Source organism: Marmota flaviventris, chromosome 1 (assembly GCF_047511675.1).
Source record: "Marmota flaviventris isolate mMarFla1 chromosome 1, mMarFla1.hap1, whole genome shotgun sequence".
In the NCBI taxonomy this organism is placed as follows: Eukaryota; Metazoa; Chordata; class Mammalia; order Rodentia; family Sciuridae; genus Marmota; species Marmota flaviventris.
Window position 1 is genome coordinate 208,060,253 of NC_092498.1, and position 113,478 is coordinate 208,173,730.

A 113,478-nucleotide genomic window follows, 5' to 3' on the forward strand; every position below is an offset into this window, starting at 1 on the left:
CTGAGCTACATTCCCAGCCCTGTGGTTAATTTTTTGAGTTTCTTATGTATTCTGGTGTCAGATGACTAGCTGGCCAAGTTTTCCCCCTATTCTGTAGATGGTCTCTTTACTCTGTTGATTGTTTCCTTTGCTGTGCTGAAGCTTTTTGGTTTGATGTCATCCCATTCGTCAATTTTGTTCTTTGTCTACTGTGAGAAATACCACGCTTCATGAACCCTGTTAATACATACAATTAACACAGGTTAACAAAACATTTTTAAAAAGACAGCTTTGCTTTGGCATGTATTTGATGAAGCAATAGAGTTATTAATTTTATTAAGTCTCAACTCTGAGTGTGTGTCTTTTTAATAGCCTGGTGGTGAAATATGAAGCCCACTCTGAGGCACCGCTGCAGTGGTATTCAGAAGAACCTCGTGTGACTGTCCAAACTGCAAGCGGAAGGGGTGTGGTTCAGTGACAGGGCACTTGCCTAGCATGTGCAAGGCCCTGGATTTGAGCCCCAGCACCAGCTATGACAAAAAAAAAAAGGGGGGGGTTGGGGTTGTGGCTCAGTGGTAGAGCACTTGCCTAGCACATGTGAGGCATTAGGTTTGATTCTAAAATAAAGGTATTGTGTCCATTTACAACTAACAATATTTAAAATAAATAAATAAAAACAACAGAAAAAAACTGTGAGCTGAACTAACCATGTTGTTATGGGATACAATTTTTAGACAGACAAACCTTGGTTTTTCATGGATATTTGGTAGACATTTTTACAAAACTGAAAAGCATGTTTCTGTCCCTTCAAGAAAAACAACTGGCAATTTTTGTTGTCAATAATATAATATGAGCCTTTAAGTGATTGATATTGAATAATGAGATGTGCATGGGTAAAGATGTGTTTAGTAGACTTTAATGTTAATATAGCACAAAAAGTTTAGATTCCGCATTGTAACTGTCCTTTAAGAAACTAAAATGTGAAGGGTTTTAGTGTAGTTTTGAATAATAGCCACAATCACTTGAAAAGCTGATTAAAATACTCTGCCTGGGCTTGCGGGTGCAGCTCAGTGGTAGGGTGCTTGTCTGTCCAGCATGTGCGAGGCACTGGGTTTGATCCCTAGTACAGAAAAAGCAACAAAATACATTCTTCCCTTTCTCAACTACTATCTGTGTGAGGCTGAACTTTCTCCTTGTACTTCAAACAAAATAACATGTCACCACAGATTCAGTGCAGAAGTGGATTCAGTCAAGTTCTCATTATTCACAGTGGTTATGTTTTATAAAGTTGCTGTGAATATTGAATTAGCAAACACTGAGTTAACGAATACTGAATCATTACTCCTAGGGGGAATCTCAGGGTTAGATTTCTATGAGCCCCTGGTCACAACATTTTTGTCAACTGATGAATAAAACACTTATTTTATGTATGTTTCTAATTAAAGAAAGTTTATTGAACATATATTGTTCATTCTTTAAAACTGGCTGGTGGCCAAGAACACTACAATTTATATCTAAGTGAAGCTCATCAAGCACATGTATTTTCTCTGTAAGAAAAAATGTAACAAGAAAAAATGCCTAACACTGAGAAATATTAGCCAGCACTTCAATACTATGCTTGGGGCCATTTTAGTTTATTTTTTTTGGTACTAGGGATTGAACTCAGGGACACTCAACCACTGAGCCAAATCCCTAGCCCTGTTGTATTTTATTTAGAGACAGGGTCTTGCTGAGTTGCTGAGCACCTTGCCGTTGCTGAGGTTGCCTTGAACTCTGGATTCTCCTGCCTCAGCCTCCAGAGCAGCTGGGATTACAGGCCTGTTCCACTGTGCTTGCTTGGGGCCATTTTAAACAGCAAAGTCAATGAAATGCACAAAAACTTGAAAGAATGTGGTGCTAAGTAGACCACAAGACACTTGTTCACAGCATTAGCTTAAGCAAAACAATAATACTGCCCTGTTCAACCTTAGCTAGAAACATTTGCATGGAGCAGCTCATCCATATCATCATATCTACTACTACCCGCCCCCCCTCTACACATTTCAGGATAACAGTGAAGGCTTCACGGATATTGATCTTGGGGTTACAAATAATTTTTAGCAAATAGATAAATTTGCACATTCACCATCTGTGAGTAATTAAGATCAACCTTATGGCAAGTTCTCTTTCTATATAGCTAGACATTAAAGCACTTTGAAAAAGTGTAAATGTCTCTCTTCTCATTATTATTATTTTAGTTTTGGAATATTTTTTCACAAAAATGTGATTTTTTTTTGAGAGAGAGAGAGAGAGAGGGAGAGAATTTTTTTTAATATTTATTTTTTTAGTTTTCGGCGGACACAACATCTTTGTTTATATGTGGTGCTGAGGATCAAACCTGGGCCGCATGTATGCCAGGCGAGCAGGCTACCACTTGAGCCACATCCCCAGCCCCCCAAAATGTGATTTTTAACATTAACGTATACTGGACTTTTTCTTGTTATATTAAAATGCATAAATAAAGATTTGCAACAGTTTTCAGGTTTAATTTAAAAAACAGTTAGGATCAGTAGGGATACACAAACAAAAGGTCCTTGGGGCTCTCCATGATCTTTTATATTAAGATACAGTTTCTTAGAACAGTTTTGGATTAACAGACAAACTGAAAAAACAGTACAGAAACCTCCCATATACCCCCTGGACCTAGTTTCACCTATAACTAATATTTTTCATTTGTATGGTATATGTGTACAATATTATATTACATTATTATATTGATATATTATTCATTACACATTGTGAATGTTGATACATTTTGAACTATTATTACACAGATATGTCACTTTTAACTACAGCCCATACTGTATTCAGATTTCCTCATTTCCTCCCTTACACAGGTTGAAAGAAGCACTTGGGAGTAGAAGTGATTCAGATTCCATTTTTGTTTCTCCCAGATTATAGAATATTTGCATACATGTAACATCTTGGGGATGAGATCCAGATTAAATGTGAAATTCAGGGATGTTTCCTATATATTTTATACATATAGCCTGAGTGTAATTTTATGTACCATTTTAAGGTATCTGCATTTTGACTGTGACCTATTCCCTGAGATCGGGTGAGGAATTTTCCAACTGTGGTGTCATGTCTACATTCAAAAAGCTCTGGATTCTGAACATTTTGGATTAGGAAAGATCAACCCGCAGCCTTTTTCTATCTCAGGACACCAGTGACGTTGAGCTATCACCTGGCCATGGTTCTCCTTGACTGTGACAGTTTCAGAGACTTTGGTTGACAGTTTTGAGAGAGACTCATCAGGGAGATTGTAGGATGCCCCTCTGTTGGAATTTGTCTGATGTTTTCCCCGTAATTAGACCTCAGTGATGGTCTTTTCGGATTCTCTATGGTTTTTAAGAAGAATGTAAAGGGGTTCCAAGTCCCAATAGTTAGAGAACCATTGCTATTCTATTTAATTTTTATTTCGTGTAACAGAACAAGTGTTTGGTCATCTTTCTTGCTGTATCTCCAGTCTTTAGCACACCCAGGTGCACCGTGGGTGTAAAATAAATATTTGTGGAGTAAATGACTGTGTGAACTAGGCTCTCAGAGACAGCTCCAGGCTCAGAGAGGTTAAGTGAAATATCCAAGCACAGCCAGTGACTGAAAGAGGGAGTGGGGAGGTGGCAGGGGTGGGTTGCAGATGTGGCCCAGGGGATCCTTAGTTACACTTTGGAATCACTTGGGGAGTATTGAAATGTATCAGCACCCAGGCCTTACTCCCAGGGACACTGACTTGATTGGTCTGGAGATCAGGATTTTGAAAAACTCTCCTGGTGCTTGTCAGATACACCTGTTTGAGAACCACCTACTTAGAAAGTGTTCAAGCATCAGAGCCAGGGTTGTGTGGATAGAGTTAGAATTGGGACAGCTGCTCTTTGGCTGTGTGACCTTGGGCAAATTATTAAACTGCTCTGACTGCCTATCCTTTGTCTACTTCATAGGGGTGTGTAGATAAAATATAACAACAACAAAACAACAACAACAAACAAACAAACAAACAAAAAAAACACAAAAAACAAAAACAAAAAAAAAAACAACAAACAAAAACAAAAACAAAACAAAACAAAACAAAAAAACCCCTGTCAACAATGGCTCAATAATCACCACTACCACCACAACAACTGCAAAGACGTATGGAGCTCCTGTCTGGGCTCTGTGCTCAGCTCTTTAAATGGCATTAGTTCTCAGGAGAGATTGAAGATGTTGGAAACAACCAAATCAGCGCCATTTGAGAGGAAAAGCAGATGCACATTACCCTATGCACCATGCAGATAGCGAAGAAATATACTAACTGCAATCTTAATAGCAATGATTACATTTCCTAACAGCATTTCCACCCTAGAGCGCTTTAATTTTCTCCCTTGTTTAGAAGAAGAGGCCAGTCTCACAGACCGAAGGGAACTGGCCCGAAGGCACACAGCGGCCAAGCGGCCAAGCCCAGAAGGAGCACCAGAAGGGAGAAGAGGGACCTCTGAGCCCCCATGGTGGCTGTTATCACGAGACGCTCGCGCCCTGGCCTTCTCAAGACCTCCGCAGAGGATGTGGGCGCGGCCCAGCGGTGCCAGGGCCTGGTCCCCTCGCTCCCGCCGGGATGCTCGGCCTCGGAGCGCTCTGGAGGCGCGGCTCCGAGCAGGGGGCGGAGGCTGAGTGCCGGAGAGGCCACTCACCCCCGCCCACCCTCCGTCCCCCTCCCTCTCAAACACGCGGTTCCCCTTCTCCCGCGCGGCAGCAGAGCCGGAGCTGGGCGCGGGGGAGGCGGGGGGCGTCCCAGAGGGGATCCCGCCCCCTCCCCCGGTCACTCGGAGCCCCCGCACCCACGTGAGAGCAGGGCCAGCTCGGATCCCGCCAGCTGCACAGCGCGTCCCGGCTCCGCGCCGGTGCCTCCGCGGTCGGTCCCTGAGCCAGCGCTTCACGGTTCCTGGCGGGTCCCCGCGGCCCCGGCCGGGCGCTTCGCCGGGCTCCGGCTCCTGATCTGGGCGCAGCGCGCAGGCCGAGGCGCGGGTGGGCCGTCCAGCGGCTCCGGACGCCGGTGAGTGGGGAGACCCAGGTGGGCGCGGGGACTCCGCGCGCGTTGGGCCCCTGAGGTTCCTGGCAGGCGGCGATCGGAGACGGAGGGCTGCCCCCGGCGCCCCCAGTCTCCACCTCTCCGCTGCCCTTTGTCTCAGGTCCTCACTGCCCCTTAGGATCGTCGCTGCGTTCCACCCTGGTCACCCTGATGATCCATGGCTTTAATTCTCCCCAGGTCTCGCTGCTGCCCATCTGCCACCTTCCCAAAGGTGGCCTCAACTCGTGGGCGTGTTTTTCCATTGAACCTGGTGCCTTATCCATTTGCACGGCCGGGTCCCTCTCCTATCCGGGTTAATGGCTGCAATTCTAGACGTACCAGGTGTGGCTAAGACTGGCCACCGCTGCAGGGGATCCAGGTGTGTGTGTGTGTGTGTGTGTGTGTGTGTGTGTGAGAGAGAGAGAGAGAGAGAGAGAGAGAGAGAGAGAGAGAGAATGAATTGTGTTAATATCATTGCCTGTGTGCAGTTTGATTTATGAAGGTTGGTTGTGCAGGGCAGTGAAAATGTGTCTGATGGTGTACATGGATGTGGCGCTCGCGGGTGTGAGAATTGTATGACTGGTGCTGCATGCATAGAGTTGCATGTGTGTGAGATGTGTGTGGTTGTATGTTTGAAGAGTTTGTGTATGATGGTGTCCGCAAGGGGTTGTGTATATGTAGTTGCACATTAGAGGCATGTGAGGTTGTGTGTGTGTGTGTGTGTGTGTGAGAGAGAGAGAGAGAGAGAGAGAGAGATGTGATTTTTCTCCTCATCTTTCCCTGCCCTTTCTTCACTCCTCTGGCTAGCACAGTGTTGAGATAAAATGTATAGCAAACCTCCTTGCTTTGGCCACGGTGCTTTGTGATAAGAACTCTGAGATGTCCTAAAATAAGTTATAAGCCAGAGAATGGCGGGAGGAAAGAGAGGTCATTGTAAGTCAAGGCTTTAAACTAAATCAACAAAGAAAAAGAAGAAGGAAAATCCAAAACAACCCAACAAAAAAAACACCTGCTTTACATTGCTTTCCTGTTTCTGACCATCACTCTCCAAGGCCACATTAGATTCTGCTCTTGGAACTAACCAAGAAATAGCAAGAACTCTTCATAGACTAACCTTCTGTCCCAGGGCTCTGCCTGCGTCCCCTGCCCTGCCCTCTTATTTACAGCCAACATAAGGTCAATGTAAGTAACTTGTTTCTTATCTCCAAAATTTTTTTTTTATGAAACACCCTGGCCCCTTGTTTCAACTGCCATCTGGCCATGCGGCTGGTCACTTTGGGAGATTGTCCTAAGACTGGTCCTGTCACCTTTTGGCTAGCATCTGTACAGCTCAATCAACCCTTTATTTTCAGGGATCTCAGTCTTGAAGGTTTGATTTAGTTCTTGCTTTGGCCTTAGGGGTTAGGAGGTTCTTTCTTTCTCCCCTTTGTGTCTAGGGACAGCCCCTCATCTCTTCACATCAGAGTCCTGAGGCTGGGGGGATGCGGAAGGAGACCCAGCCTCAAGGCCCTCACCCTGAAGGGACTTGGGACTCTATAAGGACCATTTCTGGGAAGCTTAAGCGACAGGGCTAAGTGAGGGTTTAGAATCAGGACAGACCAGAAAAGAGAGCCCAGGGTGAGGGGAGAATAATCCTCCCGCAGTCTCAGAGAGATCCAGAGGGGCCCAAGTTGAGGTCAAGTTCTTGGGAGAACCAGCTCGAATCAAGCATTTTAAAATCAATTTTATTTTATTTTTATTTTTTAAGTCAGGCACAGAAAGACAAATGCTGTGTGTTCTCAGCCATATGTGGAAGCTTAAAATAGTTGATCTCACAGATGTTAGACTAGTTAGTGGTCACTAGAGGGTGGAAAGCTGGTGAGTAAAGGGAGACAGAGAACAAGACCTGAAAATAGTTAGGAAGAATATGTTCCTGAGTGGTAGAGCACAGTAGGGTGATTGTAGTTTACAACAATTTATTATATATATTTTCCAAGGAGCTAGAAGAGCAGAGTTCGGAGGCTTCCAACCCAAAGAAATGATAAGTGATTTTAAAGAGACGGAAATGCTGATGCCCTGATCATATTCATGTTTTGAATTATCATATTGCACTCCATAAATATGAGCAATTATGGTGTGTCAGTTATAAATAAAAAATAAAAATTTATGTATTTTTTTAATTGATAAGCCACAGCTATACCTTTCTACAATGCAGACAGGACTGCGAAAGTTGATAGGAAGATAGTCTCCTTTCAGCTTGAGCCTTTTTCTCTGTCCTCAATTGTGTGTCTGTTTTTGTTTTTTAATATATATTCTTTTTTAGTTGTATTTGGACACAATACCTTTATTTTGTGTATTTATTTTTATGTGGTGCTGAGGATCAAACCTAGTGCCTAGTGCAAGGCAAATGCTCTACTGCTGAGCCTCAGCCCCAGCCCCTGAGTGTCTGTTTTTATCAACCACATTTGACCTCTGTTTTGTGGTCATCACGTGTGGTCATCATGTACCAAGTGCATTGAGCCATCTGAGCTACACAGCAGTCCTGGGCCTATTCCTGCAAGGTGGTATTGGGGTTTGAAAGACAGAGCTCATGTATGCTTTTCTCTAGGTTGGAGGTTGGCAATTTTTAAAATTTTATTTTATTTTCTAATTTTTAGTAAAGAGCCAGAGAGTAAAATTTTTTTCAGTTTTTCTGCTCATGTGACCTCTGTTACAACCACTTAGCTCAGCCATTGAGCCTGAAAGCATTAGTAGAGAATACATAATGGATGAACCCGGCTGTGTGCCAGTAAAACTTTATTTAAAAAAAAAAAAAGGCAGTGGGCTGAATTTGGCTCATAGACTATGATTTGTCAACTCCTGCTCTAGCAAGCTGTCCTTAGGTCTCTGCAGGGGTTTGGTTCCAGGAACCTGCAGGGATACCAAACCCCTTGGATGCTCAAGTCCCTTATATAAAATGGCCTAATATTTGCATTGAATTAATGCACATCCTCTTATATACTACAAATCCTGTCTAGATAATTTATAATACCTAATACAATATAAATATTATGTACACAGTAGTTATATGATATTATTTAGAGAACCAGTACATACATGCTTAGTACAGGTGCAATTATTATTATTATTATTATTTTTGGTTTTGGAGCTGGGAATTGAACCCAGGGCCTGGCACATGCTAAGCACACCTTCTACTATTGAATATTTTTGATTTTAGGTTGGTTGAGTCTGTGGATGTAGAATTGCAGATATGGAGGCCACCTGTGCTGTCCTACATCTTATAAGGAAGAAGAAAGGAAAGAGTCAAAACTCCAGGCTCTGGAGTTTTCCTGTCTAGTTTGGATTTCAGCTGAACACTCTCTTGGTGTCCAGGGGCAAATCTGTGCCACCATTTAATGACTGGGAACTTAATAAATGAGGAGAGGGAGGAATTGTCCTTTTCCTGCATAGTTTCTGGTTTGTGACTATGAGTTTTTTACAGCAAGGTGAGAAGCAGCCTCATGTCTCAGGTGACCTGTCCATCTGGAGCAGAATCCCTCCTGGGCTGCAGGTTGGAAACCAGGTTCAGACCTGGAGGATGCAGGGGCCTTGACTGAGGCAGACATCCCATCCCTTGGAAGAAGATGAGGAGCAGAGGAGGACAAGAAGATAGTGATTCCAGAGAAACAGCTGCTTAGCCAGTGGCAGGAAAAAGAAACCTAGGGACCTACCTAATGGTGGAACTGAAGCCACCAAGAGATGCTCTGCCATGACCTGGATGTTTCAGGCATTGGGAGTGAGGAGGGGTGGCAGGGGCATGATCCCTCAGAGAGTAGCCTTTATAAGTGTCACAATCACGGGTAAACCAGGTAAACAAATCAGGGACACAGTCCAGCACAGGGTACAATACTGAATGTCTTCTGTTGGTTTGGAGAGCTTTTCCGCTGAGTTGGATGAATCTGGCGTATTGCTCAGGAATCAGACATCCACTCAAGGGGAAACTGAAAGGAATTTAAGATAAGACTCTTGAGCAAAGTTGGTGTGGCACTTGGGGATCACATGGAGGGGTGGTGGGCAGAGACATTATCTTCGGGATTGAACAGGCAGGGCAGGGACTCAAAGGAGAGCTTTGGCTGTAGCAGAGGACTGTCCCATGGGACATGGTCACAGATAGAGGAATGGAAGGCTTCATCTTCATTTCCTCCCACCCTTTATTCTCCTGCCATATTTCTTTGCTGCCTTGATAGAGAGACCAATGGTTGGGGGAGCCTGGGAGTCTATCTAAAGAATTCTTTCTGCACCTGGCACAGGGTTGCAGCCATTCTTGCTGGGAGTAGGTCAGTGTAGGTCAGTGGCTTCTTCCCCAGGCAAGGAGGCTCAGTGCCCAGAGCCCAGGATATTTTCAGGGACCCATAGAAACAAACATTTTCATTTCTTTAAAAATAAGAAGAAAGCATTGAACTTTTAGGTCAAAGAAAATGATCCAATATATAATATTAATAGATCTATTTTTTCTTGTAGGAGTTGAATTGCAGAAAGTACTTGTTTCATTAATCATTTTAAAATTGAAATGTCAACATTTTTCTCATGACATATTTTCCTCATGAGCTTAAGCAAAATGTTATCACTGCCATACATGTAATGTGATGGATGCATAACCTGTGTCAATTTAGCCACATTGATCTATTTTGGACAGTGCCCATTCTCATCTAGAATGAGCTTTGATAGAAAATTTTTAAAATTGATGTGAAATTCAGATAAGATCAAACATTGAAAGTGGCACTCAGTGGCATTTAGTACTTTCTCAATGTTGTACAGTCATCATCTCCATCTAGCTCCAAAATAACGTATCAGCAGGTGTGGTGGTGTGTGCTTGTAATTCCAGCTACTTGGGAAACTGAAGCAGGAGGGTTGTAAGTTCAAGGCCATCCTGGGCAATAGTGAGATCCCATCTCAAAAGCCAACCAATTGCTGGGAGCAGTGGTGCATTCCTGTAATCTCAGAGGCTTGGGAGACTGAGGCAGGAGGATCGCAAGTTCAAAGCCAGCCTCAGCAAAGGCAAGGTGCTAAGCAACTCAGTGAGACCCTGTCTCTAAATAAAATGCAAAATAGGGCTGGGTATGTGGCTCAGCGTCCAAGTGCCCCTGAGCTTAATCCCCGATTCCCTCTGCCCTCCCAAAAAAACCCCCACCCAAAACCCACCAATCAACAAACAGAATAATAGTCATAAGTTTGTTGTCTTGCAGTGGGGGCAATGTCCTGATAAATCCCTTGTAAGCTGAAAATATTGTAAGTCAAAAATGCATGTTAGAGCTGGGCATGTAAGTCAATGATAGAGCACTTGACCATCTCATGTGAGGCCCTGGGTTTCATCCCCAGCACTGGGGTGAAAAAAAAAAAGCCTCGAATCTACCACTGAATACCAGAGCTTAGCAACACAGCACACTGTGGAACGTGGGTTGTTTCTGCTCATGATGGCCAGATTGGCTGGTACCTGGGGCTTACTGCTGCCTCCCAGTGTCACCCAGCAGTGTCATGGTACTTATCATAGCCTGGGAAAAGATCAAAATTAAACATTCAAAGTACGATTTCTAGGCAGAATAGAATAGACAATATGATTGATGTATGTACATTCCATGTATGTATTATATATCAAAATGCATTCTACTGTCATGTATGACTAAAAAAAATAAAAATTAAAAACAAAACAAAACAAAAAAAACCCCAAAGTACGATTTCTACCAAATATGTTTCACTTTGAAACATCGGAAAGCTGAAACATTGTAAGTCAAGATTATCTGTATTTTCCTTTACATTAATGTAGTTCCAATTGAACTGCATTAATTTAAATTCAACATATATATTTTTTTTTTTGAGAAAGGAGTCCATGAAGGGAAAATTTCTCAGGTCAATGAAAGTAACCATTTCTAAGCTGCTCCATACGTTTGAGGTATTTAGTTGGGAAATGGATGGGCAGGTTTTATTTTTATATGTGTTTTATTTATATTTATGAAAAACAACATTCCAGGTAGCATTCTGAAGTTTCTATTTTGGATACTTTTTAAAAGATAATACTTTTTACAAGGATATCTGGATATGGCCAAATGTAAGAAACACTAGTGTCTGAAGTGAGAAGCATCCGAGTTTAGTGCCTGAGACCCTGGAGAGGCTCATGAATATCACAGTGGAGACAAGAATTGTCACTGTTGCTCTCCCTGTGGCTTCCCCTTCCCTCTGTTGCTCACCTGAGCATTCACGCAGGCAGCTACATTTATTGGGTGTCCTCTGTTTGCCAGGTAGCTGCAGATTTGTCATCGTGGAAAGCTGACTCTGGTTATCTCCAGGTCAGACACCTAACTATATTAACTTTGGGACTGGCCTGAAGGTGCTTTGTCCAGGTCTCTGCATGCAATTGGCATTCAGCAATTTGGATCGAGAGGTGGGGCAGCCCCCCAAATTCTTCTAATGGTGAAATATGGAGGGGACTGAAGCCATAAATGGCGAAAGTGTTAATAATTTTATGGCTTTCTTTCCCGGCTCTTCCCAGCTATGCCCAGGAATGATTCTGGAGACCTTGACCCTTTGCTGTCAGGACATGACTTTTGAACTCCAGGCAGGGTCCCAGGTGTCCTAGCAAGGGCACAGCCCAACAGATGGACACATCTTTCCCTTGCCTTGTGAGCTTCCTCCAGTGCCCACCATCCTCCCATCCTTCCCCTTCCACCACTCCTGCCTTCAGACCTGGGCTCCTCTGTTCCCGCAGGTAGACCATGAGCAGCCACGGCAACAGCCTGTTCCTGCGGGAGAGCGGCCAGCGCCTTGGCGGGGTGGGCTGGCTGCAGGGGCTGCAGGACAGCATGCAGCAGAGAGCGCTGCGCACGCGCCTGCGCCTGCAGACCATGACTCGAGAGCACGTGCTGCGCTTCCTGCGCCGGAATGCCTTCATCCTGCTCACTGTCAGCGCCGTGGTCATAGGTGAGCCCGGCTTCCGGGAGGGCGGGGACTTCCGGGAAACGTCCTGCTTGCATGTGTCTTTGCTCCAGCCGGCCACTCTCACCTGCACACACGTCCCACCTGCCACTGTTCCAACCTCCTATGTGTGCACACATTGTCACATATGTACATGTGTACTGTACACAGTTTACACGTGCACAAACATGAACATATTTTATGGGTGCTCAGAATTTACAGGTGCAAATTCCTGTGCACACTTACACAAATATACAGTTGTCTTGTGGTACCAGAAGCAGAGCCAGAGGATATGGAGGGCTGAATGTATTAGAACTTACAAGCACATCCATTCCCACATGGGCATTCTCCTGAACATATATCTACAGACTTAAGTGTTTAAATATATGTACACCCCCCGTGTTTGAAAATAGTAACATATGCACAAGTCTCGTGTATGGACACATCCAAGAAAATGCAGGTGCATATTCACGTGTATGGGCTTACATTCACAGGCAGATGTATAAGCTCACAAATGAGCGTGCACTCACATGTGCATGCATGTGTGTGCTTGAATGGGTGAAAACATCTGCACACGTATCAATATGTAACAAATCTTACATTTCTGCAATGTACACCTGTGCCAATGTGCACACAAGTGCATGTACTTGTAGAACGTTTTTCTCTTTCTCTCACTGATCCCCCTACCACAAGCCTTCTTGGAATGGGTGGGTCCTGTCTGGGCTGAGTGACCCACACTCCACTACATGGACCCCTCTTTTTGGCTCTAGGGGTCAGCCTAGCCTTTGCTTTGCGCCCGTACCAGCTCACCTACCGTCAGATCAAGTATTTCTCCTTCCCTGGTGAGCTTCTCATGAGAATGCTGCAGATGCTGGTGCTGCCCCTCATTGTCTCCAGCCTGGTCACAGGTGAGAGAGCCCAGGCTCGTGTTGACCTTCAAGACCCACTCAGAACCCAGTCTTGAACCTAGAGCCAAGACAGTTCCCAGCATGGGAGCTTGGGATCACCTTTCCAACTCAGCAACTCAAACATGGAGCCTGGCGTGGCCCACGGTCCTGACCAAAACCCAGGTCCTTGACTAGAACCCAGAGTGAGGTTCCTGCTCCTAGGTACCCACAGCACTTATCCCAGGAGCTTTCCTGTATGTCTCTTTGGAGGTAAAATGCCAGCCTTCAGGGCTCAAGTTATCCAGAGGGGAAGGAAAGGTGGTGGAGGGAGGGATGGGCAGCTAAGGGAGGTAGCTGGGCTAGAGGGTGGATGGGCAAGAGGTGGATGTGAATAGGGTATACAAGGTTAGTAAGGTGGAGGTGCCAGGATGCGGGGTAGGGAAGGGAGTGGGATGGGAGCACCAACAGTATCTACTCAGCCTACAGTGAGGTGGGTGGAGAGCTGTGATTGGGTGGACTGTGGGATAAGGAGGAGGATGAAGATGAGGTTATGTGCAAATAGGAGTCAGTAGAGTTGGGGTTGAAAAGATTGGCTTGAGTTAGAGGGAAGGTAGTGTGGATGGTGGAGTTGTGTTTGGGGTAAAGAATGGGGTGGGATGTGAAGGTGTTTATGGAAAATAGAATGGGAATGGGATGGTGGTGTGGATGAATTGATTGTGGGGGACCCTGGGTGAGGTGTAGGGGGACAGGATGTTTGGGGCAGTGGTTGCTGAGTTGGTGGTTTGGGAGGTGGAACAGATGGATGGGGAGTAGGTGATGGGGTATGAATGAGGATACGGGGGCTGCACTGTCTGTCCTCAGGTATGGCATCCTTGGACAACAAGGCAACAGGGCGGATGGGCATGAGGGCAGCTGTGTACTACATGGTGACCACGGTCATTGCGGTCTTCATTGGCATCCTCATGGTCACCATCATCCATCCTGGGAAGGGCTCTAAGGAGGGGCTGCATCGCGAGGGCCGCATTGAGACCATCCCCACAGCTGACGCCTTCATGGACCTGGTCAGGTGATGTTCTAATTTTGATGGGATTTCCGGATGAACATGCAGCAAGGCAGGCAAACCCATCCTGGAAATGGTGACACCCCTTGGTTCCTATTTTTTGGTACCTATTTGTTGCCCTTTGCCCTTGCACATATCCTCCAAGAGAGCTAGGATATGATCTTTGTACCCTTAGGCTGGGGGAGGCTATAGCTGCAGTGTCTTGGAGCCCAAGCTCCATTTGAGGGTGAATGATCCTTTTATGCAGCAAGATTTTTTAGACAGAAAATCAAGGTTGGCAGTATTTCTGCCCTAGTCACCAGCTAGGGCATTACATGGACTTGGATGATTTTTAGGAACTGTCTCTGGTGTTTTGGGGTCTCATTGGATTGAAGTCTTGAGGTGATATAGGGGTCAGATAGACCTGGATCTGAGGTTTGTCTTAGTCTATTTTCTGTTACTACAACAGGATACCCGAGGCTGGATGAGTTGTAAGGAGCAAAGTTTTATTTAGCTAACATTCTGGAGGCTGGGAAGTCAAACAACATGGTGTTGGTATCTGGTGAGGGCCTTCTTGCTGCATTAGAACATGGCGGAGGGCATCCCATGGTGAGACAGAGCAAGTGTGCTAGAGAGAGCCTACTTTTATAACAAAGCCACTCCTCATTAATCCCTAAAGCCCTTGATCCATGAATGGATTAACCCATCTACGAGAGCCAAGCCAGCATGACCTAATCATCTCTTTGAGGGCCCCACTTCCCAATACTCTGCAATCAATTTTCACCATGAGTTTTGGAGGGAACAAACCCTAGGCAAACCACAGCTAGGCCCATCTGCACCTTTTAGCAGCTGTGGGGCTTTGGACAACTACATAAGGCCCTCCAGTAAAGACCTGTTAAATCAGATGGTGTAGGTCAGGTACCTCACTCAGCATTTGGCCTAGACTAAGCATTCCTATGTTGGTTGACATTATTATTATCGTTGTTATTATTACAAGTATCGCCCCAGGCTCTCTTCCAAGGTCTAACCACTTTTCCTTCCTTTGATGTTTTTCTGCAGAAATATGTTTCCACCCAACCTTGTGGAGGCCTGCTTCAAACAGGTCAGTGGGAAGCACCCAGTTGGATCAAGGTGGCTGGGAGGGCCATGGTGGGGCCTGTTGCTGGGTGGGTGACCCAAGCCTGAGGGGTGGGAAAAAGCAGCTGAGAGAGGGACGGGCAGGAGGGGCCTATGGAGGAATCCAGGAGAATGGATCGAGTTCCCTCAGGTGTGATGATCAGGACAAGAGGACTTAGGCCCAGGGCAGCCTGGGCTGGGGTAGGGATTCCAGGACTTCTGACCACACACAGTGAAGAGAGAGGCCTTAAAGTCTGGCTGAGCACGGCCCAGGGAGCTTATGAAAATGCGGAATCTACACTTACTCTTTCATGCTTGGTTATTCACGCCCTCATTTGTCTATTCATTCACTCATTTTTCAACGCTTTTTTTAATTTTAAAAAATTTGTTTTTTGATTAGCAAAAAGTATATAGTTGTCCTTTGATATCAGGAGGGAATTGGTTCCCTGAAGATTATAAAATCTGGGAATGCTCGAGTCTCGATATAAAATGGCAGAGTGTTTGCATAGAACCTGTGCAGTCCTCCCAGAGACTTTAAATCGACTCTAGATAACATGTCATGCCTAAAGCAATGCAAACACAATGAGAATAGTTGTTGTACTGCATTGTTTAGGGAATAGTGACAAGAAGAAGTCTGTACATGTTAAGTTCACAGCCAGTTTCCCTCCTCCAAATATTTTTGATCCATGGTTAATTGAACCCATGAAAGGGAATCCACAGATGTGGAGGGCCAACTGTCTATTTATGGGGCATAAATATGTATACATTGTGGAACTGCTAAATTGAACTAATTAACATATACATTACCTCACATGCTCATTTTTGTGTTGAGAACACTTGACGTCTACTCTCAGTGATTTTCACAGTACAGTGTTATTAACTAGCACCACCCTGTTGTACAATGTATTTCTTGAACTTTTTCCTACCTGAGATTTTGTGCCCTTTGATCAACATCTCCCTAACTTTTCCCCACCAACCAACCTAGACTTGGGTGACCATTCTCTTATTTCAATGATATTACCTTTTGTGGATTTCATGTACGTCTGAGATCATATAGTGTTTGTCTTTCTATGTCTGGCTTATTTCACTAAGCACAGTGTCTTCTATTGGCATCCAAGTTGTTGCAAATTTCAAGGTTTTCTTTTTATTTTTGAAGGCACAATAGTATTCTATCATGAATATATTCTACATTTTCTTTATCCATTTGTCCATTGGTAGAGACAGGTTGATTGCGTAGCTTGGCTGTTGTGAATAGTGCTGCAGGGAGTGTGGGAATGCAGGAACAGGTTGTGTATCCCTTATTTGAAGTGCGTGGGATCAGAAGTGTTTTGGATTTTTGACTTTATCAGATTTTGGAATATTTGCATATACATAATGTGCTATCTTGGCGATAGGACCCAAATAGAAGCATGAAATTCATTTATGTTTCATGCATACCTCCTATGTAGTCCGAAGGTGATGTTTATGCAACACTTTCAATGCATCTATGTTTTGATGGTGACTTGTCACATGAAGTCAGGCATGTGGAATTTTCCACATGCATCATGTCAGTGCTTAAAAAATTTCAGATTTTGGAACATTTTGGATTTTGGATTTTAGGACTAGGGATGCTCCATCTGCATCTCCTCGTGATTCTGATTTGCTGGATCATATGGTGTTCTAATTTTAATTTTTTGGGGACCCTCCATTCCATATTCTGTCACGGCTGTAGTAATTAATTCACTCCTCCTTCTATGCCTTGGCCACGTTCTCCCCAGCAATAAGACTTTCTGGGGTGGGGAACCAGGAATTGGTGTTTTTAGGACTTTCTCCAGGTGACTCTGCTTCTGAGTCTGGGCCCCATCTCTCTGCATTTCAGTTCAAGACACAGTACAGCACGAGGGTGGTGACCAGGACCGTGGTGCGGACAGAGAATGGGTCTGAGCTGGGTGCCTCCATGCTGCCTCCGACCTCAATGGAAAATGAAACCAGCATCCTGGAAAATGTCACTCGGGCCTTGGGCACCCTGCAGGAGGTGCTCAGCTTTGAGGAGACCGTGCCTGTGCCGGGTTCAGCCAACGGTATCAATGCCTTGGGCCTCGTGGTCTTCTCTGTGGCCTTTGGGCTGGTCATTGGTGGCATGAAACACAAGGGCCGGGTCCTGAGGGACTTCTTTGACAGCCTCAATGAGGCTATTATGAGGCTGGTGGGCATCATCATCTGGTGAGTGCTGGGCTGTCCCCCGGGGCGGTGGTGTTGGTACACGGGAAGGGCGGAGCCAGGGCTGGGACCAGTCAGGCTGTGTGGAAGTTGAAGTGATTGGGGACATTTGACCAAAGTCGCTCATCTACTCTGTGTATTGGTTAATTCACTCGCAAACTCACTAACTCATCATGTATTTCCGCACTGAATTATTCACTTGTTGACTATCTTCTTTGTGCATTCACTCATTCTTCTGTGTGTTGACCAATTGTTCATTCATTCATTCATTGAAACTCATTCATCTATATTCGTTCTTCCACGCACACCAAACATACTGTGGATTTTATTCCTGTATTAGTCTGTTTTTCATTACTATAACTAAATGCCTGAGGTTGGATAACTTCATAAAAAAGAGGTTTATTTAGCATATAGTTCTGTTGGTTCAAGGACATGGTGCCTGCATTAGCTTGACTGTTTAGGATCTCCCAGTAGATGGCACACCCAAGAGCCAAAGATTATATCACAAGACAGGAAGCCAGAGAGGGATTGAGAGGTTAGGCTGGTTCTTACAACAACTCTCACTGGAACTAACTCAGAATCCCGTAAGCACAGCCTTGATCCCTTCTAAGTGCAATGCCCCCATTAACCTAAGGATCTCCCACTGGGCCCCACCTCTTAAAGGTCCCACTACCCTTAACATCGCCACCCGGGGGACCAGACTCCCAGTACATGAACTCTTGGGGAGTGTAAATCATATCCAAGCATCATCCCAAATAATTTGAAAGTTGTGTAGGAGACTTTAGGCCAATTTGACAGCTTGGAAAGTTTTCTGATGGGAATAGAAGGGAAAGCCTATCAAGAATAAGCAGAGAATTAACGGGGAGTGTTGGAGGCCCAACAGAACTGGGAACCATGAATTTACAGTGGTGTCATTGGCCTGGTTTGGCAAAATGTGCAGGAGTGCCAGGTGACTGAGTATCAGAGGTAAAAAGTCACGTGCAATTGATCCAGGATTGAGGCGTTTTGCAGGGGGTGAAGCAGAAGGATGGAGGCCACGGAGAAGCGTAAGACAGGTCTTGGGGTTTGACTTGGAGGGGATTCTGCAACCACGTATGAGAGCTCACTCCAGCCAGCTTAGGAAACACAGATAGGGCCGGAGAAGTCCCCTGCATCCTCCTTTTTTGACCCAAGCTATTGCGCTGACTTTCCAAGTGGTTCCCACCTCCTCCGTTACGTTCACCGTGAGAGTGATCAAGAAGGACTTCCATTCCTGAAGACAGAGGAGTTAGCAGTGGCAGCCTGGGGGACAGACCACAGGCAGAAGCTCACAGGATTGAGTGACCGGCTGGTTTGTGTGCGCTGTGATCTCCATGTGTCCCCCAAAAGTCCATGTGTTGGAAACTTAATCCTCAAAAATATGTTGATGGTATTCAGAGGAAGAGCCTTTGGGAGGTAATTAGGGTTAAATGAAGTCATAAGAGTGGGGTTTTGTGATGGGGCTAGTGGCTTTATAAGAAGAGGAGTGGAGACCTGAGCTGACGGGCTCCGTGCTTGTGTCACGTGATGCCCTCTGCCATGTGTTGCAAGAAGGCCCCCCCAGAGGCTGGAACCTTGGTACTGGATTCCCAGCCTCCCAAATGTGAGAAATTAATTTTCTGTACAAATTCCCCAGCCTCAGCGCGGTGTTTTGTTATAGCATCAGCAATGGACTAAGGCCGTGGGAAAGGCAGTTGGGCCCCGAGGATCCTGCTTCCTTCGCCTCCTCTTTTCCTTCTCCCTCAGGGACTTTGCCCTGGGCTGCAGAGCTTCCCTCCAGATGCCCACGGTTCCTTCTCACCATTCAGCGCTCCACTTTAGTCACTTCTCCTGAGAAGTCCTGCTTGACCACCCACTTGTCACAACCTGGCGTTTGTTATTGCGGTGGTCCCCTCTGATCCACTGTTTCACTTTCTGTGATTTCAGTTACCCACGGTAAACCGGGGTCCAACAATATCAGGTGGAAAATTCCAGAAATAAGCAGTTCATGAGTTTTAAATAACCGTCATTACAGCAAGTTGCTGTAATATGATTCATTGTTTCATTGGCTATTGTCTCTCCCTGTGCCTAATTTAATTTTAAAGTTTAACTTATTAAACTTTACCATTGGTATGTATTTATTGGGGGGAAAACATGGAATATATATATAGGCTCCAGCACTGTCCTCAGTTTCAGGTCGGAGGACCGTCTCAGAACGTGTCCCCCAAGGATTTTGCGTTTCTATGAGTACCTCCTGTTTTCCCCATTAGAATGTGTCTTAGTGCATTTGGACTATAGCAAAAATAGTCACAGACTGGGTGACTTACACAAGGAACATTCATTTCTCACAGTCCTAGAGGGTGGGAAATTCCATCCAGATCATGGCACCCACAGATTCAGTGTGTGGGGAGGGCTGTTCTGGTTCAGGGACCGTGTCTTCTCCCCGAGTCTTCCCATGGTGGAAAGAGCAAAGCACCTCTCTTTTATATAAATGCTCATCCATCATTGAGCCCTGCCCTTATGACTTCTTAAAGTCCCTGCATCCTAATGCCACACCTTAGGGATTCGGATCTCAACACGTGTTTTTTTTTTTTTTGGGGGGGGGCGGGATAGGGCACCAACATTCAGTCGCTGGCCACGTGTAAGTGCCGTGAGGACAGGGAGCATGCCCCTGGAAAACAGTGCTCATTAGGTAGTTGCTGAATGAGTGGAGAATACAGAGGTGATTTCGAGGTGTCCGTAGGAGAAGCGGTGACAGGACCCAGGCTGGGGAGGCAGGAGACCATGCACTGATGGGAGAGGGGTAAGAAGTACAGATATGGAATGGAGAGTTGGGGGCAGCAGACAATGATGTTCAGAAGAGGTCAGAAGTGTCCCTGCACTGCTTAGGGTAGGGGTCCTGGAGTTGGGTGGGGAGGCCTGGAGTGGGGAGTGGGATGAAGCCCTCATAAGGTGGCTGGCATGCCCTGGCCCCGTGGGAACTCTGGTGTGGGGCGAGTGTGAGTGAGCGGCAGGAGGAGGTGGGGTGTGTTGTGGGCCTGGAGGGGAGGTGGGGAGGGATCCCTGACAGGTGTGTGGCTTGCCCAGGTATGCACCTGTGGGCATCCTGTTCCTGATTGCTGGGAAGATTCTGGAAATGGAAGACATGGCCGTCCTTGGGGGTCAGCTGGGCATGTACACACTGACTGTCATCGTGGGCCTGTTCCTCCACGCTGGCGGCGTCCTGCCCCTCATCTACTTCCTCGTCACCCACCGGAACCCCTTCCCCTTTATTGGGGGGGTGCTGCAGGCCCTCATCACTGCCATGGGCACATCTTCCAGGTATGGCCGTGCTCCCCACTCTCCCTCCTCCTCTCTTCCATGGGCTCTCCAGGGTCCCGCTCTCCCCCTACCATTAACATCTTCTGGTTGCACAGTCATGTCACAGGCTCTTGGAGACCCAGGTGGCCATTACTTATTTCCTATGGAGGAGAACTCATTTTATATGGAGGGGCCAATTTTGAGTTTACAGATGAAGGTTCCAGAATGCCCTGGGAGCTCAGTCATTTACTAGCCCAAAGAAAGAAAGAGTCTCATCTTCCCTTGAGATAGTGTCTGGAAGCTCTTTTGACTTCCTTGTGCACTTTTTGGTGCTTTTAGGGGGCTCTTTATTAGCCCCCCTCATTAATCCCCATCATTAAAATTCAAAACAATTTGAGAAGATATGCAAGAGCCAAATAGATGGGAAAAAATGTCATTTTTATTGCTCATAATGCTCATTGAAGAACGTGCCTCTTTGATTGGTAGCTAAATAAGATTGGTGCCACTACACCCCCTGGTCACCATGGAGCTGGACACCCAGGCATGCTCCACGAGTCCTGGTATTTCATGGCATGATATAAAGCTGACCAGACAGAGCACACATCCTGTGGCAAGCTGACCCCCAAAGAGATGCCCACTCCTTCCGCTAAACTCACCCATTAATGGAGTCACTCTGGCTTTTCTGGGTATTGGTGGAGGGTTAGTGTAGTTGGGGTTTATCCCAGAGCACCATGAGGCAGAGGGCAATTGGGGTCTTCTGTGATACCCTTGTCGTAGTCCCCAGGTGTGGGAGGTCAGCAATCTGGGACTGGACTGTTGGCTTTTATGCCATTGGCTTTAAGTGAGTCAAGAGGCCTCAACCCTGGGTTGTCTGCAAGGCCGAGTTCTCCCTTCATGAGGAGGCGCACCCCTCTCCATCTGGATGGTTGTGCCCATGCCCTCCTCCTCTTGCTTGTGTTCTTACCTGGCCCCTCCGTGTTCCTGAGGGGAGTCCTCCTTGGGTCCAGTGCTACACCACTCTCCCCTGCCACTCCCTGTGTCTTTCTCCCAGCTCTGCCACCCTGCCCATCACCTTCCGCTGCCTGGAGGAGGGCCTGGGTATAGACCGCCGCATCACCCGATTTGTGCTGCCGGTGGGGGCCACCGTCAACATGGATGGCACGGCCCTCTATGAGGCCTTGGCTGCCATTTTTATTGCTCAAGTCAACAACTATGAGCTCAACCTGGGCCAGATCACCACAATCAGGTGAGGTGCCTCAGTTGGGACCTGGGAGGTCATCAGTGTGACGGTGGGAGGAGGGACCCAGAACTGGCCATCAGGGGAGACCTCAGATATTGCAAAGGGGAAATGGGGAGAGCCCAATGCTGGATGAGGTTAAAGGTGAGACTTTGCCACCTGAGGCTGTCAACAGCCCACAAGAGGGTGCTGGACATTTCTCCCCTTGCATGCTGTTGAGAGACATCCCTTTTCCCAGAATTTTCCAAAGTGTGGCTGGAATATCCTAATAGCCCAAAGTTTGTGTTATAATTATAGATTCCTTGGTTCCATCACATCTAGAGAAAAACCACAGATGTAGGGAAGCATGCCACAAAGATAGTTTCAAATTTAAAAATTCTTTTGATCAAGGTCCCAAATAGCAGAATGAGTACTTCTCACGGGAAACCATTAGTTTTAGTGAAGTTATCAGAAAAGGTGAGGATGGGAGACTTTTGAGAGGGTGTTCTTTGGTGGATCTGGGGACTTGAGCTTCTTCCTACAGAGAGACCTTGGTGATGATGGCTTGCATGAGACCTACTAGGTAATGCCTCATACGTTAGCAGCAGGCAGTGATCGACTGCATGGAGAGTCCTAGGTTGGACCTACTCTAACTCAACCCAAAGGCTTTTGAGGTGGTCCTGATAGAATCAGCTCAACCTATCCAGAGGGGGCTGCCTGCCTCCCAAGGGCTCCCACAGGTCACTGTTTATTCCAGGGCCAGGGGTTGCAAGGGTAGGACTCCCTCACCATTCTGTCCTCTTTGAGACCCATTTCATAAGGCTCTGCTCCCGCCAAAGGAAACCAAATCCAAACAGGATAAACTCAGGAGAAATTATGTGGCTTTTAGAAAATAGAATTTTACTTTTTATTAAAAAAATATTTTATCTATGTGGTTGCTGGTGCTGGGGCTTGAACCCAGGGCCTTCACGTGGAATTTTACTTCCTGGATATATTTTTGATAGCAGTAACTGACACCTTGAAGCACATATCATGTCCAAGCACTGTGCTCCTCTGTTGCTCACAGTAAGAAGGTCGGCACATGTCCTGCACTCTACAGAGGAGGAAAGGGAGACTCTGGGTTTAGGTCCAGTGTTGGACAGCTCATGCCTTGAGTCTGCTGGACTCCACAGTCCATGCTCTGTCACCAGTCCCAGCATTTGCTCAACCATTGATCACATTGGTTCTGACAGAGCCATCCTCTGGGCTAAGCATCTCCTGGAACTCCATGTTGACAATTTAATTTTTTCCACCCTTTTTTATTGGTGCATTATAGCTGTACATATTGATGGAATTTGTTGTTACATATTCATAAATGCACACAATGTAACAATATAATTCAACCAATATCACTGTCCAGCACTTCTTCCCTTTGCTGATGTTGAAAATTTTAGAATCTACTAAGAGGTTTCAGAGGCCACCAGGCAGAGGGTGGTGCCCACAGGGTACTAGTACCTTTCCTGGTAGCGCATGGGCTTGTAGAATCCTTTTAGGCAAAGTTGGGCAATCAGAGTTGATACAGGATTTAAGATCTAGCCCATCCCTAGATCTGCTCTCTTTTCTTTGTTTATTTTTAAAAACCAATAAGTTTGAGGAAGAGTTTAGGCTCTAGCACTGGACATTTCTAGACTCAGGATGGTCCAGAATGTTCCCATCTCTAAAGTAGTGAGCTATATTTAACTACTTTTCTTTTTCTTTTTGGTAGTGGGGATGGAACCCAGAGGCATTTTACCACTCAGCCATGTCTCCAGTCCTTTTATTTTTTATTTTGAGAAGGGTCTCACTGAGTTGCTTAGGGCCTCACTAAGTTGCTGAGGCTGGCCTTGAACCTGCCATCCTCCTGCCTCAGCCTCCCAGATTGCTGGGATGACAGGTGTGTGCCACCTCACCCAGCATACTACATTTCTTTTAAAAACTTCTGTCCTTTCCCCCCCCCCCCCCCCCCGTGGCATTATTGAAGTATAACTGCAAATAAAACTCATACATATTTTAGGTGCACAATGTGATTTGATATATGTATACACATTGTAAAATGATGATCTCCATCAGGCCAATGAACATCCATTGCTTCACATGGTCACCCCCACTTCTTCCATTTCTTTGGGTAGCGAAAACACTAAACAGCCACTCTTTTTGCAAACTTCAAGTATACAGTAGCATATCAGTAATTATCGTCACCATGCATCAGATCCCAGAACTTAGTTCATCTTATAACTGAAACTCTGACCAACCTCTCTGCATTTTTATCCCTAAACCTCCTTATCCTGGGGAGTCACCATTCTACTTTCTGCTTCCGAGATTTCTGACTTTCTTTAGAGACCATGCATGAGGGAGATCATGCATGAGCAGGATTTTCCTTTCTGCACTGGCTCAGGAATTTTTAAGATGCCTCGGGAAACTGACCCCTCCCCTTCTCTCTCTCTCTCTCTCTCTCTCTCTCCACCCTCTCTTCCTTCCTCCTGGTTTCCTGTATTCTCTCTCCACTTGCAGCATCACGGCCACAGCGGCCAGCGTTGGGGCTGCTGGCATCCCCCAGGCCGGCCTGGTCACCATGGTCATTGTGCTCACGTCTGTTGGGCTGCCCACGGAAGATATCACACTGATCATAGCTGTGGACTGGTTCCTGTGAGTGTTTTTGGGTCGGACCCTGGCGCCAGCTCTCCCCGCCCCACTGTTTTGTGATCCAGCAGAGTTCTAGAATTTTAAAGAAAGGGGTCCTTGGAGAGTCCTCGGCCTGTGGACCCCAAAGTCCATAGAGTTAATAGTGGGAAACAGCAGGGAGGAGACAAACCATGAGGGTTTTACCGTCGACCAGAACAGCTCCTTTTTGACCTGTTTCATGTATAAATCATAAGAAGGTGCTCCATGGCGTGGTCTGGCTTTGTATCATACAAAAAATAGGTGTTTTTTTTTTTCTTCTCTGGTAAAAATTTTTAATTTCAAAACCCAAAAGAATTTTGTAAGTGAGAAGAAAACATAGGTTACCTACAACACTAAGTCGGAAGGAATTTTGATTGATGAATTTCACCTTTCAGTGATGGATAAAATAATTTTGAGGGCTAAATCTTGGTGGGTTTATGAGTTAAAATGTTGTACCTAGTAAAATGCCACTTTTATGTGAAGACAATAGGAAAGTATTTTTAGATAGATAAGGACTGTTCTGTCCTCCCTCCCAGCTGTCCTTCCTTCCTTCCTTCCTTCCTTCCTTTTATCCACCCATCCACCCATCCATAATCTGAACTTTCACCCCAGTGGGAGCTGTGGGTGGGGACTTGAGTCCCACTGGAAGTCTGTAGCCTGCCCTGGTCAGTACCTCTATTGGCCCATCATGGCTGACTCACTCATGGTGGTTACCCTCCTGATTCTATATGCATTTCAGCTTATGGCCCCTAATCGTCTCTATCAATATTTACATCTTAAAAGAAATCACGTTGCTAAGAACAAATCAGAGTGTCTCAGAGCTGGCCCAGCCTCTGTTTGTTAGGAGAGGAAACTGAGGACAGAGACGGGGAGGTCCCCCTTGAGGTCAGATGGTCAGAGACTGGACTGGAATGTGAACCCAGGGAGCCTCCCCTTATGCAGCCTTTCTTCTGTGGAGCTTTTTAAGTCCCCACTAATGGCAGCTTCTCTCTCTTCTCTACCAGGGACCGGCTTCGCACGATGACCAATGTGCTGGGGGACTCCATTGGAGCGGCAGTCATTGAGCACTTGTCCCAGAGGGAGCTGGAGTTGCAGGAGGCTGAGCTCACCCTCCCTAGCCTGGGGAAGCCCTACAAGTCACTCATGACACAAGAAAAGGGGGTGTCCAGGGGCCGGGGAGGCAACGAGAGTGCCATGTGAGGGGCCTTCAGCTCTTCTCCAAGGCAGGAAGGAAGGGGACTGGGGAGGGGACCCCTGAGGACAGTCGGCTGCTCAGCCGACCCTGGGCTGCACACACGAGTTCTGCTTGGCTTCTTTGTGAGAGGAACTAAGATAAAGGAGCAGGAGTGAAAGCTATTCAGGGTCTGTGTTTGTCTTAGAGCACAGGCTGAGAGAGGGAGTGAGCCAGAAAGGGGAGGAAAATTTTCTCCTGGGTTTTGGGGGAGAGGAGGCTTCAGGTTCAACAAGAAGAAAGGTCACCTGGTGTTCTTTATTGTCTCAAGGACTGGTGGAACTGAAGAGGGTAAAGAAAAACTGTACTGTTTCTCATAATAAAAAAAAATATCCGTGGCCTTTGTGTTGGAATTCCAAAGTCCACCTTCAGATTTCAGTGATTCACCAGAAAAACCCCGAGCTTGGAAGAGCCATCTACTCATGGTCATGGTTTATCACAGTGAAAGTAAGAGATTAAACTCAGCAAAGGCAAGGAGTGGTTGGGGTAGGGTCCGTAGACCACACGTGAGTTCCTAGCTCCTTCCTGCAGTTGCATGTGCCACGTCCTTCTCCAAGAAATGATGTGTCACAACGTGGATAGTGTACTGTCAACCAGGGATGCTCACCTGAATCCTGGTGAGCAGAGTGGGGTATTAAGGCATGGTCACATAGGTGTGATTCTATTGGTTCTTCAGTGTCTCTCAGAGGTCAGTCTGATACAGCATGGTCTAGGGCTCCAGGTGAGTAAAAATGGGCATTTGCCATAGATCACATTGTTAGCATAGACTCCCTGGGATGGCCCAGGGCTCTGGATTACAGACACACTTATCAGGAAGGTTCCAAAGATCAGAGGCCATCTTCCAGGAGGCAGTCAAAATCCAGTCCTTTCTTTGGGATGAGTGGGCTTGGGGAACCCCAACTTCTCAGAATTAACCATTTATTGCACAAACTCCAAGGCTGTAGATGGGGAAAGCAACTTCCTGTGGGGAGGGTAGGTGGGTATAGTAGCCCCAGCTTTTGACTTCTGAGATTGAGTGACATTGTATCCCCATGCCTGGCCTCAAGAGTATCTTTGCTACACAGGGGTGGAAATAGTGTTATTTTCCTGTGACCTAAGGGACCAGGCGGGACATTAATTCATGGAGAAAACATGAGTAACATAACCGTACACTTATTTCTAAGTTAAATTAGTTCACTTGAGCACCTCCCCCGAAGACAGAGGAAGATCCAAGTGCAGGTCCATTCTTTAGGATCCTAAAACAGCCCTGGAGCAGAACAATTCAGAAAAGGTGGGGAAGGCTCCAGAGCTTCTGTAATCATGGTCACTGCAGATGTGGGACGTTTATGGTCAGAGTTTGGAAATGGTCTATGCAAAAGCATTTGCCATAGATCACATTGTGAGCACAGACTCTCCTTCTAAACCCTCCTACGACACATATGACCCCAGGGGCCCTAGCCAGGGACTCCCAATCTCCAACCAGAATCTCAGAACCACGTTATCCTACCCCACAAGGATCTGCAGCCCCAGAGGGTCTTTGTGGGAAGGAGTCATGAAAACTCAAGGGATCATGTCATGGAGGAGGAAAGGATCCGTGTTCTTCCACGTGAGGACCTTCCTCCAGCCCTGTTTTCTTTATTAAGTCCGTGTCAGCCATCTTCCCCTTACCATGACTCATACCCAAGACGATCACTTTATAAAGAGAAAAGGTTTGCTTCAGCTCACAGTTTGGGAAGCTACGGTCCAGATTTTGGGTCTCACGGCAGGTGCACCTAGGAGAGAAAGCTGCTTACCTCATGGCCAGGAAGCAAAAAAAGAGGAGAAGGAGGTCCAGCAAGCTCTTGAGAGCATGCCCCCAGTGATCTCTTGCTAGGCCTCAACTCTCAAATTTCCCCCCAAGGACACCAAGCTTGGGACAGAGCCTTTAGCACATGGTCCTTCTTGGGCCATGCAATCTGGTTTTCAAAAATAATTGGATCAGTGGTTGTAGCTCCATGGTGGAGTGTTTGCCCCCCATGTGTCGGGCACTGGGCTCAATCGTCAGCACCACATAGAAACAAATAAATTAATTAAAGGCATTGTGTCCATCTTCAAGTAAAAAAATAATTAAAAAAAATAAATGGATCATTTGGGGGAGATTGTGGATTGGATTAGATTTTCTTTCCATCCTTTCAATTGCCCTGTGATGGCCAGAACAAGACAAACCTGCCCCTGAGCACAGAGGGAATCTGTAAGGTACAGGATTTGCTTTCTGGATTCATGACAAGGAGGGAAGATGGACATAAAGTGGGGGAGGTCAGGATCCAGCTGGAAGCCACAAGCAAAAGATGGACACTCACAAGCCCGGAACAGAGCTTGTGTCCACTCTGCTCCTCTGCCCACGATGATGGGCATATCCTGAAGAACCCAGAGCCATTTTTCCTGGTGGTAAACACACACACCCTGGCCCAGGAGGCAGCAGCTGAAGGAAACAGAGAGAAATGGCAAGCCAGGTGCCACTTCACACCACGGAGCTGGTGAGCCACAACACAGCAGCTGCTGTTCCTTTAACCCTGTAAATGATCCGAGAATCTTCTCTGTGGCCTGTATCAGTTTCCTCTGGCTGCTGTAACAAACACACAATCTGGCTGGCCTACAACACCAGACACTTGTTTTCTAAAGTAATACTTTTGGAGGCCAGAATGAAGTTCAAAATTACAGTATTAATCGTGCTCTTTCCAAAGCCTCCAGGGGAAGATCCTTCCTGACTTCCTCTAGCTGCGGGTGGCTCCAGTCATTCTTTGTTTTGTGGCCACATCATTTTAACCTCTGCTTCTATCTCTACACAACCTTCTTTTTTCCTTTGTCCTTTTCTTTTGCATTTTATAAGGATATTAATTGCAGAACTTAGGGCCCCTCCAGGTAATCCATAGTGATCTCTCATCAAAATTCTTTTTTAAAATGAAATCTTCTAGAACCCCCTTTCCAAATAATGACACATTCACAGGGTCCAGGAGGACATATCTTTGGTAGGGCCACCACCAATAAACCCACTAACTGTCCCAAGAAATGTATCTCATCCTAGAAAAGAGCAGGGAGACAGAGAATGGAAGACAGTCATAAAGGTATATTTATTTTATTTATCCAGTGGCCAGTATGGACACTGGGGCTCCCACTGGGGAACCCTGGAGCCAGTGCAATGCATCCTTCAGAGTTATCTTACTCATTGAGCAAGGAAGTTATATACCAACTCCTGTCAGTCCTTGGTTAAGGAGTGACTTATGGGGCATTGATTGTCTGTGTCCATGGGCAGAGTAGACGCCAGTCAACAGAGGAATCTCTCAGACAAAGAGATGCATATGTATCAGTTTGAACCAGCAAGTATGTGCTAAGATGATAAGGCCTGCTGGGATAGATTCAACATTGTGCTCCCCTGTGGACTCCACCTTCTTGGGATGTAGTTACAAGGGCTGCAATGATAGAAGCCATCTTGTGACCACGAGGGTGGTGACCATGAGGGTGAGAACCACATATTAAACATGGTAGAGCAGAAAAGTTGAAGGATCTTGAATTCTGGAAGAACAAACTTGAACCACTTCCTGTTTCAAGCCGTTAAGCCCCTCTCTTCTTGTTATTCATAAAGTGCACAGTAGGTTTTTGTGAAGTATGACTGCCCCACTGTGCTGCAGAACTCTGGAATTTATTTCTTCTTTTTAACAGGCACAAGCAAAAAAACGTTCCTTAAATGAAGCTACTTTAGCTTAGGCAGTGAGCAAACTTATTTTTAAATCATATCCCAAGACAAAACAGTCAGCAACTTAGGTATATTCTTCAAAAAGAATAACTGGGCAAGATAATTTTTGAAAAGAGGAGCAAAGAGGGAACATTTGTCCTTCTTTTTTAAATTTTGAGATATGGTCTCACTAAGTTGCTCAGGGCCTTGCTAAGTTGCTGAGGCTGGCCTTGAACTTGTGATCCTCCTGCCTCAGCCTCCTGACTCACTAGTATTACAGGTGTGCACCACTGTACCCAGCTTCATTCTTCTCTTTAATAACATGTTTAAAACCTGTATTCCTCAAGGCATTGCAAACTTGGCTTATTTAAATAGACATGTCAAGACTATACTTTCAGGGATCATTTCTATAGTATGTTAAATAGACATGTCAATGCAGCACAATAATAAAAAGAAACCCAGGGAAGTTAGAAGTGGATATAAAAGTGCTCAATACTTGGTGCAGAAAGAAAGGATTTTGAAATAAACAGTGCTTGAATCCTTCATTGTTAATTGGAAGGAAATCAAGGTAAATTCCTGTCTAATGCCAATCATTATAATACAGTGAAGTTGGCCAAAGGATCTCAAGGTGGCTCACAGGAGAAAGTACAGATGAACACTTGGAGCATAAACCCAGGAGGAAAATAAAGAAAGGAATAGAACTGAGAACATCATGGACGAATTCACACATGTTAACCATGAGTAGGGAAAAAAAAATTAAAACAAAAAAAGGAAACCCAGGGAACATGTTTAGAACATATACGGCATTATAAACAAATCAATGTAGATAAATTTGTTTAAAATAATTAAAATGAAAATATTTAATATGATATCTGATCCAAGGAGGGGAGCCAAAATAGAGAAAAATAAAGGCCAGTAAATCATGACACCATATTCGAGTCCGTCAAGGGATCACACTGTCACCGAATGTGTGCCACGTGGTCAGTTAAACCTCAATAAAGCAGGAAAGAAGAAGGGACACAGCTACATGAGAGTACTCACCATCGAAGGAAGTGGAAGTACTCCCATTTTTTCGATGTTTAATTATTATTATTATTGTAAAGTTAGTCCAAGTTTCCACACCATCGTGCCTAAGAGAAGGAGCTGCTTATCCATCCCTGGGTTTGAACTTTGTCCTCACATCCAAGACCTTGACTTAGAGACCCATAACCTCTTACTTCTTTATCTACAAACAGGAGGAAAGGACACTGACCGCAGCTGCTGTTGGGACATGGTTCACCTGTGTTGTCTATGGGCTCACGTGTGGAAAGCGTTCTTTCCTGTTGTGATGTGGGAAGGGGGTGGAACCATTAAGGGGTGGAACCTATGCAAATGTGGTCGTCTGAGTCAGTGTGCAACCTGGTCAGTGTGGTTCTGCTCTTGGAAGGAGTTCATGCGGGTTCGGTTCTCGTGTGACCTTGGTGGCTATAAAAGAGCACAACTGGCCCCTCCGTGCTCTGGCTTCCTGTCTCACCATGTGACCTTTCCTTCATGTGAGGGATACTGGCATTCCATACCCACCCGTCTAATAACACAGAGGTACCCTTACCAGAGCCAGAGTCATTCTATTGGGACTTTCAGTCTGCAAACGTGAAATAATTAACTTCTTTTCTTTCTAAAGTACCTGGATTCATGTATTTTGTTATAGCAGTTGAAAGTGACTAATACATCACATCAAGGTGTTATTGGAGGCAGAGCTGGTGGGGTAGTGGGATTCCAGATGCCCAGTGCCACTCCTGGGTGGATTGAGAATCATTGGAAAAGTGGACTACAATAAGAAATATGGTATCTGAAGCAGAAGCTCAAGTGCATCATCTGTGAACACGAGTGCTTCCAGGAGGAGCTGAGGAAGGCCCAGAGGAAATTCCTCTTCCACCGACTTCTGCAGATGGAGACCTTCTGACTCAGATGACACCGACTCTTCAGAGAACAGTGAGGCAGAGGGGACCCGAGTTGTCTGATACACAGATCCTAAAGGAAAAGCAGCCCTCTTCAGAACGCCCTGCCCCCTGTCTCTCCCTGCCTCCTTCAACAGGGTTTCCCTTCAGGCCCCTGGGCCTTCCCCCACACTTGACCTGTCTTGTCCCTCTTCTCCCCCATTCCTTCTGACTACCTGGCTCTGCAGCCACCCGAGCCCAGTCCACTGAAGCTCACGATGGAGAAGCACCCAAGAAACTCCAGGAGGTAGTGGGTGCCCCTGACTGCCCTGTGCGTGGGAGCTGACCTTTCCTTCCTGGGCCTGGGGTCCAGGGCTGGAACAGCCCTGTCCCCCTGTTCCCTCCCAGGGTGCTCCCCCACATGATCCTGAGCACCCTGCAGCTATGCAGGCAGAGGAGATGATGCTCTGGATGGGGATGATGACCTGGTGACCAACATCTGGAGTGACCTCCCATGCCATCTGCCAAGCCCCCATCCAGCACACGCCACGAGCCCCAGCTTTCTCAGCGATGTTCACTGATGCCCATTTGTCATGCTTCAGGCCACTGACACAATCAGAAAAGGTGTAAACAGCACAAATGTCCCCCAGGAAGGTGGCAGGGGCCCTGCCCTCATGACCCAGCCCCATGCAGGGGACAGCTTTTAAATGTATGGCCAGAAGCATCGGCTATCTCTTGGGAAGGCAGAGACCTTGTGGTGGTCACCCCTTTAGAGGGTCATCTGTTCAAGGCTAGGACTTTTATTTTTTTAAATGAATATTCTGTACTAAAGGAGTGGTCTTAAAAAAGTCATTGGAAAAATTAAAAAAAAAAATTTTTAGTTATAGATGGACACCATACCTTTATTTTATTTATTTATTTTTATGTTGTGCTGAGGATCGATCCCTTTGTTTCACACATATGAGGCAAGTGCTCTAACACTGAGCTACAACCCCAGCCCAGTTACTGGAAAATTTGATGTGATGGTTTATGTGACACTGAAATATTACCAGCACCTACAGAGTGTTGTTATTATGATGATCCATGTAAATAACTTTGCATTTTTTCCAGTTCAACACCTGGAATTAAATCAATAACTTTGTATTTTCTGATCCAGATTTTATTTTTATATATAACAATTCAGTTGTCTGATTTTCACTTCATTGGACAAATATTTACTGAGTATAAATTTCTTACCAAGAACAGTACCAGGCATTGTAGTTGAAAATGTGGAAAAGATACAGCTCTGAAATCCCATGAGTCCATATTTTGGATGAGTCTATAAATTCAGTAAGGTTGATTTGACTGAAAGGAAAGAGATTCAGATACAAGGGGAAAATCTTTGAGTTAGGTTTATTTGCATCACCTCAGAAATGTAGCTGAGTTTCCAGAAAACATTACTACCACACTGTAGGTGTACATCCATCAGTGCTGAGCATATATAGCTGACACGGAAGATTTGATTCATTAATAAGCCCATGACAGGCCCAGGCATGGAGGCTTATGTCTGCAATCCCACCTCCTCAGGAGGCTGAGGCAGTTCAAGGCCAGTCTGGGCAGCTTAGTGAGAGCTGGTCTCCAAAAATGGGGTTGGGGATGTAGCTCCATGGAGCATCATTGGCCTAGCATGTGTCAGCCCCTGGGTTCCATCATCAGGACCGAAAAAAAAAAAAAAAGAAATCCAGAATGTTCTTGTTCACGTGTTCAGCTAACAAAGGGATTTCACAGAAGCAGTAGAACAGAGGTCGCCAGAGGTTACAAAGGGTAGGGGGGACACCAGGATAGAGGGAGGCCCAATAAAGAGGATAAAATCCAGTTATACAAGAGAAATACGTTCTAATGTTCCACAGCACAGTAGGGCGACAGTAGGTCACAATAATTTAGTGTATATTTTATAAAAAGGTAAAGGAAATGAGTCCAAAACTTGACAATAAAACGATAAAGTTAAGAAGATGGAAATGTTAATGACCCCGATTTGATCCTTACACATTGTTTGCATGTACTGATCATCACTCTGTACCTCATCAATATGTGCCCTTATTCCATATCAATAACAAATATATAAATTAAAAAACCCAACCAATATTGCAGATAATAGAAAAGGCCCAGTTGAGTTCATGCAAAGTTAAAATGAGTGGTTAGTTAGTAAAAAGAGTGGTACAATATTTGACACTATGAACAATATTTAGGACAGGAAAACCCCAAGGAAGATGTGAAAATGAGTGGCCTTAAAATACACCAAGAAGGCCGGGCAAGATGGCACATGCCTGTAATCCCAGCAGCTCATGAGGCGGAGGCAGGAGGACCCGCGAATTCAAAGCCAGCCTCAGAAATTTAGCAAGGCGCTAAGAAATTCAGAGAGACTTTGTCTTTACTAAAATACAAAATAGGGCTGGGAATGTGGCTCAGTGGTCAAGTGTCCCTGAGTTCAATCCCTGGTAACCCCCACCCCCAAAACAAATACACCAAGCAGAGGTAGGTTGCCTGGAGGAGCGAGGCTCTCTGGTCTTCACTATGGTGCACACTGTGACTCAGAGGAGATGTGCATTGATCCTTTCACTGAGAGGCACCATCTTGCTGAGGACTCTCCCCAGGGCCACCTTGATGTCCCTGTTCCTTAGACTGTAGATGAAAGGGTTCAGCATGGGGGTGACCATAGTGTACATCACTGAGGCCATCAGAGTCATCCTAGAAGACTGTGTGGCTACAGAACTGAGGTAGACCCCAAGGCCAGTGCCATAGAACAAGGAGACCACCAGGAGGTGAGACCCACAGGTGGAGAAGGCTTTGTACTTGCCTCTGTCTAATGAGATCCTCAGGATGGAGGAGAAAATCTGAGAATAGGAGAGGAGGATGCCACTGAAAGGGAAGACACCCAGGACGATGGTCTCGGAGTACAGCACTATGTGACTGATGAGTGTGTCAGAGCAGGCGAGCTTGAGGACTGCAGGAAGATCACAGAAGAAGTGAGGGATTTCTATGTTGGTGCAAAACGAGAGCCTCAAGATGGTCAAGGTCCCAGGCAGGCACCCAGGACACTGACCAACAAAGACCCCAGAGCCATGAGCAGACAGAGCCGTGGGTTCATGATGTCCACATAGTGCAGGGGGTGACAGATGGCCACAAAGCGGTCATAGGCCATCATGGTCAGGAGCAAGTTGTCCTGGCAGGCAAACAAAAGAAAAAAATAAACCTGTGAGACGCAGCCTGCAAAGGAGATCACTTTGCTGTGAGTCTGGATGTTCCTGAGAGCCTTGGGGATGGTGATGGATGTGAAGCCAATGTCGGCCAGGGACAGGTTGGAGAGGAAGAAGTACATGGGTGTGTGCAGGTGGGAGTCTGAGATGGTAGCCAGGATGATGAGCAGGTTCCCCAGCACAGTGACCATGTACATGGACAGAAAAAGGCCAAAGAGGAGGGACTGAAGGTCAGGGTCATCTGTAAATCCCAGGAGGATGAAGTTGCCTGTTTGGTTTCCTCTTTCCATGGTGCTGGTGTGTTTTCCCAGGAGGAAGAGAAGGAACTCCAAATTCACTCCAAATAGGGATTCCCCAGGATGACCCCAATGTCTATTATTGACACCTTGGGAACTCAAGAAATCATTTGTTTTGTCTTATGATCGGGTCTCTTTGCTAACAAGTTGCAGTTATCATTGTTACTCGAAGATATTGGCTCTAGGTCAATGGTTCTCCATTGGCTGTCACCTGGGAACTTGCTAGAAATGTGCATCTTCTGGCTCTCAGGACCCCGAGCCTCCCATTCTGGGTGCAGGCCCAGCACTCTGTGTTTCAACAAGCCCCTGGGGATTCGGAGGCTCACAGCCATAGGAGGACCGAGGCTGCAGTGCCTGAGCCTCCCTAAGCATCCTCCCTCCCCAGCATCCCTGCTGGCTGCTCTGGGGTGTTCTGCCACAGGCACATGGGAATGAGAGCACCCTAGCTCCAGGCAGGTCTGTGAGGCATTGGAGGCTTGTTGTTTTACTGTGCTGCTTTTCTGGAATTTCTACGTGTGTATCCCGACCTTTGGTGGCCCTTCTGCTTACACACATAAAAAACATTGCTATCATTAAGCCTTGTTTCCATTTCCTCTGAATTACCACTTTTCTTTTATAAATCCAACCAACACGGGTTTTTCTAAATAAAGAAATCCTAGCATTTCTAAATGTAAAAGTGAATCTTTTGGGTATTTTCCACCATCTGATTCTCATCACATCCACTTATTCCACCACGTGGAAATGGCTCTTCAAATCCTGCCCATTCTGGACACCGACATTCTTTCTGCATTTTCTTTATGGCAAATACAGTTTGGATTAATTTTAATTTCATATGTTCTTCTCTTCAGATGTAAATGGCCTCTGTCAGTTTTTAAAAATTCAGGTATATCCTTTGTCACATTCTTATAAGTAAATGACTAAAAATGGCCATTTACCAGGTTGTGAGATCTTTGATCCCATTTTAAAAAAATTGACTCTCTTCATATTTGAAAGTTGAGTATGACAAGTCATTTAGTATTATTTCTACTGTAAAATTATTTCTCTTACCTGACTATAGTCATACATGAATTTAAGAATGACTAAGCTCTTTTGTAAGAACAATATGTCTGGAATTTTATTAGAAATCCCCTCAAATTTATAAAACAATCTGGAAACAACTGACATCTTGCAATGTTCAGATGATTGTTCCAAGAACAGGAATTGACCTCTCGACATTGCATTTCTTTTGTGGGCAAACTTTTCTGCAGTTTTTTTAAAAATGAAAATTAGATTATGTCCATTACTTGTAAATAATATTCAGTGTATTTCAGGTTTAATGCTCTTAAGAATAATTGTCCCCACATTATATCTCCACCATTGCTATGATATGCAGAAATCTTTTTATTTTCTTCATTGATGAGGTGTCATGCAATTTTTCTTGGTTTTATCATTAATTTTATGATGTTTTCTAAAAGTCTACTTTGACTAACTAATATTAATTTGTAACATGTCATCTCTCATTTTGTTTTCATTGATTGGTTTCCAAAAATCCAGATCCTTGTGAAGGTTTTGTGTAAGATAGGGAATTCTTCTCCTTTTTCCTTTCTTTTAAGGGCATAACCCTAGAGTTTTGTCATCTAATGTGATGCTCAATCTCATATTAAAGTGTTCATATTCAATATATAATTTTAATTTCATTGACATGCATTTTTTTTCCTGGATTATTTTGAGAGGCTATATATAGATATCAATAAATGTGTCATGGTTAATTAACTATTTTAAAAACATAATGTTAAATTCAGTCTATATATTTTCAAATAAATTTAAAACATTTGATGTGTTCAGGAGACAACTAAAGAAATCATAAGTATATAAATAATATAAATGTTTACAGGGACATGAATTACCCTTGAAAGTGGAAGCATTTCTGAATTAAATTTTTTTTTTGTACAAGTAAGAAAAGAAAACACGAGTGATTGGAACTCTGCACTGAAAACATCTGAAGGAGAAAAAATGACTTGCAGATAGTTAGGACGCAAAAATAACCTTGTTGGTTACAGTTAGTACATTCATAAAGTCTTATGATAAATTATAGAAAGACTAATGCATTTCTGGGAAAAGGGCAGAGAATATTAAAGATTTGTGAAAGGAAATGTATAAAGAGTATGAAATGCTTGAGATTTTCATTCTTACCGTTTATGTATGAGGGGGAAATGAATAACAAGATCCCATTTTCTCTAAGAAGTCCTTGTTAAAAATAGTAGCAACAAAATTCCATCATGAGAAAGACAAGTAACAGTTCAGACACGGCTATGAGTGGACACTTGGTCAGGCATCAGTGCTCTTCAAGGTCCAGGTGAAGCCACTCACTCCTGGCAGAGCTCAGCTGTGGATGAGAGGATCACGGGGCATATTTACCATTTCCAGGCCTGGGAGGTTGAATTCTCATGAATGCTCATTAAATTAATTGTTGCAGTGTTGTCTATTCTCTGAGCAATTGGGTTTCCATGAATGAGGATCCAACACTAGAAAGGTAATTGTGCATGATGCTAGTTTTGCACCTCTGGGACCATCTTTTTTGCCAGCTATGTCTGTCCTTCCCCTGGGGCTGTTGCCTCATGATGTCATTTTGTCCCTGGACTTGATCTCTACTGATGATTGTCCTTCCCCATGAGTATTTCCTCAAATGTGAGATGGAGCTCCTTGGTCTCTCCCAGGCATGAGCAGGCAGTATCCAAGCCCATATGAGTCCTGTACCTCAAGTGGGAGCTGTGCACAGGACGCATCCAACTCCACACACAGCTCTTACAGTGACCTTGCCCTTCCAATGACCTTGCCAAATCTTCTATGTTCACCATCACAAGTTCAGTGCAGACGAAGTTCTGGGCATCTGGTTAGGGAAGTGCTTTGAGAGGTGGGTTGGCCGTACAGGACAATGTTTCCAAACAAGCTGGATACATGGTCCTCAGTTATCCAGGGCAGAGAGTATGGACCATCTTTAATAATTCATAAGGCACTGATCTTTATACCCCAAATCAAGCATTTTAAAAAACAATTCCAGAAAATGATAATAGTAGGACTCTGTTTAGAGTGAAGCAGTATTGAATGGGTGAGTCCTCACCAGAAGGGAGGACCTACTATGGGGTTCCCAATGCCCATGTGTTCCAGTTGCCACACACCTGGTCCACACTGTGTTCCTGGGTCTACTTCCCATCCTTCTCCTCTCAGGACGAGGCCATCCTTTGCTCTCACTTGGTACAGAGACACCAGTCTCTACAAAAGCATCCAATAGGAAATAGCCTGTTGAAACCTAATGTTGGATTCAAAGAAAGGAAATCATGGAAGAGCTCACAGAGTGCAAGGTGCATGACCCCTGTTTGGGAACAATGTGGCCAAGTGTTTTTATTGTCCATGAATCAGGAATGCTTGCTCTAGGGAATATTCATATGTGCTTATTGTAGCAATGTCTTGAGTGTTGTGACACACAGTTCCCCTTCTGCCTTCTGATGTTGTAGATCATAGGGTCACATCTATGGTTCTAACTGAAGAGCTATGAAATTACTGTGTGCACATGATCCAGGTTAAAGAATTAGGTTGTGAATCAGATTGGGAGGCAAGACCTTCTCAGGTAGACTCTTAGGTGACTGGGGAGGGTGAGAATTTTATTGGCAGTGATCCTGGGTTTTGGAATGGAGGAATCACTGGACAACCAACCTTCTATTTTATGAAGGTCTTTCAGTCATGACATCATCAAGAGGGTGTAGCAGGAGACCCCAGCCTTTACCAGCTCACCTAAGCCAGGCAAAGGTACTCTCCATAAAGCAGGAAAGCCCAAGGTGGACCCAAGTGCCCATCAAGAAATGTGATCCACATGCTGGATAAAAAAGGACAATGTTAACTTGTAAATGATTGTGGAACTGCCAGGAGATGGATAGGAACAAGGAAGATAAACAGAGGCTATTGGTTTCAGCCATGTAGCAGAGCCATGGGGATTGCTAGCAGTGCCCCCTACAGAGGACACCAGCACCTCCTGCCCTTGACATCATCAATGACTCTTTCCCCTGGGGAACTGAGAGAGGGAGAAGTGGCTCCTAGGTTCTCTTCCCCTCAGAACTGACTGCTGTGGAGTCACTTTGGAAAAGATGCTGTTTCCTCCCACCTCTTGCCAGAGCCCTGACTCCCAGGGTATTGCTGCTGCCCATTAGGAGTCCACTGTCCAGATCCTGCCCTGTGGCTGAACTGGGCATGACTGCATTTCAGATACTGGACACTTGTCATGGTGAGGTAGTTTGTACTCCCATACACAGAGCTGAGACCTGAGTGCATGTGACCATATGCTGGAAAGTGGGTCAGCTGCTGCAGAGGGCTATTCCCTTGAGGAACACCAAGGCTTCTGTAAGTCTTGGAGGCCTGGACCCTCCAGTCCTAGAACATTGTCTGCTTTACAACATCCACAGGTGACACGTGGTTGTCAATGTGTCAGAGGAGGTGGCTGCAACCTGCATCAGTGCCATTACTGTCCTGGACTCCAGAGCTGTCCACCCTCCACATATGCCTGTGTTTCAGGTCTCAGCCCCATAGGCACTACCCAGGTTCCCCTCATCTGACATCTGTGCCAGTGTCACCATGTGTCAGTCTCTAAGCCAGATCACTGCAAAGAGGAATGTGCTCCACCCATCTCCATGGTCAGAGGATTCTGTTCATCGTTAGCTCCTCCAGGGAGAGACATGGTGGAAGGTGTGGCAGAGGAAGGCTACTCAGCACATGGTAATTGGACAGCAGAGAGAGAAAGAGAAGATGAAAGGGGACAGGGATGAATCCTTCCAGGGATGAATCCCCCAGTGACCTACTTCTTCCACAGGTCCCACCTAGAGCAAAAGTCTTGAGAAGAACAATTTTAGAGGAGGAAAACTTCATGCTGGGACCCATGATTCCAGAGGTGTCACCCCATAGACAGTGGCTCCATTGCCTTGGGCCCAGCCTGTGGTGGAACATCATGGCAGAAGAGTGTGGTGGAGAAAAATGGCTCAGGACATGGTACTAGGAAGGAGAGAGGGAGAGGGAGAGGGAGAGAGAGAGAGAGAGAGAGAGAGAGAGAGAGAGAGAGAGAGAGAGCTTTGCTCTCCAAGAGCAAAATATATGGCCCCAAGCACCGCCCCAACCAATGACTCCTCTCTTCCAACCTCACTCTATCTGCCTACAGGGATTTATGCACTGATTAGGTTCCAACTCTCACAACACAATCATTTCCCCTCTGAACTTTCTTGTAAAATTGTCTCACATGTGAGCCTTTGGGGGACACCTCACAACATCCTGTGATGAGGTCAGAGCCCTGTGATTTAGTTCCTGGATAAAAGCTGCACCCCTGAACCTTGCCACGCTAGGGATCCTGCTTCCAACACATGTATTTTGGGAGATACTCAAGATCCAAACCATAACAACACCTCAGACTCTCCTTAAGGAACACAGCCATGTATACACCTTGAACTTATCCCAGTGATACCCATTTTGGATTTCCAGTCTCCTGATCTGTAAAATAATTCTTTGATGCCCTTTAATCTCCCAGTCTTGGGTCGTAGTTGGCTCTAGCAGCAAGAGGAAGTGACCATACCTCACAATCATCATGTTCTTGTTTTAATTTTGTCAATCATGACCCCTCGCCAACTCATGGTGTCTACGAAGCCGAGTTGAGAATTCATGTTGGAATCCACCTCAGGTGTGCTTTTCACACAGAAAATTGGGAAATGTAGTTTTCAAGCAAAGGAACAAAATGAAACATTTTCCATCTTTTTATGAAATTATGTAAAATCTGCGAGACATTGCGAATTTGTCTTTTGTCTTAATACATCAATTTGGTAGAATATGAAAATACAAATTCAATAAAATTAAAAGTCATATAAGTGGTATAATGTCAGTGTTGAAGAAAAAGATTTTGAAATAAATGTTGTTAAGATTTTTAAAATTAATTGGATTGAAATAAACTGAATTACTGTCTTAATGCCGAAAATCATAATAAAAGCAAGTTGTAGAAAAGATCTTTAATGTAATGGGCTTTGGAGACAGTGTCGATGAATCCTCTGAACATATACTCAGAGGGAAGAAAAGAAAGGAATAGAACTGAGAACACAGCTGATGAATTTAGGCACATTAAACAAATGCAGATCAGGAAATAAGGAAAGAAAAACAAATGGGATCCCAGAGGATGTATTCAGACCACGTTCGTCATTATAAAATATGACAAAGTAGATATATATCAACTGTTTAGTGTCAATTAGAATAAAAACACATATTATGCTATATGATCCAAGGAGGTAAGCCAAAAATACAGAAAGAATAAATGCAAGGAGCTTATGACACACTGTGCTTGTCTGTCAAGGCACCACCTTGTCCCCTGAGTACGTGCCACCATGCTGGCTGTACTTTAGTGAAGCAGGAATGAAGAAAGACACAAAACCATGAGAAGGTGCTCATCTTCACTAACGATCCAAGGCAGTGCTGTGGTTTGGATTTGTGGTGACCCCCCCAAGGTCAGGTGGGGGACAAGGCAAGAATGTTCAGAGGTGAAGTGATTAGATCATGATGCTGTAGCCTAACTGGTGGATTAATCCACTTAAAATGGATCAACTTGGTGAAACTGTGGGCAGGTAGGGTGTGCCTGGAGGAGCCAGATCAAAGCTGCCTTTAGGTTTACATCATGTTTCTGGGGAGCGGAGCTCTCTCTGCTTCCTGGTTGGCTGCCTGAGCTGCTTTCCTCCTGCTCCCCCTTCCACCATGGTGTCTGGCCTCACCTCAGGCCCAGAGCTCTGTGGTCAGCAGCCATGGACGGAACCTCTGAAACTGGGAGCCAAAATAAACTCTTCATGTTCTAAATAGTCTCGTCAGTCCTTTTGTTCAGAGCAAGGAAAAGCTCACTAAATCAGGAAGTGAACTTAGGATACAGTTGTGCCCTGTATAACCTGTTTTGGTCCCTCACCAACCACACATAAATGTGATCTCAGAAGTGTGCATCACCTGGTGGCGTCATACCAATCTTAGCTTGTGTACGTGGTTGTGATAAAAGAGCAGGGCTTGTCTCTCCCCCATATCTCGCTGGGATCCTGTCTCTTCATATGATCTCTCCGTCTTGGGAGGGCTCCTGGCACAGCTCCATCCACCTGGATGGGATGAAGTCAGAGGCCCCCTCACCAGAGCCAGAGTCATGCTAACTGGACTTTATAGACTCCCAAACTATGAGATAAATAGACTTCTTTATAATGTACCTAGTCTCTGGCACTTTGTTATAGTAATGCAAACGGACAAATATGTCACATAAAAGAGATATTGGGAAACCTAGTGATGTGATGTGTATAAACATGGAAATAGTTATGGTACATACTGAGTATTGTTGTTATTATATCTGCATTAGTAACTCTGAATTTCTTTTCCAGCTCGAAATCTTTAATTTAAAACTTGGTATTTTCTGTTCCAGATTCTATTTTACACTTGATCATCTGAACAGCTAATTTCCACTCCATATGACAAATATTCACTGAGCAAAAAAGTATTCACTTTCCAACAACAGGATGAGGCATTGTGGCTGTGAAGATGTGAAAGACCCAGTTCTCAAGTTTGAGGAATCTGTACAGAGGATGAGTAGAAAAATTCCACATAGTTGGTGTGATGGGAAGCAGTGTACATTTCATATAAAGGGCAAGATTTTGAGTTAATGTATTTGTATCACCTCAGAAAACATTCCTGTGTACATGAGTTTTCAAGACAGCATTCACTCAGTACTGTAAGTACACATCCCATCACTTCTGAGGACATATGTCAATCCAAAAGACCAGAAAGCAATGGCTGCAAGTTCTTGCTCATGTGAAGAAGGGGATGAATTTGATGTCACAGCAGCTGAGAGTACAGCAGTGGTCCCTGGACACTGATGTCCAGGCAGGGTGAGGAGAAGGTTGGGTAGAGGGTGTGTGTCCAGTTTCATAAGAGAAATGATTTCTAAAATTCTCCAGCACTGTAGAGGACAATAGTTCATAACAATTTATTACAAAATTTTGGAAAACTAGAAGGGAGGAGTGTGAAGTGCCCAGTAAAAAGAAATGATAAATGTTTTAGGAGATGGAAATGCCAATGACGTTGATTTCATCACTACACATTGTACACATACATTGAAATATCACACTGTGCCTCATCAACATATGCCAGTATTACATATCAACAAAAGTACAAATGCCCATACCTCAGTGATTGAAATGAAATTGCAATAAAAAGCCCAGCTGTATTCACACAAAACTACAATGATCAGCTAGATAGTGCACAGGTGATCCATTATGGTACATTCTAAACAATCTATGGGAATGAGCCCAAAGGAAGATGCAAAAAATAAGTTGCCATGAAATACACAGAGCAGAGGTAGTCACCCTTGGATGGAAGGGGTGAGGTCTCTTGTCTCCACTATGTTGCATACTGTGACTCAGGAGAGGTGTGCTTCAACACTTTCACTGAGAGGCACCATCTTGCTGAGGACTCTCCCCAAGGCCACCTTGATGTCCCTGTTCCTCAGACTGTAGATGAAAGGGTTCAGCATGGGGGTGACCATGGTGTATGTCACTGAGGCCATCATACTTATCCTAGAAGACAGTGTGGCTACAGAACTGAGGTAGACCCCAAGGCTAGTGCCATAGAACAAGGAGACCACCAGGAGGTGAGACCCACAGGTGGAGAAGGCTTTGTACTTGCCTCTGTCTGATGAGATCCTCAGGATGGAGGAGAAAATCTGAGAATAGGAGAAGAGGATGCCAGTGAGAGGGAAGACACCCAGGACGATGGCCACAGAGTACACCACTATGTTGTTGATGAGTGTGTCAGAGCAGGTGTGCTTTAGGATTTCAGGAAGATCACAGAAATAGTGAGGGATTTCTATGTTTGTGCAAAAGGACAGCCTCAAGATGGTCAATGCCCCAGGCAGGGCACCTAGAACACTAGTGAACCAGGACCCCAGAGCCATGAGCTTGCAGAGCTGTGGGCTCATGATGACAACATAGTGCAGGGGGTGACAGATGGCCACGAAGCGGTCATAAGCCATCACTGTCAGGAGCAAATTGTCCTGGCATGCCAACAAAGCAAAAAAATAAATCTGTGAGACGCAGCCTGCAAAGGAGATCACTTTACTCTGAGTCTGGATGTTCCTGAGAGCCTTGGGGATGGTGGTGGAGGTGAAGCCAATGTCAGCCAGGGACAGGTTGGAGAGAAAGAAGTACATGGGCGTGTGCAGGTGGGAGTCTGAGATGACAGCCAGGATGATGAGCAGGTTCCCCAGCACAGTGACCAGGTACATGGCCAGAAAAAGGCCAAAGAGGAGGGACTGAAGGTCAGGGTCATCTGTAAATCCCAGGAGGATGAAGTTGCCTGTTTGGTTTCCTCTTTCCATGGTGCTGGTGTGTTTTCCCAGGAGGAAGAGAAGGAACTCCAAATTCACTCCAAATAGGGATTCCCCAGGATGAACCCAGTGTCTATTATTGACACTTTGGGAACTCAAGAAATCATTTGTTTTGTCTTATCATCAGGTCTCTTTGCTGACAAGTTGCAATTATCATTGTTACTCGAAGATATTGGCTCTAGGTCAATGGTTCTCCATTGGCTGTCACCTGGGAACTTGCTAGAAATGTGCATCTTCTGGCTCTCAGGACCCCGAGTCTCCCATTCTGGGTGCAGGCCCAGCACTCTGTGTTTTAACAAGCCCCTGGGGATTCGGAGGCTCACAGCCACAGGAGGACCGAGGCTGCAGTGCCTGAGCCTCCCTAAGCATCCTCCCTCCCCAGCATCCCTGCTGGCTGCTCTGGGGTGTTCTGCCACAGGCCCATGGGAATGAGGGTGTCCTAGCTCCAGGCAGGTCTGTGAGGCATTGGAAGGCTTGTTGTTTTACTGTGCTGCTTTTCTGGAATTTCTACGTGTGTATCCCGACCTTTGGTGGCCCTTCTGCTAACACACATAAAAAACATTGCTATCATTAAGCCTTGTTTCCATTTCCTCTGAATTACCACTTTTCTTTTATGAATCCAACCAAACATGGGTTTTTCTAAATAAAGAAATCCTAGCATTTCTAAATGTAAAAGTGAATATTTGGGTATTTTCCATCATCTGATTCTCATCACATCCACTTATTCCACCACGTGGAAATGGCTCTTCAAATCCTGCCCATTCTGGACACCGACATTCTTTCTGCGTTTTCTTTGTGGCAAATGTAGTTTGGATCAATTTTAATTTCATATGTTCTTCTCTTCAGATGTAAATGGCCTCTGTCAGTTTTAAAAAATTCAGGTATATCCTTTGTCACATTCTTATAAATAAATGACTAAAAATGACCGTTTATCAGGTTGTGAGATCTTTGGTCCCATTTAAAAAAAAATGACTCTCTTCATATTTGAAAGTTGAGTATGACAAGTCATTTAGTATTATTTCCACTGTCATTTTATTCCTCTTACCTGACTATACTCATACATGAATTTAAGAATGACTAGGCTCTTTTGTAAGAACAGTATGTCTGGCATTTTTTAGAAATCCCCTCGAATTTATAAACCAATCTGGTAAAAACTGACATGTTACAATGTTCAGATTGTCATTCCAAGTACAGGAATTGACCTCTAGATATTTCTATTCTTTTATGGGCAAACTTTTCTTTTAATGAAAAGTAGATTGTGTCCATTTCTTTTAAGTAATATTGAGTATATTTTAGGTTTAATGCTCATAAGAATGATTATTCCCCATATTATAGCTCCACTGTTGCTATTATAGGCAGAAATCTTTTAAATTTTTTTTTCATTGATGAAGTTTCATGTAATTTTCTGGGTTTACTCATAAATTTTATGTTTTCTAAAAGTCTACTTTGACTAAAAAATATTAATTTGGAACACATTATCTCTCATTTTGGTTTCATTGTTTTGTTTCCAAAATCCAAATCCTTGTGAAGGTTTTGTGTAAGATAGGGAATTCTTCTACTTTTTCCTTTGTTTAAGCTAATAACCTTAGAGTTTTGTCATCAAATGTGATGCTCACTCTCATATTCAGGTGTTTATATTCAATATGTAATTTTAATGTCATTAACATGCATTTTTTTATTCCTGGATCATTTAGAGAGGCTATTTAAAGTTATCAATAAACCTGTCATGGTTAATTAACTATTTTGAAAATATAATGTTAAATCCAATCTGTATATTCTCAAATAAATTTCAAACATTTGATGTGGAACAAGAAACAATAGCAGCTAACTTAATGCCTATATTTCACATATAAGTATATGAATAATATAAATTTATACAGGGACATGTATTATCATTGAAAGTAGAAGTATTTCTGAATTAACAGTTTTTTTGGGGTATAAGTAAGAAAAGTTCAGTGATTGGATTGAAAACATCTGAAGGAGAAAAAGTGACATGCAGATAGTTAAGACACAAAAATAAATAACCTCCTTGTTTAAAGTTAATATCTTAGATTTATAAAGTCCTAATGATAAATTATAGAGAGACTAATGCATTTCTGGGAAAAGGGCATAGAATATTAGACATTTGTGAAAGGAAATATACAAAGGATATTAAATGCTTGAGATTTTCATTCTTACCATTAATGATGAAAGGGAAATGTCGAATAAGATCCCATCTTCTCTGAAGTCATTTAGAAGTCCTTGTTAAAAACAGTAGCTGCAAAATTCCATCATTAGAAATAGAAGACACTGCTGTGAGTACATACTTGTCAGCTTTTCTGGGTTGGAGAAATTTAAATCAGCAAATAGATGTTTGTAATGACACACATGCTTACATAAGAAAAGTTATCCTCAAGATTCACCAAGCAAGGCTGGGGATATAGCTCAGTTGGTAGAGTGCTTCTTCATATGCACAAAGCCCTGGGTTCAATCCCTAGCACCAGAAAAGAAAAAAAAAAAAAAAAAGAAAAAGCAAATAAAGACTCACTAAAGTCGTAGCAGAGACCATTACTGAGTGGTAACATGAATCCTTCTTTTTGGGGGGGCCGGTACCAGGGACTGAACTCAGGGCACTCGACCACTGAGCCACATTCTCAGCCCTATATTGTATTTTATTCAATGATTGGGTCTCACTGAGTTGCTTAGTGCTTTGCTTTTGCTGATGCTGGGTATGAATTTGCAGTCCTCCTGTCTCAGCCTCCTGAGCTGCTGGGATTACTGGCATGTGCCACCATGCCGGGCTTAAGAGTCACTGTCTAGTTTATTATTCTATCCTTAGGAAATACCAACTTTAAAATTTAAAGATATTGGTAATAAAACATCATAGGGCAAAACTAATTAAAGCAGAAAGGAGGAGAAAATAAAGATCCAAGCAGAATAGATAAATTAAAAAGAAGAAAGACTCTGGAACTGATAAAATAAACTCCGTAACTAATTCATTAGTGTCCACATATAAATTTCACAAATGAGACAGAATTCTGATGAAATGGACAAAAGGAGGAAGAATAGAAATGCCTAAAGTTGGAACGAGAAAAATGAACACAAAGTGAATAAAATGCTCAACCTTACAAGATAACACTCCTTATAACTCCAGGAGAAGAGAATGCAACTCTCTCATAACAGAATTTATTTCTGGGAAAATAACTGTCCAAAGTTGATGAAAGATACTAGTTCAATAACCAAAGAAAGAATGAAATAAATTACAAAATTTTCACCACAAATGCCCTGGCAGGGCCCTGAGGCAGGAGTAACACCAGAATTCTGCTTTAGGTAAAGAAGAAAACTACGTCTATCATCATTAATGTTTACCAGTACATTGGAAGTTTGAGTCAGTGCCATACAAGGAGCAAAAGAAACCAGGCATTGAAGGCAAAACACTCATTGTTTTCAGAGGAGGGACTGACTGCAGACGATCTAGGGTAGCTGCAAGGCTATTTTAAATGAGTGCGATTTTGCTAAGGCAACTGATACAAAACTAAGATGCAAAGAGTAGAAGCCACTCCAGGTGGCACCAGGAGCACAGAGAACATTCAGAATGTCTTGCAAATAGGGCTCCTATTTTTTAGCTCTAAACATGTCTATCACTGAATGAGAACTCAGTATTCTCTTTGTAACCTCTCTGCAAAGCCAAATTATTAAAAATAAAAATTAACAAAAAAGGAACTCACAAGAGATAAAAAGTGGGCATCCCCAAGCGCAGTCAAATCTGTTAGAAAATAGATCTCAAACATTTCAAATATTAACACCATTGAAAACTACCCGACAGGGACAGGAATATTGTAAATACCCAACAAATAAGAGTAATAATAGCTAGAACTTTCTCGAGGACCTATATTTATCCAGCCCTCACACTATGTTTAATATACCTTAGCTCATTTTTATCTTTGTTTACTTTTTATACAACATAAACAGAATTGTGTTAATGAAATCCAATGAGACAAATGAAGAGGTATAGATGCTCACTACGTGTTAAGAGACGACTAAAATTGTTCTCACGCACATCCCCCATTAATTAAATCCTCATATTACCTCTACAAAGTGGATCTTACTATTACCCCAGTTTTTCAGATGTGGAAAGGGAGACACAAACATTAGGCTGAGCATGTAGTAATGGAGAATGGATGAATGTCCAAGTGCTGTTGCACAGAAAAGAGGTCTCTTCTTGAGAGAGTGCATGAAATGGTAAGTAGAAGAGGTCAAGATGGAGAGCATTACAGATACGCGTCAAATAATGTGCAAATTACAAAGAACTATATATAAATAGAGGGAGACAGGAGGAGGAGGAAAGGGAACTGGGAAGGAGGTGAGAGGAAAACAGGAAGTACTGGGGATTGAATTGGGGCAATTATATTCCATGCTTGTCATGTCAAAACGAACACTGATACCGCATGTCACGATGACGTACTCATAAAAAGGGAAATTAAAAAAATGTTAACTTTCAACTAAATTAAATGGTATGGGCCCCCAAATTTCATTCTTCTTATTACTAGATCTATGTTACAAAAATCACCTGTGATCAATAATGTATTATACTTTAATTTCTGTCAATGAAACAATGAAGACATTAAAAGAAAAAAAATGGAGCGTCTTTGGTGGAGAAGGATGAAGGTACCTGCAGTGGCTGCCGCTGCTGGGTAGGAAACTTGAGACAAGCTGAGAGCTTGTTCAACCAGGAAGGTGAGAGAGCCTCAGAATCGGGTTTCACCAGAGAGACAGGAAGTAGAGATGTCGAGAGAGACGACAGGAGCTGACTGCACAGACGGCTCTAAGTGAGGGGCCCTCCTCACTGCAGTGTCCTTACTTAGGGCACCAATGCTCATCCTGTGAGGCTGTGCTGCTTCCTACCTGCTCCCACATCAGCAGCCCTGGGGTGAGCTCCTGCTCCTCCTTCTCTGGGTGATGAGGGTCAGCTCAGCCCTGATAAAGGATAGGAGGAGGCGTCAGGTGTGGTGCTCTTCAAGGTCCAGGTGAAGCCTCTCATTCCTGGCAGTGCTGAGCTGTGGGTGAGAGGATCACGGGGCATATTTACTATTTCCAGGGCCTGGGAGGTTGAATTCTCAGGAATGCTCATTAAATTAATTGTTGCACTGTTATCTATTCTCAGAACAATTGAGTTTCCATGAGTGAAAACAAAAAACAAAAAAACTAGAAAGGTAATTGTGCATGTAGCCAGTTTTGCATCACGTTTTTTTTTTTTTTTTCTCCCAAATATGTACATTCCTTCCCCTGGGGCACTGGCTCATGGTGTGCTTTCTCCCTGGACTTGATCTCAACTGATCCTTGGCTTTCCCCATGAGCTTTTCCTCAGTAAGTGATACAGAGTTTCCTTGTCTACACAGACAAGTGCAGACACCCTTTCCAAGCCCATGTGAGTCCTGAGCACCTTCACTGAGGGCTGTGGACAGGACCACCCTCCAACCACATGTGTTCCAAGATGTTGTCCTGGCATTTGTCCTCACTATTGAAGGTGCAGTGTAGACAGAGCATCAGGTGTGTAGTTACAGAGGTGAGCGGTGAGAGATGGGCTGACCGTACAGGCAGGAGTCTGCACAGGTGTCTAGGCTTTCCAGGTTCAGAGCAAGCTGAATACATGGCCTGAATATTCCAGTCCAGAGAGGAAGGACCAGCCTCACAATTCACAAAGCACTGATTTTTATGCTCCTAAATCAAGAATAATGAAAATGATTCCAGAAAATAACAGTGGGACCCAGACCATTTCTTTTGGGCTTGATGGAGTAGCCAACAGGGTTAGAAGGGAAGATCTCCCAGGTGGCAGGACTCACCTGATCCGTACCATATTCCTGGATTCATTCCCCATCCTTCCCCCTCAGGAATGACACCCTTCTGTGCTCACAATTGGCACAAAGTCATCAGGCCTATGGAACTGTATTATAGGAAGGGCTGTGTGAAATCAAATTTTGGGTCCCTTGGAAATAAAAAGGGAGGATACGCAGAATGCAACGTGTCCTTGGATCCTTGGATGTAGAAGAGAGGCAGAAAAGTCAGTGCCTGAGTGATGCGGTGTGTGGGGTTTCACTCAGCCATTGCTGCATTTGAATGGGGATGCAGAGCCCAGGCACCCAGGCATGTGGGCAGCCTCTAGACGTTGGAAAATATAAGGAAAGGGAGTCCTCCTCAGATCCTCTGAAGGCTCACAGACCTGCAGAAACCTTCATTTTATCCCATAAGTCCAGTTTGCACTCTGACCTCCTGGACTGTAGGACCATCCATTGGTGTTCAGTTTAATCTCTGAAGTTTGCTGGAATTGGTTCCATCCGCAATAGGAGGGGAGGACACATCGTAACCCTGACCTTTATGTTTCAGGCTGGGTCTGTCCCCACTACAAACTAACTCTGCTCTTAAGAAGCTGAGCATACATATTGAAAAGGCAACTTGGCCATGTTTTTCCCTCACAAAGAATAACTGGGAAAGATAATTTTAAAAAAGAGGAGTACATAGAGAACACTTGTCCTTCTCTTTATGAAAATCTGAATGAAAGCTCTACTCGCCCAGGCGGTGTGGACTTGGTTTAAATCTGAATAGAAACATCAATGAAGCAGAACAATAAAATACAAACTTAATAAAATGAGAAGTTACATAAGTGGCATCAAATATCAATGTAGAATCAGGTAGACCAGGGCCTAGTGGCTGATCCAGAGATCTCTGTGGACCAGTCAGTGAATGGCTTGTTAGTTGGCACTACAGGAGTCATGTTACAGAGACCCAGAGTATCATGAGAGTTCCCTTCACTGTCACCATTGCTATTCTAAAGCACACTAGTTAAATCCAAAGGACTTCAGTGGGCTCATTGGCACAGATGCCCATGTGGCTGAATGTATGTGCTGTTCTTTGAGTTTTGATCCTAACTCTGCCCCTGGGGTTGCAAGAGTTTGACTGTGCAAAGCAGTGGTCCCCTGGTTGTGACACGTCTTACAGAGGAGATGAAGAAACTTGCAAAATAAGCCTGGTACTGGGGCCACACACTGAGAAGCAGAGGGGAAGTTAGCCAATGTTCCAGATGGTTCCTTTCTTGTTCGGGATAGTTCCATTGACTGTTATCTTCTAAGCATGAGCTTTCCTTCCCATGGAAAAACACTACCAACTAGAATGGAGAACTCCAATGGTAGGTTTATGAACAATCAGATGTGGAAGGACATGTGTCCATAATTGATCTAATGCAGCATCCAGTCAGGGACTCTGAAAATGGAGCTTTTTGTTATTGAACGTCTCAGTGCCTGGATCTGCAATCTGTGCCATCAGACTGACCAATCAATCCAGTGTCGAGGTTCAGGCAGGTCCTTCTCTGCAGTACCTGTGTCTTTCATTATACCTCTGTCTACAAGGATAGACCTAATTCAGAAACGACTTTGACAAACAAAATGAAGAACTATTTCTAGGAGAAGCACTACTGAAAGATTGAGATCCTGATTTTGCACTTTGTGAATAAGAAAAAGAGACTGAAACACAATTTATTATCCGTTTGTTTAGGATTCGGGAAGTGTCTCAAGGTATCTTGTGTTTATTTTGGTTCTTAAAAGGTATGTCTTGAGGTTCTAGAAGTGGAAATTATCTTTCATTAGTGTGCAGAAAAATCACAGTGTGAATTATCAGATTCTCCCTGATGCCCTCCCCCAGTTCTTTACTGTCATTTTTATTCATGAAAGGCACACTTCATGTATCTTCAACCCTGAGTGAATGAATGAAGCTCACAGATGGAAAATTGCTTTGTCTTTTAAAATGATCCAATTTCAGAAGTCAGTGTTGAATGAACATGTGAAAAAACAATTTACAGATACACCGAAAAGACTTTTAAATATCATAGTTTAAAAAGATTCATTGAGAATTAGGAATGAACTTCATAATAGTTAATGGGATGCAAATCTGACACACATCTTTTATAACAATCTTTTATAAATTATTTTTGGTTGTGTTATTATAACAATGCAACAGACTAATACATCAAATAAAAGAGACACTGGGAAATCTAGTGATGGGATGTTTATAAAACATGGAAATAGTGCTGGCACCTGCTGAGGGTTGTTGTTATTAATATCAGCATTAGTAACTCTGAATTTCTTTTTCAGCTCAAAATCTTTTATTCAATTTATAACTTTGCATTTTCTCTTCCAGATTCTATTTTACATTGAACCATCTGCTGAGCTAGTTTTCACTCCATTTGACAAATATTCACTGAGTAAAAATGCTTTTCCACAACAGGATGAGGCATTGTGGCTGTGAAAGAGCCAGTTCTCAAATTCAAGGAATCTGTACAGAGGGTGAGTAGAAAAATTCCACAGTCAGTGTGATGGGAAGCACAGTAGGAATGATTTAAAGGGGAAAACATTGAGTTAATTCATTCACACCACCTCAGGAAATGTTCCTGTAAATGAGTTTTCAGGACAGCATATGCACAATTTACACACCCTATTCTGAGGATATATGTCAATCCAAAGGACCAGAGCAAAGGCTGCAAGTTCTTGTTCATATGCAGAAAGGGATGAAGTTGATGTCCCAGAAGGCGAGAGTACAAAAGTGGTCCCTGGAAATCAGGCAGGGTGAGGAGGAGGTTAGTTTCAGGGTGTGAAGCCCAGTTTTATAAGAGAAATGATTTCTAAAGTTGTACAGCAAGTAGAGTGCATGGGCTCTCTCTTGTTCAGCAGGGAGGTCCACAGAACAGGGTAGAGGAGAGTGTGGCTGTGGAGTTGCTATTCAAGACATCCGGAGATCAAGCAGGAAGCAGGTCAATTTTATGGCCCAGTTACCATGTATATATTCTCAGGAAGTAGCCAGGCAGGTTACAGGCAGCCACCAATGCAATTTCTTGCTAACTGTCCTTACAGCGACCAACCGAGGGACAGGCTGTGGAGCAAGTGCAGGGACTGCAATACATGGCCTCACACCCAGGGCTGTGCCTACAGGGTAAGCAGTCTGCCACTCACATGCCTAGTGTTAGGGGTGTGGCCTGCCACTCTGGCACCCTTAACATATGCCATGTATGCAGTACTCCATGACCTTGTCCCCAGAGTAGAGGACAATAGTTCATAACAATTGATTATGTAATTTTGGAAAACTAGAAGAGCATGAAGTATCCCAGTGAAAAGAAATAATAAACATTCCAGGAGATGGAAATACTGATTACTTTGATTTTATCACTACATGTAGCATGCATGCATTGAGATATAACATGGTGCTCCATCAACAAATGCCAGTATTTTGTATCAATAAAAATACAAATACCCACACCTCAGTGTTGGGTAATCACAAATTAAAAATCCCATTTGTATTCAAACAAAATTACAATGACTGGTTAGATAGTGCATAGGTGATCCAAAATGTTGCAATAGGAACAGTCCCTAAGTAGGAACAAACCCTAAGGATGATGACAAAGCCATGAAAATATGCTCATCTTCACTAACAATCCAAGGCAGTGCTGTGGATTAGGTATGTGGTATTCCCATAGTTCAGATGTAGACAAGGCAAGAACATTCAGAGGTGAATTGATTAGATCATGGAGCTTTAGATTAATTGCTGGATTAATCCACTAAAATGTATTAATGAGGTACCCTAAAATACACCAAGCATAGGTAGGCAGAGTCTTACATGGAGGTTTGGGGCTCCAGGGTCTTCAGTATGATGGACATTATGATTCAGGAGAGACGTGCATCCACCCTTTCACTGAGAGGCACCATCTTGGTGAGGACTCTTCCCAGGGCCACTTTGATGTCCCTGTTCCTCAGACTGTAGATGAATGGATTCATCATGGGGGTGACCATAGTGTACATCACTGAGGCCATCAGATTAATCGTAGAAGACTGTGTGGCTACAGAACTGAGGTAGACCCCAAGGCTACTGCCATAGAACAAGGAGACCACCAGGAGGTGAGACCCACAGGTGGAGAAGGCTTTGTACTTGCCTCTGTCTGATGAGATCCTCAGGATGGAGGAGAAAATCTGAGAGTAGGAGAAGAGGATGCCAGTGAGAGGGAAGACACCCAGGACGATGATCATAGAGAACACCACAATGTTATTAATGAGTATGTCAGAGCAGGTGAGCTTCAGGATTTCAGGAAGATCACAGAAGAAGTGAGGGATTTCTATTTTTGTGCGAAAGGACAGCCTCAATATTGTCAAGGTATCTGGGAGGGAGCCTAGGACACTGACCATCCAGGACCCCAGAGCCATGAGCAGACAGAGCCGTGGGCTCATAATGGCCACATAGTGCAGGGGGTGACAGATGGCCACAAAGCGGTCATAGGCCATCACTGTCAGGAGCAAATTGTCCTGGCATCCAAACAAAACGAAAAAATATACCTGTGAGACGCAGCCTGCAAAGGTGATCCCTTTGCTGTGAGTGTGGATGTTCCTGAGAGCCTTGGGGATGGTGGTGGAGGTGAAGCCAATGTCAGCCAGGGACAGGTTGGAGAGGAAGAAGTACATGGGCGTGTGCAGGTGGGAGTCTGAGATGACAGCCAGGATGATGAGCAGGTTTCCTGTGACTGTGACCAGGTACCCAGACAGAAGCAGGCCAAGGAGGAGGGACTGCAGGTCGGGGTCATCTGTGAATCCCAGGAGGATGAAGTTTCCAGCTCCTGTTTGGTTTCCTCTTTCCATGGTGCTGGTGTGTTTGCTCTGAGGAGGGAGAGAAGGAACTCCAAATTCCCTCCAGCTAGGGAGGCTGAGGCAGGAAGACTGCAGGTTGAAAGCCAGGCTCAGTATCTTAGTGAGATCCTATGTTAAAATAAAAAATAAAAAGAGGGTCTGGGCATGTAGCTCAGTGCTTAAGTGCCCCTGGATTCCATCCCTGGTACCCTCTCTCCACCCCACCCCGTTCTCTCTCCCCCAAATAAGAATTTCAAATAGAGATTCCCCAGGATACCCCAATGTCTTTTATTGAAATTTTGTGAACTCAATAAATTATTTATTTTATCTTATCATTTGTCCTCCTGGCTGACAAGTTTCAGATACCATTTGTATACCCCCCAAAAAACAAATCAAGTCATGGTTCTATGTCAGTGCTTCTCAAATGGTGTTCCCAGGAGTACCACCTGGGCATCACCTGGAATCTTGCTGAAATGTGCATTCTCATGCACACCTCACCTGACCACCTGAACCTCCTGCTGTAGGTATGAAGCTGCCCTCTGTGTCTTGAGAAGCCCTGTCAGGATTCGGAGGCTCACTCCTGCTTAGGAACCAGGGCTCTGGACCTTGTCTGCATCCCCACCCAATCCTCGTTCCCCAGGTGCTCTGCTGCGTTCTGCTTCATGCTCATGGGAATGAGCATCTCCTAGTTCCAGGCAGATTGCTCTGCCATGTAAAAGCTCTCTATGTTACTGTGGTTCTTCTCTCTGATTTCCTCAAGTCCTATCCCGTGGACCTGTGTGGTCTTTTTGCTAGAAATATCAGCATCTTCTGGTATTATTATTATTCTTAATTCTATTTCGTTTTAATTTCCATTTTAACCAAACATATTGAAGAAACATGGAATTTCTAAGTTTAGAAATCTTAAGAGTTTCTAAATGTAGGCATGAATCTTACACACATTTAAAAAAAAATCACATGAAAATATTCCATCATGGTGAAATGGCTCTTCAAATCTTGCCCATTCTGGACATATGGTTTTCTTTATGAGTGAGATTGTTAAAGTTAATTTTAAGTTTATACTTTCTTCTCTTACGATAATCTGCAAATGACTTCTGTCATTTTAAAAAAATTCAGGTATTTCCTCTGTCACATGCATATAAATGATTGACTTAAACTGACCATTCATCAGGCTGCCAGATTCATAATGTAAAAAATTGTACATCTGCATGATGTACTTAAAAGTCCAATAGAGAAAGTCGCCTAGCATTATTTCTATCAGAATTCTATTTCTAGTTTCAGTTTATTCTTGTAGGTTTTTAGAATCAGGACTATTGCAAGTAAAATACTATTGGAATTTTATCAGAGATTCCCTTAAAATTTTAAGATAATTTGGAAAAAAGATGACATCATAACAACATTCAGAGTCTCATATCAGTAGCACGAACTTGCCTCCATGTATTTCAATAATTTTTAGGCATATATTTCTGATTTTTAAAAGAAAATATAGGCCAAGTGTTGGGGATATAGCTCAGTTGGTAGAGTGCTTGCCTCACATGCACAAGGCTCTGTCTTCAACTGCCAGCACCACGATAAAAAAAAAAATGTAATCATGTTCATTTCTTGTTGATAATATTGAGTGTATTTAAACTTTAATGCTGTTAAGAATGATGATCCCCAATATCATATCCACTATTGTGATTATTATCAGAAAGTGTTTTTTTGAGTTGATGAGGTGTCCTATAATTTTTCTGTACTTTCTTTTTATTTTGTGAAAATTATTGTAAAAATGTACTTTGATTAAATAATATCAATTTATAACACCTATCTTTTTAATATTTATTTTTTAGTTGTAGGTGAACACAATATCTTTATTTTATTTTTATGTGGTGCTGAGGTTCAAACCCACTGCCTCATGTGTGTTAGGCGAGCACTCTATCACTGAGCCACAACCCCACCCTGATAACACCTATTTTTTTTATTTGGTTTTATTTTATTGCTTTGAAATCCAAATCCTTATTAAGGTTCTGTGTAAGATATGGAATTCTTTCTTTTGTCACATAATATGGTGCTCAACTCATATTAAGTGGTATGATATTTACTATGTAATTTTAATCCTGTTAGTGTGCATTGCTTATCCCTGCATACTTTTGAGGAACTGTTTAAAATTTTCATAAGAGTGTAATTACTTATTAGCTATCTGAAAAATATAATGTTGACTGCATTCTTCATGTTCCCATATAAATTTCAAGCCTTCAATGTGGAGCAAGAGACCAAAGCAGCTGCGTAATGAAAACACAATGTAATGATAAAGTAAACATCTACATGGGCATGAGTAATATCTAACATTAGAGGAACATTCTTAATTAACTAAAAATTATTTGTACAAGCAAAAAAACCCTTCACTAATCAGAACTTTATATTAAAAACATCTGAAGGAAAAAATGCTCAAGTTTAGAAAACTGCAAAAATATTCTATTTGGTTAGTCAAAGTGAATGTATTTCAATACTAGAGTCTCAGTTATAAATTAAGATTCATGTCTTGCTTGTAAAACGGTAGAAAGAGTCATAGGTTCATCAAAGGAAATGTAAAAAGGGTATTAAATGTTTGAAAAGATTTTCATTCTTACCATTAATTTATAAAAGTGTAATAAAAATAAGATTCCATTTTCATGGAATTAATTGAGAAGGCCTTTTTCAAAAATAGTAACCATGCCAAATTCTGTGATGGGGAAAGGAAATAACATTTCAGGTACTGATATGAGAGCATATTTAGTCCTCTTTTCTGGGCTGGAAAAATTAAATCAGCAAAGAGCCCTTTTATAAATTCTACAAGAGTCACCAGCATATGACCAGGGATCTCCTGGAGTAGTGATGTCATTGTTACTTCTTGGATTTGCTTCTTGGTGTGTCATATAAAAACTGCAAATGAATACATAAGTCATCCATCCTTAAGAAATAGCAACTTTAAAACTTAAAATTGTTGGAAATAAAAATACCACTAGGCAAAACTAAAACAGAAAGGAACATAAAATGAAGGTAAAAGCAGAGCTAGAGAACTAAAAAGGAGAAAGATCCTAGAATAAAAAACAAATTCCAGAACTAATTCTATAGCATCCATAACTAGAAAAAGTCAGACATCAAATGAAATGGATTGAAGGAGACAAGAGGAAGAAGGAGCAGGTGTGATGAGGGGCAGATAAATTACTATGCATGTGTGATTATGTAAAATGACCCAATTATTATGTAAAAATACAATGCACTAATAAACCCTTCAAAAAGACGAAAAGTCAACTGAAATGTCTAGAATTTGGAATGAGGAAAATTAATACAGAGGTAAGGAAATGCTTGATCTTACAAGATAATATTTCTTACACTCTAAGTTGCAGTTTTTAATTCAGAGTAAGTGGGCGGGGCTAGGGAAGAATAGATGTATCTGGGAGTTAGATGGAGGGGAGTGATGGGAGGGGAAGGGATCTGGAGGTAGGAAGGAGAGTAGAATGAGTTGGCCATAATTGTCCTATGAGTATATTTGATTACACCAGCTGTGTGATTCTCTATCTGTACAACCAGGAGAGTCAGCAGTTGTACTCCAATTCTGTATGATGTGTCAAAATGCATTCTACTGTCATGTATAACTAATTTGAAGAAAGAAAAAAATAAATAAAATGAATGAAAAAAAATATGTAGCTGTCTGAGAGTAGAACTTATTTCTGGAAATTGTCCAAAGTTGATGGAGAAAAACACATCAGAAACCAAAAGGAAAGAAGAAAATAAATTACAAAACTTACCACCAAAAACGCTCTGGCAGGAACCTGAGGTGGGAGCAGAAGCAGAATTCTCCTTTAAGTGAAGAAGAAAACTAAGTTTCTCATTACTAATCATTTGTCAGAAGCCTGGAAGTGCAATCCAATGCAATAGAGGGAGAAAAAGTCACCAGAGACCTGAACATGGAAAAGGCAAGGTGTCCACTGGGGAATGATATTGGCCAAATTCTATTGTTATATCGTGTGTATGTATGAATATGAACCAACAAATTCCACCTATGTACAACCAAAATGCATCAGTAAGAAAAAGGGAAGAGGCAAGGTGTGGTTTATGGAGGATGGAGTGGCTGCAGATGACAGATTGGTGGCTTCAGACCTATTGTAACTGGGTGTGGTTTTACTAAGCCTGTTCACACAAACCCAATATGTAAAGAGGCCACTCCAGGTGGCAACGAGGAAAAAGGCACGTTGAGATCTTTGGCAAATATTGCTTCTCCCTCTCTAGTTGTGAATTTCCAATTTCAGCTGTAACAGAGAAGTCTCAGTATTCTCTGTAACTTTTCTACTCATCTAACTTATTTGAAAATCAGGTGATAGAAGGAGGAAAAATTTGCATTTGTACATGCAGCAAATTTATTAGAAAATAGATCTCCAGCATTCCAAATAGTAATGAAATTTACAGCTCCATGAATGGGGATCAGAACCTTACAAACACACAACAAATGAGTTTTATTTTGTATAGTTACTTGAGGACCTGCCTGTGTTCAGCACTTGGTTTATGATCTATGTACCTTGATTCATTATGTCATCATTGCTGTTTTTATATAAGTACAAAAAGTGTTATAATAATGCAATGATAATGATAAATAGGAGTAGACCCTCGCTACCTGTTAGAGAGTATTAACATTTTCTCATGCCTGATTTACTTTAACTTCACCCCAATATGATTCCTATGAAGTGAACACTTTGTGATCCTTATTTTATAAATATGGAAACTGAGACCAAAAAAAATCTTCAGTAATGTGATGCCAGAGATGTATGGCTGGACTTGTGATAACTACACAAGTTCATGAAGGAGGTACTTTGAGGGAATGAAAGAGTAGTTTTATACATAAAAACAAAGAAGCTTCTCTGATGGAGAAGAGAGTCCCCTAAGGTGGCTGCAGAAAAATGGTAAAGATAGCTGTGCAGGAAACGCTTGAGAGAAGGTCAATTCCATCAGGAAGGTGAGAGATGATCAGATCTGGGTTCCAGAAAAGAGAAGGAAGATGAGAAGAGAGGGATTGGAAGAGAAGTCGTGAGAGACAGGAGCTGACTGCACAGATGGGTCTAAGTGAGGGGCCCTCCTCACTGCAGTGTCCCCATTTGGGCCACCAAGGCTCATCCTGTGAGGCTGTGCTGCCTCCTACCTGCTCCCACATCAGCAGCCCTGGGGGTGAGCCTCTGCTCCTCCTTCCCTGGGTGATGAGGGTCAGCTTAGTCCTGATGAAATGCTGGAAGTGGCCTCAGGCATGAGTGCTCTTCAAGGTCCAGTTGAAGCCTCTCATTCCTGGCAGAGCTCAGCTGTGGGTGAGAAGATCAAGGGGCATATATAGTATTTCCAGGGCCTGGGAGGTTGAATTCTCATGAATGCTCATTAAATTAATTGTTGCATTGTTGTCTATTCTCAGAGCAATTGAGTTTCCATTTGTGAAAAAAAAAAAAACAAACAGAAAGGCAATTGTACATGTAGCCAGTTTGCATCATCTTTTTTTTTTCCCCCAAATATGTACACTCCTTCTCCTGGGGCACTTGGCTCAAGGTGTGCTTTCTCCCTGGACTTGATCTCAAGTGATCCTTGCCTTTCCTAATGAGCTTTTCCTCAATAAGTGATTCAGAGTTTCTTTGTCTACACAGACAAGTGCAGACACCGTTTCCAAGCCCATGTGAGTCCTGAGCACCTTCACTGGGGGCTGTGGACATGACCTCCCTCCCCCCACGTGTCCCACTGATGTTGGCCTGGCATTTGTCCTCACTATTGAAGGTGCAGTGTAGACAGAGCATCAGGTGTGTAGTTACAGAGGTGTGTGGTGAGAGGTGGGCTGACCGTACAGGCAGGAGTCTGCACAGGTGTCTAGGCTTTCCAGGTTCAGAGCAAGCTGAATGCATGGCCTGAATATTCCAGTCCAGAGAGGAAGGACCAGCTTCACAATTCACAAAGCACTGATTTTTATGCTCCTAAATCAAGGACAATGAATATGATTCCAGAAAATAACAGTGGGACCCAGAACATTTCTTTTGAGCTTAATGGAGTAGCCAGCAGAATTAGAAGGGAAGACCTCCCAGGTGGTAGGACTCACCTGATCCGTACCATATTCCTGGTCTCACTCCCCATGCTTCCCCCTCAGGAATGACGCCCTTCTGTGCTCACAATTGGCACAAAGTCATCAGGCCTATGGAAGTGTATTATAGGAAGGGCTCTGTGAAGTAAAATTTTGGATCCCTTGGAAATGAAAAGGGAGGATACGCAGAATGCAATGTGTCCTCGGATCCTTGGATGTAGAAGAGAGGCAGAAAAGTCAGTGCCTGAGTGATGCGATGTGTGGGGTTTCACTCAGCCATTGCTGCATTTGAATGGGGATGCAGAGCCCAGGCACCCAGGCATGTGGGCAGCCTCTAGATGTTGGAAAATATAAGGAAAGGGATTTGTCCTCCTCAGATCCTCTGAAGGCTCACAGACCTGCAGTCACATTCATTTTTTCCCATAAGTCCAGTTTGCCCTCTGACCTCCTGGACTGTAGGGTCATCCATTCAGTTTAAACTCTGAAGTTTGCTGGAATTGGCTCCATCTGCAATAGGAAGGGAGGACACACACAGTAACCCTGACCTTGATGTTTCAGGCTGGGTCTGTCCCCACCCCAAACCAACTCTGCTCTTAAGAAGCTGAGCATACATATTGAAAAGGCAACTTAGCCATTTTTCCCCCTCAAAGAATAACAGAACAAGATTATTTTTAAAAAGAGGAGTAAATAAAGAACTTTTGTTCTTTCAAAGTATGGATGAAGCCTATACTCACCCAGGCAGTGTGGACTTGGTTCAAATCTAAAATGGTACATCAATGCAGCAGAACAATAAAACACAAATCCAATAAAATTAGAAGTTCCCTAAGTGGCATCAAAATCAATGTAGAATCAGGAAGAACAGGGCCTAGTTCTTGTTTCAGACATCTTTATGGACAAGCCAGTGAATGGCTTGTTGATTGACACCACAGGAATCATGTTACAGAGACCAAAGTGTCATGATAGGTCCTTCCACTGTCACCATTGCTACCTCCAATGCAGAGTAGTCAAATCCAAAGGACTTCAGTGGTTTCACTGGCACAGATACCCATGTGGCTAAATGTATGTGCTGTTCTTTGAGTTTTGATCCTAACTCTGCCCCTGGGGTTGCAAGAGTTTGACTGTGCAAAGCAGTGGTCCCCTGGTTGTGACAAGTCTTACAAAGGAGCTGAAGGAACTTGCAAAACAAGCCTGGTACTGGGGCCAATCATATGCTGGGAAGCAGAGGGGAAGCTAGCCAATGTGCCAGATGGTTCCTTTCTTGTTCGGGATAGTTCCATTGACCGTTATCTTCTAAGCATGAGCTTTCTTTCCCATGGAAAAACACTACCCTCTAGAATGGAGAACTCCAAAGGTAGGTTTAGCTTCTATGAACAACCAGATGTGGAAGGACACACATCCGTAGTTGATCTAATGCAGCATCCAGTCAGGGACTCTGAAAATGGAGCTTTTTGTTATTGAACACCTCAGTGCCTGGATCTGCAACGTATCCCTTCAGACTGACCAATCAATCCAGTGTCGAGGTTCAGGCAGGTCCTTCTCTGCAATACCTGTGTCTCTCATTATACCTCTGTCTACAAGGATAGACCTAATTCAGAAATGACTTTGACAAACAAAATGAAGAACTATTTCTAAGAGAAGCACTACTGAAAGATTGAGATCCCTGCATCTTGCACTTTGGGATTTGATGGATGAGAGGGACGGCAGTCATTAATTCCACACTTATTTCTGGCCTACTACGAGTCTCCAGGCTGCCTTCCCAACTGGGAATAAATCCATTTCAAGGCCCATCAAACTGACTCCTCCCTTACTACTATGGGGAATTCCAAGACTGATCAAGCAGCTTGATCAGCCGCACGACAGAGCTTTACCTCCTCTTCGTTAGTCTTTGTTACCCCCGGGGATTGGCCCAAAGATCCCCAACAACTCTTCCGGTTTCTTCACTCTATTCCATTCTAGTCCACAGAGTCTCACTACTTTCCATCACTCCTTTTTCACCCTTTCCCCATACGATAAGACCCTCCTACAACAGATCACTTCTGCTTGTCAGATCTGCCAGAGAACCAATACTAATACTCCATTAAAACCTAAACTTTTCCCTTCTCATCAAGCCCAGGGTCATTCCCCAGCTGCAGACTGGCAGATTGATTTTACCAACACGCCCCGAGTAAAAAACAAGTCTTTCCCACTTCTAACAAGCAGGCCTCTATGGTAGTTGACTCACATAATCCCCCGTTTCAGGATGCCCACTTCTATCCAATCAGACAATGGCCCAGAATTCACCTCTCAGATAACTCAGGGACTGGCTCACACACTATCACTCCCTTGGCATTTCCATTGCCCTTACCACCCCCAGGCTTCTGGAAAGGTTGAAAGGACCAATTTGTCCCTTAAAGAGACCCTTACCAAGCTCTCCATGGAATTAAGCCTGGACTGGGTAAAGGTGCTCTCCTTGGCTTTTTTGTGCATTAGGGCCTTACCAAAGAAGCCTTCTAATCTCTCACCTTTCAAAGTCATGTATGGCCGTCCCCTTGTTCCTCCCGGACTGCCTACAGAACCCCTACCCATCTCCTAAACCTATGCCCTGCCCCTCCTCTTCCGTCTATGCTCTGAACTCTGGCGCTATCAAGACTGGCTCCTTCCTGACCCCAGTCTCTTTCAAAACCCTACCTCCTTAACACCTGGTCATCTTGTTTACTATTGCCAGGGGAAAAGCCCCCCTCTAAAACCAAAATGTGAGGGTCCTGCACTCCCTTGGTGGCCAAACTCAAGCTGTCTAATAACCAACTTACCCTGTGGATTCATATTTCCAGACTTAAGCCTGGCACTCCTACACCTTCATCAGAAGAGCCAACTATTGTCACCTGTCATTAAGTACTCTTGTCAATGCTCCCCCTCATTTCTGGCCCCTCTTGGGTCCTCTCTTCGCCCTATGTCTGAAGATTCAAGGCAAGTGACCCTAAGGGCCGCCTCCAGCCAGACCCCCCCGCTACTTGCTTGAATCTGGCCAGTAGTGGAATTGTTGTGTGTTGTCCTTCTGACAAACCACTTAGGTGTCCAGAGCACGGTGACCCCTGAATAAGTGTGATCATAAGAGAGCACTTCACCAGTTGCCCTCTGGGCCTAAGGAGGAACATGTGTGTTTTGTTTACCCTCCCAGTTTCGTAAGAATTTCATGTATCAGTATTTAAAGTTGAGGTGTTTTACATAAAATATGGAGAGAGCTGACTGCTCTCAAAGGGAAATATGGTAACAATGGGCCACCGTCCTTCCTTGGCCTCCTTTGAGAAAGGCAAAGAGAGAAGCAAGCTGGTACACCCAGTTAGGAGAAACTTTGAAGAACAGCCTTAATAGAGAGGGGAGGGAACTAGATTGGACTAGGAATGAAGAGTGGAATTGAGGGTGTTAGGTGCAGGACAGGCTGGTCTGCAGGTCCCAAACAAAGTTAGCTGCAGGATGACCTGGCTTCTCAAACCCTCTCTCTGGTTCTTTATCACTGTTTGCTTCAAGCCCAAACGCCCAAGCCCCCACTCAAGGCTGAACACTTAACCCCCCTTGTGCCAACAAGGCAGCTTGCAGACCTAGAGACCCCATTAGATTTGGGCTATAAAAACTCCCTGTGCCTGTTCCTTCCCTTTATCATAAAGTTCATTCAGACTCAGGTGGGTCAAAAATTTCTAATGAAGCTTTTAACCAGCTTCTCCTCAGGAATTACCAACTCCTGGCTACTGATGATACCTCCAGTTGAGACCTATGCCGAATGGACTGACATCATCATGGATCTGTGGTGGCAAGGAACCTTCGTTGATCTGGTTCCTGAAGTTATACTGGTCTTCTCTGCCCTCCTGTGGGGGCTCCTTACTTCCCTCCTCTCTTTCTCCCACACTGACCCATCTCAGCAGGAAGCAGCCAGGATGAGTCTATGCCCACTCTCATTTAATAACAAAGAGGGGGAATGTTGGGAGTCACCCAGCTCCAAAGACTAACTTCCCCATCTCCTAAGAAGAGCCTTCAAATGGTGAGCCCTGCTGGCTCACATGATCCTGCCATCCAATGGTGAATCTTGCTGGCTCACATGATCCCTACCCACCAATCAGACTAGCCCTGCTGGCTCACATGATCCTTACCCACCAATCAGACTAGTCCTTCTGGCTCACATGATCCTTACCTACCAATCCGACTAGCCCTGCTGGCTCACATGATCCTTACCCACCAATCAGACTAGCCCTGCTGTCTCACATGATCCTTACTCACCAATCAAAAAGCACCTCATGCCAACTGTCAAACCCTTCAACCATTAAACTGCCATAACTCTCAAACCGCCCCTGGCTCTATAAATATACAGAGCTGTTCCTCAATAAATGGGCATTTTCTCCTATGGTAAGCCTTGATCCTTCTTTCATGATTAAGAGAGACTGAAACACAATTTATAACTTTGATTGCCATCAGAATCTTTTGCCGCCATAATTATTCTAGATTTTTTTAATGTAAAAGAGTCATCTTTTACATTGTTTAAGGGGAAATGCCTGCAAGGTGTCTTGGGTTTATTTTAGTTCTTTAAAAAGGGATGTGTTGAGGTTCTAGAAGTAGAAATTATCATTCATATGTGTGCAGAAAAATCACAGTATGACATTCTTCTTAATGGACCCACCCTCAGTCCTTTGCTGCATTCCACCATGGTTTTTAATAATTAAAAGCAAATTTCATGTGTTTTCACCATAAGTAAATTGAATGAAACTTACAGAATGAAAATTTCTTTGTCTTTTAAAATGATCCATTTTCAAAAGTCAGTGTTGAATTGTCCTGTAGTAAATAATTTACATATACATTGAAAATGACTTTTTAATACCACACTTAAAAATTTATTTAGAATTATGAATTGACGTCATCTAAGTTGATGGGATGCAAACTGACATGCATGTTTTACAATACTCTTGTCTAAATTATTTTTGAGGTTGTGTTAATATTTTTGGTTATGAAAAGTTGTGTTTTTATGTTGTCTTCATTTTCATCTTGTGGTTTGTTTACTTTAATAAATGGCCTTATATTAAAAATTATAAAGAAATATAAACAGCATTTTAGCAATCGTGGCCTTTTCTGTTATTAAACCCGGGTACAAGTTGGCATAGCATAAAGACTTAGAGACTGGAATGATGACTACAGAAATGAGATCAGTTCCTGCAAGAGCATTGATAACAATTCCTGCAATGTTCCTTTAGTAAATGTTTTATCTGTGATTTCTTTAGTTCAGTCAATATTTTCTTGGATGAACTTGATAGTACAACTAATTTTCATATATGGACTGTTTTTTCTTACAATGTTAATGTTTATATAGAAGTTTGAGGTTGATTTGAGGAGAAAGGAAAAATTGTTTTAAAGTTGGATTTATATTTTTCTTTTATGTAGTCAATAAAATGTGCTAGATTTGACTACTCCTTCCCTTACCCCCAATAAAATCAACACTTAGTGACTTGAGTTGAAATAAAAATAAAGATCTACCACACAGTAGAGGATAATAGTTCATACAACTGATTATATAATTTTAGATAAGTAGAGGAGACAATCATGAAATATCCCAGTAAAATGAAATCGTAAAGGTTTCAGGAGATGATTACCTTGGTTTGGTCATTCAACATTGTATACCTGCTGAGATATCATAATATGCCAGTATAATGTATCAGTCAGAACACAAATGCCCACACCACATTGTACATAATTGCAAAAGAAAAAACTCATCTGTATTCATACAAAATGACAACTATTGTTTAGATAGCACACAGATGAATCAATATGTTGCATTATGAACAGTTCTGAGGCTGGAATGAGCCCAATGAGTGAAAATGAGATGTACTAAAATATATAAAGCAGAGGTAACCACAGGTGGATGGAAGGGGTGAGGTTCTCTAGTATGGTGCACACTGTGACTCAGGAGAGACGGGCATCAAACCTTTCACTGAGAAGCACCATCTTGGTGAGGACTTTTCCCAGGGCCACCTTGATGTCCCTGTTCCTCAGACTGTAGATGAAAGGGTTCATCATGGGGGTGACCATGGTGTACATCACTGAGGCCATCAAATTCATCGTAGAAGACTGTGTGGCTACAGAACTGAGGTAGACCCCAAGGCTACTGCCATAGAACAAGGAGACCACCAGCAGGTGAGACCCACAGGTGGAGAAGGCTTTGTACTTGCCTCTGTCTGATGAGATCCTCAGGATGGAGGAGAAAATCTGAGAGTAGGAGAAGAAGATGATGGTGAGAGGGAAGAAACCCAGGACGATGGCCACAGTGTACACCACTATGTTGTTGATGAGTGTGTTAGAGCAGGCGAGCTTTAGGATTTCAGGAAGATCACAGAAATAGTGAGGGATTTCTATGTTGGTACAAAAGGACAGCCTCAAAATTGTCAAGGTATCTGGGAGGGAGCCTAGGACACTGACCAACCAGGACTCCAGAGCCATGAGCAAACAGAGCCATGGGCTCATGATGGCCACATAGTGCAGGGGGTGACAGATGGCCACAAAACGGTCATAGGCCATCACTGTCAGGAGCAAATTGTCCTGGCATCCAAACAAAAGAAAAAAATATACCTGTGAGACGCAGCCTGCAAAGGTGATCCCTTTGCTGTGAGTGTGAATGTTCCTGAGGGCCTTGGGGATGGTGGTGGAGGTGAAGCCAATGTCAGCCAGGGACAGGTTGGAGAGGAAGAAGTACATGGGTGTGTGCAGGTGGGAGTCTGAGATGACAGCCAGGATGATGAGCAGGTTTCCTGTGACTGTGACGAGGTATCCGGACAGAAACAGGCCAAGGAGGAGGGACTGCAGGTCCGGGTCATCTGTGAATCCCAGGAGGACGAAGTTTCCAGTTCCTGTTTGGTTTCCTCTTTCCATGGTGCTGGTGTGTTTGCTCTGAGGAGGGAGAGAAGGAACTCCAAATTCACTCCAGCTAGGGAGGCTGAGGCAGGAAGACTGCAGGTTGAAAGCCAGGCTCAGTATCTTAGTGAGATCCTATCTTAAAATAAAAAATAAAAAGAGGGCCTGGGCATGTAGCTCAGTGCTTAAGTGCCCCTGGATTCCATCCCTGGTACCCTCCCCCCCCCTCTCTCTCCTCCAAATAAGAATTTCAAATAGAGATTCCCCAGGATGTCCCAATGTCTTTTATTGAAATTCTGTGAAATCAATAATTTATTTATTTTATCTTATCATGTGGCCTCTTGGCTGGCAAGTTTCAGATACCATTTGTACACACCCAAGAAACAAATCAAGACATGGTTCTATGTCAGTGCTTCTCAAATGGTGTTCCCAGGAGTACCACCTGGGCAACACCTGGAATCTTGCTGAAATGTGCATTCTCATGCACACCTCACCTGACCACCTGAACCTCCTGCTGTAGGTGTGAAGCTGCCCTCTGTGTCTTGAGAAGCCCTGTCAGGATTCGGAGGCTCACTCCTGCTTAGGAACCAGGGCTCTGGACCTTGTCTGCATCCCCACCCAATCCTCGTTCCCCAGGTGCTCTGCTGCATTCTGCCTCATGCTCATGGGAATGAGCATCTCCTAGTTCCAGGCAGATTGCTCTGCCATGTAAAAGCTCTCTCGGTTACTATGCTTCTTTTCTGTGATTTCCTCATGTCCTATCCTGTGGACGTGTGGTCTTTTTGCTAGAAATATCAACATCTTCTGTTATTATTATTGTTATTCTTAATTCTATTTCGTTTTAATTTCCACTTTAACCATATAGATTGAAGAATCATGGAATTTCTAGGTATAGAAATCCTAGAGTTTCTAAATGTAGGCATGAGTCTTATGCACAGTTTTAAAAACATCACATGAAAATATTCCATTATGGGAAAATGGATCTTCAAATCTTGCCCATTCTGGACATATGGTTTTCTTTATGACGTGAGATTGTTAATGTTAATTTTAAGTTTATACTTTCTTCTCTTACGGTAATCTGCAAATGATTTCTGTTATTTTTTAAAAATTCATGTATTTCCTCTGTCACATGCATATAAATGATTGACTTAAACTGACCATTCATCAGGCTGCCGGTTTCATATTGTAAAAAAATTTCCATCTGCATGATGTACTTAAAAGTCCAATAGAGAAAGTCACCTAGCATTATTTCTGTCAGAATTCTATTTCTAGTTTCAGTTTTTTCTTGTAGATTGTTAGAATCAGCATTATTGGAAGTAAAATACTGTTAGAATTTTATCAGAGATTCCTTAAAATTTTAAAATAATTTGGAAAAAAATGACATCATAGCAACATTCAGATTCTCACATCAGTAACAAGAACTTGCCTCCATGTATTTCAAACATTTCTTAGGCAAATATTTCTGTTTTTTAAAAGGAAATGTAGATCAGGGGCTGGGGATATTCCTCCTCGCATACAAAAGGCTCTGGGTTCAATTGTCAGCACCAGCAAAAAAAAATGTAGATCATATTCATTTCTTGTTGATAATATTGAGTGTATTTAAGCTTTAATGCTGTTAAGAATGATGATCCCCATATCCATTATTGTGATTATTATCAGAAAGTGTTTTTTTTGAATTGATGAAGTGTCATGTAATTTTTCTGTACTTTCTTTTTATTTTGTCAAAATTTTTGTAAAAATGTACTTTGACTAAATAATATCAATTTATAACACCTATCTTTTTTAATATTTATTTTTTTAATTGTAGGTGAACACAATATCTTTATTTCTTTTTTATATGGTGCTGATGTTCAAGTGCCTCATGTGTGTTAGGCGAGCACTGTATCACTGAGCCACAACCCCACCCCAATAAAAACTATCCTTTTTATTTGGTTTCATTTTATTGCTTTGAAATTCCAGATCCTTGTTAAGATTTTGTGTAAGATATGGAATTTTTTGGTTTTGTCACATAATATGATGCTCAACTAATATTAAATGGTATGATATTAACTATGTAATTTTATCCTGTTAGTGTGCATTGCTTATCCCTGCATACTTTTGAGGAACTGTTTAAATTTTCATATGAGTGTAATTACTTATTAGCCATTTGAGAAATATAATGTTGACTGCAGTCTCCATGTTCCCAAATGAATTTCAAGCCTTCAATGTGGAGTAAGAGACCAAAGCAGCTACGTAAAGAAACACAACATAGTAATAAACATCTACATGGGCATGAGTAATATCTAACATTAGAGGAACATTCTTAATTAAGAATTATTTGTACAAGCAAAAAAAAACTTCACTAATCAGAACTTTATATTGAAAACATCTGAAGGAAAAAATGCTCAAGTTTAAAAAACTGCAAAAATATTCTATTTGGTTAGTCAAAGTTAATGTATTTTAATACTAGAGTCTCAGTTATAAATTAAGATTCATGTCTGCTTGTCAAAAGGTAGAAAGAGTCATAGATTCATCAAAGGAAATGTAAAAAGGGTATTAAATGTTTGAAAAGATTTTCATTCTTACCATTAATTTATAAAAGTGTAATAAAAATAAGATTCCATTTTCGTGGAATGAATTGAGAAGGTCTTTTTCAAAAATAGTAACCATGCCAAATTCTGTGATGGGGAAAGGAAATAACATTTCAGGTGCTGATATGAGAGCATATTTGGTCCTCTTTTCTGGGCTGGAAAAATTAACTCAGCAAAGAGCCCTTTTATAAATTCTACAAGAGTCACCAGCATATGACCAGGGATCTCCTGGAGTAGTGATGTCATTGTTACTTCTTGGATTTGCTTCTTAGTATATCATATAAAAACTGCAAATGAATACATATGTCATCCATCCTTAAGAAATAGCAACTTTAAAACTTAAAATTATTGGAAATAAAAATACCACTAGGCAAAACTAAAGCAGCAAGGAGCATAAAATGAAGGCAAAAGCAGAGCTAGAGAACTAAAAGGGAGAAAGATCCTAGAATAAAAAACAAATTCCAGAACTAATTCTATAGCATCCACAACTAGAAAAAGTCAGACATCAAATGAAATGGATTAAAGGAGACAAGAGGAGGAAGGAGCAGGTGTGCTATGGAGCAGTAAATTCCATGCATGTGTGATTTGTAAAATGACTTCAATATTATGTAAAACTACAATGTTCTAATAAACCCTTCAAAAGACTAAAAGTCAATTGAAATGTCTAGAATTTGGAATGAGGAAAATGAACACAGAGGTAAGGAAATGCTTGATCTTACAAGATAATATTTCTTACAACTCTAAGTTGCAGTTTTTAATTCACAGTAAGTGCGTGGGGCTAGGGAAGAATCCATGTATGGAGATTAGATGGCGGGGAGTGATGACAGAGGAAGGGATCTGGAGGTAGGAAGGAGAGTAGAATGAGTTGGCCATAATTGTCCTATGAGTATATTTGATTACACCAGCTGTGTGATTCTCTATCTGTATAACCAGGAGAGTCAGCAGTTGTACTCCATTCCTGTATGATGTATCAAAATGCATTCTACTGTCATGTATAACTAATTTGAAGAAAGAAAAAATAAATAAAATGAATGAAAAAATATGTAGCTATCTGAGAATAGAACTTATTTCTGGGAATTGTCCAAAGTTGATGGAGAAAAGTACATCAGAAACCAAAAGGAAAAAAGACAATAAATTACAAAACTTACCTCCAAAAACGCTCTGGCAGGGACTTGAGGTGGGAGCAGAAACAGAATTCTCTTTTATGTGAAGAAGAAAACTAAGTTTCTCATCACTAATCATTTGTCAGCAGCCTGGAAGTGCAAACCAAGCAATAGAGGGAGAAAAAGTCACCAGAGACCTGAACATAGAAAAGGCAAGGTGTCCACTGGGGAATGATATTGGCCAAATTCTATTGCTATATCGTGTGCATGTATGAATATGAACCAACAAATCCCACCTATGTACAACCAAAATGCATCAGTAAGAAACAGGGAAGAGGCAAGGTGTGGTTTATGGAGGATGGAGTGGCTGCAGATGACAGATTGGTGGGTTCAGACCTATTGTACCTGGGTGTGATTTTACTCAGCCTGTTCACACAAACCCGATATGTAAAGAGGCCACTCCAGGTGGCAACAGGGAAAATGGCACATTGAGATCTTTGGCAAACATTGCTTCTCCGTCTCTAGTTGTGAATTTCCAATTTCAGCTGTAACAGAGAAGTCTCAGTATTCTCTGTAACTTTTCTACTCATCTAACTTATTTGAAAATCAGGTGATAGAAGGAGGAAAAATTTGCATTTCTACATGCAGCAAATTCATTAGAAAATAGATCTCCAACATTCAAAATATTAATGAAATTTACAACTCCTAGAATGGGGATCAGAATCTTACAAACACACAAGATGAGAGTTTTATTTTGTATAGTTACTTAAGGACCTGCCTGTGTTCAGCACCTGTGTTATGTTTTATGTACCTTGATTCATTATGTCATCATTGCTGTTTTTATATAAGTACAAAAAGTGTTATAATAATGCAATGATAATGATAAATAGGAGTAGACCCTCGCTACCTGTTAGAGAGTATTAACATTTTCTCATGCCTGATTTACTTTAACTTCACCCCAATATGATTCTTATGAAGTGAACACTTTGTGATCCTTATTTTATAAATATGGAAACTGAGACCAAAAAAAAAAAGTCTTCAGTAATGTGATGCCAGAGATGTATGGCTGGACTTGTGATAACTACACAAGTTCAAGAAGAAGGTACTTTGAGGGAATGAAATAGTAGTTTTATACATTAAAAACAGAGAAGCTTCTCTGATGGAGAAGAGAGTCCCCTAAGGTGGCTGCAGAAAAATGGTAAAAATATCTGTGCAGGAAACACTTGGGAGAAGGTCAATTCCATCAGGAAGGTGAGAGATGATCAGATCTCGTTTCCAGAAAAGAGAAGGAAGATGAGAAGAGGGGGATTGGAAGAGAAATCGTGAGAGACAGGAGCTGACTGCACAGATGGGTCTAAGTGAGGGCCCTCCTCACTGCAGTGTCCCCATTTGGGCCACCAAGGCTCATCCTGTGAGGCTGTGCTGCCTCCTACCTGCTCCCACATCAGCAGTCCTGGGGGTGAGCCTCTGCTCTTCCTTCCCTGGGTGATGAGGGTCAGCTTAGTCCTGATGAAGGCCAGGAGGTGGCCTCAGGCAGGAGGTGGCCTCAGGCATGAGTGCTCCTCAAGGTCCAGTTGAAGCCTCTCATTCCTGGCAGAGCTCAGCTGTGGGTGAGAGGATCAAGGGGCATATTTACTATTTCCATGGCCTGGGAGGTTGAATTCTCATTAAATTAATTGTTGCATTGTTGTCTATTCTCAGAGCAATTGAGTTTCCATTTGTGAGAAAATAACAAACAGAAAGGCAATTGTGCTTGTAGCCAGTTTGCATCATCTTTTTTTTTCTTTTTCCAAATATGTACACTCCTTCCCCTGGGGCACTGGCTCATGGTGTGCTTTCTCCCTGGACTTGATCTCAACTGATCCTTGGCTTTGCCCATGAGCTTTTCCTCAGTAAGTGATACAGAGTCTCTCTGTCTACACAGACAAGTGCAGACACCGTTTCCAAGCCCATGTGAGTCCTGAGCCCATGTGAGTCCTGAGCATCTTCACTGGGGGCTGTGGACAGGACCACCCTCCCCCCACATGTGTTCCACTGATGTCCTGGCATTTATCCTCACTATTGAAGGTGCAGTGTAGACAGAGCATCAGGTGTGTAGTTACAGAGGGTGTGGTGAGAGGTGGGCTGACTGTACAGGCAGGAGTCTGCACAGGTTCTAGGCTTTCCAGGTTCAGAGCAAGCTGAATACAAGGCCTGAATATTCCAGTCCAGAGAGAAAGGACCAGCTTCACAATTCACAAAGCACTGATTTTTATGCTCCTAAATCAAGATAATATGATTTCAGAAAATAGCAGTCGGACCCAGAACATTTCTTTTGGTCTTGATGGAGTAGCCAACAGGGTTGGAAGAGAAGACCTCCCAGGTGTCAGGACTCACCTGATCCATGCCATATTCCTGGATTCACTCCCCATCCTTCCCCCTCAGGAATGACACCCTTCTGTGCTCACAAATGGCACAAGGTCATCAGGCCTATAAAAGTGTATTATAGGAAAGAGCTCATGAAATAAAATTTTGGGTCCCTTGGAAATAAAAAGGGAAGATACTCAGAGTGCAACATGTCCTCGGATCCTTGGATGTAGAAGAGAGGCAGAAAAGTCAGTGCCTGAGTGATGCGGTGCGTGGGGTTTCACTCAGCCATTGCTGAATTCGAATGGGGATGCAGAGCCCAGGTGCCCAGGCATGTGGGCAGCCTCTAGAAGTTGGAAAATATAAGGAAAGGGATTCGTCCTCCGATCCTCTGAAGGCTAACAGAACTGCAGAAACCTTCATTTTATCCCATAAGTCCAGTTTGCACTCTGACCTCCTGGACTGTAGGGTCATCCATTGGTGTTCAGTTTAATCTCTGAAGTTTGCTGGAATTGGTTCCATCCGCAATAGGAGGGGAGGACACATCGTTACCGTGAGCTTGATGTTTCAGGCTGGGTCTGTCCCCACTACAAGCCAACTCTTTTCTTAAGAAGCTGAGCATACATATTGAAAAGGCAACTTGGCCATGTTTTTCCCTCACAAAGAATAACTGGGAAAGATAATTTTAAAAAAGAGGAGTACATAGAGAACACTTGTCCTTCTCTTTATGAAAATCTGAATGAAAGCTCTACTCGCCCAGGCGGTGTGGACTTGGTTTAAATCTGAATAGAAACATCAATGCAGCAGAACAATAAAATACAAACTTAATAAAATGAGAAGTTACATAAGTGACATCAAAATCAATGTAGAATCAGGTAGACCAGGGCCTAATGGCTGATCTAGAGATCTTTATGGACAGTCAGTGAATGGCTTGTTGGTTGGCACTACAGCAGTTATGTTACAGAGACCTAGAGTGTCATGAGGAGTTATTGCTAGTCTAAAGCACACTAGTTAAGTCCAAAGGACTTCACTGGGCTCACTGGCAAGATGCCCATGTGGCTGAATGTATGTGCTGTTCTTTGAGTTTTGATCCTAACACTGCCCCTGGGGTTGCAAGAGTTTATGTCTATGCCAAGCAGTGGTCCCCTGGTTGTGGCAATCCTTACAGAGGAGCTGAAGAAATTTGCAAAATAAGCCTGGTACTGGGGCCAATCACACACTGGGAAGCAGAGGGGAAGCTAGCCAATGTTCCAGATGGTTTGTTTCTTGTTCAGGATAGTTCTATTGACCGTTTTCTTATAAGCATGAGCTTTATTTCCAGTGGAAAAACACTATCCACTAGAATGGAGCACTCCAATGGTAGGTTTATGAACAATCAGATGTGGAAGGACATGAGTCCATAATTGATCTAATGCAGCATCCAGTCAGGGACTCTGAAAATGGACCTTTTTGTTATTGAACAACTCAGTGCCTGGATCTGCAACCTATTCCATCAGACTGACCAATCAATCCAGTGTTGAGATTCATGCAGGTCCTTCTCTGCAGTACCTGTGCCTCTCATTATACCTCTGTCTACAAGGATAGACCTAATTCAGAAACGACTTTGACAAACAAAATGAAGAACTATTTCTAGGAGAAGCACTACTGAAAGTTTGAGATCCTGATTTTGCACTTTGTGAATAAGAAAAAGAGACTGAAACACAATTTACAACTTTCATTGCCATCAGAATCTTTTGCTGCCGTAACTACTCTAGTATTCTATGTAAAAGAGTCATCAGTTTGTTTAGGATTCAGGAAGTGTCTGCAAGGTGTCTTGGGTTTATTTTGGTTCTTAAAAGGTATGTCTTGAGGTTCTAGAAGTGGAAATTATCTTTCATTACTGTGTAGAAAAATCACAGTGTGAATTATCAGATTCTCCTTGATGCCCTCCCCCAGTTCTTTACTGTCATTTTTATGCATTAAAAGTACACTTCATGCATCTTCAACCCTGAGTGAATGAATGAAACTCATAGATGGAAAATTGCTTTGTCTTTTAAAATGATCCAATTTCAGAAGTCAGTGTTGAATGAACATGTGAAAAAACAATTTACAGATACACTGAAGGGACTTTTAAATATCATAGTTTAAAAAGATTCATTGAGAATTATTAATGAACTTCATCATAGTTAATGGGATGCAAATCTGACACACATCTTTTACAACAATCTTTTCTAAATTATTTTTGGTTGTGAAAAGTTGTGTTTGTATTTGTGTTCATTTTTATCTAGTGGTTTGTTTACTTTAATAAATGGCCTTACATTAAAAATTGTAAAGAATTATATGCCACCAGTTTAGCAATCATGGCCTTATCTATCATTAAACCCAGGTACACGTTGGCATAGCGTCAAGACATATTGACTGAATTATGACTACAGAAATGAGATCAGGTCCCATGAGAGCATTGTTTTCGTGGAATGAGATGGACATTATTAACCCAAGTTCATGTATGAAAACACAAATGGTGTGAATATACTTTATATAACAACAGAAAAAAAGAGTGCCATGAAGAAGATTTTGAAATAAATGGTGCTTGGATAATTATTTATGGATTGGATTAAGATGGAGTTAATTGCTCTCTAAATGTCAAAAATGGTCATCAAAGAAAGTTGTGGGAAAGATCTTAAGTTGTAGTGGACTTTAGAAGGGAATATAGATGAATTCTCTGAACATATACCCAGATGGAAGAAAAAATGGGTAGAACTGAAAACATAACTGGAGAATTCTAGCATGTTCAACAGTGTAGGTCAAGAAATCAGGAAAGAAAAAATAAATGGAAAACTAGGAAATGCATTTAGAACCCATTAGGCATTATAAAACAAGACAATGCAGGTATTGATATACCTAGCCTAGTTCTCTCATTAGATCAGAAGCCAGCTTGTCACAAGTGATGAAGGATTCATTTCTGTTTTCTGTAAAAATATTAGGATGTCTGTAGGGCCTGGCCACTAATTGATGTTGTAAAGCTGATTGGAATGCCTGCCCGTGCCCTGAACTCACCCATGTCCGGTTTTCCCTGACCAGATAACAACCCTTTCCTAAACCTTAGTGACGCCTCATAAATTCTGGCCTTCCCTGGCCGGATAACGACCCTCTCTGAGTCTCTAAGATCTCCATAAATTCTGATGCCGGGGCCAGCAAAAATGTAAACTTGTGTTATGCTCCTCAGAGTGTTGTTATCTGTAACCCCCCTTTGTGTAACTTTTTGGGCTATAAAACTGGGCCACAAAGAAGCCTCGACGCTGTCCTTGGCTCCCACGATTTTGATGGGCAAGGCAGCCCGGCCGGTCGAAATAATAAGCTTGCTTTAATTTGATTTTAATTGGAGTCAGTGGTCTTTTCTTGCGTCGTGGTCTAACAGGTATATCAACTGATTAAAGTAAATTAGAACTAGGATATATATTATGGTATATGATTCAAAGAGTTGAGGCAAAAATACAGAAAGAATAAATGCAAGGAGATCATGACACACTGTACGTGTCTGTCAAGGCAAAACCTTGTCACCGGAATATGTGCCGCCGTGCTGGCTGTACTTCAGTGAAGCAGGAATGAAGACAAACACAAAGCCATGAAAATATGCTCATCTTCACTAACAATCCAAGGCAGTGCTGTGGATTGGGTATGTGGTGTTCCCAGAGCTCAGGTGTTGACAGGGCAAGAACATTCAGAGATGAAGTGATTAGATCATGGAGCGGTGGCCTAATTGTTGTATTAATCCACTTAAAATGGATCAACTGGGTGAAACTGTGGGCGGGTAGGTGTGCCCAGAGGAGCTACATCCCCAGGGGGTGCCTTCAGGTTTATGCTTTGTTGCTGGACAGTGGAGCTCTCTCTGCTTCCTGGTTGCCCTTCATGAGCTGCTTCTCTCCTCTATGCCCTCCGCCATGGTGTCACCTCAGGCCCAGAGCTGTGGAGTCAGCTGACCACGCACCAAACCTCTGAAACTCAGAGCCGAAATAAGCTTTTCCTGCTCTAAGTTGTACTTGACAGGCCTTTTTGGTGAGGAAATGCTAAGACAGGAAATGAGATTAGAATACAGTTGTGCCCTGCATAATCATGCTTTGCTTCCTCACCAATCATACGTAGGATGGTGATCTCATAAGTTTGTATCATCTGGTGATGTCATACTGGCCCATCTGAGTATTTCTCTGGCTTCCTGTCTCTCCATGCGATTTCTCCCTGTTGAAAGTGCTCCTGGCACCCGGATGGGATGAAGTCAGAGGCTCCCTGGCCATAGCAGGAGTCATGCTAACTGGACTTGATAGAGCCCCAAACTGTGAGAGAAAGACCGCTTTATAATGTACCCAGTCTCTGGCACTTTATTATAACAATGCAACAGATTAATACATCAAATAAAAGAGACATTGGGAAATCTAGTGATGGGATGTTTATAAAATGTGGCAATAGTGCTGGCACCTGCTGAGGGTTGTTGTTATTAATATCAGCATTAGTAACTCCGAATTTCTTTTCCAGCTCAAAATCTTTTATTCAATTTATAACTTTGCATTTTCTCTTCCAGATTCTATTTTACATTGAACCATCTTCCCAGCTAATTTTCACTCCATTTGACAGATATTCACTGAGTAAAAACTCCTTTCCAACAACAGGATGAGGCATTGTGGCTGTGAGGATGTGAAAGAGCCAGTTCTCAAATTCAAGGAATCTGTACAGAGGGTGAGTAGAAAAATTCCACAGTCAGTGTGATGGGAAGCACAGTAGGAATGATTTAAAGGGGAAAACATTGAGTTAATTCATTCACACCACCTCAGGAAATGTTCCTGTAAATGAGTTTTCAGGACAGCATTTGCACAATTTACACACCCTATTCTGAGGATATATGTCAATCCAAAGGACCAGAGCAAAGGCTGCAAGTTCTTGTTCATATGCGGAAGGGGATGAAGTTGATGTCCCAGAAGGTGAGAGTACAAAAGTGGTCCCTGGAAATCAGGCAGGGTGGGGAGGAGGTTAGTTTCAGGGTGTGAAGCCCAGTTTTACAAGAGAAATGATTTCTAATGTTGTACAGCAAGTAGAGTGCATGGGCTCTCTCTTGTTCAGCAGGGAGGTCCACAGAACAGGGTAGAGGAGAGTGTGGCTGTGGAGATGATATTCAAGACCTCCGGAGATCAAGCAGGAAGCAGGTGGATTTAACTGCCCAGTTACCATGTATATATGCTCGGGAAGTAGCCAGGCAGGTTACAGGCAGCCACCCATGCAATTTCTTGCTAACTGTCCTTACAGCGACCAACCGAGGGACAGGCTGTGGAGCAAGTGCAGGGACTGCAATACATGGCCTCACACCCAGGGCTGTGCCTACAGGGTAAGCAGTCTGCCACTCACATGCCTAGTATGAGGGGAGTGGCCTGCCACTCAGGCGCCCTTAACATATGCATATCTGCAGTACTCCATGCACTTGTCCGCCAGTAGAGGACAATAGTTCATAACAATTGATTATATAATTTTGGAAAACTAGAAGAGCATGAAGTATCCCAGTGATAAGAAATAATAAATATTCCAGGAGATGGAAATACTGATTACTTTGATTTTATCACTACATGTAGCATGCATGCATTGAGATATAACATGGTGCTCCATCAACAAATGCCAGTATTTTGTATCAATAACAATTCAAATACCCACACCTCAGTGTTGGTTATCACAAATTAAAAATCCCATTTGTATTCAAACAAAATTACAATGACTGGTTAGATAGTACATGGGTGATCCAAAATGTTGCAATAGAAACAGTCCCTAAGTAGGAACAAACTCTAAGGATGATGACAAAGCCATGAAAATATGCTCATCTTCACTAACAATCCAAGGCAGTGCTGTGGATTAGGTATGTGGTGTTCCCATAGTTCAGGTGTAGACAAGGCAAGAACATTCAGAGGTGAAGTGATTAGATCACGGAGTTTTAGCCTAATTGCTGGATTTATTCACTTTAAATGGATTAATAAGGTACCCTAAAATACACCAAGCATAGATAGGCAGAGTCTTGCATGGAGGGGTGGGGCTCCAGGGTCTTCAGTATGATGGACATTATGATTCAGGAGAGATGTGCATCCACCCTTTCACTGAGAGGCACCATCTTGGTGAGGACTCTTCCCAGGGCCACCTTGATGTCCCTGTTCCTCAGACTGTAGATGAAAGGGTTCAGCATGGGGGTGACCATGGTGTACATCACTGAGGCCATCAGATTCATCATAGAAGACTGTGTGGCTACAGAACTGAGGTAGACCCCAAGGCTAGTGCCATAGAACAAGGAGACCACCAAGAGGTGAGACCCACAGGTGGAGAAGGCTTTGTACTTGCCTCTGTCTGATGAGATCCTCAGGATGGAGGAGAAAATCTGAGAGTAGGAGAAGAGGATTCCAGTGAGAGGGAAGACACCCAGGACGATGATCATAGAGAACACCACTATGTTATTGATGAGGGTGTCAGAACAGGCGAGCTTGAGGACTGCAGGAAGATCACAGAAGAAGTGAGGGATTTCTATTTTTGTACAAAAGGACAGCCTCAAGATTGTCAAGGTATCTAGGAGGGAACCTAGGACACTGACCAACCAGGACCCCAGAGCCATGAGAAGACAGAGCCATGGGCTCATGATGATCACATAGTGCAGGGGGTGACATATGGCCACAAAGCGGTCATAGGCCATCACTGTCAGGAGCAAATTTTCTTGGCATCCAAACAAAACGAAAAAATATACCTGTGAGATGCAACCTGCAAAGGTGATCCCTTTGTTGTGAGTCTGGATGTTCCTCAGAGCCTTGGGGATGGTGGTGGAGGTGAAGCCAATGTCAGCCAGGGACAGGTTGGAGAGGAAGAAGTACATGGGCGTGTGCAGGTGGGAGTCTGAGATGACAGCCAGGATGATGAGCAGGTTCCCTGTGACTGTGACCAGGTACCCGGACAGAAGCAGGCCAAGGAGGAGGGACTGTAGGTCAGGGTCACCTGTGAATCCCAGGAGGATGAAGTTTCCAGTTCCTGTTTGGTTTCCTCTTTCCATGGTGCTGGTGTGTTTGCTCGAGGAGGGAGAGAAGGAACTCCAAATTCACTCCAGCTAGGGAGGCTGAGGCAGGAAGACTTCAACTTGAAAGCCAGGCTCAGTATCTTAGTGAGATCCTATCTTAAAATAAAAAATAAAAAGAGGGCCTGGGCATGTAGCTCAGTGCTTAAGTTCCCCTGGATTCCATCCCTGGTACCCTCTGTCCACCCCACCCCGTTCTCTCTCCCCCAAATAAGAATTTTAAATAGAGATTCCCCAGGATACCCCAGTGTCTTTTATTGAAATTTTGTGAACTCAATAATTTATTTATTTTATCTTATCATTTGGCCTCTTGGCTGACAAGTTTCAGATACCATTTGTATACCCCCAAAGAAACAAATCAAGACATGGTTCTATGTCAGTGCTTCTCAAGTGGTATTCCCAGGAGTACCCACCTGGGCAATACCTGGAATCTTGCTGAAATGTGCATTCTGATGCACACCTCACCTGACCACCTGAACCTCCTGCTGTAGGTATGAAGCTGCCCTCTGTGTCTTGAGAAGCCCTGTCAGGATTCGGAGGCTCACTCCTGCTTGGGAACCTGGGCTCTAGACCTTGCCTGCATCCCCACCCAATCCTCGTTCCCCAGGTGCTCTGCTGCGTTCTGCTTCATGCTCATGGGAATGAGCATCTCCTAGTTCCAGGCAGGTTGCTCTGCCATGTAAAAGCTCTCTATGTTACTGTGGTTCTTCTCTCTGATTTCCTCAAGTCCTATCCTGTGGACCTGTGTGGTCTTTTTGCTAGAAATATCAGCATCTTCTGGTATTATTATTATTCTTAATTCTATTTCGTTTTAATTTCCATTTTAACAAAACATATTGAAGAATCATGGAATTTCAAAGTATAGAAATCCTAGAGTTTCTAAATGTAGGCATGAGTCTTACACACGTTTAAAAAAAAATCACATGAAAATATTCCATCATGGTGAAATGGCTCTTCAAATCTTGCCCATTCTGGACATTTGGTTTTCTGGTTATCTTTGAGTGAGATTGTTATTATTAATTTTAAGTTTACACTTTCTTCTCTTATGATAACCTGCAAATGACTTCTCTCATTTTAAAAAAATTCAGGTATTTCCTCTGTCACATGCATATAAGTTGACTTAAACTGGCCATTCATCAGGCTGCCAGATTCATAATGTAAAAATTGTCCATCTGCACGATGTACTTAAAAGTCCAATAGAGAAAGTCGCCTAGCATTATTTCTATCAGAATTCTATTTCTAGTTTCAGTTTATTCTTGTAGATTGTTAGAATCAGCACTATTGGAAGTAAAATACTATTGGAATTTTATCAGAGATTCCCTTAAAATTTTAAGATAATTTGAAAAAAAGATAACATCATAACAACATTCAGAGTCTCATATCAGTAGCAAGAACTTGCCTCCATGTATTTCAATCATTTTAGGCATATAATTCTGATTTTTAAAAGAAAATAAAGGCCAAGGGCTGGTGATATAGCTCAGTTGGTAGAGTGCTTGCCTCACATTCACAAGGCTCTGTGTTCAAATGCCAGCACCACCATCAAAGAAAATTTAGATCATGTTCATTTCTTGTTGATAATATTGAGTGTATTTAAACTTCAATGCTGTTAAGAATGATGATCCCCAATATCATATCCACTATTGTGATTATTATCAGAAAGTGTTTTTTTTTGAGATGATGAGGTGTCCTATAATTTTTCTGTGCTTTCTTTTTATTTTGTGAGAATTTTTGTAAAAATATACTTTGAATAAATAATATCAATTTATAACACCTATCTTTTTAATATTTATTTTTTAGTTGTAGGTGAACACAATATCTTTATTTTATTTTTATGTGGTGCTGAGGTTCAAACCCACTGCCTCATGTGTGTTAGGCGAGCACTCTATCACTGAGCCACAACCCCACCCTGATAACACCTATTTTTTTTATTTGGTTTTATTTTATTGCTTTGAAATCCAAATCCTTGTTAAGGTTTTGTGTAAGATATGGAATTCTTTCTTTTGTCACATAATATGGTGCTCAACTCATATTAAGTGGTATGATATTAACTATGTAATTTTAATCCTGTTAGTGTGCATTGCTTATCCCTGCATACTTTTGAGGAACTGTTTAAAATTTTTATAAGAGTGTAATTACTTATTAGCTATCTGAAAAATATAATGTTGACTGCAGTCTTCATGTTCCCATATAAATTTCAAGCCTTCAATGTGGAGCAAGAGACCAAAGCAGCTACCTAATGAAAACACAATGTAATGATAAAGTAAACATCTACATGGGCATGAGTAATATCTAACATTAGAGGAACATTCTTAATTAACTAAAAATTATTTGTACAAGCAAAAAAACGCTTCACTAATCAGAACTTTATATTAAAAACATCTGAAGGAAAAAATGCTCAAGTTTAGAAAACTGCAAAAATATTCTATTTGGTTAGTCAAAGTGAATGTATTTCAATACTAGAGTCTCAGTTATAAATTAAGATTCATGCCTTTCTTGTAAAAAGGTAGAAAGAGTCATAGATTCATCAAAGGAAATGTAAAAAGGGTATTAAATGTTTGAAAAGGTTTTCATTCTTACCATTAATTTATAAAAGTTTAATAAAAATAAGATTCCATTTTCTTGGAATTAATTCAGAAGGCCTTTTTCAAAAATAGTAACCATGCCAAATTCTGTGATGGGGAAAGGAAATAACATTTCAGGTGCTGATATGAGAGCATATTTGGTCCTCTTTTCTGGGCTGGAAAAATTAACTCAGCAAAGAGCCATTTTATAAATTCTACAAGAGTCACCAGCATATGACCAGGGATCTCCTGGAGTAGTGATGTCATTGTTACTTTTGGATTTGCTTCTTAGTATATCATATAAAAACTGCAAATGAATACATAAGTCATCCATCCTTAAGAAATAGCAACTTTAAAACTTAAAATTGTTGGAAATAAAAATAACACTAGGCAAAACTAAAGCAGAAAGGAGCATAAAATGAAGGTAAAAGCAGAGCTAGAGAACTAAAAAGGAGAAAGATCCTAGAATTGAAAAACAAATTCCAGAACTAATTCTATAGCATCCACAACTAGAAAAATTCAGACATGAAATGAAATGGATTAAAGGAGACAAGAGGAGGAAGGAGCAGGTGTGATGTGGAGCAGTAAATTCCATGCATGTGTGATTATGTAAAATGATCCCAATAGTATGTAAAAATACAATGCACTAATAAACCCTTCAAAAAGATGAAAAATCTATTGAAAAGTCTAGAATTTGGAATGAGGAAAATTGATCTTATAATATTTCTTACACTCTAAGTTGCAGTTTTTAATTCACAGTAAGTGGGTGGGGGCTAGGGAAGAATAGATGTATCTGGGGGTTAGATGGAGGGGAGTGATGGGAGGGGAAGGGATCTGGAGTAGGAGGGAGAGTAGAAAGAGTTGGCCATAATTGTCCTATGCGTATATTTGATTACACCAGCTGTGAAATTTGCTATCTGTACAACCAGGAAAGTCAGCAGTTGTACTCCAATTCTGTATGATGTGTCAAAATGCATTCTACCGTCCAGTATAACTAATTTGAAGAAAGAAAAATAAATAAAATGAATGAAAAAAATATGTAGCTGTCCCAGAGTAGAACTTATTTCTGGGAATTGTCCAAAGTTGATGGAGAAAAACAAATCAAAAACCCAAAGGAAAGAAGACAATAAATTACAAAACTTACCACCAAAAACGCTCTGGCAGGACCACGAGGTGGGAGCAGAAGCAGAATTCTCCTTTAGCAGAAGCAGAATTCTCCTTTAAGTGAAGAAGAAAACTAAGTTTCTCATCACTAATCATTTGTCAGTAGCCTGGAAATGCAAACCAATGCAATAGAAGGAGAAAAAGTCACCAGAGACCTGAACATGGAAAATGCAAGGTGTCTACTGGGGAATGATCTTGGCCAAATTCTACTCTTATATCATGTGCATGTATGAATATGAACCAACAAATCCCACCTATGTACAACCGAAATGCACCTGTAAGAAATAGGGAAGAGGCAAGGTGTGGTTTACGGAGGATGGAGTGGCTGCAGATGACAGATTGGTGGCTTCAGACCTATTTTAACTGGGTGTGATTTTAGTAAGCCTGTTCACACAAATCCAGTGTGTAAAAAGCAGAGGGCACTCCAGGTGGCATCGAGGAAAATGGCATGTTGAGATCTTTGGCAAATATTGCTTCTCCCTCTCTAGTTGTGAATTTCCAATTTCAGCTGTAACAGAGAAGTCTCAGTATTCTCTGTAACTTTTCTACCCATCTAACTTATTTGAAAAAAAGGTGATAGAAGGAGGAAAAATTTGCATTTGTACATGCAGCAAGTTTATTAGAAAATAGATCTACAACATTCCAAATTTTATCAAAATATACATCTCCATGAATGGGGATCAGAACCTTACAAACACACAACAAATGAGAGTTTTATTTTGTATAGTTACTTGAGGACCTGCCTGTGTTCAGCACTTGGTTTATGATTTATATACCTTGATTCATTATGTCATCATTGCTGTTTTTATATAAGTACAAAAAGTGTTATAATAATGCAATGATAATGATAAATAGGAGTAGACCCTCACTACCTGTTAGAGAGTATTAACATTTTCTCATGCCTGATTTACTTTAACTTCACCCCAATATGATTCTTATGAAGTGAACACATTGTGATGCTTATTTTATAAATTGGAAACTGAGACAAAAAGAAAACTTCAGTAATGTGATTTCAGCAAGATGTATGGCTGAACTTGTGATAACTACTCAAGATCAAAAATGAGGTACTTTGAGGGAATGAAATAGTAGTTTTATACATTAAAAACAAAGAAGCTTCTCTGATGGAGAAGATAGTCCCCTAAGGTGGCTGCAGAAAAATGGTAAAGATAGCTGTGCAGGAAATGCTTGAGAGAAGGTCAGTTCCATCAGGAAGTTGAGAGATGCTCAGATCTGGGTTCCAGAAAAGAGAAGGAAGATGAGAAGAAAGGGATTGGAAGAGAAGTCGTGAGAGACAGGAGCTGACTACACAGATGGCTCTAAGTGAGGGGGCCCTCCTCACTGCAGTGTCCCCACTTGGGCCACCAAGGCTCATCCTGTGAGCCCTGTGCTGCCTCCTACCTGCTCCCACATCAGCAGCCCTGGGGTGAGCTCCTGCTCCTCCTTCCCTGGGTGATGAGGGTCAGCTCAGCCCTGATGAAGGCCAGGAGGTGGCCTCAGGCATGGGTGCTCTTCAAGGTCCAGGTGAAGCTTCTCATTCCTGGCAGAGCTCAGCTGTGGGTGAGAGGATCAAGGGGCATATTTACTATTTCCATGGCCTGGGAGGTTGAATTCTCATGAATGCTCATTAAATTAATTGTTGCATTGTTGTCTATTCTCAGAGCAATTGAGTTTCCATGAGTGAAAAAAAACGGAAAGGCAATTGTGCTTGTAGCCAGTTTGCATCACCTTTTTTTTTCTTTTTCCAAATATGTACACTCCTTCCCCTGGGGCACTGGCTCATGGTGTGCTTTCTCCCTGGACTTGATCTCAACTGATCCTTGGCTTTGCCCATGAGCTTTTCCTCAATAAGTGATTCAGAGTTTCTTTGTCTACACAGACAAGTGCAGACACCGTTTCCAAGCCCATGTGAGTCCTGAGCCCATGTGAGTCCTGACCACCTTCACTGGGGTCTGTGGACAGGAACTTCCTTCCCCCCACATGTGTCCCACTGATGTTGTCCTGGCATTTGTCCTCACTATTGAAGGTGCAGTGTAGACAGAGCATCAGGTGTGTAGTTACAGAGGTGTGTGGTGAGAGGTGGGCTGACTGTACAGGCAGGAGTCTGCACAGGTGTCTAGGCTTTCCAGGTTCAGAGCAAGCTGAATACATGGCCTGAATATTCCTGTCCAGAGAGGAAGGACCAGCTTTAGAATTCAAAAAACACTATTTTTATGCTCTTAAATCAAGGATAGTTAATATGATTGACGCCCTTCTGTGCTCACACTTGGCACAAACTCATCAGGCCTATAGAAGTGTATTATAGAAAGGGCTCTGTGAAGTCAAATTTTGGATCCCTAGGAAATAAAAAGGGAGGATACTTGGATCCTTGGATGTAGAAGAGAGGCAGAAAAGTCAGTGCCTGAGTGATGCGATGTGTGGGGTTTCACTCAGCCATTGCTGGATTGAATGTAGATGTAGAGCCCAGGCACCCAGGCATGTGGGCAGCCTCTAGAAGTAGGAAAATATAAGGAAAGGGATTCATCCTCCTCAGATCCTCTGAAGGCTCACAGACCTGCAGTCACCTTCATTTTTTCCCATAAGTCCAGTTTGCACTGTGACCTCCTGGACTATAGGATCATCCACTGGTGTTCAGTTTAAACTCTTTTTTTTTTTTTTTGCAATTGGCTCCATCCACAATAGGAGGGGAGGACGCATTGTCACCCTGAACTTGATGTTTCAGGCTGGGTCTGTCCTGACCCTAAGTCAACTCTGCTCTTAAGAAGCTGAGGATATATATTGAAAAGGCAACTTGGCCATTTTTTTTTCCTTCAAAGAATAACAGAACAAGATTGTTTTAAAAAAGAGTAGTAAATAAAGAACATATGTCCTTTGAAAATATGAATGAAGCCTGTACTCACCCAGGTAGTGTGGACTTGGTTCAAATCTAAAAAGATACATCAATGCAGCAGAACAATAAAACACAAATCCAATAAAATGAGAAGTTACCTAAGTGGCATCAAAATCAATGTAGAATCAGGTAGACCAGGGTGTAGTTCTTTGTGGACCAGTGAATGGCTTGTTGATTGGCACCACAGGAGTCATGTTACAGAGACCAAAGTGTCATGATAGATCCTTCCACTCTCACCATTGCTACCTCTGATGCAGACTAGTCAAATCCAAAGGACTTCAGTGGGCTCACTGGCACAGATGCCCATGTGGCTGAATGTATGGGTTGTCATTTGAGTTTTGATCCTAACTCTGCCCCTGGGGTTGAAAGAGTTTATGGCTATGCACAGCAGTGGTCCCCTGGTTGTGACAAGTCTTACAGAGGAACTGAAGGAACTTGCAAAATAAGCCTGGTACCGGGGCCATCACATGCTGGGAAGCAGAGGGGAAGCTAGCCAATGTTCCAGATGGTTCTTTTCTTGTTCAGGATAGAGTTCCATTGACCATTATCTTCTAAGCATGAGCTTTCTTTCCCATGGAAAAACACTACCCACTAGAATGGAGCACTCCAATGGTAGGTTTAGCTTCTATGAACAACCAGATGTGGAAGGACACACGTCCATAGTTGATCTAATGCAGCATCCAGTCAGGGACTCTGATAAAGGAGATTTTTGTTATTGAACTTCTTAGTGCCTGGATCTGCAACCTATCCCTTCAGACTGACCAATCAATCCAGTGTCGAGGTTCAGGCAGGTCCTTCTCTGCAGCAACTGTGTCTCTCGTTATACCTCTGTCTACAAGGATAGACCTAATTCAGAAACGACTTTTGACAAATATAATGAAGAACTATTTCTAGGAGAAGCACTACTGAAAGATTCAGATCCCTGAATCTTGCACTTTGGGAATAAGAGAGACTGAATCACAATTTATAAAATCAATTGCCATCAGAATCTTTTGCCGCCATAACTATTCTAGATTTTTTTTTTAATGTAAAAGAGTCATCAGTTTGTTTAGGGGTGGGGAAGTGTCTGCAAGGTGTCTTGGGTTTATTTTGTTTCTTTAAAAAGGGATGTGTTGAGGTTCTAGAAGTGGAAATTATCATTCATTTGTGTGCAGAAAAATCACAGTGTGACATTCTTCTTAATGGCCCCACCCCCAGTCCTTTGCCACTATCCACCATGGTTTTTAATAAGTAAAAGCACATTTCATGTGTTTTCACCATAAGTAAATTGAATGAAACTTACAGAATAAAAATCTTTGTCTTTTAAAATGATCCATTTTCAAAAGTCAGTGTTGAATTGTCCTGTGGTAAATAATTTACATATATGCTGAAAATGTCTTTTTAATATCATACTTAAAAATTTATTTAGAATTATGAATTGACATCATCTAAGTTAATGGGATGCAAATATGACACACATCTTTTACAACACTCTTATCTAAATTATTTTTAAGTTGTGTTAATATTTTTGGTTGTGAAAAGTTGTGTTTTTATGTTGTCTTCATTTTCATCTTGTGGTTTGTCTACTTTAATAAATGGCCTTATATTAAAAATTATAAAGAAATATAAACCAGCAGTTTAGCATTCGTGGCCTTTTCTGTTATTAAACCTGGGGACAAGTTGGCATAGCATAAAGACCTAGAGACTAGAATGATGACTACAGAAATGAGATCAGTTCCTGCAAGAACATTGATAACAATTCCTGCACTGTTCCTTTAGTAAATGTTTTATCTGTGATTTCTTTAGTTCAGTCAATATTTTCTTGGATGAACTTGATAGTACACCTAGTTTTCATAGATGGACTGATTTCTCTGAAACTGTTAAAGTTTATATAGAAGTTTGAGGTTGATTTGAGGAGAAAGAAAAGATCGTTTTAAAGTTGGATTAGCAAGGATGGTGGAATGTGATAGACATCATCATCCAAAGTATATGTATGAAGTCACAAATCTGTGTCAACATACTTTATATACAACCAGAGATTTGAAAAATTGTGCTGTATACATATAATAAGAATTGTAATGCATTCCGATGTCATTTTTTTAAATCAATAAAAAAGTTGGATTTACATTTTTCTTTTATGTAGTCACAATAAAATGTGCTAGATTTGACAACTCCTTGTCCCTACCCCCAATAAAATCAACCCTTAATGACTTGAGTTGAAATAAAAATAAAGTTCTATCGCACAGTAGAGGACAATAGTTCATAACAGTTGATTATATAATTAACTAGAGGAAACAAGCATGAAGTGTCCCAGTAAAAAGAAATCATAAAGGTTTCAGGAGATGATTACCTTGATTTGATCATTCAACATTGTACACCTGCACTGAGATATCATAATATGCCAGTATAATGTATCAGTCAGAACACAAATGCCCACACCTCACTGTACATAATTGCAAAAGAAAAAGCTCAGCTTTATTCATGCAAAATTACAACTATTGTTTAGATAGCATACAGGTAAATCAATATGTTGCATTATGAACAGTTCTGAGGCTGGAATGAGCCCAATGAGTGAAAATGAGATGTACTAAAATATATAAAGCAGAGGTAACCACAGGTGGATGGAAGGGGTGAGGTTCTCTGGTTTCTAGTATGGTGCACACTGTGACTCAGGAGAGACGGGCATCAAACCTTTCACTGAGAGGCACCATCTTGGTGAGGACTCTCCCCAGGGCCACCTTGATGTCCCTGTTCCTCAGACTGTAGATGAAAGGGTTCAGCATGGGGGTGACCATGGTGTACATCACTGAGGCCATCAGATTCATCGTAGAAGACTGTGTGGCTACAGAACTGAGGTAGACCCCAAGGCTACTGCCATAGAACAAGGAGACCACCAGGAGGTGAGACCCACAGGTGGAGAAGGCTTTGTACTTGCCTCTGTCTGATGAGATCCTCAGGATGGAGGAGAAAATCTGAGAGTAGGAGAAGAGGATGGTGGTGAGAGGGAAGACACCCAGGACGATGGCCACAGTGTACACCACTATGTTGTTGATGAGTGTGTCAGAGCAGGCGAGCTTGAGGACTGCAGGAAGATCACAGAAGAAGTGAGGGATTTCTATTTTTGTACAAAAGGATAGCCTCAAGGTGGTCAAGGTCTCTGGCAGGGAGCCCAGAATACTGACCATCCAGGACCCCAGAGCCATGAGCAGACAAAGCTGTGGGTTCATGATGGCCATGTAGTGCAGGGGGTGACAGATGGCTACGAAGCGGTCATAGGCCATTACTGTCAGGAGAAAGTTGTCCTGGCATCCAAACACAAAGAAGAAGAATATCTGTGAGACGCAGCCTGCAAAGGTGATCCCTTTGCTCTGAGTGTGGATGTTCCTGAGAGCCTTGGGGATGGTGGTGGAGGTGAAGCCAATGTCAGCCAGGGACAGGTTGGAGAGGAGGAAGTACATGGGTGTGTGCAGGTGGGAGTCTGAGATGACGGCCAGGATGATGCACAGGTTTCCTGTGACTGTGATCAGGTACATGGCCAGAAGCAAGCCAAAGAGGAGGGATTGCAGGTCAGGGTCATCTGTGAATCCCAGGAGGACGAAGTCTCCAGCTCCTGTTTGGTTTCCTCTTTCCATGGTTGTTGTTGTTTCCCGAGGAGAGAGAGAAGGAACTCCAAATTCACTCCAGCCAGAAGCTAGGCTGGCTGAGGGAGAAGGACTGCAAATTGAAAGCCAGACTCAGCAACTTATAAAGGTCCTGTTTTAAAAGAAAAAATAGAAAATCGCCTGTGCATGTATTCAGTGGTTAAGTGCCTCTAGGTTCAAACACCAGTAACTCCCCTCCAAAAAAATAAATATTTCGAAATAGAGATTCCCCAGGATGCCCCAATGTCTTTTATTGAAACCTTGGGAACTCAAGAAATCATTTATTTTGTTTTATCATTGGGTCTCTTTTTTGACAAGTTTCAATTACCATTTTTATCCCCCAAACAATGAAAGGAACAAACCCTGCTTTTATGTCAGTGGTTCTCATATGGTGTCCCCAGGAGTAACACCTGGGCATCACCTGGAATCTTGCTGAAATCTGCATTCTCATGCACACCTCACCTGACCACCTGAACCTCCTGCTGTAGGTGTGAAGCTGCCCTCTGTGTCTTGAGAAGCCCTGTCAGGATTTGGAGGCTCACTCCTGCTTGGGAACCAGGGCTCTGTTCTTCAGAGCTTGCCTGCATCCCCACCCAATCCTCGTTCCCCAGGTGCTCTGCTGCGTTCTGCCTCATGCTCGTGGGAATGATCATCTCCTAGGCAGATTGCTCTGTAATGTAAAAGCTCTCTCAGTAACTATGCTGCTTCTCTGTGATTTCCTCATGTCATATCCTGTGGACGTGTGTGGTCCTTCTGCAAGAAATCTCAACAGCCTCTGTAATTATTATTCTTGTTTGTATTTCATTTTAATTACCACTTTTAACTATATAGATTAAAGAATCATAGAATTTTAAGTACAGAAATCCTAGGTTTTCTAAATGTAGCATGAATCTTAAGCACATTTTATTTTCATTACATCAAATATTCCATGAAGAGGAAATGGCTCTTCATATCTTGCCCATTCTGGACACTAGATTTATTAGTTTTCTCCATGAGGAAGGCAATTAAGATGAATTTTAAGTTTATATTTTCCTGTCTTATGATAATCTGCAAATAACTTCTGACAGTTTTTTTAAAGTTGAGTTATTTTTTTCTGTTGCATTCATATAATTGATTGACTAAAACTGACTATCAGGCTGCCAGATTCTTGTTTAAAAAAATTGTCTATTTTCATCATATCAAGTAGAGAAAGTTACCTAGAGTGGCTTCTATTGGAATTTTATTTCTAGTTCCGATTTATTCTTGTAGATGAACTAAAAAATGAGAAAGATCCTGGAATTCAAAAAACAGATTCCAGAACCAATTCTATAGCTTCCACAACTAGAAAAAGTTATACATGGAATGAAAGGGACAAACAGAACAAGAGGAGGAAGGACTATGCACTGAGGTGCAGGAAATAAAATTCCACGCATGAGTGATTAAAGTCAAAGTGACTCTACCTAATATTATGTAATTCTCCAATGCACTAATAAAATTGTCAAAAAGCCAATCGAAATGCCTAGAATTAGGAATGAGGAAAATGAACACAGAGGTAAGGATGTATTCAACCTTACTAGATAGTATTTGTTACAACTCTAATTAAAAATATGTAGCTGTCCCAGAGTAGATCTTATTTCTGGGAATTGTGTAAAGTTGATGGAGGAAAGCAAATCAGTAACCAAGGAATGAGTCCAATAAATTACAAGACTTACCACCAAAAATGTTCTGGCAGGATCTGAGGCGGGAGCAGAAGCAGAATTCTCCTTAAGAAGAAAATGAAGTGTCTCATCACTAATTATTGGTCAATGGCCTGGAAGTTCAAATCAATGTAGTAGATCAAGAAAAACACCCCAGAGACCCGAGTATGGAAAAGGCAAGGTGTCTACTGGGGAATGATGTTGGCCAAATTCTATTGTTATATCATGTGCATATACGAATATGTACCAACAAATCCCACCTATGTTCAACCATAACGCAGCAGTGAGAAATAGAGAAAAGGTAAGAAGTCCTTTTTGTTCAGGATGGACTGGCTGCAGATGACAGACTGAGAGCTGTAAACCTATTGTAACTGGGTGTGATTTTACCAAGGCTGTTCCCCCAAAGGCAATGTGTAAAAAGTAGAGGCCGGGCTGGGGATGTGGCTCAAGTGGTAACGCAGGGTGCTGAGTTTGATCCTCAGCACCACATAAAAATAAAATAAAGATGTTGTGTCCACCGAAAACTAAAAATAAATGTTAAAACAAATATTCTCTCTCTCTCTCTCTCTCTCTCTTAAAAAAAAGCAGAGGCCACTCAGGTGGCTCAGGGCAGATAGCACATTGAGATGTTTGGCAAATATTGCTTTTCCCTAGTTACAAGTTTCCATTTTCATCTCTAAAAGAGAAGTCTCAGTATTTTCTGTAACTTTTCCTACTCATCTGACTTATTAAAAAAATAAAATAGCATAAGCAGAAAAAATTTGCATTTCCAAATGCAGGTGAATTTATTACAAAATAGATCTCCAACATTCCAAATATTAATAACATTTAAAACTCTTAGAATGGGGACTAGAATCTTACAAACACACAACAAATAAGGGATTTAATATGTATAGTTATTTGAGGACCTGCCTGTGTTCTGTACTTGTGGTATATTTTATATACCTTGATTCATTACATCATCATGGCTGTTTTTATATAATGTAAATGAGTGTGTTTTAATAATGTAATGATAATAAAGTACGGGTGTAGTCTCTCACTACCTGATAGGGAGTATTATCATTTCCTCTCACCTGATTTATTTTAACTTCTCCCCAACATGATTCCTATGTAGTAAACACTATTATGATCCTTATTTTATAAATATGGAAACGGAGTAAAAAACCTTTCAATAACTTGATGTCAGAAGATGTTTGCCTGGAATTCTGTTAACTACACAAGATCAAACAGAGGTACCTTGAGTAAATGAAGGAGTAGTTTTATAAATTTAAAAAAGAAGCTTCTCTGATACAGGAGAAGAAAGTCCCCTGTAGTCGCTTCAGAAAGATGGTGGAGATGGCTGTGAAGGAAACGCTTGAGAGAAGGTCAGTTCCATCAGGAAGTGAGAGATGCTCAGATCTGGGTTCCAGAAAAGAGAGTAAGATGGGAAGAAATGGAGAGGAAGAGAAGATGAGAGAGACACAGGAGCTGATTGCACAGATGGCTCTAAGTGAGGGTCCCTCCTCACTGCAGTGTCCCCACTTGGGCCACCAAGGCTTGTCCTGAGAGGCTGTGCTGCCTCCTACCTGCTCCCACATCAGCAGCCCCAGGGGTGGTGAGCTCCTCTTTCTTTCTTCCAACCCTGGGTGATAAGGGTCAATTCAGCTCTGATGAAGGGCAGGAGGTAGCCTCAGGCATGGGTGCTCTTCAAGGTCCAGGTGAAGTCATTCATTCCTGGCAGAGCTGAGCGGTGGGTGAGAGGGTCACGGGGCATATTTACCATTTCCAGGCCTGGGAGGTCGAATTCTCATGAATGCTCATTAAATTAATTGTTGCATTGTTGTCTATTCTCAGAGCAATTGAGGTTGCATGAGTGAGGATCCAACACTAGAAAGGTAATTGTGCATGATGCTAGTTTTGCATCCCTGGGACCATCTTGTTTGCCAGCTATGTCTGTCCTTCCCCTGGGGCTGAGGCACATAATGTCATCTTGTCCCTGGACTTGATTTCTACTGATGATTGTCCTTCCCCATGAGTATTTCCTCAAATGTGAGATGGAGCTCTTTGGTCTCTCCCAGGCATGAGCAGGCAGTATCCAAGTCCATGTGAGTCCTGCACCTCAAGTGGGAGCTGTGCACAGGACACATCCAACTCCACACACAGCTCTTACAGTGACCTTGCCCTTCCAATGACCTTGTTAAAGCTTCTATATTCACCATTGCATTAGTGCAGATGAAGTTCCAGGCATCTGGTTAGGAAAGTGCATTGAGAGGTGGGTCACTTGTACAGGAAGGAGTCTGTAGGCATCCACAGCTCTATGTTTCCAAACAAGCTGGCTGCATGACCCTCAGTACTCAAGGGCAGAGAATATGGACCATCTTTAACAATTCACAAGGCACTGATCTTTACACCATAAATCAAGCATATTTTAAAAAATTCTAGAAAATGATAACAGTAGGACAGAGAGCATTCTTTTTGGGTGACTCTGTTTAGTGTGAAGCAGTATCCAACAGGTGAGAACTTCTCATCAGAAGGGAAGACCTACCACGGGACTCTGGATGGCCATGTGTTCCAGGGTTGCCACACACCTGGTCCATGCTGTGCTCCTGGATCCACTTCCCATCCTCCTCCTCTCAGGATGAAGCCATCCCTTGCTCACACTTGGTACAAAGACACCAGTCTCTCAAACTCATCCTATAGGAAACAGCCTGTTGAAACCTAATATTGGATTCAAGAAAAGAAAATCCTGGGAAAGCTCACAAAGTGCAATGTGCAGTGACCCCTGTTTGGGAGCAATGTGGCCGAGTGTTTTCATTGTTCATGTTTCAAGAATGCTTGCTCTAGGGAGAACTCAAATGTGCTTATTGTAGCAATGTCCTGAGTGTTGTGACACATAGTTCCACGTCCCCCTTCTGATGTCATAGATCATAGGGCCAAGTCTGTGGTTCCAACTTAGCAGCTGTGAAAGGACTTATGGTCATTGTTGTATTCGAATGTTCACATGATTTGGGCAAAAGAATTAGGTTGTGAATCCAAGTGGGAAGTAGGACCTTCTCAGGTAGATTCTTAGGTGCCTGGGGAGGGTGACTTTTATTGTTAGTGATCCTGAGTATTTGAGTGGAGGAATCACTGGACAGCCTTTTATTTTGTGAATACCTTTCAAGCTTGACATCATCAAGGTGGTTTAGAAAGATACCTCAGCCTTCACCATCCCACCTAAAGCTAGGACAGACTGTTATCTACAAGGAGGACCAAGAGCCTATTAAAAAATATCAGCCACGTTGTGGATTAAAAAAGGACAATGTTTACTTAGGATCATGTAGATGCCAGCATATAGCTAGGAACAAGGAAGATAAGCAAAGGCTATTGGTTTCACCCATGTAGCAGGAGCCATGGGGATTGCTAGCAGCCTCCCCACGGAGGACACCAGCTCAGCCTGCCCTTGACATCACCAATGACTATTTCCCCTGGGGAACTGAGAGAGGGAGATGTGGCTCCAGGGTTCTCGTCCCCTCAGGAAGTGACTGCTGTGGAGTCTCTTTGGAAAAGATGCCGTTTCCTCCCACTTCCTGCCAGAGCCCTGACTCCCAGGGTGTTGTTGCTGCCCATTAGGAGTTCACCGTCCAGATCCTGCCCTGTGGCTGAACTAGGCCTGAGCACACTTCAGGTACTGGACTCTTGTTATGGTGAGGTAGTTTTCACTCTCTTATCCAGAGCTGGGACCTCAGTGCATTTGACCATATGCTGGACAGTGGGTTGGTGCTGCCAAGGGCAATTCCTGAGGGGTCCTAAAGCTTCTTTATGTATGTGGAGTCTTGGGTCCTCCAGTCTTGGCCCATTGGCCACTTCACAACATCCACATTTGTCACATGTTACCGATATGTCCGGGGAGGTGGCTTCACCCTGCACCAATTCAAGAAATAAGAAAATAAAAACAAGCGGAATCCTACAGAATGTGTTTAGAACACATTAGGCATTATTAAACATGACAATGAAGACATATCAACTGTTTAAAGTAAATTAGAATTAACATATATATTATGGTATATGATTCAATATGTTAAGCCAAAAATACAGAAAGAAGAATTTCAAGGAGGTTTTGACACACTGTGCTTGAGTTTCAAGCCATCACCTTGTCACCTGAATATGTGCCACCATGCTGGCTGTACCTCAGTAAAGCAGGAATGAAGAAAAACATGAAACCATGAAAAGGTGCTCATCTTCACTAACCATCCAAGCAGTGCTGTGTTTTGGGGTATGTGGTGTCCCCCAGAGTTCAGGTGTGGGACAAGGCAAGAATGTTCAGAGGGGAAGTGATTAGATCATGGAGTCGTAGCCTAGTTGGTGGATTAAGCCACTTAAAATGAATCATCTTGGTGATAACTGTCAGCAGGTAGGGTGTGGCTGGAGGAGCTCCGTCACCAGGGGTTCCTCAGGTTTGTTCTTTGTTCCTGGAGAGTGCAGCTCTCTCTGCTCCCTGGTTGCCCTGCTCTGAGCTCCTCCCTCCTGCTCGCCCTTCCACAACGGTGTTAAGCCTCCTTCTGAGCTATGGAGTCAGCTGAGCCGGCTGTGAAACCGAGAGCCAAAATAAACTTTTCTTGCTCTAAGTTGTACTTGACAGGTCTTTTGAGTGAGGAAAATCTGACTAAAACAGGAAGTGAAATTAGAATATAGTTGTGCCCTGCATAAGCACGTTTTGGTCCCTCACCAACCACACATAAGACAGGGTCTCATACGTTTGCGTTATCTGCTGATGTCATACCCATCTTAGCTTGTGTATGTGGTTTTGATAAAAGGGCAAGACTGGCCCAACCCAGTATTTCTCTGGCTTTCTGTCTCTCCATGTGATCTCTCTCTTTTGGGAGGGCTCCTGGCACAGCTCCAAACACCCGGATGGGATGAAGCCAGAGGCCCCCTCATCAGAGCTGGAGTCATGCTAATTGGACTTGATAGAGCCCCAAACTGTGAGATAAACAGACTTCTTTATAATGTACCTAGTCTCTGGCACTTTGTTGTAGCAATGCAAATGGACTACTATATCAAATAAAAGAGACATTGGGAAACCTAGTGATGTGATGTGTATAAAACATGAAAATAGTGCTGGCACCTACTGAGTGTTGTTATTAATATCAGCATTAGTAACTCTGAATTTCTTCTCCAGCTCAAAAAACTTTTATTCAATTGATAACTTTGTGTTTTCTGTTCCCAATTCTATTTTACATTTACCCATCTGCTCAGCTAATTTTCATTCACTTGACAAAGAGTCACCGAGCAAAAACTCCCTTCTAACAACACGGTGAGGCATGGTTGCTGCAGAGGTGGGAAAGTTCTCAATGTAAGGAATCTGTACAGAGGAAGAATAGAAAATTCAACATAGTGTGATGGGAAGCACAGTAGGAATGATTTAAAGGGGAAAACTTTGAGTTAATTTTATTCACATCCTCTTTGAAGTCGTTCTGTAAATGAGTTCTCAAGACAGCATTTGCACAATACTGGAGGCACACATCCCATCACGTCTGAGGACATATGTCAATCCAAAAGACCAGAAAGCAAGACTGCAAGTTCTTGCTCATATGAGGAAGAGGATGAATTTCATGTTACAGAAGTCGAGAGTACAGCAGTGGTCCCTGAATTCAGGCGGGGTGAGGAGGAGGTTGGGTAGAGGTGAAGTCCAGTTTCGGGAGAGAAATGATTTCTAAAGTTCTATGTGGGGGCCCACTCTGAATGATTTGTGCCTTCCATCCTGGAGCAGAGAGGCTTTGACCGGTCACTACATCTCGTAGTGACCTGGACATTGCCCTGGTCTCAGAGGTTGAGGACGCGTCTTCAGACATAGGTGTGTCACCCCATGGATTGAGCTATGCTCACCTGTTCCTTTGTGATAATACCCCTTTGACCTGTTTGGGATAGAATGTTCCATGGACACTCCCTTGGTGTGTCCCCTTCTCTTGCTCTGCCTTTGGGTGTGGCCTTCCTAGGTGTCAGTCAGCCTGCTGACAGCAGACATCACGAAGCTAGACTCAACCCCCTGAAATCTGACCCCTTGCCTCATTTGAATGACTTCTCCTCAATAAAAGGATTCAGCACCTGCTCTCTCTCTCTCTCTCTCTCAGGACCCTTAAGGTCAGAGGAGCCATCACAGGACTCCAGAGAAAAAGGCATCTCTGTTTCTTGTGTGGTTATTTCGTGCAACCCAGCTCCCCTGGAGTGACCCTGAGTGTTTTGGTCGTGAGGAACGTGACAGTTCTACAGCACAGTGGAGGACAATAGTTCACAGCAGCTGGTTACATAATTTTGGAAAACTAGAAGAGAGGAGCATGAAGTGTCCCAGTGAAAAGAGATGATAAAGGGGCTGGGGCTGGGGCTCAGTGGTGGAGCACTTGCCTAGCACGTGTGAGGCACTGGGTGCATATCTCAGCACTGTATGTAAATAAATGAATAAGATAAAAGTCCATCAACAGATTAAAAAAAATATTAAAAAAGAAGTGGTGGTAAATGTTTCAGGAGATGGAATGCCAATGACCTGGATTTTATCACTACATGTAGCACACGTGCATTGCGATGTCTCACTGTGAGCCATCAACAAATGCCAGTGTTTCATATCAATAAAAATACAAATGCAGATACCTCAGTGTAGGTAATTATAAATTAAAAATCCCATTTTTAGTCATACAAAATTACAATGACTGATTACATAGTGCATGGGTGATCCAATATATTGCCTTACGAGTGGGAATGAGCCCTAAGAAAGATGCAAAGAATGAGTTGCCCTGAAATACACAAAAATGAGGTAGTCACAGTGTTGCATGGAGGGGTCGGGGCTCTAGGTCTCCAATATGGTGCGCACACTGTGACTCAGGAGAGACGTGTATTGACAGTTTCACTGTGAGGCACCATCTTGATGAAGACTCTCCCCAGGGCCACCTTGATGTCCCTGTTCCTCAGACTGTAGATGAAAGGGTTCAGCATGGGGGTGACCATGGTGTACATCACTGAGGCCATCAGACTCATCGTATTCGACAATGTGGTTATAGAACTGAGGTAGACCCCAAGGCCAGTGCCATAGAACAAGGAGACCACCAGGAGGTGAGACCCACAGGTGGAGAAGGCTTTGTACTTGCCTCTGTCTGATGAGATCCTCAGGATGGAGGAGAAAATCTGAGAATAGGAGAAGAGGATGCCAGTGAGAGGGAAGACACCCAGGATGATGGCCACAGTGTACACCACTATGTTTTTCATGAGTGTGTCAGAGCAGGCGAGCTTGAGGACTGCAGGAAGATCACAGAAGAAGTGAGAGATTTCTATGTTGGTGCAAAACGAGAGCCTCAAGATGGTCAAGGTCTCTGGCAGGGAGCCCAGGACACTGACCAACCAGGACCCCAGAGCCATGAGCAGACAGAGACGTGAGTTCATGATGGCCACATAGTGCAGGGGGTGACAGATGGCCACAAAGCGGTCATAGGCCATCACTGTCAGGAGAAAGTTGTCCTGGGATCCAAACACAAAGAAGAAGCATATCTGTGAGACGCAGCCTGCAAAGGTGATCCCTTTGCTGTGAGTGTGGATGTTCCTGAGAGCCTTGGGGATGGTGGTGGAGGTGAAGCCAATGTCGGCCAGGGACAGGTTGGAGAGGAAGAAGTACATGGGCGTGTGCAGGTGAGAGTCTGAGATGACAGCCAAGATGATGAGCAGGTTTCCCGTGACTGTGACCAGGTACATGGACAGGAAAAGGCCAAAGAGGAGGGACTGCAGGTCAGGGTCATCTGTGAATCCCAGGAGGATGAAGTCTCCAGCTCCTGTTTGGTTTTCTCTTTCCATGGTGCTGGTGTGTTTTCCCAGAAGGAAGGAGAGAAGGAACTCCAAATTCACTCCAGCCAGAGGTTAGGGAGGCTGAGGCAGGAGGACTGCAAGTTGAAAGCCAGCCTCCGTATTTTAGTGAGATCCTGTCTCAAAAAATAAAAAAGGGCCTGGGCATGTGGATCAGTGGTGAAGCACCCCTGGATTCAAACTCTGGTACCCTCAACACCCCCTGCCTCCAAAAAAAATAATTTCAAATAGAGATTTCCCAAAGATGCCCCAATGTCTTTTATTGAAACTTTGCAAACTCAATAAATCATTTATTTTGTCTTAACACTGGGTCTCTTTGACGACATGTTTCAGTTACCATTTTTACCCCCCAAAGAAACAAATCAAGACCTAATTGTATGTCAGTGGTTCTCAAATGGTGTCCTCAGGAATAGCCACCTGGGCATTACCTGGATTCTTGCAAGAAATGTATATTTTCCTGCATATCTGACTACCTTGACCTCACACTTTAGGTGTGAAGCCCTCTCTGTGTTTAGCAGCCCAGTCAGGATTTGGATGCACACACCTGTTTGGGAACCAGGGCTCTAGATCTTGCCTGCATTCCCCAGCAGTTTTCGTCCCTAGGTTTTCTCCTGTGTTCTGCCTCATGCACATGGGAATGAACATCTTCTAGTTCCAGGCAGGTTGCCTGTCACGGGAAGGCGCTCTGTGTTACTGAGCTTGTATTCTGTGATTTCTACAGGTCATATCCTGTGGATGTGTGTGGTCCTTTTGCTAGAAATATCAACGTCTTCTGATATTATTATTCTTGTTTCTATTTCATTTTAGTTACCATTTTAACTGTATAGATTCAAGAATCACTGGGTTTCTAATTATAGAAATCCTAGTGTTTCTAAATATAGAAATGAGTCTTATGCACATTAAAAAAATCACATTGAAATATTCCTTGAAAGGGAAAATAGCTCTTCAAATCTTATTCATTCTGGACGTTTGCTTTCCAAGTATTCTTTATAAGGGAAGCAGTTAAGGTTAATTCTACGTTTATATTTTCTTCTCCTACGATAATCTGCAAGTGATGTCTATCAGTTTTTAAAAAAATTTAAATCCGCCCTTAAAAAATTCAGGTATTTCCTCTGCCACATGCATATACATGATTGACTTAAACTCACCATTCATCAGGCTGCCAGATTTATATTGTAAATTATTGTCCATCTTCATGGTGTGCTTAAAAGTCGAGTAGAGAAAGTCACCTAGCATTATTTCCTTCAGAATTCTATTTCTTGTTCCAATTTATGCTTGTAGATGAATGTTAGAATCAGCACTATTGGAAGTAAAATACTATTGGAATTTTATCAGAGATTCTCTTAACGTTTTAAACTAATTTAGAAAAAAAATGACATCATTACAACATTCAGATTCTCATATAAGTAGCAGGAATTTGCCCCCATGCATTTCAGTTTCTTTTTAGGAAAATATTTCTGGTTTTAAAAGAAAATGTAGATCATGTTCACTTCTTGTTTATAATATTGAGTGTATTTAAGCCTTAATGCTGTTAGGAATGATGATTCTCAATATCATATCCACTTTTGTGATTATATTTAGGAAGTGTTTGGTTTTTTTTTTTTTGTGTGTGTGTGTGTTGATGATATGTCATGTAATTTTTCTGGGCTTTCTTTTAATTTCATGATTTTTTTTTGTAAAAATCTACTTTGACTAAATAATATCACTTTATAACACCTATCCTTGTTATTTGATTTATTTTATTGCTTTGAAATTCCAGATCCTTGTTAAGGTTTTATGTAAGATATGGAATTCTTTGTTTTGTCACATAATATGATACTTGAATCATATTAAATTGTATGATATTAAAATTATGTAATTTTAATTCCATGAATATGCATTGCTTATCCCTGCATACTTTGGAGGAGCGTTTTAAAATTTTCTGTAAGAGTGTAATGACTTATTAACCATTTGAAAAATACAATGTTGAATGCAGTCTCCATGATCCCAAGTAAATTTTAAGACTTCAATGTGAAGCAAGAGACAAAAGCAGCTACATAATGAAAATACAATGTAAAAATAAAGTAAACATCTACATGGGCATGAGTAATCTGTAAAAGTAGAGGAACATTCTGACCAAAAAATTTTTTGCACAAGTGAAAAAAAACTTCACTAGTTAGGACTTTATATTGAAAACATCTGAAGAAAAAATGCACAAGGTAGAAAATTGCAAAGATAATCTATTTAATTAGTTAAATAATGTATTTCAATACTAAAGTCTCATTTATAATTTAAGATTCACATATTGCTTAGAAAAAGATCAAAAGAGTTAAAGAATCATTAAAGGAAATGTAAAAAGGATATTAAATGAGCAGATTTTCATTCTTATTGTTAATTTATAAAAGTGTAATAAAAATAAGATTCTGTTTTTATGGAATTAATTGAGAAGGCCTTTTTCAAAAATAGTAACCATGCCAAATTCTGTGATGGGGAAAGGAAGTAATATTTCAGGTGCTGATATGAGAGCTTACTTGGTCTGCCTTTCTGGGCCACAGAAATTAAATCAGCAAATAGCCCTTTTATAAATTCTACAAGAGTCACCAGCATATGTCCAGGGATCTCCTGGAGTATTGACATCATTGTTTCTTTTTTGGATTTGCTTCTTAATATATCATATAAAGACTTCAAATGAATACATAAGTCATCTATTTTTAAGAAATAGAAAGTTTTAAACTTAAAATTATTGGAAATAAAAATAACACTAGGCAAAACTAAAGCAGCAAGGAGCATAAAATGAAGGTAAAAGCAGAGCCAGAGGACTAAAAAGGAGAAAGATCCTAGAATAAAAAACCCCACAAATTCCAGAACTAATTCTATAGCATCCACAACTAGAAAAACGTCAGACATCAAATGAAATGGATAAAAGGAGACAAGAGGAGGAAGGAGCAGGGTTTGAATCAGAGCAAATAAATTTCCATCATGTGTGATTATGTAAAATGACCCCATTTTATTATGTAAAACTACAATGCACTACTAAAACTCTTAAAGAAGACAAAGATGAATTGAAATGTCTAGAATTAGGAATGAGGAAAATGAACACAGAGGTAAGGAAATGCTCAAACTTACAAGATAATATTTCTTAAAACTCTAAATTGCAAATAGTAATTCAGAGTAATCAAGTGGGGGCTAGGGAAGAACAGATGTACTTGGGGTTAGACAGAGGGGAGTGGGGGGAGAGGGTATGGGGGTCGTAAGGAGAGTAGAATGAATTGGACATTACTACCCTATGTGCATATATGATTACACCAGCTGTGTGATTCTACATCATGTGCAATCAGAAAAGTGAGAAGTTGTACTCCGTTTATGTATGATGTATCAGAATGCATCCTACTGTCATGTATGACTAATTAGAACAAATAAAAAAATAAATAAAATAAAATACTCTGTCCCAGAGTAGAACTTATTTCTAGGAATTGTCCAAAGTTGATGGAGGATAACAAATCAACAACCATGGAAAGAACCAATAAATTATAAGACTTACCTGGCAGGACCTTTAGGTGGGTGCAGAAGCAGAATTCTTCTTTAAATAAAAAAGAAAACTAAGTCTGTCATCACTAATCATTTGTCAGCAGCCTGGAAGTGCAAACCAATGCAATAGAAGGAGAAAAAGGCACCAGAGACCTGAATATGGAAAAGGCAAGGTGTCTACTGGGGAATGATCTTGGCCAAATTTTTTTCCGTTGTTATATCGTGTGCATGTACGAATATGAACCAACAAATCCCACCTATGTACAACCATAATGCACCTGTAAAAAACAGAGGAGAGGCAAGATATCATTGTTTATGGAAGATGGAGTGGCTCCAGATGACAGATTGGTAGCTGTGAACTTATTGTAACTGGATGTTATTTTACTAAGGCCATTCAGACAAAGACAATGTGTAAAAAGCAGAGGCCACTGTAGGTGGCAAAGAGCAGATAGCACTTTGAGATCTTTGGCAGATATTGCTTCTCTCTAGTTATGAATTTCCATTTTCAGTTCTAACAGAGAAGCCTCAGTATTCTCTGTAACTTTTGCACTCATCTAACTTATTCAAAAAAATAAAACAGTCAGCAAGAGCGGCAAAAATTTGCATTTCTACACACAGTAGAAATGAGTGCTCTTGAGTGCTCTTCAAGGTCCAACATTCCAAATATTAATGAAATTTACAACACCTAGAATGGGGACCAAAACCTTACAAACACACAACAAATGCGAGATTAATATGTATAATTACTTGAGGACCTGCCTGTGTTCAGCACTTGTGTTATATTTTATACACCTTGATTAATTTAATCATCATTGCTGTTTTTATATGATGTAAACAAATGTGTTATAATAATGCAATGATAATAATAAACAGGTGTATGCCCGACTGTTGGAGTATTATTGTTTTTCATACCTGATTTACTTTAACTTCACCCCAACGTGGTTCCTGTGAAGTGAACACTGTTTTAATCATTACTTTATAAATATGGAAACTGAGACAAAAAAATAAATAACTTGATGTCAGAAGATGTATAGTTGGACTTGTGTTAGCTACACAATATACCCAAGGAGCTATTGAGTGAAAGAAGGAGTAGTTTTATACATAAAAGAAAAAGAAGCTTCTCGGATGGAGGAGAACACAGACCCCTTTAGTGGTGCCAGAACAGTAGTGAAACTGGCTATTGGGGAAAAGCTTGAGAGATGGTCATTCATCAGCCACGTGAGAGACCCTCAGAACTGGGTTCAAGAAAAGAGAGTGAGATGAGAAGAAGTGGAGAGGGAGAGAAGTCGAGAGAGACACAGGAGCTGACTGCACAGACGGCTCTAAGTGAGGGGCCCCTCCTCACTGCAGTGTCCCCACTTGGGCCACCAAGGCTTGTCCTGCGAGCACTGTGCTGCCTTCTACCTGCTCCCACATTAGCAGCCCCAGGGGTGGTGAGCTCCTGCTCTTCCTTTCCTGGGTGATAAGGGTCAGCTCAGCTCTGCTGAAGGGGGAAGTGGCGAAGGCATGAGTGCTCTTCAAGGTCCAAGTGAAGTCACTCATTCCTGGCAGAGCAGAGCTGTGGGTGAGAGGATCATGGGGCATATGAGTATTTCCAGGGCCTGGGAGGTTGAATTCTCATTAAATTAATTGTTGCGTTATTATTCTGTTCTCTGAGCAATTGAGTTTCCGTAAATTATGATGCAAGACTAGAAAGGTAATTGTGCACGCAGCCAGTTTTGCATCCCTGGGACCATCTTGATTGCCAGCCAAGTCTATCCTTCCCCTGGGGCTGTTGGCTCATGATGTGTTTTTATTTTCCCTCTGGACTTTAATCTACTGATTATTGTCCTTCCCTGTGAGTATTTCCTCAAATGTGAGATGGATGTGCATGTGATAAAAATTTGCATCCATTCTGTAGGCTCTCTATTTACCTCACTGATTGTTTCTTTTGCTGAGAAGATGCTTTTTAGTTTGGATTTATCCCATTTATTGATACTTGATTATAATTCTTGCACTATAGGAGTCTTATTAAGGAAGTTGGGGCCTAATCTGATGGAGATTTGAGCCTACTTTTTCTTCTATTAAGTGCAGAGTCTGTGGTTTAATTCTTAGGTCCTTGATCCACGTTGAGTTGAGTTTTGTGCATGGTGAGAGATAGGGGTTTAATTTCATATGGATTTCCAGTTTTCCTAGCACCATTTGTTGAAATGGCTATCTTTTCTCTAATATAAGTTTTTGGTGCCTTTGTCTAATATAAGATAATTGTAATTATGGGGATTTGTCTCTGAATCCTCTATTCTGTACCATTGGTCTACAAGTCTATTTTGGTGCCAATCCCAGGCTCTGTAGTACAGTTTAAGTCTGGTATAATGATGCCACCTGCTTCACTCTTCTTGCTAAGGATTGCTTTAGCTGGGTCTCTTATTTTCCTGATGAATTTCATACTGCTTTTTTTAATTTCTATGAGGAATGTCATTGGGAGTTTGATTGGAATTGCATTAAATCTGTATAGTGCTTTTGGTAGTATGGTCATTTTGACAATATTAATTCTGCCTATCCAAGAACAAGGGAGCTCTTTCCATATTCTAAGGTCTTCTTTAATTCCTTTATTTAGCATTCTGTAGTTTTCATTGTAGAGGTCTTTTACTTCTTTCATTAAGTTGTTCCCAAGTTTTTTTTGAGGCTATTGTAAATGGGGTAGTGTTTTTTTCATTTCCCTTTCAGAGGATTTGTCATTGATGTACAGAAATGTCTTTGATTTATGGGCATTGATTTTATATCATGCTACTTTGCTGAATTCACTTATGAGTTCTAGAAGTTTTCTGGTAGAATTTTTTGGGTCTTCTAGGTATAGAACCATATCATTGGTAAATAGTGCTAACTTGAGCTCTTCTTTTCCTATTCGTATCCCTTTAATTTCTTTCATCTGTCTAATTGCTCTGGTTAGTGTTTCAAGAATATGGTTAAATAGAAGTGGTGAAAGAGGGCATCCCTGTCTTGTTCCCATTTTTAGAGGGAATGCTTTCAATTTTTCTCCACTTGGAATGATGTTGAGATAGAGCACTAATCTCCAGGGTATATAAAGAACTCAAAAATTTTAACACCAAAAGCCAAATAACCCAAGGAACTGGATAGTCACTTCTCAGAAGATGACATAACAATCAATCAACAAATATATGAAAAAAATATTCAACATCTCTAGCCATTAGATAAATGAAAATCAAAACTAGTCTAAGATTTCATCTCACTCCAGTCAGAATGGCAGCTATTAAGAGTACGAACAACAATAAGTGTTGGTGAGAATGTGGGGAGAAAGGCACACTCATACATTGCTGGTGGGACTGAAAATTGGTGCAGCCAATTTGGAAAGAAGTTTGGAGATTCCTTGGAAAACTGGGACTGGAACCACCGTTTGACCCAGTTATCTCACTTCTTGGTTTATACCTAAAGGACTTAAAAACAGCATACTACAGGGATGAAGCCACATAAATATTTATAGCAGCATAATTCACAATATCTAAACTGTAGAACCAACCTAAATGCCTTTCAGTAGATGAATGGATAAAGAAAATGTGGTATATATACATAATGGAATATTACTCAGCAATAGAAGTGAATAAAATCATGACATTTGCAGGTACATGGATGGAATTGGAGAATATAATGCTAAGTGAATTTAGCCAATCCCCCAAAACCAAATGCCAAATGTTTTCTCTGATATAAGTATGCTAATTCATAATGTGGATGGGGGGCACATGGGACAAATAGATGAACTCTATATAGGGCAAAGGGGAGGGAGGGGAAAGGAGGGGGCATAGCAGTAGAATAGGCAGTGGAATGAGATGGACATCATTACTCTAAGTACATCAATGAAGACACGAATGGTGTGACTCTATGTTGTGTACAACCAGACATGAAAAATTGTGCTCCATATGTGTAATATGAATTGAAATGCATTCTGCTGTCATATAAAACAAATTAGAATAAATTAAAAAATGTGAGATGGAGTTCCTTGGTCTCTCCCAGGCATGACCAGGCAGATCCAAGCCCATGTGAGTCCTGCACCTTAAGTGGGAGCCATACCCAGGATCACATCCAACCCCATACATAGTTCTTTCAGTGACCTTACTCTTCCAAGGACCTTGAAAAGCTTCCATGTTCAGCATTGCATGTTCAATGCAGATGAAGTTCCAGGCATCTGTTTAGGGAAGTGCATTGAGAGGTGTGTCACTTGTACAGGAAGGAGTCTGTAGGCATCCACAGCTCTATGTTTCCAAACAAGCTGGCTGCATGACCCTCAGTACTCCAGGGCACAGAGTATGGACCATCTTTAACAATTCACAAGGCACTGATCTTTACACCACAAATCAAGCATTTAAAAAAAATTCCAGAAAGTGATAACAGTAGGACAGAGAGCATTCTTTTTGGATGACTCTGTTTAGTGTGAAGCAGTATTCAACAGGTGAGAGCTTCTCATCAGAAGGGAAGGCCTACCACGGGACTCCTGATGCCCATGTGTTCCAGGGTTGCCACACACTTGGTCCATGCTGTGCTCCTGGATCTACTTCCCATATTCCTCCTCTTAGGATGAAGCCATCCCTTGCTCACACTTGGTACAGAGTCACTAGTCTCTACAAAAGCATCCAATAGGAAATAGCCTGTTGAAATCTAATGTTGAATTCAGAGAAAGGAAATCATGGGAGAGCTCACGGAGTGCAATGTGCAGAGGTCCCTGTTGGCAACAATGTGGCCAAGTGTTTTCATTGTCCATGTATCAGGAATGCTTACTCTAGGGAGATCTCATATGTGCTTATTGAAGCAATGTCCTGAGTGTTGTGACACATAGTCCCCCTTCTCCCTTCTGATCTCATAGATCACAGGGCCAAGTCTGTGGTTCTACCTTAAGAACTGTGCAAGGACTTATGGCCCATCACTCTCAGGTATGCACCTGGTTTGGGTAAAAGAATTTAGGATGTGAATCAGACTGGGAGGCAGGACCTTCTCAGGTAGAAGACTCTTCCCAAGTGACTGTGGAGTGTGTGTTGTATTGTTAGTGATCCTGGGTTTTGGAATGGAGGAATCACTGGACAGTCTTATTTTGTGAATGTCTTTCAGGCATGACATCATCAAGATGGTGTAGCAGGAGACCCCAGCCTTCACCAGCTCACCTAAGCCAGACAGAGTCTGTTACCTATAAAACAGTCAACCCCAAGGCAGACCCAAGGTCTCATTAAAAAATGTGAGCTACATGGTGTATAAAAACAGGACAATATTTACTTAGAAAGGATCATGGAGATGCCAGGAGATGGTTAGGAACAAAAGCAGAGGCTATTGGTTTCACCCATGTAGTAGGAGCCATGGGGATTGCTAGCAGCCTTGCCACAGAGGACACCAGCCCCTTCTGCTTTATAAGAATTATTAAAATTATAAATTTTGAGTAGTACCTGGCCACCTCACATTTTCTTTTTTTAATCAAATATATTTAGAATAATTTTAGATTTAGTGGGCTATACCTTTTCAAGGTGAAATTTTCATTGTGAATTCTATTTTTCTCTTATAATAGAATAGCCTTGTTCATCCCCAAGTAAGTTTTATGTTTGAAATATGTTTATATGGTGAAGGTGGGAGAATATGCCTTCACAAAGTGTACCACTTGCGTAGGGATTATTTTGAGAGGAAGGCAATTAAAACAACAGGTGCAAGAAATGCTCTATGGTGTCCCCTTTTTATCCTGGAACGTTGTCTATCTTATTATGAAATCAGGTATAAATCTGTATTCATCTAGACATTGTGAATTTGGCTTCTATCCACATAAATATATTAATTAAGTACCATATGAAAATACAAATCTAATAAATTTAAGAGATATATAAGTGGTATCAAAATCAGTGCCAAGGAAGAGATTTTGAAATAAATGGTGCTTGGATTATTATTTATTTGGTCAAGAGTATTATTTATTTGATCAAAATAAAGTAAGTTTCTCTCTAAGTGCCAAAATAATAATAAAAGGAAGTTGTAGAAAGATCTTAAATTGTAGTGGTCTTTAAAGGAGAATATAGATGAATCATCTGAGTATATACCTAGGTGGAATGAAAAATGAACAGAACTAAAAACATAACTGATGAATTCCAGCATGTTAAACAAGTGTTATTCAAGAAATAAGAAAATAAAAAACAAACGGAAGTCTAGGGAATGTATTTAGACCACAATAAACATTATAAAATATGACAATGTGGATATATTAACTGCTTAGTGTCAATTAGAATTAAATATATTTTATGCTATATGATCCAAGGAAGTGAGCCAAACACACAGAAAGAATAAATGCAAGGAGATCATGACACAATCACCTTGTCACCTGAATATGTGCCGCCGTGCTGGCTACACTTCTGGGAAGCAGGAATGAAGAAAAACATAAAACCATGAAAATATGCTTGTCTTCACTGACAATCCAAGGCAGTGCTGTGGTTGGATATGTGGCGTCCCCCAGAGCTCAGTTGTGGGACAAGGCAAAAGTGTTCAGAGGTGGAGAGAGTTCACAGGTGATCCAATATGTCGCATTATGAACAGTACCTTGGTGGGAATGAGCCCACAGGAAGATGTAAGGAAAATAAAAAGGAGACCCAGAGACAAGATGCAGAGGGAGAATAGCAGATGGCAGAATGCTCCTTGTCTAATCTGCCAGCTTTATTTATATCAATAGGTTACATTAGGTCACTGGCATCAGTAGTACATTATCATTCATTGTGTCATTAGGCAGCTTATAGGTTTAGTAACATTATGCAGCTTGTTCCACAGTTACTTACTATAGTTGCAATGTGCAATGTTAGGAGTTTTGTGTAGCTCTCGAGAAAGTCTATTGCTTAAAGTTACTGTTATGTGGACAGGTTCAGGTGCAGTGGAGCTGGGTGAAACATTGTGGTTGTCTAAGGAGAGTTTCTTTATTCCCAGGAGCTGTGTGAGTGAGATCAAAGCTGAGGCTGATAAGACTCTAGCACAGAGCCTCCTCATGCAGGGCATTGCTACAGCAGCTAGGCATCCTGTGTCTCTGCACAGAAGTTTTCCTAGCAGCCAGGCATTCTGTGTCTTTGCACAGAAATTTCCCATCCACCAAGCCTGTCATAGTTCCATGAAGCTATCAGAGACCCCAATCCCAAACACAGAACCCTTACAGGAAAATGCAAAGAATGAGTTGCCCTAAAATACACAAAGCAGAGGTAGCCACAGTTGGATGGACGAGGTGAGGTTCTCTGGTCTTCACTATGGTGCACCCTGTGACTCAGGAGAGACATGCATCCACCCTTTCACTGAGAGGCACCATTTTGCTGAGGACTCTCCCCAGGGCCACTTTGATGTCCCTGTTCCTCAGACTGTAAATGAAAGGGTTCAGCATGGGGGTGACCATGGTGTACATCACTGAGGCCATCAGACTTATCCTAGAAGGCAGTGTGGCTAGAGAACTGAGGTTGACTGCAAGGCCAGTGCCGTAGAACAAGGAGACCACCAGGAGGTGAGACCCACAGGTGGAGAAGGCTTTGTACTTGCCTCTGTCTGATGAGATCCTCAGGATGGAGGAGAAAATCTGAGAGTAGGAGAAGAGGATGCCAGTGAGAGGGAAGACACCCAGGATAATGGCCACAGAGTACACCACTATGTTACTGATGAGCTTTTCAGAGCAGGTGAGCTTCAGAACTTCAGTAAGATCACAGAAGAAGTGGGGGATTTCTATGTTTGTGCAAAAGGACAGCCTCAAGATGGTCAAGGTCTCTGGAAGGGCACCCAGGATACTGACCAACCAGGACCCTAGAGCCATGAGCAGACAGACCTGTGGGTTCATAATAGCCACGTAGTGCAGGGGGTGACAGATGGCCACAAAGCGGTCATAGGCCATCACTGTCAGGAGCAAATTGTCCTGGCATCCAAACAAAATAAAAAAATAAATCTGTGAGATGCAGCCTGCAAAGGTGATCCCCTTGCTGTGAGTGTGGATGTTCCTGAGAGCCTTGGGGATGGTGGTGGAGGTGAAGCCAATGTCGGCCAGGGACAGGTTGGAGAGGAGGAAGTACATGGGAGTGTGCAGGTGGGAGTCTGAAATAACAGCCAGAATGATGAGCAGGTTCCCCAGCACAGTGACCAGGTACATGGCCAGAAGCAGGCCAAAGAGGAGGGAATGCAGGTCAGGGTCATCTGTGAATCCCAGGAGGATGAAGTTGCTAGTTTCCGTTTGGTTTCCTCTTTCCATGGGATTTCTGGGTTTCCTGAGAAGGAGGGAGAGAAGGAACTCAAAATTCACTCTAAATAGGGATTCCCCAGAATGACCCCAGCATCTTTTATTGAAACATCAGGAACTCAAGAAATCACATATTTTGTCTTATCTTTGGGTCTCTTTGCTGACAAGTTGAAGTTACTACGTTAACCCAAGGAAAACTGGCTCTAGTCCAGTGATTCTCTAAAGGTGTTCCCAGGTCAGCCACCTGGGTGTCACCTGGAAACTTGGTGTAAATGTGCATCTTCAGGTCCACAGTACCAGCTGAGCCTCAGATTCTGGGTTGGAGCATCCTCTGGGTTATTAGGCCCTCTGGGGATTCTGATGCACATGCCTGTTTGTAGGCTCCAGCTCCTGTGCCTGCTGCATCCCTCTAGCCAATCCTTCCTCAGTGTCCTCGTGGCTGCTCTGGGGTGTTCTTCCTACTGCACATGGGCATGCGAGCTTCCTAGCTGTAGGCAGGCACATCTGTGAGTGGAAGACTCTTTATTTTATGGGGACTTCAGTGCTCCTTCTGGTAAAAATATTGATATCCCCTGTGAGTGTTCATCATTGGCATTTCATTTTAAGAATTTTTATCTTTGTATTAGTGCATTACAATCATGCATAATATTGGGGTTCATTTTGGCATAATCATACCGGCAGGGAACATAATTTGCTGCACTTCAGTCCTCAGTCCTACCACTTTCATGACACAAATCCAACAAAGATGGATTTGCAAAATATAGCAATCCTAAGCCATGTGTGTTGCTGCACACCTGTAATCCCAGTGACTCAGGAGGCTGAGGCAGAAGGATCACATGTTCAAGGGTAGCCTCAGAAATAGAGTGAGACCCTAAGCAACTTAGCAAGCAGTTGTTTAAAAAAAAAGAATAAAGCTGGGAATGTATCTCAGTGGTAAAGTGCCCCTGAGTTAAATCCCCAGTACCAAAATAAAAAGTTAATTAACAAATAAATAAGCAAATATAGAAACCCCAGGGTTTCTAAACACAAAGGTGAGTCTTAGGCACATTTTTTATCTTCCAACACCATATTAAAATATTTTAGTACATGGAAATGGCTTTTTTTAACCTTCCCACTTTGGCCATTTATATTCCTTCTAAATTTTCTTTAGGACAAATATAGTTTGGATTTATTTTCATTTTATATTTTCTCTTG

At 42.4% G+C, this 113,478-nt stretch overlaps 8 protein-coding genes and 6 pseudogenes across 9 annotated transcripts; 6 read left to right on the top strand and 8 right to left on the bottom strand.

Annotated features, from left to right (window-relative positions):
* The first annotated feature begins 11,790 nt into the window (after positions 1-11,790).
* Positions 11,791-25,622, top strand: Slc1a6 (solute carrier family 1 member 6). 2 transcript variants are annotated; one of them, XM_027932475.2, is made up of 9 exons: positions 11,791-11,995; positions 12,760-12,897; positions 13,738-13,942; positions 14,975-15,017; positions 16,890-17,233; positions 20,315-20,548; positions 21,579-21,773; positions 24,273-24,407; positions 25,427-25,622. In XM_027932475.2, exons 1-9 carry the CDS (start codon positions 11,791-11,793, stop codon positions 25,620-25,622), a joined length of 1,695 nt encoding a protein of 564 aa, XP_027788276.1. The 2 variants fall into 2 exon arrangements, with proteins under 2 accessions (XP_027788276.1, XP_071465894.1); XM_071609793.1 differs by lacking the exons at positions 13,738-13,942; positions 20,315-20,548; positions 21,579-21,773; positions 24,273-24,407; positions 25,427-25,622 and having other exon boundaries at positions 16,890-16,965.
* A 4,434-nt stretch (positions 25,623-30,056) lies between these two features.
* LOC114090176 (INO80 complex subunit E pseudogene) lies at positions 30,057-31,841 on the top strand (annotated as a pseudogene).
* Positions 31,842-33,830: 1,989 nt separating this feature from the next.
* On the bottom strand, positions 33,831-34,786 carry LOC114090177 (olfactory receptor 7C2-like; annotated as a pseudogene).
* An 8,446-nt stretch (positions 34,787-43,232) lies between these two features.
* LOC139707132 (olfactory receptor 7C2-like) lies at positions 43,233-44,189 on the bottom strand. The gene has a single exon (XM_071617190.1). It carries the CDS (start codon positions 44,187-44,189, stop codon positions 43,233-43,235), a length of 957 nt encoding a protein of 318 aa, XP_071473291.1.
* Positions 44,190-50,192: 6,003 nt separating this feature from the next.
* On the top strand, positions 50,193-51,649 carry LOC139707157 (suppressor of cytokine signaling 6-like; annotated as a pseudogene).
* A 2,235-nt stretch (positions 51,650-53,884) lies between these two features.
* Positions 53,885-54,847, bottom strand: LOC139707177 (olfactory receptor 7C2-like). Its single transcript, XM_071617221.1, has one exon. It carries the CDS (start codon positions 54,845-54,847, stop codon positions 53,885-53,887), a length of 963 nt encoding a protein of 320 aa, XP_071473322.1.
* A 3,489-nt stretch (positions 54,848-58,336) lies between these two features.
* On the top strand, positions 58,337-62,549 carry LOC139707199 (suppressor of cytokine signaling 6-like; annotated as a pseudogene).
* A 4,275-nt stretch (positions 62,550-66,824) lies between these two features.
* On the bottom strand, positions 66,825-67,787 carry LOC114084237 (olfactory receptor 7C2-like). Its single transcript, XM_027925381.2, has one exon. It carries the CDS (start codon positions 67,785-67,787, stop codon positions 66,825-66,827), a length of 963 nt encoding a protein of 320 aa, XP_027781182.2.
* Positions 67,788-71,024: 3,237 nt separating this feature from the next.
* Positions 71,025-75,436, top strand: LOC139707208 (suppressor of cytokine signaling 6-like; annotated as a pseudogene).
* Positions 75,437-76,301: 865 nt separating this feature from the next.
* Positions 76,302-80,830, bottom strand: LOC139707215 (olfactory receptor 7C2-like). The gene is made up of 2 exons (XM_071617427.1): positions 79,937-80,830; positions 76,302-76,403 (listed from the first exon to the last, which is right to left on the bottom strand). The coding sequence occupies exons 1-2, from the start codon at positions 80,828-80,830 to the stop codon at positions 76,302-76,304; spliced, it is 996 nt and encodes a 331-aa protein (XP_071473528.1).
* A 6,622-nt stretch (positions 80,831-87,452) lies between these two features.
* LOC139707220 (suppressor of cytokine signaling 6-like) lies at positions 87,453-88,372 on the top strand (annotated as a pseudogene).
* A 1,739-nt stretch (positions 88,373-90,111) lies between these two features.
* Positions 90,112-91,074, bottom strand: LOC114090178 (olfactory receptor 7C2-like). Its single transcript, XM_034635311.2, has one exon. It carries the CDS (start codon positions 91,072-91,074, stop codon positions 90,112-90,114), a length of 963 nt encoding a protein of 320 aa, XP_034491202.2.
* Positions 91,075-99,593: 8,519 nt separating this feature from the next.
* On the bottom strand, positions 99,594-100,556 carry LOC114090179 (olfactory receptor 7C2-like). The gene has a single exon (XM_027932243.2). The coding sequence runs from the start codon at positions 100,554-100,556 to the stop codon at positions 99,594-99,596; it is 963 nt and encodes a 320-aa protein (XP_027788044.2).
* A 10,777-nt stretch (positions 100,557-111,333) lies between these two features.
* LOC114090180 (olfactory receptor 7C2-like) lies at positions 111,334-112,296 on the bottom strand. Its single transcript, XM_027932244.1, has one exon. The coding sequence runs from the start codon at positions 112,294-112,296 to the stop codon at positions 111,334-111,336; it is 963 nt and encodes a 320-aa protein (XP_027788045.1).
* Between the last annotated feature and the right edge of the window lie 1,182 nt (positions 112,297-113,478).

Coding starts and splice junctions, on each gene's coding strand:
- LOC114090178 (XM_034635311.2), bottom strand. CDS start 91,074: ATGGAAAGAGGAAACCAAACAGGAGCTGGAGACTTCGTCCTCCTGGGA.
- LOC114084237 (XM_027925381.2), bottom strand. CDS start 67,787: ATGGAAAGAGGAAACCAAACAGGAACTGGAAACTTCGTCCTCCTGGGA.
- LOC139707215 (XM_071617427.1), bottom strand. CDS start 80,830: ATGGAAAGAGGAAACCAAACAGGAACTGGAAACTTCATCCTCCTGGGA. Junction 76,404..79,936: donor TGAGGAACAGGGACATCAAG/GTGGCCCTGGGA, acceptor TTTGACATTTAG/AGAGCAATTAACTCCATCTT.
- Slc1a6 (XM_027932475.2), top strand. CDS start 11,791: ATGAGCAGCCACGGCAACAGCCTGTTCCTGCGGGAGAGCGGCCAGCGC. Junction 13,943..14,974: donor GCCTTCATGGACCTGGTCAG/GTGATGTTCTAA, acceptor GTTTTTCTGCAG/AAATATGTTTCCACCCAACC. Junction 20,549..21,578: donor GCCATGGGCACATCTTCCAG/GTATGGCCGTGC, acceptor TCTTTCTCCCAG/CTCTGCCACCCTGCCCATCA.
- LOC114090180 (XM_027932244.1), bottom strand. CDS start 112,296: ATGGAAAGAGGAAACCAAACGGAAACTAGCAACTTCATCCTCCTGGGA.
- LOC139707177 (XM_071617221.1), bottom strand. CDS start 54,847: ATGGAAAGAGGAAACCAAACAGGAGCTGGAAACTTCATCCTCCTGGGA.
- LOC114090179 (XM_027932243.2), bottom strand. CDS start 100,556: ATGGAAAGAGAAAACCAAACAGGAGCTGGAGACTTCATCCTCCTGGGA.
- LOC139707132 (XM_071617190.1), bottom strand. CDS start 44,189: ATGGAAAGAGGAAACCAAACAGGCAACTTCATCCTCCTGGGATTTACA.